Genomic DNA, 143064 nt, shown 5'->3' on the forward strand with positions numbered 1-143064 from the left:
GATATCAACAGTGTAGGAAGTCATTTCCAAGGTACAGCTTGCATCCAGTATTAACCCTACAGCTAAATTAAATAACCCAAAGTGTACGTGTTTGTGGTTTTGTTGTCTTTAATATGTATTAAAGGCTTATTGTAGAAGCGATGAATCAGTGTTTGACGTCAGTGGCTGAAACATTTGTCTGCTTGAAATAGAGTAGTTTCGTATTAGGTTAACTCCAGCATTGATGCATTTTGCTTGGGGCTGTATAGCTAATCTTCTAGTTTTAGGGTGTTCAGTTCTCACAATATGACCTTTGTGTTCATTCTAGAATGGAGACTTGGTCCATCCGTAAGGACTCTGTAAGGAAGTCTGAGTACTGCAGCAGAAACCTGAAGTAATAGTTAACCAGCCAGTCTGAATACTCCAGTATGTTGTAATGAGAGATTGCAGGCAGTGGTTTCAGCGATTGATGGGACTGGAAACTGAAATGTTAGAATGAAATGAAGCTCTTTTGCCTACATCCCCAATACAATACTATTGCCTGTGCATAAACAAGGCGTCCTTAAAAATAGCCACCCTTTTAAGTTGAATGCAGTGTAGCATGAATGATAAAAACATATATATCAAAGTGTTCTGATGCACAGTGAAAGCATGGTAAAGCACAGGTAATCATAATGAATCACAGAGCATTCGTAAAACATGGTACATTGCTAAGCATATTCTTGGGAAAAGCATGGGGAACTCCAATATTACTGGGTAAGTCAACATGGAAAACTGCACAGAAATATATGAAACAACATAAGTGTATCCAAGTAAAAAATACAAGGATAGCTTTTTTCTTTCTTTTTCTTTTAATTATAAGCAACCAAAACTATAATTCAATATCCCATGATATTTAAACATCACCTTAAGGGATGCATGAGTCTAAACTGAATCACAGCCTGGGTTTGCAAGTCCACCAAATCGCACCCTTGGTTCTTGAGGATGTTGATGACCAACCAATAACCCTCCATGATGCTAGAAGGTCAGGTGCTTTCTATCCAGGTGGATGCGCCTGTGGTCTTGCATGCTCTGGGTTTATCTCTTCAGAAGGATCTCCAAAATCTGACTCCTCCCATGATCATGTTTTTAAATTATTATTTTACATTAAGAACCCCTACAAATGACTGAATAACCTGTGAAAATGTTTTTTTCCAGTGGATCTGCCTTGTGTACATTTCAAAGCTCGAGCGTGTTTATTTAACCAGGATAGAACCACTGAGATATACTCATTTCAAGGGGGTCCTGAATGTATACAGGCAGAACATCAAATAATTTTCCCGAAAGCCTAAATCATTTTAGATATCACTGAGACTGATACATACTGTATTTCTATACATGAACAACTTATCCTTTTAGTCCTTCCAACCTTCTATCTAGTACATGTACATTTATCTGCCTCATAAAGTACTCTTCTTAAATACATCAACATGCCCTGACTTCTGCGTTCAAAAGCGTGATTAATAATTAACATGCTAATCCTATAACAGTTCCTCGAGTTGTCTTGGTTTGAGATTTGGAAGCACATTTCTCCCAGTGACTCACCTCCTTGTTTGGGTTGCACACCTTATCAACAAGTGTTGTGAAACAAGCAGGCCCGTCTCTATTTAAACTGGAGAGGAATCCACAGAGCCAGTAGAAGACCTGCGAGGAAGCTGCAGACTCAGAAGGAGATGAAGATGAAGATGAATTGTTTGGAGTTTTCGGTGCTGATCGTTTTAGCATGCATAGCGCTGTCCGCGGCTATGCCAGTCACTCCCAAAAGTGCAAACAATCAGGGTGATTTCCAGTTTGCAGAGGTTTGTCTTGGTCTTTCTTTATTAATACAATGGGTTACACTTGATTAATAGGTAGCAAATGCAGCAGTGCAATGTCAGTCCAGTACCAATGAAGCTCACTGTGCTACAACTGCAAGGATGTGGTGTATTATTATATTTTCAATAAGGTTTGTTTTATACACATGAAATATCTGAGGATCATACTGTATCATGTACAATGGTGGACTTTAGGATTCATATAGCAAACCTATATTAACATGACATCGCATGATTAAGTGTTTCTGTGGGAATTAATGTTTATATATAAAACTATGAGCAAAGGATTTTTATACTGAACATTTTAATAATCTACTGTATAGCATGAAGAGTAAGGTAATGTAATACGCTGTGTGGTTTCAAACTGGGGAAAACAGAGACGGCAAGAAAGGAGCATAAAGTTCAGGGTTTTACAATCAAGAGAAAGCACAAGCGCAGACGTCTGTCTGCTTGACTGTTTCTTATAACTCTTGATTGAGTGCTTGTCGCTTTGCAGGAGACAACATACCCACTGCTCACGTGAATCATGATTGACAGTCAATATGTATTGACTGTTTGTTAATTAAAAGAAAGGGGACCCTGAGAGTTTAATTACTTGCGTAAAGCATTAAGACACAGCTTTACCTTCACCATTTATTCACTGCTACTAATTAAGCTCATACATTTGAGTTAATTTAACAATTAGCATTCAGGGTAATATCAAAGACAACTAAAGCAAGGAGGAAACCCAGTGGCTTAATGATTAAAGTGATGCCTATATGGCCAGATCCCTCCAGGGTATAATCTCAGAGGATGCATTATTCATACCTTTCTATTTTGCTAAACATTAAAAACAGATTGAATGCATAACATTTTAAAGTTTGAAACATGTTAACGATATATACGTTTTTTAATAATCCTCAGGCATACCTAAACCGTTTCTATACTGTAAGCACCGTCAAAAGCCGAAGCCGGGGCCCAGTCACAGAGACCCTGAAACGCATGCAGAGGTTCTTCAAGCTCAATGTCACCGGGACGCTGGACAGGGACACCGTGGAGGTCATGAAGAAGCCCAGATGTGGGGTTCCAGATGTTGCAGAATACAGTTTTCTATCATCGAATTCTAAATGGTCAACTAATAAAATAACATACAGGTTTGTTTTCTTTTAATATTGCAATCAGTCAGTCACTCATATCCACAAACGGTGACATTCCCCAAACAGTTAAATGTATTTTTAATTGAGAAACAGTTAAATGTATTTGTAATCTCTGTATTAGAAATGTAACTGTTAATACAATGTTTCTTTTTTGTTTTAATAATTGCTCCTTTGCTGATAGAATTGTAAACTACACTCCTGATCTGACGGTAGCAGATGTGGATCAAACCATTGCAAAGGCTTTCAAAGTCTGGAGTGACGTCTCTCCTCTCACCTTCACCAAAATCAGCAGCGGAACGGCTGACATCATGATCTCTTTTGGAGCTAAAAGTAAGTTCCATAGTAGAATTCCATTGCAAACACTGGAGCAGTACTGATGGCACACCGTACTGTATGTATATGAAGCACCTTGGTTTTCATGGGATAAACAGTTTTTTGTTCATTCTTTCAGGTCACGGAGACCTTTATCCCTTTGACGGCCCATCTGGAACATTGGCTCACGCCTTCGGACCTGGGAGTGACATTGGTGGAGATGCTCACTTTGACGAAGATGAAACGTGGACAACGACTTCGAGAAGTAACACGATTTGTCTTTGCTATGTTCTTTACTGGCTGAAAACAGACTTTAAATCGCTTAATGAACAAGATCCCTGAGTCTCAAACTGAGAGGCCGATGATTAGATGAGGAGGGGAATAAACTCTTCTCTCATTCTCTGGCTCGCATTGAGGCTGTTTGTTCCTCCGGCTTATTGCACACAACAGGGGTGCTCTGGTTTATACAGCACTGCATTATAAACTCGACTGTAATTGCTGAATCATTTTAAACCTTGTTCTGGTTTAGGTTTCAACTTGTTCCTTGTTGCTGCCCATGAATTTGGACACACTCTGGGACTAGATCACTCCAACAATCCATTGGCTTTGATGTTCCCCACCTATAGCTATGTTCCCACAGAAGGATATAAACTTCCAACTGATGATGTAAATGGAATCCAAGCTTTATATGGTACGTATACGTGACATTTCTTTTTAATTCTAAAGACAAATTAATAACTTTAAATTCCAGTTGACGCTCACCCATATATTTGCCATATATTACACTGGTAAACAAAGTTGCATACAATGATGGTGGGAAACCCTTGAAGTTAAGTTCACAGAATACCAGTCCAGTGCTCTTTCTATGTTGTCACGGTAGGAGTAGTACCAGTGATCCCACATGGTACATGGTACCATGAAATTAGCAAGCTGCAGTAGAAGTCAATGATGGATGCTTGAATTCCCAGGGAAACCTACAGTTATTCCATCCCAACCTACAACCAAGCCCCCTCCGACGGCTGTGCCTAACCCTCAGTCCACACCCTCTCAGCCGAACCACTGCGATCCCAACCTGACTCTGGATGCTGTTGCTTCACTGAACGGGGATCTGATTATCTTCAAGGGCAGGTAAATGCTTGATTGCACTCAGCCCTGTTACTGCATTTACATGTATTGTTAGTTGTCAAGCAATATGAACGTTTCAAGAAAGGCCCTGATCATATTAGTCATCAATGTTTGGTAATGTAAGTTTGTGTGTAATTAATATACATTTTTATACATTTTAATATACATATATACATACATAATATACATATATATATATATATATATAGAGAGAGAGAGAGAGAGAGAGAGAGAGAGAACTGCAGTGTACAAAAATGAAGAAAATGAAAAGGTATATATATATATATACAGTATATAGACACACACACACAGTATATATCAATACTATATATAAACCAGTTGTTCAAACTTTTTAGTGACTTCTGGAGAAAAAGCAGCAATGATGTGACTAAAGAGTCAATCAAGGCCAACTGGCCACAACTTCCTTCAAACATCGATGCTGCTTATGAATTATCTGGGGGAAATATTCTTCTGGCATTTAAAGGTGAGTTCAAGATCTTCTGTTCACTTCATGCGTTACAGGTTTACAACTCCCATGGAGCAACATTCCCTGCTGCCTATGAGGGTCCGGCAGAGCCAAGGGGGCCAATTTAACCTGTAACGCAGGAAGTATCAGAGGAAGAAGGCTACATCAATTATGGGCTTCACATGGGTGTCAAAGTGATAAATAAAATAATACAAAATGAATAGCAAACAATAAAGCCCCTATGAATGTTATAGTGGAAATGAGAAAGACGTGTATTTGAATGCCTTGGTTGTTCCACCTTCAAGGTTCTTATGTAACAGAAAGTTGGACTTGTATTATACTGTGCCAGCACCCTTCGCTATTTCAATTTTATTAAATGATGTACAAGAGAGATCGAAATAACAAAAAGAATAATAGAAAATAATATCATTTTAAAGTGCTAAACCGTTTTTGTTAACTACATAGGATCTCAATTCTGGTTGCTCTTTGAGAATGGGTTTGTTTTCCATCATGGCATTGGTTTCCTGGGATTTCCACGCACGGTCACACAGATTGATGCAGCTGTGCACATCAAGGAGATGGGACAAACCCTGTTTTTTGTTGGGGAATACCACTACAGGTAATATCTAGTGAAGACGACTGGTCTCATGATCCGTATAATGCATAAGCCATTACTGTACTGTACTAATTACTGTATTGATCTTCACCAGTTTGATTTTTTACATCTTGCCCGGTTGCACAATACTTTCATATTATTTCAACTTGGATTAATAACACACTTTCTATTCAGTGCATGACAAAGCAGTGGACTCTTTTCTAGTACATGGGTCACCAGTCACCAGATAAAATTAATGCAATGCATTTATATGTCTGTGGCCATCCACACCCCATTACATTTGGCCAGTGGCCTCTAATTAGTGTGTAAAATAAGGGTAGATATTGAAATCCAATGGATATTGTAGACGAGAGACTCTCTTTCTGTTTGTATAGTTTGAATGAAAGAACAAGAAGAATGGAGAACCAGAGTACAATTTCAAGTCGCTTTCCAGGAATTGGGTCAAGAGTGGATGCTGCCTTTGTAATGTCTGGTAAGTTTATTTTTATATCTCAATAAGTGTGTATACTGCTCTAATCCTAACCCTAACCCTAACCCTTACCTTAACCTAACCCTAACCCTAACCATTAAGAAACAGTTTCTTGTGGATATTCCTTTGTGCCTCATCCAGGCACATCACATTAATGAGGTGGTAGTGCCACCTTGAGGCAGGATTGTAATATTGTCTCATCTTGTTCCAGGTAACTACTATTTCTCCAGTGGCCCCTTCCTCTACCAGTATGACCTCAAGAGCAAAAGAGTCATCAGCACACAGAGGAACTCAGCATTGCTCGGCTGCTAAGCTATAACAGAAGAGAGTCAACTTTGAGTCTCAGTAAAACCAACCACCCAATAATGCTTTTTGTTAATGTATGGAATATATTAAATGTTGAGAGTACTGCACAGAGAGGACTAAGTTTAATTATATCCAATTAAATACATAGATAGATAGATAGATAGATAGATAGATAGATAGAGAGAGAGAGAGAGAGAGAGAGAGAGATAGCTAGATAGAGAGATAGTTAGATAATATGTGTTTAGTGCCCAAAATTCCATAGAGATGTTACAAGATGTTCAAAGATGTAAACTGAATATAAGCTGAATTCCACACACAAATAAATGTATATTGGGGTTTAGGAATAGTTTAAAAGTTTCCATTGTAAAAGCATAGCAAAGTGTACTAAAGCATAGTGAAAGCATGCTAAAGCATAGGTAAGCATTGTAAAGAATAGCAAAGTAGGGTAAAACATTAATAAAGAAACATGGCAAACCAGGGTAAACTGTAGTAAATTCATAGTATAACCCTGGGAAAGCAGCAAACATAAACATACTGTGCAAAAATACTGTGATAAACTGTTTTAAGGGTATTATTATCCTTCCTTCCTTCATTCATTCATTCATTCTTTTTTTTTACAAATAAAATTATTATTAACAAAGCAATGTAAATGGTCTTTTGTGAAATTAGTTTTTTATATCACACATCATTTAACTTTATTTATTACACTTTGTGTATTCCACAGCTATTACAGACTAATAGTTAGCTATGTGTTTTTTCAGATTCTTTTCCACTACGTTGATCCCCAGTTCTGTACCTAATGCATGGATCCCTTGCTCCAATCAATCTATTTCAACACCTCAGGGAAGGGGGAGAAATAGATTCTGCCCATCTCGAGTTCTTAGACCTGTGTCGAAGTCTCTTGCTGCTAGCAACACCACTGCACAATCTAGTGGGTTCAAAATTGATCTTTTAAATGCTCGTTCCCTAAATAACAAGGCTATCTTACTATCTTGGCTATCTTAACCAATATATCTTGGAAAGGGTTTGACTTTGTTGCTTTCACTGAAACTTGGCACTCTTCTGGAGATCTCTCCTCCCTGCATCTGGCTACACCTCCTAACTACTCTTTTCTCGACAAACCTCGTAATTCAGGAAGGAGTGGTGGATCTGCTGTCATTTTTAAATCCTCCTACACTGCTACTGCTCTATCTTTTGACAACTATTTTTCTTTTGAATATCTTGCAGTAAAATTTGCATTTCCATTGTGTTTTAATCTTGTGGTACTTTATCGTCCACCTAAAGCTAATTCTACTTTTTATCCTGAATTCTCACATTTTTTTTAACTGTACTTTATTTGCTTACCACTAGACTCATCATCATGAGTGACTTCAATCTTCACATGGACTCCCCCACTTATCCACCTGTTGCTTCTTTCTCAGCGTCATTGATTGTTTTGGACTTTATCAACATGTTTGATCCCCAACTCATAACCGTGGCCATGTTTTAGATCTTGTACTAACCTCTGGTCTTCAAGTTTTTGACCTCCACGTCAATGACATTGCTGTATTTTGGTCCATAAAGCAATCTGGAAAGAAGACACTCTCAACTATGTTCTTGCCTTTTCTGAGACGCGGTCACTTTACTACTCTATGATTATCAGGGATGGGCGTAGCAATCCGAGAACACTATTTAAAACCTTTAATGTCCTCCTGGGTTCAAATACTGCCCCAAATACACCATCTTCTTTCAGTGCTACCGACTTTGCTTCCTCCTTTAAGGAAAAGGTTGACTCGATTATATGTTCCTTTTCTAATTCTGGAACTTACACTTGTCCTCCCTCCTCAGTGTTGCCCAATACACCAAAGCTTATCCATTTCTCCTCTACTGAGCCAGATGAGATTTGTGACTTGATTACTAAATCTAAGCCCAGAACCTGTTCCCTTGGCCCATGGCCTTCAAAACTGATTCAGCGCTATGGGAAGGATCTTACTCCAGCCTTAACATATATTATTAATCTTTCTTTATCTCATGGTCATGTTTCTTCTGTTTTCAAGACTGCAATAGTTACTCCTGTCCTAAAAAAGCCTTCCCTTGATGCCTCCTGTCTTAATAGCTACCATCCCATTTCAAATCTTTCTTTTTTATCTAAAACATTAGAACGTATTGTGGCCAAACAACTACAAGACCATCTTACCACTAATGAGCTCTTCCAGACTGGCTTTAGGCCTAATCACAGCACTGTTAATCCATAGTAAATAAAAAAAGCAATATGCAATGATTTTAAAAAAAGGTGCAATCCTGTTTTTATTATGATCCTAGTGCATATTAATAATGTTCCTCCTGTAAATAATACCCGGTGAGGTTCTTTAACCTCACGTCCGTGAGCCCTGGACAGAGAAGCTCTATGGGACAGAAAATCAGAGAAATGCAACGGTTCTTTGGCCTTCAAGTGCCTGGCAAACTGGATTCTGACATCATGGCTGAAGAAACCAAGAAACCAAGGTGTGGGGTACCGGAAGTGGCTGATTTACTGGAAGAGGTGGCTTTTTCCTCTTTTTCTGTCGAGATGGAGAAAAACTCCTGTTCCATACTGGTAAAGTGCAATGTGTTTAAATGCTTCAGTCTGTCTTACCGGAGGCCAGCTGCTGGATCCTACGGCACTGTCTTTGCTGTTGCCTAATATTTGTGCTCCTCTGTGTCCTTTTCAGGTTGTGTAAATATCTTGTTATCTTCTTTTTATGAACGTCATGAACATTCGGGGGCTCCTTGGTTATTGAATAATGTTCAATAACTACAGAACTCCTTGAAGTTCATGGTAATTGAATATTAAAAGCTAAAATGAGTTGGCATCTCAGCCAATTGAATTCAGTGTAGAAGCAGGGGCTGACAGGGGCCTCTTAATAAGTACTTATATTGATATCAGTTGAGTAAGTGCTTGAGGGAACCCATTACACAGTGTATTAACTTAAATATGATGTTGAGTGTTGTATCATCCATTGATGTATTTATTCATACATGCATTATTCAGAACCACATGCGTATTTTATATTATTATATATTTTTTTTCTTTCAGGGAGAAAAAAGTGGTGCCCCAGACTTGACATAACTTTTTATTTTTGCCAGGCTCTTGATTATTGCTTTTCTTACTAGATGTAATACTGTATACACCATACATGGAAACAACCCCATGACGATATAGTAATTATATTACACAATGTAAATTAGGAATTCAATTTCCTTTGCTTTAATAGCTATTTTCATTTAAAAGTCTTCATTAAAACACGTGTTCCTTGTTTCTTTTTTTTTTTGGCTGTTGTCTTGCTTTTCTAAAAGAGGTGCTCATCCCCACACCTACAGTTTTTAGTTTGAGTTTTTTGTCCAGGTTGGATCTGGGAAAGGATTTAATGTGAGGCCACTGAAAAACAGCCGCTGAAAGAAGCCGATAGAATCTTGTTTTTACTCAGTCTGAGGAAAATGTCAAAAACGCAGCAATAATTGAGGAGCATGTAGCAGCAAGCCCAGCTTGATTGAATCCTTCTGTTTGCTTGTTAAATTACCTCACTGATCTATCAGGGTGCTTTCCATTGCACATGTTTTTAAAGGACGATAGATATTGTAAAAACGTTTTGGTTTATTAAGAGTTAATAACTATTGTAGCTTACTAACGTATGTTTATCACCTAATGTAAATGGTAACTAATATGTGGTGGCGTGTTAGTCATTTTCAGGTAAATGACTCTGAACATACTGTACAAGTTAATTTAATTTGAAATGGTTTTTATATAAAATAGGTTACTGTGTTCAGAAAATGAACTCATGTTAAGATGCCATTAAGATTGTTGTTAACAGTTAATAAACACAAAACTCATTAAAGAAGTGCCAACCAAGGTTTTACCTTTTATTAGCACAAGCAGTTTTATAATGGACTCCTTTAATTCTTTACTTTGTTATACTTTCATTTGGAATATGCGCCTCAAATACAATGCTATAGGCAGGGGGTTCCAATCCCGGTCCTGGAGAGACATTCCACTCCAGGTTTAACAAGTAAAATGATATAATAACTGCTACAGGGTCTGGATGGAGGGTTAATGGGTTCTATTAAATGATTCAGAACAGGGTTGGAACAAAGACCAGGAGTGGAACACCCAGCTTTGGAACACCCAGCTTTGGAACACCCCTGCTATAGAGGAAAAGTTATTGCCAACAGACAATGTGACCTACAGTATTTTATTAATTGTATCAATGTTTTTTTTTAATAGACTGTTTTTAGTTGTTCTATTTTCACAAACTAGCATTTTATCTTAGTTTTTCTGATTTTACAATTAAAACCACATTTTTTAAAAAATTCTGCATTGTTTTTAATTCAGTGGTTTAATTTCATTTTTTTGGTGTGTTTGAAGCGCTTTGAGATCCTTGTGATGAAAGGCGCTATAGAAAGTATATAAATTAGTGTTCTGTTGTACCAGAATGCACAGGTTCATCTATGGTTATGTTTATAAAAGCCCCAATTACATTTTATAACAAACAGACACTATACAGAAATAAAGAAAACTCTTCTTTAAGACTGGCATCATTTACTTGTAAACAACCTCACCCCCTCTTTGAACTTATATGGCCCAGAGCAGGTATGCATGAAGGACCCTCCCCTGCTTTTCTATTACGAATGTTCACTTTACTTTAAGTCCAGACAAGCTGTGACACATTTAAAGGAATGTATTATCCTGGGCATCGCTTCCAGGAAATGATGCATACAAAGCCCATGCTTTTTGGGGTGTTTAGCTCATGCATTATCATGAAATGTAGGCACACCTGCAAAGCCCAATATAAAGCTGAGCAGGTTGAAAGAGGAATGATCTCTCTTCTCTGCAGAAGAAGCAATCGATGGCTCGCTTCTCCTTTTCAGCACAGCTTGTTCTGCTGAGCATAGCTCTAGTTTTTGCTGCCCCTCAGGGTGACTTGCTGGGAGATTTTGATGACAAAGAGCACTTTACTGATGAAGCCGATACATTTTTCACAGATGAAGTTTACAAGCAAGCAAAGGTAATGGTCAACCAAGCTTCCAGATGTTATTTTTTTGAATGCAGTCCTGTCTGAAGACTACAACATTTTTTTATAGTACTGTATATAGAACCAAGTAATTAATAAATCACTAAATGCTCACTAAAAGATTTCTTTTTCTTGGATTGTATTCCTCTTTAAACTATTGATAACCATGACTCAAAGAGAACCACTCTTACATTTTAGCAAACAGTAGTAACCAACACAAACCAATATACATTATAATGTAGACAGGGTAGCAAGATGATATATTTCTTGTTAAATTTGATCAGCAGCCAGTTGCATCGAAGGAAAATGACATTTTATTTCTAGCAACACACCCAATTCTAATTTGTTTTGCAAATGCTTTTTTTTTGGTTGAGTGTTGCTGTGAAAGATTTGCAAGTGAATGAGTTGTTCCGTTCTGCCTTCTGTGTCTGCAGGATTTTCTTGCTCATTTCTTTGATGGTGCAGCAGAGACTTCCCCAGTTGCAAAAGCAGCTAAGAGCTCTTTCAAGACCAGCCTGGAGGAGATGCAGGACTTCTTTGGGTTGAAGGTCACTGGAAAACTGGACAGCAAGACTCTGGAGGTGATGAAGAAACCCAGGTGTGGGGTTTCTGATATTAGTCGATATGGGCACTTTCATGGAAGACCGAAATGGGAACAGAAAACTGTCACATACAGGTAACAGTACACATTTTTAATTGGATACTGTGTGTACACTATATATGTACAGCTATGGGCAAAAGTTTTGCTTCCCCATAAAGTCGAATGAGACCTGCTGAATAATGTTATGCTAACATATTGAATTACATACTCCTTTTCCATATACTTGAAAAAAACTGACACAAATTGTAAAATGTGACATTTTGAAATCTAACATGAATTACTGTACTACTATTATGGCTTCCGGTAGACTTTCATGACATCATTTTGTTGTTTATTTGATTACATGACGTTAAATTAAATTATGTTCCTATATATATAAATTATGCCTCAATCCTAACATTCTAGGTGTGTATTTTGTATAATGTAAGTGCCTCATTGGTACAGGCTGAAATGAGTGCTCAGTATATTAACATGAGCCCACAAGCTAAAACATGAACGTTGTTACTATATATTCTGAAGCTTGGGAAACCAGCATAGTATATAAACTGAAACGTTTCTGTGCATCTTGATAAACATCTCTAAAGGTCTGCTTCTTTAACACCTTCTTTTGCCATTCCCTTTGCAGAATCACACAGTACACTTCAGATCTGAAGCGAAGCGAGGTGGATGCTGCCATTGCCCAGGCTTTTAAACTGTACAGCGATGTGATCCCGCTGGCATTCACTCAGATCTCCAGTGGCACAGCAGACATCATGATCCTCTTCAAGGGAGGGGGTGTGTATTACCACAGATTTGCTTTAATTGGCACATCTTATTTATTTCCATACACAGAAGTTTTGAAGAACACCCACCTTGTCTTCATATTTCAAATCCTGGTTCTCCTGTACCAATGATTCACTTCACTGCATCTGTATGTAACCGGTTCTTCCCATCTCTTTCGTAGCCCACGGTGACTTCCATCCCTTTGATGGTCCACATGGGGTTCTGGCGCATGCCAGCTCACCAGGGCCCGACGAAGGAGGGGACACTCACTTCGATGAAGATGAAACCTGGACCTTGAGCGCAAGAGGTAAGTGCTTTACGTGGTCGACACGATCGACAAAACTGATACTGGCTCCAAGATTGTACTGAAGGGACAATACAAGAGGATGAAATAATAATAGCATTTAGAAAAGATATCCACATTGTTCATGCTTCATTTCACAGATCACTTTGGAAAGTGTGCACAGAAACAGGTAAAAAAGCATTTGGTTATTGTGCCACGTAGTCCTTGAATAATATCCAAATGGCAATGTATTTTCTATTTTGGTACCTGACTGAAACATGCTCTTGTTTTTTTTTTTTTAAGTTATTGCCATCCTGGGATTTTGTAAAACTGCACAGTGATCTGTGCCATCTTGTTTTAATCGTGGTTGTATGTTTTTGTATGCATTTCTATTTTATTTTATATGCAATAGAGACCTCGTGGTTAAGGGAGAATGCTATCCCTGTGCTTCCTCCACACACTCAGCATATGAAGATGTTGCTGATCGCAGAGATATAGTGACAGCACTTTTGCTCCTGCTGTTTCGTTCCTTTTTGGCACTGTTATTATTATTCCACTTTTCTGATGTTCCACATGCACTGAGTGTGTTTAAACCCCATCGATATTCAGGGACCTGGTAAACGAGCTGGTAAACGAATGCCTACTGAACATCCCCTTTCTTTTCAGGAGTAAACTTGCTGCTTGTGGCAGCACATGAATTTGGCCATGCACTTGGGCTGGACCACTCAAGGGATCCGACCGCTTTGATGTATCCCACATACAACTATGTGGACACGAAAGGGTACCGCCTACCAGACGATGACAGGAGGGGTGTCCAAGCCTTATATGGTAATATTGTTAACTAATAACACATTTACCTGAACACAATCACCACAGAAGCTAGTTTACTGACAAGAAGGAGCTCCTTTGAAATGTGCATGCCACAACACCATTCTCTTTCCTACTGTGTGCAGCAGTCAACGGTTACACACAGCATCTTCCAATGCTATTCTCAAAAGATAAAACAGGATATTATACTTAATAATACGTTTGTTTTTTTAATGGAACCACAATATTTAGTTGGGGTGTGCAGAAACTCACACTCATAATTTCCTTTAAGAAGTATTTATCAGCAGGTATATAATAAATCTATTCAATAATGTGTTGAATGGAAATAAAAAAAAGAAAAAAGCTGTCCTTCCCTCACCTTTACAACTGTGTACCACTCAATGGCAACTAATTTCCGCATTGAATGTAGTAAAAATGGATTGGTAGCGGGATACTGACGTTTATATTAGTGTACAGAGGCGGTAAACTGACAATATCTGCCAATAAATATGTCTTAAAGGCAAGTACACTAAATGCCCCCTCTCCACTGCTGAACACTGGTGATTTTCAACTTGCCATCTTTCTTTTTTCATGATTGTTAAAAGTTTGTTTTACATTGCAGTTATCCCACTGAAAATTAATTAAGTAAAAGAATACATGTTGTATTATTTCCTATTTTTTTTCCACCAAGGTGTCCGGACCCCCAGCCCCAAACCAAACCCCAACCCCAACCCCAAACCCAAACCCAAACCCAAACCCAAACCCAACCCTAAACCAAACCCCAACCCCAACCCCAAACCCAAACCCAAACCCAACCCCAAACCCAAACCCAAACCCAAACCCAAACCCAACCCCAACCCCAACCCCAAACCCAACCCCAACCCTAAACCCAAACCCAACCCAAAACCCAACCCCAACCCCAACCCCCCAGCCATTCCAGAGCAATGCAGCCGCGACCTGGTGTTCGATGCTGCCACAAGCATGAGGAGAGAACTCTACTTCTTCAAAGATGGGTAAATACAGTAAATAATACGCACACAACCTCTTTATTGTTGAGAAGACAATTAGGATTTTGCAGAGCCCGCACTAGTTAGCCTCTGCGTTGTTGTCCAGTGCACACTATGTGGATTGATGCTATTAGAAATGTGAATGGAACTTTCTTTGTTTTAGGTACTTTTGGAAGAAAAGCAGTCTTTTCAATCAGATCCAGTTAACAGCAATAAAAACTGTGTGGCCACAGATAAGTTCAGTCGATGCTGCGTATGAAGTCCCAGAAAAGGATATGGTTTTCATCATCAAAGGTATTTTATTTATTAATTTAAAAAAAGATATATATAATAATAATAATAATAATAATGAGTCCAGCCATAATGTGTGTCTACAATCCGAACATAAGCAATGTTGTATACATTATCAAAAAAAGACTAGTGCATTTATTATTTTATACCTGGTGTTCGTGAGGAATTGCAGAAATCTGGAGGAAAAGCAGAACTTCATTTTGTTCCTGGCGTTTATTCATTCTGGTTTAAGAGAAAGACAGCAGCTCAGCTGCATTGTGAGGGCCAGCGATGTTCGCTTGTAGCACAGCTCAACTCTTTAACATATATACAGCTATTGTCAGAGACACAGTCCAGTCCTGTCACGGGTAGTTCTTTAGAATAAGGATTTTGTTCTTAACAGTGTGCAGCTTGTAGGTTTATGATGTTTACTGATAATGCCGTGCATTTTGTTCCTGCAGGGAACCAGTACTGGGGTACCAGAGGTTACACGGCTATGCCTGGCTATCCCAAACAAATTTCACAGTTTGGCTTTACTCAGACTGTCACAAAAATAGATGCTGCTGTGTATGTAAAACATACTAAAAAAACACTCTTCTTCATCGGACTCAAGTACTGGAGGTAGGTATGGGCTTCTTTCTTAGTATTGCTCGCTCAGCTCTCGTGAGGCAATACATACATACATACATACATACATACATACATACATACATACATACATACAGAATAATGCCGCCCTTTTTCTCCTTTTTCTCAGATTGTTTTTTATTTTTATGAATATATAATAAATTGTTTTTATTTTTATGAATATATAATAAACAAACAGAAAATGCTCAGTGAAATAATGTGTTTATTACATTTTAATTGTTCAAAGAGTAACAAGCAAAAGTGTTCCTTCCTGTGGTTTTAACACAGTATGATAGTACAGCCTCTATTAAACATTTTAAACACCTCATTTGAATTGATAACATATTTTACAGCTACGATGAATCCAGAGGTACAATGGACCCAGGATATCCCAAAAAAATATATCAGGACTTCCCAGGAATTGGTGCCAAGGTGGATGCAGCATTTGAGAATTATGGTTAGTACAAAGAACAAAGAAACAGGACATGTTGAAGCATAGTCACTGTGACTGTGAAACCGATGGGAAAGAGCTGAGTGAATGAGTCAGTTTATCACACTTTCTGTATTCTGATTCACAACAGAAGTAGTTAAATTGTCAGTAAATAGACAGAACAGTGTTAATGAATAAAATCCCCCTTGCTCAGTAAGGTAAGGTTGTGGAGGTGGTGGCACGCTGTATTATTGAGACTGTCCCTCTCACACTTAATATGATTGAGAAGCGGCACCATGAGCATTGTATCAGATGCAATGTGTTTCATCTTCATAAAGTAAGACATCACCAGTACAGAAATGAACTTTTCATCTTTTTATTGGCTTTGTTTTTTTTGTTTTCACGGAGAGCTTCAAGTAGTTTGTGTTATGTTCTGCCCGGCCATGCAGTCTATCAAACAATAAACTAGGATGCGGTATATACAGTATGTACATCTGTTCACATGTTTTTAATTGTTCAATTCATATTGCTTTCTTCATATAGGTTACCTGTATTTCTCAAGTGGCGCCAGACAGAGTGAATATGACTACAGGCGAAGAAGAATCGTTCGTGTTTTGTTAAACTATGGCTGGCTGAATTGCTACTAAGTACCTAAAGCCATCACTGCTGCAGCCAGTGTTGAAGTCTAAATGCTACAAGGCCAACAACAAGCTATATTTGCCATCATTAGTGGACTGTTCTACTGGTGTTTTTTTCTGTTGTTTGAAAATCATTCCTTTTATCTAATGCATCGTAGCAGCTTCAGCTAAACCCCTATTCTGTTAAAAAAAAAAAAGCTTGATTATATTTTGCATATGCGAGGCTCTGTTTATGTAATGGATGATTGTGTTAATCTTTCTGGGAATTGGTTATAGCCACATGTGAAACAGACATTTTAACAAAATAAATATATCTATGTATACAAGCACAAACAATAAATATAGGATTGCACAAAGTATATATACTGCACACATTATGTAATCTATCTGAAACTTTGATGTATATTTTATTTATTCAATAAAAATAAAATACAAAAAAAAAATACAAAAAATGGGTGTCTTGTTCTTAAAAGAAAAAGAACACTGTAATGTACATAGTCAGTCATTAATAAATGTAATCCTGTTTTCTTCAAATTTTAAACACATGTTCTACTCTGTGCGTGTCTATGGACCTGTAGAAGGTCAATGTCTCATTAGCCCAATCCCTCTCTCTACAGTATATTCAGATTCAGCTTTTTATCTTACTTTCTTCATGCTTAAAGGCCTGTGTATTTTTTTAAATTAATAATACGACAGAACTACACTGAAGGTGTACAGAAAAAAATGGATTTACAAAAAAAACTGCATATCCCATGATACTTTGCTTGTAGAGCTGTTTCCTCTAACCCATGATTGCGAAGAGCGCACACCCCCCGCTCTGATTGGCTGAGAGTGTTGGCTGTGTATTGACTGCTGAAGGTGAAACGTTTCATCCATTCTTTCTGAATTTCAGTTTTTATTATGGAATCTTGTAGGTATTTGACGATGCATGCACGGTTTTGTCGTAGGTTACTGGTAAGTAATGACGTGTGTTTTCTACAAGTCATGCTTTCTTTGCCAAACGACAGTATTTGCAGAGGAGACCAGACGGTCATTCAGATTAAAAACAAGGGCCTTTGTTAATTGTACTTTTTATTTTATTTCATAGAACAGAGACCTTTGTTTTACGATTAAAATTGTGGATCCATCTTTGAAGTAAAGGTAGCAGTAATTATAGTTTATATTTCTTATTAGTGATACGATGTAAATTGCTGCTAGTATCATTTTTAATGTAATGTGTCATTCGGAGTATACTGCCGCAACAGTAGAGTGTATCTATAAGTTAAACTGTAAATTGCTGTTGCATGGTAACACACGTATGGAAATTCGTTTAATTTAGGTTGTTTAGTATTATTTCTCTACGTCTATATAAGTCTAACCCAAGTGTTCCTGGCTGAAGAATTGTAAAGTGTGGTAGAAAATGACCAAGGGACACGGGGCGATAGTCACCTGTATTACTCCACAAACATTTAAACGATTTTCCCATTTCTGCTCTGGCAAACTAAACCGGCAGCGTACAGTTTACTTCAGTCTCTTCAGATCGCAGCATATACTCGTGAACACAACCTGTAAGCATACACGGGGTTTCCACCTCGTGGAAACCCCGTGTTTTGGAGACGTTTTGGAGACATTGCAGGGTGTTGCAGGGATGGAAGAATCCCATTGCAGAGCGGTTTGATCCATTCCTGGTTTTACTGAGGTTAATAAGACACACGTGAGCTTGTTACCTATACACTGGGCTGATCAAGCGGTTAGTAAAATGTGGAATGGGTGAAACTGCCATGCAATAGGAGTCTTGTTTCCATCCCTGATGTGTAGTGTGCAGGCTGCAACATTCCAAGAGCAAACAAGATTATATTGTGGTCTAATATTTTATTTTCTTCTGCATACAGGCTGCTAAATACTGTTCCAGAAACTATGCATCTGGGCCAACTTTAAATGTAAGTAATTATTATTATTATTATTATTATTATTATTATTATTATTATTATTATTATTATTATTTTATCAAGTTAAGATAATTTTAGATTAACTACATTTCCAGAAACTTAAAAGAACAAAAGTAAATAAGACAAACTTTTTGACAAAAGTTGTCAGTGTCTTCATTGGTTCTGTTTTTCTTTTTCTTTCTGCAGGAGGTGGTTATAGTTAGCGCTGTTCGGACGCCCATTGGGTCATATAAGGGGTGTCTTTCCACAGTACCAGCAACAAGACTGGGTTCCATTGCAATCAAGGGAGCTATTGAGAAAGCGGGTAAGATATTTACTCTCATTTATATTATTGCTTTTGTCACAACTTTTAACATGAAAAAAAAGCACAGCAGGACACAAAAACTTAGAAACATAACAATGTGTGCCTCTGTCCAAAATGCTTCCTTGAACAGCTTGTATTACAGAGTGTGTTGTTGTGCAGTTCCTCCATGGCTCATTCTGCTGCTCTTGTGAGCTGTCAGTGTTGTGTTTCTCTTGCTAGGTGTCCCACTGGAGGAGGTGAAGGAGGTGTACATGGGCAATGTGCTTCAGGCTGGGGAAGGGCAGGCTCCAACCAGACAGGCCCTCCTGGGTGCAGGTAATTCTTGCTCTTATCTAGTGGCACTCTCTTGGGTCTCTCTCAGTCCGTGTCGTCCAGGTCTTTCATTACATAACTGAACACCGGGGTTCAGTCAAACACCTTTTTGTAAAAAATCTGTGGTCTGTTTAATTGAATAATTAAGAACATGGTCCCATACTGGAATAGATTGTCAATGCCACTGCTGTATCCGATCACGATCACAGACTACACACTGTGTTAAAGAAGTGACCACCCAAGATTTAAAAAAGAATTGCGCTTCATGTTAGAATTAGCACCATGCATTATCACTGGAAGCAAAAGGACAATGTTCACATCTCCCTGGTACCATATCATTTCGTGTGGTAAAGGTCAATTCTCATGGTCTGGCCAAAGGGCCTCATGCATGTGAGCGAGTCTTACCCAAGTAAAAGTGTAGCAGGAAGAGCAGTGGAGCTCTATGTAGCTGTAGAGGGGAGTGAATACTGGATATGTTGTGTTTTACTTGTGCATCCATTTACTAAATATGCCCCTCCCCTCTGTTCAGACAGACATTCGAGTTGCAGCAAGATGTAAATGCCACATCTAATGTTTTTTATATATGTTTTGTGTTCAGGATTGCCAGTTTGCACCCCCGCCACCACTATCAATAAAGTGTGCGCATCAGGAATGAAATCCATTATGATGGCAGCGCAGAGTCTGATGTGTGGACACCAGGTACTGTGTGATGCACTCATGATCATACATGTTCTTGTTGCTGGTGAAGACCACATTAAAAAGTTGTTCTTTCTATAGCAGTATATTTAATTAGAAAGCCATACTCAAAAGAGGGAATTATGTGCAGTATTTATGTTTAAGATATTTGATCCACAATCCCCAACTATGATATTTTTTTTCAAGTGCTCTTTGAATGTGTTGGCAATTCTCATAGTGGCCTGAATGAACAAGTGTTCAGAGGACTATCGCTGGTTTTGGGTGGAAGAAACTCAGCAATAGTCTCTTGACTGCTGTGCATTTGATTTGGAGACTGGGGGGGACGATAAAGATAAAAGCTGAAACAAGTCCAGTTGACCAGTGTTCTGTGTGGTGCTGTGTTGCTCAGTGATGCTTGCAGATGCATTTGATGCTGGTTTGATTCTTGTAGGATGTCATGGTAGCGGGTGGGATGGAGAGCATGTCGAATGTCCCCTACGTCATGAGCAGAGAGACGCCGCCCTACGGAGGTGTAAAGCTCGAGGACCTCATTGTAAAAGATGGTCTAACGGATGTCTACAATAAGTTTCACATGGTACATTTTTACTACTTGCATTTTGTTCATGCTTTAATTGAACAGTGGTATAGTTCTGTACATCCTTTTAATGGTGTGTGTTTTTTTTAACAGGGAAATTGTGCAGAAAACACTGCCAGGAAGTCCAGCATTCCCAGAGATGAACAAGATGCCTATGCCATTAACTCCTACACCAGGAGCCGGGCCGCTTGGGAAACTGGCGTGCTGGCAAAAGAGATTGTTCCGGTCAGCATTCCACAGAAAGGTAACGTCAAAGGCAGTGTGCCCTTGGAAGGCTAGTGAAGGGCGAAACAAATAGCATGAGTACACTGTGCTCAGTACAGCTGCAAGACAAGCAAGGATCTGAGTGGGGTGTGGGAACATGAGTGGAATTGGGTGGAGCACTGCTGACAGAGACTGAGCTAGCAAAAACAAGGTTTAGAGTCACAGACACGTTTAGGTAACACATATAAGATAGGCTTTTGAGAAGCATTCGAGATCCTCTTTTAACACACACCAGCGCAGTGTCCCATGCCCTCCCAGAAATTGGTAACTGATCAATATCTAGTTTTTGCTAATAACCGGTGGCCTCATTATGTCTAATGATAATGAGTGCGCTGTAAAAGTGTGACTTGATTATTGGAATCGATAAAGGAAACTTGCTAACATATCCATTGATATTGTGCTCACTCGTTTACAGGCATTGTATTAGTTTCCTTACAGTCTCCGTGCTTGAGGGGTTCTTAATCACAATAGTTATCTCAGTATTGTACTTCAGAGTATGTTGCATCAAATGTTGCTTTTCATCTTTTTTCATGACCTTCCTGTTTTATGTTGTTTGCCATTGTGGTTATGGGATTGGGTTGTGTTGCTCCCATATCGATTTATTATGATTTTTCTCATCATCTGATAAACAAATAGTAAGGGAATGTAAAAACCAAAAAAATAATAATTAAAATGACATTTGAAGAAACTAACTCTAAGGGAAGTTAAAAACGTATGAATGGAAGCTGTAAAACAAACATACATGTTGCTGCTTGCTGTAAAATAATGTTCTGACCTTTTGTTGATGTTCTCTTTTATGTTTAGGCAAACCAGATATTGTTGTGACGGAGGATGAAGAATACAAACGTGTGGATTTCAGCAAAGTACCCAAACTGAAAGCCGTCTTCCAAAAGGAGAACGGTAAGCAGGCAATGTGCTCCTGACCTGAAAAAACTAAACGCAACTAAATGTTACTTCCTGAGTCGCAGCCATTTTGGGATGGGAGTCTTTAACGTTATATGATTCGGTCTGTGCTACGTCATTGTAAAGGACCGGAAGATAATTTAGTTTTGTATATAGATGCGATTTATGAGTACCGTTCAAGTTAACAAGTATGGAGACTGTCAATACATTTGCAGCGTGGTTTTCAAGATTTAGGACTTGCAATGTCTTTCCCTTGCAGGCACCATCACTGCAGCCAATGCCAGCACGTTGAATGACGGTGCAGCTGCTTTAGTTCTTATGACTGCAGATGCAGCCAAAAGACTCAACGTCACCCCGCTGGCAAAGATTGTTGGTATGGCTTTCACATTCCTGTGTTTAGTTCAGCAGCCCCTCTTACATTTTGTTCACGGTTCATTCCAAGCTTGTATTACCCTATTTACTTCCGGATTGAATGACCCACAAAATACGACTGTTTCAAGGTGGCGAATTTCAAGCAGTAACAAAATGCTGTACCTCCAAAACTGACACGCCGCCTGGACAGTTATTTTCATTACTTGATATTTACATTAAATGTGTATAGTAGCTGATGTTGCTTTGCCTTTTCTATCAGTTCAGTCTAGTTATTCTGGTTCTCACAGAAATCATTGGAAGCAATTGATCTCTTTGTCTGTATTAATTAGCTTGACTCCTCTTTATTTACTCCTGAAAGGTACGGGACTCTTTTAGGGGGAGGGAAATGCATTTGTTAAATCTGTACTTTGGATTGGCATCTTTTAATTGCAGTTGTTGCCTTTTTCTAATCAGCATTTGCAGATGCGGCTGTTGATCCAATTGACTTTCCAATCGCTCCTGCGTTTGCTGTACCAAAGGTGAGCAGCAATTGGGTACAGTAACCCGGTGCATTCTTTACAAGTGTATGGTTTCACAGACCCCAATTAGTACTAATCTTGGACTGCACTGTGTTATGTAATCTATCTGGGGTAGTTAAAACCAGACGGAATGAATGGAAATGCCACCTGGCTTTCATCTATTCCAAGAAGCCAGCTGTGTTAATGTATTTAAAGGTGAATGTGTTGGATTTTTTTTTTGGGTGACTGATATTAAGATAATGTAATTGTATACAAGTACTATTTAAAACAAAATAAAAATAAAAAAACGTTTTTTTCTAGTGCCGAAAGAGCAAATCCCAGGTGTGACTTTATTTTGTTTATTAGATTCTGAAAGCTGCTGGCATAAAGGTGGAAGACATTGCTATGTGGGAGATCAATGAAGCCTTTAGCGTCGTCGTTCTGGCCAACATCAAAATGCTGGGTATTGATCCCAAGAAAGTCAACATCAACGGAGGAGCTGTCTCTCTCGGTCATCCGATTGGGTAGGAACTGTACAAGTGCATTTAACGCCATCAAGCATCTCTTGAGAAATCAGTGTTGTGGTGGATTGCATTCAAATCTCTTGTTTGAAATAAATCAGAGATACACATATTATTTATTTATTTACTTTTTTTGCAGATTACCTGCAATATGTGCTATAACATGTTAACATGCCAACTGACTGCCGTTTTTTTTTTTTTTTTTTTTTTTTTAATTATTATTCTCTAGCATGTCCGGAGCAAGAATCGTCGGCCACATGGTCCATAACCTGAAATCTGGACAGTACGGACTTGCTGGAATTTGCAACGGAGGAGGTGGTGCTTCTTCAATTCTTATTCAGAGATGCTAACGAGCTGTTCCTCTAAGGTGTAGCCCTTGTATGCCTCCTATTTCTAGCTAGTGCTGTTTGTCATTACTGACTGTTACAGGGTGTATAGAATGAAACTTAAAGCACTTGAACATATTTATTATATGAAAACACCACGTCCTTAGGTTACATATTTAAGTTGAGAAGAAAATAACCAGAATGAACTGTCAGCCTTATTTGTTACTGCTCTGTAAAGAGTGCTGTTGCAGTGTTTATCTGGATCTAGTGACTCCTTTTTTTTCAGCTAAAAGACATCTGGACAGATTTCTTCTCTAAATAAAGTGTTATATTAAAACGACAATCTCTTTTTTTTTGAGTAAGGTTGAGTCGTCTCAAGTTCCGTGTATATGTTGATTCAGGTTTTGCCCTCTTACAAGAAATAACTTGGCTGGACTGCAAAGAAAACTGGCATTCAACTTCTGTCACTTACACCAGTGGTGGGCAACCCGCGGCCCGCTGGGGGTGCAATAATGGCCCTCGCCACTGCCAAGCTTGTACCCTCCAAGCTTATACTATAACAACTGAGTGCTGGAAGTGTACAGAGCCGTGTATCTGTAGCGCTGAGGTGGAGCAGATGTGTGCTGGAAAACAAGCTGTTGATGGTAAGCAGGAATGAAACATTGTAACCTTTCATTGTAAGAAATTCCCATTCATGTGTTTCTGTTGCTAGGAGATGGTTGTTGTTAGGAAGTTTAATATGTGCGACACTTTCACTGCAGTGAAATTGGGACGAGAAGGCCTGAGTTCACGATAGCAAAGATACTTTAAAATGAATACATTTGTGACGAGTAGGTGGAAACAGTATCGGAAAGTCAAATCTCTGCTGAGCTTGCACTAGCCTTACGCCTGACTTAGAAAAGCTGCTGTCTCCCAAAAGTCACATTAATGGTAGGAACTGCATTTATTACTATCAGTTATATTTGATACTAAATTGATTTGGTAACATTGCTTATATATTAGTCAGTGAATGTATTTTTGATGATTTCTTTATCTGTGTATTTTAATTGGTGGCATTTTTGGGGACTGCTGGCCTTTTGGGCTGTTTAGGGCCACACATGCAGCCCTTTCATTCACTTCAGTTGTCCACCATTGACTTACACCAGTGCTAAGAGCAATTCACGACTCCTGCTACCAAGAAAGTGGTCTACATTTTAAACTATACAAATGTATGTAAGTGATACAGACCAGACGATCATACACAAATCGTTCACGTCCTGCGGACAATAGGTGTATGTTTATTTTTGTTAATTTTGTTGTTTGCAACCAAACCTGTAAATCATGCCATTCTCAAGAAGTAGCATTTTCTTACAAAATTACAAATGAATGTCATTTGACTGCACCTACAATTGAATGTACAACAAAAGTACACATTAATGCAGTTGTATCTGTTTTTCTTCCCTGCAGTAAAATAACTAAAATCATTTAGAAAACAGGCAAAAAAAAAAAAATAAGATTGATCAGTACATGAAGCTTCTTGTGCAGGCCACATTACTGAAACTGTGTTTCTGTGAGTGCTAAAACATTAGTGTAAAAAAGCATGGGGTTAGAATAAACTAAACGAAAACACCTGCATTTTGGATGGCAGTATACGGTAAGATAAAACATTAGCTTCCATGAGCTCTGGGCATGATATTCTGTTATCAGAGCATGTGGAAAGTTACTGAAAATGGATGAAAAAAAAAGAAATAGACCAGTATTCACTCTGAACATCAAAACATGTTGGAAACCAGTAGCACTGTTCAGGGGGAAGGACATCAGAAGCTGTCTGATTTAGCTTTGATGTTTTAATTAGCAATGTCATTGTATCAGGATGTTAAACCCAACATTGTAGGAGCTGCGCAATCTCTTTTTGGAAGTCTTTACAGAGTTATAGCAGCACTGCTTAAAATAATACTCCCATTGCATAGCAGTTTGATCCATTCCTGGTTTTACTGTGAGTTTAATAAGACATTCCTGAGCTTGTTGCCTATACACTGTGGCTAAACAGCCTCATTTTAAAACTAGGAATAGGGGGGAAACTGCTATGCAATAGGAGTCTTATTTCCATCTTTGTAGCCGTATTGGGTATAGATGTAATAAGGTTCCGCGTGTGTTTGTGCTGGGGAGGATGGCCATGTTCAAATGCAATTCATATATACTACATGTGTAATACTTACTGCTGAAGTAAATCATTCTACTGTATAGAGGTGTGTTCCTATCATTTATGTAAGGCAATTTAGTGGGGTACAGTGCTTGTAAAACATGCTTTTTTTCAGCTTTCTGGATTTAAAAAAAAAAAAATTAATATTTGATTAGTCATCCTTTACACATCTTTACGCTGAATCAGTAACAGGAAAATAAACAGAAGTGAACCTGTTAGGATCTATTCCCACTCTGTCTGGGATAATGCCTTTCATTTTTGCCAAATGATATTTCGCTATATCAGTCTGATCATCTTTCTATCAAGAAACAAAAACCGGTACAGGTCCGATCAAACCTGCAAATTCAGACTCCTCTATGTGTGCAACTGTGCAGCACAGAGTTATCGGGTTTCAGAAGTCCCATCGCGGTGTCCTCTGGATGCAGTCGGGAATCCTGTTCAAAGTAGCGTGTGGTTTACAGTTTGGCAAGTTCTGCACCTCGTTTGCCTTGCATTGTACTGTCTGAATTCATTCGTCATAATTCAGAGAAGACAAAAACTTGTCCACGTCCATTCCATCTGGGAAGGAATCCAGCAACTTCTTCTGTTTCTGCATGGGAGGAGAAACAGTCACAGATATTTCAATTGCTCAGGTTTTTTTTTTTTTTTTTGCGTGCCATGCACCGTGTACCTTAAGTGTAAATATTATGTATTAGTACTACACATACAGCTCAAGGACATATTTTAAAAGACTGATTGTACAGTATGACCATTCAACACTATTACCATGAGAGTTACAACAGTGAAACTTTTCAAGCCACAATATGTAGTGCAGGACGAAATTACAAACTGAAAAAATAAAAAGAAACCTCTTATCTACACCAAGAACAGCAGCGGAGAGACATTTCCCTTACTTTGGCTTTCTTCCTCCTGGATGGAGAGAGGGACCTCTGCGGGTCCTTCTTGGTTGCTGGGCTGGTCTGCTCCTCAGCCTGCTTGCGCTTCTTGCCTGCGCTTTTGGAACTGGGCTGCTGCGCGCTGTCCTTCAGAGGGGTGCCGGTACTGGCGATCGCAGCCCGTGACAGGATCATGAGTGTGTGCGCGGCCATGTTGATGCTGTTCTCACTGCCTGCCTCGCTGGCGGGGCTGCAGGTGGGCAGGTCCGGAGTGGCCGGAGGCGGCAGGTGTCTGGGGGTAGACTCCCCTTCCCTGCAGTGCCGCCGGTGCACGGGTGTCCTCATACAGTCCGAGGGGTCTTCGGTATGCCTGCTCGAGCCAGGAGTCCTGGGCAGAGGCAGCTCTGACCAGCCTATTGACAACTTCTTTGTGGGAGGGGAGGCTGGGGCCTGCCCTTGGATGTCCTGAAGCATCTCGGCAGCCTGCTTGGTAAGGGGGCTTGTCATGCTCAACCCTTTTCCCTTTGGGGTAGGGTCCTGGGTGGACTGTACAACAGAAGAAGATGAGATCAGAGGCTGCTCGCTGCTGCTACTCTCCTGGCCCCTTGGTCTTCCAAGGTCTTTCTCCAGCTCATTCTCTTTATTGGCTGTGATGTTGAGAAGCTCCTGCAAGGAGCTCCTTCTCTCTGCCCGCACCTCTTTCCCCTTTGCAGCTCTGCTTTCCGATGCTTCAGACCTAATCCCACTTTGATCCGCATCCTTGCTGGCTCCAGAAGCTTTTGTTTTATCCCTATGATCAGAAGTCGAAGACCTGCTTCTTTGGTTCGAACCTCCTTTAGATCCTGGAACTGAAGTTTCTTCCGTCTTATCTGATGTTTGAGACTTCTTCCTCTCATCAGCATCCTTCTTGTTTTCACGATGTTTGCTTTCATCCTTGTTACCGGATGATTCTCGTTTGCTCTTTGGATCTGAATCTCTTCTGGATGCTTTATCAGATGCCGGAGATTTGATATTTTGATTCAAATGCTGATGAGGAAGCGGTGCTTTTGTTTCATCAGCATGTTCTGATTTTTCTGCCTTGCCCTTTGGCGCTGAGTTTTCACTGGATGCCTGGGGTTCAGCTTGGTCCAGTTTGCCAGTCGTATTGCTCAGTGCTGAAGGATCTTTTCTGGATTCCACAACAGACGAAGTCACAGTTGAGCGAGAAGAAGCCGCTTGGGTTGCCTGCGTCTGTGATGCAGTCCGGGAGTCCCTGGACTGGCTGCTGCTGCTGCTTATTACTGGCATGCTGTCGTGTTCGACTATCGAATCGCTATCAAAGCACAGCACCCTCCTGTGGCTCCGATTAGACTGAGGGCTTGAACTTGAAACCTGAGAAACTACGACAGGAGCAGCAACAGAGGGAATTATCTGTGGTCTTGGCATCTGTACTTGTCTGGGTCTAAAAAATATAAAAAATAAATAAATAAATTGCTAGCTAGTAGTACTAAAAGTATTTAACCCTTTCATGCACGTCGACCTCATATGAGAGATATAGTCTTTATATAGGGACATGTGGAAGACTCAAATATATAATAGGCTCATATGAGGATGCCATTTTTCCCCCACGTAAAGAAATTAAATATATATGTAACGTGTCCATGTTTTTCAGCTCTTTCCAATATTTCATGCATGAAAGGGTAAGAATAAAATGACATGACAGTGTTTAAATAATTACAAGACGAAGTCTGACTGGTTCACTTTTACTCTCCAGTGCTCATAGTTGACTGTGTGAACATATAACAGCACAAGCAGCCTTGCTTCCTGCAATTATTACAGCATGCCACCAGAAAGCAAAGAAAATGTTAAGCTATTTAATCATTTCAGCACTCCACTTAAAACAACAGACCACTGGACTAAGCTAATATACACATTGTTTCTGTAAATTAAATTAGTGAGAGTTAACCAAAAAAATGCAACTCACAGGAATAGCTAGCTAGGTGCTTTTTCCTAAGCAACGTATTACCACCAGAATACGTAATTAAAGTTTTTCACTGCAGTATTTTCACTTACAGTACCTTTGTTTCTGCGCAACAGCCATATTTGTAGATGAATCGGATCCAGAGTAGTTCCTAGCTGCTACAGGTTTCCCTAAAAACAATAATGGGAGCACAAACATGACAATGCAATCCAATAATCTACACCCAGCACCACCCCAACGTGACCACGAAGTTTCCAGACATAGAGCAGGCTCTGTACTTTCAGCTGCACTACAGAAAAGAAGAAACACTTCTTGGCAATGGGTAGGAACACCATTGTAATTTCATGTAGTTGCACAGGAATTATTTATGCAAGTTATGCACATTGTACTTGATGCAGAATCATCCTACACCACATCAAAGTTATTACCATTTATAGCTGCCCTGTTCATGAAATATAGCACGCACTTGCATGGGGTTCAGTGAAAACTCCATATTCCTAAACCCAGTGGAGATATGAAACTGTTTAAAGTAGGATGGGATGGACTAACAGACAAGCCTTGGCACATTCTGAGATGCTGGCCCTGGACTCACCTGCTCATTTGGCATGGAACGACCCTACGTTACTCCTTCAGCCTAATGCATGCTGACCTGTTTACATAGGAAGCCGTATCAACATCATGTAGACCACTACAGTACTTACCGAAGTCTATACTGCCCTTGGGGGCCAACTGTGGTTTAGATTTTGCTTGAAGAGGTACTTTTGTTGCAGTTTGCATGGCAGGTCCAACTGGCAATTGCAGTACCTGTCAGGGAAAAGTAAAGCCCCCAGTTACACTTAAATCACACTGCAGGGTCTCTCATTATTAATAATGTATTTACAGTACATTTTGAAACGCCTATAAAATTGGATGATTGTGGTGCAGACAGATATACACTCTTCAGATGGGTTGCATCTTGCAATGCAAGAACATTTAAAACTACTGCTACTACTTAATATCTAAATAACTAACAGAACTGAAACAGTCTACATCGTGACAAATCAAAGGTTTTCCTAGTGCAGGCATATAAACAGTCAAATGATATCAGCCTTATTTATTTAATTACTAACTTAAAGCTGGTGGAGCTTAGTGTTCAGCACAGACCTCCAGATTAAAGCCCAAGGCTTATGTACAATTTTAAACTTGCTAAATGAAGAGACCTCATTCTGGACTTGTGCACAACAAAACTCTTACCCGATTAGGTGCCACCGTGAATGTGGTTGTGGAGTTCTGTCCCACAACTGAAACAGGGATCATCATACTCTGCAGCATGGGCTGCACCGGAGAGGAAATGAGAATTGTAGACCCTGCAAGCCATTAGTACCCATTAATACACTACATTAAACCACCACGATCAGTTTTCTTCTCTTTCTTCTTTTTATTTTTAAGTTAACAAACTGTTTAAAAAGTTTTTATAAACCTGCTGTGGGATCCAGTACAGAAATACTAAAATACATTTAGTTTTTTTTAGTATTTCTTAAATTACCACTACTGAGGGTTTTAAAGTTACGGATGGAGCACTATATGCTGTTAATTTATTTGTTATTCTCTGTTCTGGTTAACTTGTAGTTTTGACCCAAAGCAAATGGCATGCCAAGTGTAATATCAATTGTGCAAAATCTTAGTTGCTGTTATAACACAGACGAATGACAGACAGCATAGTGTGCCTCTAGAAGAAGCCCCTGCCTTCATGATGAGGTAATCTCACCTGGCGAGTAGTTCTGAGACAGGGTCCGCCCCATGGTGAACACAGGCCTTGCCCTCGGAGGAGTTGCTAAGACCTGTGGCCTTGTGGTCACCTGTCCCACAGTGGGATTGCCGGGAATCCCCATCACATTCGATTGCGTCATGGTCTTGCTCACGGCTGCTTGATCGGTCAGGATAAAATAGTTGCTAGTGGTCCCATAGGAGGTGGAGGCAGGCAACAGCTGGATGAACCCCGTCTCCTGCGCCACATCAGCAGGGCCGCTCGCCAGCAGCTGTACGTTCTGCTCCGCGATCGAGTGTGGGGCACCACTGGCTGGCTCTCCACATTTTGCCACCAGCAGGTTATGCTGCACAGCTGGGTTACTTTCAGCCCTCTGCAAACTGCTGACAGCCAACACCGTTTCATCTGAGCTGATGGCCGGAGCGGCTCTTTTTGCTGGCGATTTAGCAGGAGAGGAGAGAATGATGGTGGGTATCCTCTCGCCGGTGATGCTGGATACAGCGTGGCTCAGCTCACCATCGCTGGGCTGATCCTCCTGCTCGTCGCTGATGATGATCTTCAGAGAGACGATGTTGCTGGGCTCCACTCCAGGGATGACAGAAGTGCTCAGATTCGGAGTCCACTCTGCTCTGGCAGGAGTAGTGGCAGCCACCGACGCAACGCTCTCCGAGGAAGAAACGGTGGCCCTCTCCCCATCATTGCACTGCGATCTGCTTGCGGTGTCCTTGCCTTCCATCGCGGAGTTGTAATCTGTGGATGGCGAGTCTCTCTCCTCCTCTGCTGGCTCCTTTGTTGATAGACTGATGTCAGGAGATGAGTGTCTATCCCCACCTGTGGGCCGTTGCTCATCTCCAGGTCTCTCAGAATCTGCTTTAGATAACTGCTCTGTATTTCCAGCTGTTTGAGACCCTGTTGTGCTTTGCGCAGCAGGTCCTAGACTGTTCTCCAATGATTTTTGAGTGCTATCTACAGGCTCCTCTCTTTGCTCTGTAGATGGGTCATGCAAACCCCCCCCAGACTGTGTCTCATGCCATGTCGGAAGCAGAGCAGATCTTTTTCCAGTGCTCTCAGTTACAGATGTCGATGGCTGGTTTGTAGCATCTTGGGTCCCCTCCACAGCTATCCACTGAGGGTCGATCTCCATTTCTACTTCGTCCGCTGCAATCAACGAGCTTGACACTTCTTTGTCTGCAGTAGACTGAATGCTGCTATTGTTACTGTTGTCACAAGAAGCAGCAAGCACAGGTGGCAAGTATTCCTTTGCAACCTGGTCTGAAACAGACAAGCTGCTGTCAGTGTTTCTGTTATAAGCTGCACCCAGTCTGGAGGATGAGGGTCTGGCAGCCAGAAAAGACTCGCTTGCAGCTCCTGATGTGCTGGGGGCCTTGGATTCCCGAGAGACAGTTGAAAGGGGATGTGCGTTTTTTCTACTGTTCTTCTTTGACCTGGGCTCCAGCCCGTTTCTTGTTTTGGAAGTTCTAGCAGCAGATTCTGCCCCAGATGTTGTGGAATCTTCACAACTGGTACCTAAAAAAACCATTTGAGTCACTTTAAAATGTGCATTATATACCTCAGTATTCCATTGATGAAATAATGTTACCATTTCCTGGTCGGTTACTGGGTGGACCTGTAACAGGATGTCCATTATCAGCCATTAAAAGTGAAAATTTAAGTGCAAAAAACAAAAAGCAGAAACTTGCATAAAAAGTGTTAAGCTAATGAGAGGTAAGTCATTTTATTTATTTATTTTTTAAAGTGGGCTATTACTTGTGCTTGGCAGAGCCCCTACCTTCTCCAGTCTCACAAGAGCTTTCACAGGTCTCTGCATTGTCCTCATCGAGGTTGGGGGGATTTGGATTGGCTTGATCTTCAGGCTCAGCTTCACTGTTCCGGTTTTTACCTTCAGCAAGAAAAATAGGCAGATTAGTCCAAGCAACAGGGTTCAGCAATGCGTTATACATTTATTAACTAAAGCACACGCACACCTGTATGAATACACCCCCACATGCTTTTTTACAAGCTACAGACCTGTTACCTACCATAATCAAACAGGTCAAACAAGGCCTGGAATGCCGGGTCTGATTCTGTCTTTTCTAGAATGTCCTGGATTGCTACATCAGTCATGTGGATCTCTCCCTTAAAAATATAGAATACAACAGATACAAATTGGCCATATAGAATACGATAAGAAGCGTATGCTACTGAAACTATTTATTTTATTATATCTAGATGCTATTTGTGGGTCCATGAACACATCGCCTCTTGACTTGTATTTCAGAAAGTAAAATGTGGCGATAACTAAATTGCTTCATTGTCCTATGGTGAAAAGGAAATAAAAACAAGCAAACACTGGCGGTATTCAGTTTTAAGTGTAGTTATCTTTCCTAGACTTTTTCTTACTGGTCTACAATTAAGGGCTGACCCCATTTCTTGATGTTGCTGCAGCTCTATGAAATGATATTGTGCTTTAAATACCTGTCCTCTAGTGGCATGAATTTGAACTGCAGCAGAGGCCTGTATTAATCTCAAGTTAAATTTAATCAAACTGTCTGCCTCCTTTTTAAAAAAAAAAAAAAAAAAAAAAAAAAAAAAAAAGTGTAACTTCAAAAAGACATTACCTGGAGTCCGAGAATTTCATCAATAGACTGATCTTGCACCAGAGTACTGCTTGTAGGTTGCTTGGAGGACGGTGGAATATTGGTGTCGCTGTAAAAACATAAACAAATCAGGTTTCAACACAAAGTGGTTAAATAACACTTTTATAACCTCATGTTTCATGACAGTTCCCTGCCTACATAGTTCATTGGTTGACTCCGTTTATTTTTAGAAATGTACTGAAATCTTTAAATTGTATATGATTAATATGAAGTGCATCAGCTACTGTATACTTTTACTGCAGTGTTTTTTCTAAGGCTGCCACATTACAGAACCCCTATCAGTGCTATTTAATTGTTCACTTTTTGGTTAGATATTTAACCCTACATGTAAAACAAGTACAGAGCAGACCAGCGTTATACAATAGGCACAGCCAGGAGTCTGAAAACACCAGTTTGAAATTTACCTCCCAAAATACTTGTTTATGTTCTCTGCCAGCTTTTCTTGTAAACATATGTCACTTAATATCTTCTCTCGTGCATTTTCAATAGCTAATTGCTGTGAAAACAAACACAAGAAAACATTAGAATTTACAATGCAGGTTATTCAAAACTAAATACCTGATAGAAAAAAAAGACAAAACACGATCAAATGCTCAACCCCCCCCCCAATATATACTCCTGTGATTACATCCTTCATGACCTTGTTATGAAGCACGATTACTCAACAATGGGCTACACTACTTAAACCTACCAACTAACACTAACACTTGGATTATGAAGGATTATCACAGCCCATGGATAAACTCTTGTTTATTATAGATGATGTATACGTCTCACAAAATGCAGGTCCCACTATGGTAAATGCAATGGTCCTGATGGACTACTTAGTATAACTTGCATAATATAAAATGATATTTACTGATGATTGGAAGTAGGAGGTATTACATGTCACGTTTACTTATCAGCAATCAAGAAACATTTGGTACAAGTAGTTCTGTAGTGACTTTGGGCTTCTATGACAGTATACAGCCCATTGCCCCGAATGATGAAGAGGGTGGATAGTCTTTGTAGCCTGTGATTGAAAGCTGGACTCACTGGGAAGTTTTCTGTTAGGGGCTCCTGGTGTGGGTCACTCTCCTGCTCTGGGGGGGTGTTACTGGGGGTCTGTGTGATCCTCAATGCTGTTGAAGGAGCAGGAGCAGCCGGTCTCTTCTCTGACACTATACCCCTTCTCCTTGGCGAATCACTATAAAAAGAAACACCAAGCAAACCGTGAGAGATAGCATGCAAAAAAGAATCATCCTGGGTACACCAGTTCAAAAGACATCTTCACAATTCGATGTGTCCTTTATTCTTAATTCTTTTTTTCTTAACTTATCACAAACTTTAAAAAGGAGATCTATTTAAATTAATCTTTGAAACTAACAAGAATTCATAATGTACAGTATGATGCGAGAAACTAAGTCATTACCATTTCCGCCTCCCTGGAGATAAAGGGGCTGGGTTGACTCTTCGATCAGTGACCACAACCTGCATGGAGGAGTCCCCTGTTAAAGCACAAGAGAAACATCAGATTCAGAGTCCGTTCTATTTCAGCTGGTCCAGTGCGTAACTGTGGTGCAACGAGCTAAAGACAAACCAGTGAGCTGAAACTATTAAGTTCTAGAACTTGGTAACTGGCTTGGACTTGTGAAGATGATGATGATGATAATGATAATAATGTAAGCTTAAAGGTCTTAGATTGGTAAATTAAGGGTAACAAGCATGTCAGTTACAACTGCACTGCCACAGCTGTAAATATAAAATTAGAGCAATTAGTAACATGAAAAAGTAACTCATCATGATCTAATGTGTGCACCTGTTAAAATGTTTGCTATACTAACAGACTGACAGATACCTCCATATACCGGTGACAGTGTGATAAACTGTCAGTCAGACTGTCTCCATATACCAAGAGACTTCCATGTATTCTAGAACTTGTTTTCATAAAGCTTTTCATCTGACTAACGCACCATTAACAGAACATCTGTAAATTATTGCTTTGATTGTTCAGATAATCACCACAACGTCTTAGTTCAAAGTTAAGAACGCCACCTTGAACGAGCACTACATTAGCAACAGCTGGCTTACTGCTGATGTTGATGACTGGTCTGTTTTGTTCCTGCCTCGGAGGCTGGGTCATACAAAGGAGGTTTGGTCGAGTCTGCTGTGCGCTGAGAGAAACCGGTGTCGAGTGCCCCAGCACTGCTTCCGTGGCTACCAGTGGTGTGTGTGTCTGCAGTCCTGGCTGCGGAGAAATGGCCAGGAGTCCAGAGATTTGTTGGGGCTGTGTGGAATGCTGGGCTCTCTGTCGCCTCATCTCAGTTATACCGTTCCGCGTGCGACCTGCAACACACAGGCAGGCAAGATAGAGAAGCGTGGTGGGTTAGGAGCATGGGGGCCAGTGTACTGCAATTCAAATTGGAACCCAGGAGCCAATAAGCTGGTCTGTGTGTTTAGATTCCAACATTCAACAGGAAAGAAAAGAAATGCGCAGAACAACAGCTCAAATATTACCATTCACATTTGTACTTAAATCATAAAAAAATGACTGGATAATATAGGAAGGGTTCAAATTCATTATGACAATCCTTGGATAAAAGTCTTCTGTCAGTCATTTTTTCTATATTGGCTAGAACACTGCTAGAAAACACAGGTCGCAGAAAGAGTTAATGAAATGTAGAACAAATGTGCAACCTACTTCTTTGACTGATCGTATACCCTGATGAGGTCTGCATTGACCTAAGAGAGAAAACATTGTATTAATCAATACCAATTTTTTTTTTTGTTCAAATAATATTTATCATTAACAAGAACAACAAATGATCAGATAATAACAACTCCTCATGAATACTGTAATACTCAGGTGTGTACAATCTACAGTAAGTATAAATGTGGTTGCTCATTTTGTTTTGGTGCTGTTGATTAAAAAAAATAAATAAATAAGTAATAATAATACTGTTATACAAAGACAATGGTCTCTCCACCACATTTCAGCGCCAAATGACCAAACTAGTCTTCATTAAAAGCATATACAAACACTTTGGTACTGAGTAAAGCTGTGTCCCCCACCTTATCTGATTAAGAGTAAAGTCCAGTTTCTTCCACAAGGAAGTCATCATAGCCGGTACCTGAATTTCTTGACTTGATTCTAAAACAAAAGCAAACATTACGAAAATGAATATGATAAACACACAACACTACAAACATCTGGGCAACAGGGATGCACAGATCTCAATACCTCAACTGCCTGAATGCAAAACGATAAAATGCCAGTCGTATTCAAATAAACGACTAACCTTTTGCCTTTATTGCCACATATTCGTTCAGTATCATGGTCAGGCTTTTCCCAAACAAGGACTGTAAAACAAAAAAAAGAAACACATTACAATAATGATTAATAAAATATGAAAAACAAGGTAAGAAATGTTCGCTATTTATGGTATTATTGGTTTAATAGGTTTTAAAAATGCCAAAGCAAAGTTTAGGGCTCGTGGATACTCACAAACATACAGGCAGGTATTGTGCCATCCTCCGTGCTGTGCTCTGCATATTCCTTTAGATCTGGACTTTCCAAAATGAATGCCTGGCAGCTGGCAAAAAGCCTCTCCTGCTGCAAATATCCTGAACAGACAACACAAATATATTTGTTTGATTACCATAAGACTCCTATATTGCACAGCAGTTTCACCTTTTCCAGGTTTTACTACAAGCTTGATCAGCCACAGTGTGCAGGTAACAAGCTCAGGTGTGTCTGATTAAACTCACAGTAAAACCAGGAATGGATCACACTGCTGTGCAGTGGGGGGCTTATATCCACACCTGTGATATATCATAAGTAGCTGATGATCTGAAATATTTACATAGGAATAGTACAAAGAGATTTTTAGGGGTGTCAGAGTCAGGGGTGCTCAATTTACATTGCTACTTAAGTTAATTACTTTTGCGTGCAATGCATATTGTCTCCATCCTGTAGTGATGACAGTAGAAAAAATAAAACTGAAGTAGGAATCACGACTTCACAACTAAATGATATGGTTTACATTTACACAGCTGCCCATATGATCATTAACTTACTGCAGTAGCACTATACAACAGCATTAGCTAATACAAAAACACACAATAAGTGTATATGTGTGTGTGTATATATATATATATATATATATATATATATATATATATATATATATATACTCTAAGGACAGTAGCAATAGTTATTCAGGTCGGTTGCTTTCTGGCTGTATTTATTTGTACTACACACACAGTTCCATTCCTGGTTGCAGAAGGAAAATATGTAAATCCTGCGCCTGTCAGAAGCTTGACACAACCTGTCAACGATAGTACCCAAAGTCTGCATCTTCAAAACGGTCTGGTTTCGCTGTGTATTTGACTGTAATTGGTCAACATCATGTCTATTAATATTATAAAACACCGTATTCTGTATTGTGTCACTGCCCCTCTGCCAAGCGTGCAGACAGTACCTAGCTGTACTGGCAACGTCTTTAATCATGAGTGTGTGTGTCATACTCACCCAAAACAAGTCTCGCAACGTCAGATGGTAGCAACATAGTTCCGTAAATGTGTTGTTTGTGGGGCACCGAACAATTATATAAATATTGACTGCACCCCCGGTTTGTTTACTACTTTCTCTTGTTCCCAGCCCACTGAGAATCTGGAAAAATGGCGCGGAAATTCACCACAGTTCACCCGGAACAATTCTCTGTTACAAAAGTACAAATGGAATCGTGGGAAGTGTAGTTTTTCTCTCTGGCCACGCGCTTAACCGAGCTCGTGTTGTGACGTACATGGGAGCCATTGCATGTGTTTCTTATGCCAGTTCAACCCAATCACAAACTGTTACTGTATTGCAAAAATTGAAAGGACTAAAAGCCTTTTTTTGCCATTCTAAAACGAAGTATTTCAGTGGGTGGGGGCAGCATTTGAATTCAAGTTGGTGCAGCAGCACTGATTAAATACACTGGCAACAAGAGTCCTGATTCCTGAGAAGCAAGAACAGTGATATCTTAAACAAATACATGGGAGATGTATTCCACACAGCTGGGTTGCAGCGCCGGTGAATGAATCACTGCGCTGGAATGCAACAATAAAATCCATCTGTGGTTTATCCAGGGTGTAGGTTGATCAAATACTGCAGACCTAAGTTTGGATAATTGAAAGAACTTCAACATCTTTGCCAAAGCGCACGCAATCAGTTCCAGATTGGTACACAATACAGCCTGCACACTGTACAGCTATAGCGTGTTTATAGATCACGCCCTGTGCCTCGATCTCATTGGTTATGACATGACGTCAGAGCAAGCTGTCTGTCAGCGCAGCTGCCAATCAAAGCAGTGACCCGGTGGTGAAGTTTGCTGTGTAAACCTCAGAGGCTGAGTCTGTGTTCGTTCATGTGCCAGTGAGAGCATTGGGAAGTGGAAGTAAGCTAGGCAGTTCAGACTCTGGGATTTTTGTATTATTGTAAAACTCCTGTCAGGTATGTAATTAATTTAAACCTTGCTGCAAATTCAGAATTACTTTTGTTTAAACGATTGATAATATAGTAGCTTTGCAGATTCTTTCTTAAATAGTGCTTAATATATATTTTTTATACAACCGAGAATAATCTGATTTATAATATGAAGGGGGTTTAATTTCATACAGTTTGGTACTGACCCACAACATGCCGGTGTTTGTGATTATTTACGAATCTTGTTTGACTTTTAAAATGAAGGAGGGTTAATGATGGTTCAGTTCAAATCTATCAGCCGGATTACAAGATGTGATAGATCGTCCTGAGTGGTACACTGTACTGAAATGTTTTTCAAGTCTATGTTGCGGTCGTTGACAGTCAATTAAACGAATAGCTGCAGATCAAACAAAATGCACGATTGCAAAGTTTTTGAAAAACGTCAAGGGGAGTGGGCGTGTTTGGCAACAAACCAAAACATTACCGGTTCACAGTTCCGTTTAAATGCAGGCATGGAAATAAGACTCCTGTTGCCTAGGTCTGAGCTTCGCCCATTCTTGGTTTTAATACAGGCTTGATTAGACACGGTGTACAGGTAACAAGCTTAGGTGTGTCTTTAGTAAACTCAAAACCAGGAATGGATCAAACTGCTATGAAATAGGAGTCTTATTACTGTATGTACCATTGTGAGAGGCATGTTCTGTGGGTCAGGCTCAGGACTAGATTTTTCTGCTATAAGTAAGTTTGCAAAAGACAACCTAGCTAAATAATGAAACAGTTTCAGTGTCTAAAATAAATAAATAAATAAACTGTATGTTAATGTAATTGATGAGCCTGTGCATAGGCAACTGTACGATTCTTCTCCACATGCTGTGAATGTAGGTCACCTACTTTCCATGGTACTGAGTTTCTTATATTATTGGCATGCAGCCCCCTCATCGTTTGTTAGAATTATATGGTATGCTTGTATACCCTGAGTGTTTTTTTTTAACCAAATTCTTCTTCTCCTCCTTTTAGGTTCTTGTTGGAGTTAATCACCAGGTTTTGGTTTGCTCATGGCGCCTGACGTTCTGTTGTTGTAGTAAATCTTTGCTTGCACGCTTTTCACAGCGACAGTTTGGGTGATTTTAATCCTAACAGCTGACATTCTGCTAAGGTTTCTTGCCGGCAGCAGGAATCATGAGTCTCGCTCTCCACGAGCTTCTGGTTTGTTGCCGTGGTTTAGAAAACGACAAGGCTACCGAAAGAAAGGTGATGTCGTGGTTATTTTTGTTTGTTTAAATCCAGCATTGTTTTCTGTTAAGGCTGTAAATCTGAATGAACAGATTGAACATTTAAAGCAGCTGTGTAAATGGTTGTTTTTTGATTAATCTGCCCAACACATTTTTAACGCAGAAGCAGACTTGATTTTAGTATTTAAGGTACTCTTTTTCGCCATACCTTTTCAATTACAGCACACCGAGGTACTGTAGCCCTTATTAAGTTAACCCTTTCATGCACATGTCCTCACATGAGGCTGTAAAGGAAGTGCAATTTAAACAGCTGTATTACCGTGTACAGGTAGTCATAGCCTTTTACCCACCTCACTTACAGAAAGTTTATTTCTAGTTTTGTAACATTGTTTTTGTAACAGGTATTTTTCTCCTTTTGAAAAAATTGATAAATACTAAAATACACTTTGTGAAGAGCGTTTATTGTTCTTCATTATGTCTGGTGTTATTTTCTTTCTTTCTTTATGTATGCTTGTGTTTGTTTGTCTGTTCAGAAAGAAGTCGAAAAGTTCCGGCAGCTTATCCGTTCAGCAGACACCGTTGAGCAGCTGGATCAGAACTCAGAGTCCAGGCACTCGAAGCACTCTAAACAGCTGAACTGGGATGCTGTCTTCAGGTGCTGTTCAAAGCAGCACTGCATGTGTTCACTGTGGATCACTTTGAAGTACCAAATCTATAAAATATTGTTGTACTGAACACGCTTTAAAGTTGCAGTGTCCCACAACAGGGAGGGAAATTACACTCCTACTGCATAACAGTTTCACCCATTCCAGGTGTTAACACGAACTTGATTAGCCCCAGTGTACAGGTAACAAGCTCAGGTGTGTCTTATTAAAGTCATAGTAAAACCAGGAATGGGATCAAACTGCTATGCAGTGAGAGTCTTATTTCCGTCCCGTGCACAGTCATGTTAATTCCTTGGTGCTTGGTTATTCTATTATCCCAGAGCTCTCTCGCAGCAGGGTGTTCTAAATGTTTGATCCCAGCATTCCCTTGTCTCCTGTTTTCCGCTCGCTAGGTTTCTGCAGAGGTTCATCCGGAAGGAAACGGAATGCCTTCAGTCGGGGAAGGCCAACGTGTCAGCCACAACGCAAGCCAACAGGCAGAAGAAAATGCAGGAAATCAGCAGCCTGATTAAATATTTCATCCGCTGTGCAAATAAAAGTAAGTGCTGTGTCCTGGCTTCAGTCATTCTCTCTAACAGTAACTGAATGACTCAGTGTTTTTTGCATGCGTTTCTATATAAGGTTGAATATTTTTATATAGTCACCTGGCTCTTAATTCTATACAGACACTAGTCTACGTTGCATATGTTTGACAGACGAATAGAAATGAAGAGCAGCTCCTGAACTGGAGAAAGCACCTCAACACAGACCAATCGAAGCAGAGACACTGAGCTAAGAGCAGGAGATTGCAATACGTTGGTTCCTTCGCCAGTACTTCAGTATTGCAGGTTTACATACCTGTGCATTTCAGTTGTGGGCAATCACAGCTTTGAGGACCGCAGACCTACAGTAAAATGGAAATCTGACCTGGGGTCAAGTCCATCTGTAATTGTGTAATCAGTGATTAATTGCAGATAGCATGTAATTGTAATTAGAGTTGAACCTCGGCACACGTGCGGAATTGTAAAGATGTTCATGTGTTTGGTTGTTTGAATTATAATTACTGTATCTTAATTGTAATTGACAAAATAGCATTGCAATTGCAATTTCAGGAATCAATTCTGCTGTAAATGTAATTAGAATTATAATTGACCACAGGTCTAATGGAAATCCACTGGTTTCCATGTTGCCGTGTTTGAATTGTGTCGGCTTCTTTCTCAGATCATTCCCGGTCTTCCCTTTCAGGAGGTCCTCGGTTAAAGTGCATAGAGCTGCTGAGCCACGTTATGGATGTTCTGCGAGACTCCTACAGCTGTAATGCCTACGGGGGAGACTACAGCAGCATACTGCTGAAGGATATTCTGTCAGTGAGGAAATACTGGTGTGAGATTACCCAGCAGCAATGGATGGGTAACTCCATGAATCTGTATTAATAACCTGGGTTGTTGTTCACCTGTTTAGAAATACTGCTTCAGAGTATGGGAGCATCTGCTACAAGAATCCGTGGTGGCTGTTTTGAAGTGCTTATGTTGAATTTTTGTTTTGGGGGGTTTCTTAATGTGCCAGTTCTAAGAATTATTATAATTCTTTTATTCTTTATTTCAGATTTGCTGGACTTGTACTGTGGACTCTATCTGAAAGCCTCTAAAGATATTGACCGGGTTCTGTTGGCCAGAATTCTGCACACTTTGGTCAGGGGTTCCTGCTTGCAGACTGAGGGACTGACACACAGTCTTTTCAAGTTCTTTTCCAAAGCGCTTCCTAATGCAAGGTAGGCAATCGTGTACAATATATATTGTTAGGTTACTCCACCAATCAGTCATAAAGAAAAACAAAACAATGCACAACTCCTGTAAAGAAAAGGGTTCTGCAGCTCTGAAGATATAATAGCCAGCTGGATGTGTTGAAGTGAGACCCCTTACCACAGCACTTCCCTGCTGTATAGAAAGTGTTTTACTGGAGAACTGCACAGGTTTGTGTGTTATTGGGCATGATAAGATTGTGTGTGTGTGTTATTGCAGGCATGATAAGATTGTGTGTGTGTTATTGCAGGCATGATCAGATTGTGTGTGTGTTATTGCAGGCATGAGAAGATCTTAGCTGTTCTGGAACACATGCTGGCTGCTCTCAATGTCTTTCTGAAGGCCTCCGCTATGAACTGTCGCGTGCGTGTATGTAAACTGGGGGAGGACCTCCTCCCCACTGTCCTCTACATCTGGACTCAGAAGCGGCCTCAGGACCTCCTGAAGGATGAAATCATTCAGTTCTTCTGTCTGCAGCTGCGTGTGCACCACCCCAAGGGAGCCAAAACACAGGAGACTGGTACAGCCTGCTCGGCACATTCAACTCTCTTCTTTAATACCCCTGCAGTAGGGGCTGCTTTAATCTGTTGCTGCTTTAGCAAACATTTAGTCCAGAAGTCTTTTTCAGTATTTCAAGACATCGAAAAAGACTTTGTTTTGAATTTAAGTTTCTTTCATTATTTCTAAAGAGTGTTTATAACAGTCCTGGATAATGAATGTGGACGTGACTCTGGTCATAGTTCTGACCTCTATGTTCGTGACATTTCTGATTCCCATTTGTTAGTTTCACTGTGAACGATGAAAGAGGTTGGTGTGATAGGAAAACTGCATTATAAATACAACCCTGTCTACAGCTGCAGGAGTAGCCTGGATGAATCAGCTTTTTAAAGGAATTCAAATATACAGTCCTCAAGTGCAGCCTGAGATTCCTAACCCTTTGTTTCAGAAGTGCTAGGCTAAGCCAAGCCTTTAAAAACCATTCAATTGTATTGTTGGCTGCAGGTGCCTACGCTGAGGACTGGTCCAAATGGCAGAGCCTTCTGTACAACCTGTATGATGCTCTGGTGAGTGAGATCAACCAGATCGGAAGCAGAGGGAAGTACTCCACTGGATCTCGTCACGTTGCAGTGAAGGAAAACCTCATTGAACTGACTGCTGATATTTGTCACCAGGTAAGACCACTTGGCATGTGCACAGCGCATATCATGCCAAAGCATCTCATCTAAAATGAAAGACAAGCTGATATTTCATTCAAGCCCCTGAATTAAAAGTCTTACTTATGTATGCTTACAGTGCGTGCCATCAGAGATGTCATTAGCCTTACATTGTAAATAGCTCAGTATTTAGCCCAGTGTCTTCACAACAATGCGTGCCATCAGAGATGTCATTAGCCTTACATTGTGCCTCAGGGTGCTTTGTTTTTGTTCACAAGGCTTTGCTTGTTTGCCAGCTCTTTACCCAGGATACCAGAGTCCTGGAGATCACCCAGTCGCACATGTGCGGGACTCAGAGAGGCATCCAGCAGGGGACTCCCAGCAAACGCAGGCGCATCCAGCTGGGCTGGGAGGTGATCCGGGATAACCTGCAGAGATCTCAGAGCGACTTTGACTTGATTCCTTGGTAAGGCTGCAGGAAGAGCCAAATGAACATGAGTAACGATGTTTAATCTCAGGGGTGCTTCTCTGTTCAAATGCCTATTTATCCATTTTACTTGATTGAACTTAATGAAAGATTTATGATGCTAAACCCATTATCAGGACACAACCTCACTATATTGTTTTTATTTTATTTTTATTTTGCTGTATGTGTACTCTAAACTCTCGAGATGCTGCCCTGCCAAAATAAAAATAAATAAAACATACATGCATTATAAAATAGATACATAGATAGGAAACTTAACATGGTACAATTATACACTCGGTGACTGAAGGAGATATGCTTTACCAGACCTCGTTATTCTTTACAATGCTTACCGATGCTTTACCATGCTTTCGCTGTGCTTTATTACACCTTCATATGCTTTTACTAAGGGAAACTTTTATAAGGGAATTCAATGCAAAACAATCGTCCTTCCAGGTTGCAAATCACAGCCGTGCTGGTGTGGAAGTACCCCTCGATCCTGCCCAGCGCGGAGCTCGTCCCCCTCCTCACAGCTCTGCACCAGCTCCTGGTCCAGCAGCGCCGGGGGGAGAAGACCCCCTACGTGGTGCGCTGTCTGAGCAACATCGCTGCCTGCCAGAGCGGTAAGAAGGACCTGCGGCTGTCCCAGAAACCCGAGCTGCAGAAGCTGTGGACCAGGCTGTGGGCCGTGACCCTCCGCTACGTCAGCTCTCAGCAAATCGAGACCGAGGCTTTTGGGCTGCTGGAGGCCGTCATTCAGGGAGGCCTCATACCCATAGACAGGGAGTTCTGGAAAATATTTACAGGATCCGCATGCAAGCCATCTTTGTGAGTAAGCTTTCTTTCATGGGACAGGAAATAAGACTCCCATTGCATAGGTTTTACTGTGAGTTTAATACCTTTATGCTGTGGCTAATCAAGCACATAATAAAACCTGGAATGGGTGAAACTTCTATGCAATAGGAGTCTTACTTCCATCCCTGCAGTGGTATTATATGTTTATCTGTAATGTGATATTTTGAAACAACTGTAAGTCGTCCTGGACAAGGGTGTCTGCTAAGAAATAAATAATAATAATAATCCATGTAAATGTTCCAGGACTGTAATTCACATATATGTTTTAAGATCCTCACATTTATAGACAAATATCTTTCATCTTCCAAACTGCCCCAGTGATACCGGTAATTGAAGTTGAACCAAACCATTTTCCAGTGAAAAATATATATACATTTCAGCTGATTTCCTGTAATTTTGAGGGGAAATGCAATGTTTTAAACGAGTAGTGAACATTTCTTTCTGCCTGCAGTGCTGCAGCTCAGTGTCTGGCTCGGGCACTGACCAAATGTGCTGTTCCTGAGCGGCTGGAAACTGGACTCGAATACATGGCAGCTATTGAAGGGAACGGGCCCCCTTCTTTAAGGGAAGCCATTTTAAGGTGGATTTTGCTGTACCAAATGGACGAGGACACAGAGGAGAGCACTAAACCCCACCCTGTCGTATGCAGGTAAAGTCGATCTGAAACTGTTCTGTTCAAGAAGCTGTACAGAGGCACTGTGCAGATCAAGTGTAGCTTGACTGAAGTGCTGCACTCTCACAGATGCATGCCTGTATTGTCTTATGTGGCCTGTTTATTTCCTCGCTTTTAAACACATTTCTTTGTAGGGATTTTCCTAATCAGATTGTTCCAAGAATACTTGTGACCCTGACACTGAAGGACTCGAGAGCAGGGATGGACTTCCTCACGTTTCCATTCGCGTCTGAGAGGTGAGTTCTGTAGCTTTCCTTTCACTGAAACTGCTGTGTCCACACTTCCTCCCCACCACTTCCACATACAGCTCCTTTTTATATGTGGGTCGGTTCATTTGTGGGCATTCTGCATTCGAAATAAACAACAGAACACCAGACAAGTGATTTATAGATTTCAAAAACAGAAAACAAAATCTTAAGAAAACAACATTCACAAGCGGTACGTTACTGACGCCTTTACCAAACCTGATATAAAGTTGTTAGACAATTTATAAAGTATTGACAATTAAGTATGTGTGTTCTGTTTCCAGCATTCTTCAAAAGGACCAACTCTTGGCTGAAGGAGATGGCGTCTCTTTAGAAATTGAGAACCTCTACCTGCAATCAACATTTGATGAAATGCCCAGCTGCTCCAGCAATGAAGTGAATGCACCAGTCCATAACTCTGCAGCACCAAGTGTCACCGTCAAGCAAGGTGTGAAAGAAAGACTGGAGCAATACCTCCTGGCAGTGTCCGAGCACATCCTGAACAGCTACTCTCTGGATGTAAGTATTAAGAACGTTGCACAGCTGTGTGTTAGTGGCTCACTGCTGTGTCAGTAACACACAGGTTCTCTTGTGGATTAACCCACAATGATTCGCTCAAAACAACAATTAGCCAGTTTAACCCTAACCCTCTAATGAACTTCAATATCAGCATGCAATACGAAAAAGGCATTTTATGCACATAATTATCCGTTTTGGAGACAACAGAGCAGTCTTCATTCCTCTGGTCTAAACAAGCCATTTTATACCTAATCTGTAGTTAGATCATTCTTCAACAGTTCTGTCTTTTGTAACTTTTCTCCATTGCACCTTTGGTAAACACCCTGCTAATAAGATATATTACTTCAAGAGATTACAAGACACAGAAAGAGTATAAGACACCGACAACCTCCATCTGTCATACTCAGATAAGCAATGTGTCCTTGTCAGTAACTTTGCACAGCTTCAAGGAAATACACAAACCAAGCATAGCAACATAGAAAATAGAAAAACATTTAAAAAAGTATTTTTCTTCTAACAGGTTTTGTTCTAGGTGTTTGATTCCATAAAAGCTGCTTGTTTGTAATTCAGTGCTTGTTTTGTTTGTGGTTCACAGTCCCAGACCCTGCCGGAGTGCCTGGTTCGCTGTATCGGGCTCCTCACTGGCGTTCTCGGGTGTTATGTCCATGCTGGGATTCTCGGTGAAGAAGATGCCTGCAAGACTGTGCTTTTCCAAAAGGCCAAGGTGAGTGTGTGTGACTGTGCTATGTTGAATTCATATTTTCAAGATGAAAACAAAGTGTTACATGTGATATGTTCATTTTGAAACATCTCCTTCCAAGGTTGCAGATGACAGCAATGCTGGAGTACCTGAAGAAACAGGATGATATGCAATATCAAAAAAAGATACAGGGCTGTATTCAAAAAGCAGGGTTATCAGGCGTCTAACTTCAGGCATGGCTAAGTGTTTCACACTTGCAAATTTGAGTTAACCATGTCTAGCCAAAAGGGCTATCAACAAAACGAATGGAAACACAAGTACTGTATGCATGCTTTTCAAGTCGCATTCCTCTGGTATAAGGGTAACATGTTGCTTTCTTCTTCAGTCTCTTATTCAGAATACAAGTGAATACATTTCTGCAGTGAAGGGTAAAATTCCTGACGACTCCAAGCTCAGCTCCCTGAGGATTCTCATTCAACAGTATATAAACTGCTTAAGCAGACCAACCAAGGTATCTCAGGCTTTGAGCAATCATATAAGCTTAGCTTTTACTTTGTATTTGTATCCCTTTAGTTCAGTTCTAGATCATTAAGGTAGATTCATTAAAAACAAAACCATGCACATTTGCTAAAACACAAACATAATTTGTAAAGCTCCAAAATATGTAAAACCCACCATTGAATGTTATTTTTTCATCATAATAATAATAACAAAAACACATATTTAGCTCCACCATTTAGCTGTTGGAAGTAGACACATCTGTATATTTCATATTTATCTATGTATTAATAACAAGATGCTCAAGATGCAAAAATATCAATAAAATAACCCTCTTCATGTTTTACAGAGCAGTGCAAGTTTGATCTCGTCTAACCTGGTGCTGCGTCTGCTGCCATCCAGATTGTTAAATGAACTTGCCGATATCTGTAAACTGCTGGTGAGTGAAGCACGTTCTAGTTTTTAAAGACGCTTTTAAGACGGTCGTTCTCTTGTGAACCCTTGTTGAAAATCTCAGTCGCTGTATGATGGCGTTTCTTGTTAAAGGCTATCGGTAATATAAAAAAAATTGCTGTTTTATTTGCTGATTTAATTGCATGCCGATATGGCTCAGATACCAGTCTGCTTTCCATTGTCCATTTGAGACTTAAACAAGCCAATGGAAGTGCACGACAGCTACGAATTATGGGGTTATTTCGTCAGCTACAGCCACTCTTAATGAATGACGTATGTTTTACTCTGCAGATAACTAGCACTGGGAAGAAAGGCGATGCCAGTGAGAAAAGTCTAATTGAAGATGATTTGGAGGCGAGCAGAATGCAAGTGGATGGCAAGGTGGAAATGGACCTGTTTGAAGACGATGATGATGGCCCCAGCAGCAGGATCACAGATACCCGGGACTCGAATGACAGCAGTGACGTTCAGTGTGGAACAGGTATGTTGAATTTCTGTGAGCAGGCAATCTGTAGGGTAGAAGCCTGTAACGCCATTTATTTCACCAATATGCTTTAGACTGCTCGCCGTTTCTAATAGAGGTTCATTCTGAGTACTATTGACCTGTGCAATATATATGTGGTTGCATGTGTCTTTATGTATTGGGATTTACAGGGCTGACATCACGGCGCTTGGCTTAGTGGAATCCTGTGATTTAGTCTTGTATGATATTATTATTCTTAAATGGATCTCGGTGGAACCTCCAATATGTAGGTGGGGTGGGGGATAAGGAATTTATAAGGATAAGGAATTAGAATGAGGGCTCTTCCATAGTTCCCCATGAACAAAAACAAACAAGAAACAAGTGTGTGGATGTACCCAAAGTGGCATAACGCTAGCCCTGTATGTGTAATAAATGGTCACAAGCAGATCCTTGTTTGTATTGTTACAGATAAGCTCTGTGTAATTTCTGAAGCCCTGTTGTTTATGCATTGCAGGTGCGAAGAGCGTCTTGGCAGAAGAGCACTTGTCCAAGCAGGATTTAGCATTTCTGGACACTCTGAAGTTTCTGTGCCTGTGCGCTTCTTCTGAATTGATCCACGGGCTTCCTTTCAAACCTGCTGATATCCGACGGAAACTGCTGCAGTTAATCAACCTTGCCGACTGCACCAAGCCCCTACACCTGCACATGGTGAGCAGGATTCTTCTGTGAGAGAGTGTGGGACAGTTCACCAGAGAACGGCTCAGGGTTTTTGACCTTCCTGTTACTCTGAACTGAGCTGGAATGATATGTGCAAGATAATCAGAAGATTTTTTTTTTCTCTCCATATATTCTTTTGTTTTAGTATTTGACCCTGTTGAGAGAACTGCCAGCAGAAGATACCTCTTTAACCCCAGAGGATTTTGACACTCTACTAGGACCTCTAGCGTAAGAATTCCTTTTCCTTTCTCAGACTCCCAGAACCTGGTATATAAATGGCTCTCAATGTAGTAACGTCCTGGGGGAAACTGCTGCAGTCATTGAAATACTAATAAATGAATCCTCTCTTGCCTGGCAGAGATGTGTGCTCTCTGTATCGCCGGGACCAGGAGACCTGTGCTGTCATACTGCTGGACCTGCTTCCCTCCATCAGGAGTCTCGGCAGGAGCAGTGTGGAGGAGATGGGGGACGTGCAGGGAACGCTGCTCAAAGTGGTGTCGGCTTTCTGGTACGGTCTTCATAATCAAAAGAAAGAAAAGAACAAACATCAGTGCTTAAATGAGCCGTTATTAAATACGCACACCTGCCTCCTGGTATTAAATAATTCATCAAATAGCAAAACTATTATAACATGCAATGCCGTTTGTCTGCTGTGTTACACACGTGTACTGGACAACATTTAATATTAAAGCTTTTAGTTTTACGATACAAGTTTCTTAAGAGTGTTTATGGTTTTGTTTCTAGGCTCTTGGGAAAGACTGGGAGCGCCACTGCTTCAGTCAGAGCTGCACTAGTGAAGTGCATGGTCGCTCTGCTAGAGGTGGGTATGAACAACTAAATACATTGCAGTCTGGCAGTTGTGCACAGCTGGTTTAGTGAGAGAACACCCAAGTAAAATGCTGTTTGTATTATGGAACCCTGAAACAAGATAGGAAATGTTATGTGGGTCTGAGTTTACGAGTGGTAGTTGTGCTGCTGTTATTTTGCCCGTGGCTTGGTTTTGTTGCTCTTTTCACTCAACATGTATTTCAGGTTTTCCTTTGTAATGAAGTTGTTGGTCTTACAAGGTCTTTGTTTCTTTCCTGCAGGTGGATCCCCATTGTAACTGGGCTGTGTTTTGTGTGAGGGAAGAGGAGCTCACTGTATCCTGTGCCTTTCCAGAGCTTCTTGCAGACAGTCACCATCACGTCCGTCTGCTTGTGGCCATGTCTGTCAACAGGTGCTTCTGGGTACTTCAAGCATGTAAAGCACCATGCTATACAAACATACTCTTCTGTCCTATATCTTCATATCAAGGCATCACAGGGTGCTTCACTATTAAAATAGAAAGGATCACTAATCACAAGTTGTTACAATTGGTGCTAACTTGGAAAAGCGCACACACAGATACGTCTTCAATTTAGACTGAAATGATTCAATTCTGCTCAATGATTCAATTCGGGCCCAGGGTCTAAGCTCTGCAGAGTGCAGTTCCTGATTCGCTGCACTGCATTTCCTAAGTCCCTCGATGCCGCACATGCTTGTTACATGTCAGCTGAACCCCTCCTTGTCTTTCCAGACTCTTTCAGGAGGTTGTGCCACACCGTTCTGGGAAGCTCAAGATGCTCCCGCTGAAACTCCAGCTGCAGGCCTTTGAGAACGTGTACTTGAAAGCACAGGACGGAATGAGATTAAAGGTGCAGCTCGCTTGCTGAGAAGTGAAAATGATTTCGTGTAGTGGGACAGAACCTTATGTTGTATAGGGACGCAAATAAGACTCCTATTGCTTGATTAGCCACAGTGTATATAACAAGCTCAGGTGTGTCTTAATAAACTCAGTTTGATCCATTCCTGGTTTTACTCTGAGAATAATAAGACACATCTGAGATTGTTACCTATACACTGGGGCTAATCAAGCTCAACCAACTGCTGTGCTCTGATAAGCTAAATCTGAACTGGAGAAAGCTCCTTTTGGTAGATTTAAAATGATGTTGTGATGGAATGTCTGTAAGCAGGTCCTGGAATTCGATTTCCTCCACGTGTATTTCTTTCAGAACGGGAGCGTGTCCGAGGAGCTCCGGGATGAACAGTTGAACTGGAAAGCCACCTTGCTGAAGATGATAGCGGTGGTTCTGTGCTGCAGCCCTGTCTGTGAGAAGCAAGCTCTGTTTGCACTCTTCCAGTCCCACAGAGAGAATGGGATTGACCATCAACTGATAAAGAAGGCAAGCTTCGTACACTGAGACTGAAAACTGTTCAACTTGTACTCTGATGAGCACAGTATATTTAAAGATCTCCTACCTACCTACCTACCCACCTACCTACCCACCCAATGCTGGAAACACGGTACAGCAAACCAACAATATTGTAAGGCTGGCCCAGCAGAAAATGTGTCATTTAAATGAATGAAAGCAATAGCGCCCTCCCACATAAACGCTATCCTTCCCTTCTTCAGTCCTGGAGAGAACAGTAGTTTAAGCATGGGGAGAAAGCATGGAAGTTATAGTGCAGATTTACTGGAAGCATTCATGGGTGAGGACCAGCTAAATAAATACTCCTGAAACGTGTTGAACGTGACTGATTGTCACGAGTGGTTCTTAAGAAATAAGATATCACATTATTTTTACATACAATTATGCATTTATACAGTTTGGTTTTTACTGGAGCAATCTAGGTAAAGTACCTTGCTGAAGGGTACACTAGCAGTGTCCCCACCTGGGATTGAACCCATGACCCTCTGGTCAAGAGTCCAGAGCCCTAACCACTACTCCACACTGTATGATTTTGTCGTTTTAAATAAATCAAAATTATGTTCACAATAATATATATATATATATATATATATATATATATATATATATATATATATATATATATATATAATTTAAAATTGTCTCAATCTTAAAATTCTAGCTGATGCAAAACCTTTGTCTATAGCTGTATTGTTGACTTGCAATGAATGTATTTGAATAGGTTCTGTGTGCCATCTCGGAGACCTTGGGCTGCAGGAGCGTGGAGAGCTTCATGGGCTCCCATTTGGATTACCTGATCACAGAGTGGCTGAAGCAGAAGGAGTACACACTGTCAACCTTCCCCTGTGTGCTTCTGAACTTCCCCTCCCTCCAGGAGTTTTACAGGTGAACAGATCAACACAGCCAGTCATCTGACTTCAAGAAGGTTACTCGAGAGGAATGCCATTGATTTCAGTCATGTTTTCAAACATTTGAATCCCACAGCTAAACACTGGGAATCGCTTTACATTTTTGTTTTTTTGCATAGCACACAGCGCCACTAGGTGGCCAGTTGTTATATCTGTGGTGGCTTTGAATGACATTTTAGCAACTAGTAGAAATGGTGTTTTTGTAACCCAAGTCTGATTTATTTCCTGAGTTAACTGTGGTATTTAATTTTTTTTTAAAATGTATGTCTTTATTTATGTATTTGTGTTTTGAAGGTCCTGCTACAAAGTCTTGGTCCCACACCTGGTGTTCCTCAATGACTTTGAGCAGGTGAAGTCTATTGGACAGCAGATTGGAAAGGACTGGAAGGAGCTGCTGGCAGACTGCTTTCCTAAGATCATGGTTAACATTCTTCCTTATTTCGCCGTTCATGGGCGTAAAGCAAACGAGCTGGCGCCGCAGAGAGAGAAAGCATCCAAGGTGTACGACCTGCTGAAGGAGGACAGCTGCCTGGGGAAACAGGTACGAGCATAAAACACAAGCATCCACCAAGAAGGAGGTTATTCACAGCAGCAGAATTCGGTGTGCTTTTATTTATATATGCAACTTACAGGCGTCTTTACTTGTGTTGTTTTACAGCAAATTGACAATTTGATTCACAACAACCTTCCAGAGATTGTAGTGGAGCTGCTGATGACTGTGTATGAGAGTGCAAACCAAGAGGCAGGGGAAGGAGCCGATCTTGTGAACTTTGTAGGGTAAAAAAAAAAAAAAAATTATATATATATATATATAGGTACTCTTGTTATAATGTCAGTAAGTTATGTTATTTAAATGATACATGTGTTTTTCTGATTAGAGAACTGGACCCTGCTCCTAATCCACCTCATTTTCCATCGTATGTGATAAAAGCTACACTGGACTACATCAGCAAGTGCCACAGTACGAACCTCAAAAGCCTGGTAGCCATTCTTTCCAAGAACCCAGTAAGTATCCTACTGTTTGCGGTAACATTGTCAGTGTCAGACGAGACCGTGCACACTATAGGTGCCACCTGGAAAGCCTACTGGAAATGAATAACCAGTGTAAGTAAGAGCAGGTGGTGTTCTAGATGGCTGTCCAAACATGAATTCATTTATTCATTCGGGGATTAAGCAGGAAGTGGTTGGCAATGGTAACATTTTTTTTTTTTTAAACAAATGTTTAGAGATGTGTTACTGATTTACATTTATTAACGTATTTTACTGTAACTGCAGTATACTGACATCCTGAAATATTCTGTTTGAAAAGAATGGTTGTCAGTTTGCAACTCTGTGTTTGAAATTCTATAGCTACTGCACTGCAGACCATGTGAAATAATCACTCCAGCTGCTATGTATGTAATTCGGCATGTGTTGTGCTTACCAGGCGTGCGTTCTTCTTCATTGCTTCACTGCAGATTTCAATTCAGAAGATCCTGTTGGCCGTTTGCAAGCAGGCGGCTGAGACGAGCAACGTGTACGAGAAGCACAGGATCCTACTGATGTACCGCCTGTTTGTGAACCTGCTGCTCCAGGAAGTGAAGGACGGCCTCGGGGGAGCCTGGGCGTTTGTCCTGAGGGACGTGATCTACACTCTGATTCATCATATAAACAGCAGGTGAGAAGATCCGCAGCTAAACTGCATTGCAGTGTGTTGAATAAGAAACAAAGTGAACGTTCTGCATTAGGATACTTGTGTTTCCATTTGCCCACCCGGATCAATCTCTTTTGAAATCAGTCCCATTCGTATTGCATCTGCAGAAGACTGAGATCATACAGGCATGAACTGGCACTCTTGTCCGCTCCAGTTAGGACTGCAGCTCTCAGACTTGGTGTGATTTGAAGAAGTGACCAAAACGATCCAATACAAGTGTTTGATATTGAATTGACATTTCCTGACCCCAGGGTTGGAGGCACTCATTCTACACTCAGTCCTGGGTTTAGGTAGTGATAGGGGAGGAAAGATGACATGTTTAATAGGGGTTTGGTCCCTCCTCATCAATTACATAATAAACTTCATTGAGGGTGGTTCTGAAACCCAGGACTGAGTTTCTAACCTTGCTGAAGCTAAAGCAGCTCTGACCCTTCCTCTTCAGAGCTGCTGTCCTGGATGAGGTGTCGACTCGCAGCTTCTCCCTCTGCTGTGACCTCCTGAGCTCTGTCTGCCAGACTGCGGTGGAGTTCTGCGGGGACGCCCTGGAGAAGCACCTGCAGGTCATCGTGGGGACGCTCACCGGGCTGGTCAGCGAGCAGCCAGAGATCCGGCAGCAGGTGCAGGGGAGGGCTCTTTACAGGGTTACAATGCAAGCTTAATGTTTAAATACAGTAAGCGTTAATACAACTGAAATACAATATGAAATAGGATGCAACAAGTTAGGATTACAGGTTCTATCAACAATGACATGTTAGTAGTGCAGGGATAGTGCATTAGCTGAGGATCCAGTAATGTGGTGCGCTGGTCAGTGCATAGTAGGAGGGGTAGATCAAGAGATCTTCAAGTACAGTGCTTTTCATCACGAAACATCCTAAAAATAAATTCATACGAATTGTGGAATAAAGATCCGAGGATAGCAAATATCTCGGTTGATAGTATACTGCTATACATCAGTATTTCAGAGGACTATTGGAGAAGAGCTGGTGGTCTATTCAGTTCGTCTGACACCCTAAAAAATACATACCGGTGCTCTTTAACTTTCAAATCAAGCCCTTGCTAACCATGTGTAAGAGTCTTTGTGGTATATGTGTCTCCGTGACACAGGTGACTGTTAACTGGCTGTTTGTATTGATATCTATGTTCCTTGGCTTGGCTATGCATGCAATATTTTTTTTTTATTTTTTTTTAGTGGATTTCTTCTCTCGTCCTCCAGGTGCTGAGCTTGTTGAGGTTCCTGGTGATCGATAACAAGGACAATGAAAACCTGTACAAGGCAATCAAGCTGCTGGAGCCTTTCCCCGACCGACCTGCCTTCAGGGAGCTGCGGGCAGCGCAGCAGAGGATCAAATACAGCAAAGGAACCTTCACTCTCTTAGAGGTAACACACGACCTTCTGCGTATGCATCTGTACAGCCACGGTTAGAAAAACCAAAACTTTATTAAAGACAACCAAGAGAATTGAGGAGTATGCACAAAGCAGAAAAATAACTCAAATATATGCGCTTTCCAGCCAAGTGTATCCCATCATACTTCCCATTGTCCTTTACAATTGCACATAAGTAATGCATGGAGCCCTGCAAGTGCACAGACACATTCCTGAAAGGAATAAAGCAACAAGCTACATTTATTGTATTATATTTATATTTTTTACCGTGTATATTTTACCATAGAAGAATATTGTCTGTAGTATTTCAAATCAGATTTATTAACTGGTAAACCCGAGTGTCGTCTCTCGCAGGAGATAAACCATTTCCTGTCAGTCTCTTCCTGCGACTCCTTGCCGTTGACCAGACTCGAGGGACTAAACGATCTCAAAAAACAGCTTCAGCTCCTCAAGGCACAGATGAAGGACCTGCTTAAAGAATGCCAAGGTGGAGGTCTTTCTGCGTCTTGTTCATTGTGTTTACTTGTGTGGTTTGCACAGGTTGCTGGGAAATACCAGTTACATGATTTTGACTGATACAGGAAGACATTCTATAGCATTTTTTTTTTTTTTTTCTGTAAACCATCCAAGGCATTCATATTACCACACTGGGCATGCAGAACATTTCAAGTCAGTTTTTGTATGCTTGCCACAAAAGAGAAACACGTGCAATTTTTTATACTGTGATCTAAAATGCACAATACACTGAACGATATGTGCAGAGAGTTTTGTACTCTAGTAATACATTATGTTAATGATGTGTCCGGAGGGTAAAGGTAATGCGTTTACATTTTGTATTTGATTTATTTTAATTTAGGTGACCCTCAGGACAGTGTGTTGGTGAAGCTGGTTATGAACCTGCTACAGCTTTGCAAAGCAGCAGTAAGTCACCCAGGAGGAAAAGACATCCTAGGTGAGCCATTCAGAGAAAAAACATCATTAATCCTCATCAACGTGTTCATTTACATGTTTGTGGTGCAGCAGTTTTAAAGTTATGACCAGAAATCATTTTAGGATGAGATTTATAACTTGCAAGTGTAGTACAACAATAACCATAAGATAACGTATGATATCTCTAGATAGCAGTAAGTTAGGCACTAAGGGGACAGAAGGGAAATGTTGTGTTTTGAATACAGCGTGGGTGTCTAATTCAGAGGCTTTAATTTCAATATTCACAAATGCAGTTCCAGCACCACTGCTTTCAACAAGTGAACCTGGCGCTGAAATACTGTTGTGTGCAAAAGTTTGGGACCACGTATGAATTTTTAATTTTTTTTTCCAAAACTAAGAAAGTCTGTAAAGTTAGACAGACTATCAGTACATTTAATATTTCATCAAGTGCTGCTCGCAGGATGTCAAAGAAAATGGAGCAAACTGATTAATAGAAAGCAAGGAAAGTCGTGGACGACAGCAGACCCTTTATAGGGCTGCTGTTGGGTACCAGTCCGTAATTTTAATGATGAATTGAAAGCTAGAACGGATCATTACAAGAGATTTGATTTTGATACATGATGTGATTTGAGTTCTGTGTCATGTCTGCATGCAGAGGCTGCTGGGAGCTGCCTTGGAGAGATTGGTCCTGTTGATTTCTCCACAATCGCCTTGTTGCACAAGAGAGACCAGCTGAACTCGAGAGCTCTGGAGCTTTTTCAGGAAAAGGAGTTCCAGTGGATCTACATCATCCTGAAATCAATAAATAACGCATTGACCGATTACAGGTAAGCGGTTCCGTAAGCATTTCTTAAGTAACATCTTTCGCTAGGTATTTGTCATGACCAGTGGACCTAATGACGGTTGGTTAAGTGTGGAAAGGCCAGCTTTGGCCACCCCTGCCGTACTTCATTCGGATTTTAGACTTCCGTGGTACACTGCGTTCATATCGGCCATGTGATTGATGTGCAGACGGTCTGAGTATTGCTGCTAACCTATGCAAAGAGTAAACCACAATACAAAAATAGAGAAATCTGATTTCAGCTGGTTGGGGTTGGTTTAATCCCTCAATCAGGGGTATCTTCTAAGCATAACCCATCGCTAATCCAACTAGCAGCCCAATAGATAGAAGACAAAGGGTCTAACCTAGGCACAGCAATCCTGCCTTCTGTTTATAGGAGTTGTAGAGAAAGTTGCCTTTAGTCCTAGGCGCTGGTGTTTGTGTAATGAAGCGTTGTGCTAACCCAAGTGCATGGTGCGCACTGTTTCCTTGGCTAGCATTGAAGTTCGTTCTGCAGCTGCCACCTGTCTGAAGAGCATATTGGCCACGTGGTCTGGCATCCAGTTCTGGGAGAAACACAAAGACAACAACGATCCCATGCTGTTTTACTTCAACCCTTTTAGATCAGCAAAAAAAAAGGTAGGGGCTCACGTTTCTTTGCATGTCTCACAATAAGCACAGCATTATATCTACAGTATATATCTCTCCATCTACAGTATCTTTCTCTGTCTATACAATACATGAAACAAGCATTGAGTTAGCTGGGAATAAAATAATTGGACAATTGAAAACGATTGATATGGTCATTGTTTTCCACTTCCTAAAGCACTCATGAATAGCAGTAGCACTACACTAACCCTTAATACAATTACTTCCACAACAGTGGGGATGGGAAAGCACAGCTGAGACTTCAATTATCATCTGCCTTGCTTTTGACGTAAAATTACATTTTAAATATTTTCCACAACGCTGATATAGTCTGTTTAATATAAGCAGACGTTTTAGGGTTTTTTTATTATTTTCTTTTTTTATAAAAGCTTCCCCAGGGGCCTGTGGAAGAGCCCATGCCTGACCCCACAGAGATCCTGGACAATGTTGACCTCTGGGTTCCACAGAATGGTTGCCATGACACCTGGCTGAAGACTCTGACTTGTGCCCTTCTAGACAGCGGAGGGGTGAAGTGTGAAGCTCTGCTGCTGCTGGGGCCGCTGTGTCAGGTGTGAGGGAGGGTGATCCTCAAAGCCTAGCGCACGCTTGTTTTTTTTCATCAGTAGTTTCTAGTTTGTTTACTGTCTCATTGTGGAAGAACAACTCTGTTTCGTTATACCAACCACGTCTTTACAGTCCTGTAGTTCATTAGGATTTTAGACTTGCATGGTCCTCTGTATTCATATCAGCCATATGATTGATGCTGCAATACAATGCAGAGAGTAAACCGCAGTACATGCACACGCTAAAATGTATAATAAGAAAAAAGGGAAAATGTGATTGTAGCTTGTTAGGGTGGGTTAATCACTCAGTCAGGGGCATCTTCTAAGCATCGTCCATTACTTATCTAGAAAGTATTCAAACAGATAGAAGACAAGGGCAATATTTTCAAAGTGTTTACTCCAGTGTTTACAGAACAGTTTTTTTAAAGGAGAAAATTCTGTGTAAACGATCTGAAACTGAGAACCACACATCTTTTAATATGTATAAAAGACCAGAAAGAGCAGTACTTAAGTTGTTCGCCTTCTGTTTTATAGCACAGGGTAGTTGCGTTCCTTGTTTTAATGTAATCCCTTGCTGTGGCCCAGGTGAAGACAGATTTCTGCCGGACGGTTCTCCCCTACTTGATTCATGACATCCTCCTGCATGATGCTGACAGTTCCTGGCGCTCGTTACTGTCTCGTCACATCCAGGGGTTCTTCACCTCCTGCTCTAAAGCTGTGTCTGTCTCCAGCAGGTCCGCCACACCTGCTATTGTAGATTCAGGTAAGATACACACAGAGCAAACTACTGGGGGCACTGGGGTAAATGTTATTTTCACTCTGCTCTGAGTTAACCTCTCAATTGTACATACCCTGAAAACCCCAAATGACATTATTAATGTCCTCCAAATGGTTAGAAAATACAGAGGACACAAGGAGTGTATAAAATGAAAGATCCAAGTGTAATCGATGCATAGAAGCATGTGTTATGTTAGCTTATTGTAACTGTACCGTGAAGTGTCCTAGCAGGATAACAGCAATGAAATGGCAGAGATTTCCACCTGTCAAGTAGATGTTCCAGAAATAAACTGTTTGATGAGAAGCCTTTTATGTTTATTTATATGTGGTATGCATTTACTGATTGGTTATTTTATTTTGCAAATAGATACAGAGAGTCTGACCCATGGACAGTTGGATAAAACATCATTACGAACAATGCTGGCTGTTCTTGATTATTTAAGGAGACAAAAGAGGCCAATACAAGGGTATGTATTGAGAGGAAAAAATCAGGGGTGCAAACACCAGGCACCTGGAGTCACTTAAATAGCACTTCTCGCTTTGTGTTTTTGTTACTTCTTGTTTAGCCTCATCTCTGGTACTGTTTGTGACGATAACTTCTGGCTGGAATTAAACTACCTGGAGGTTGCCATGGCAGCGCAGTCGTGTGCGGCTCACTTCACAGCACTCCTCTATTCAGAAATCTACGTGGACAAGATCAAATCCGACAACGAAGAGAGCAGAAGGTACTGCAGCAAAAAGGAGGAGGAGGAGGAGGAGGAGCAATGAAACCGAACGGAGGCTTTTGTTATTTTATATTTTACATTTTCTCTTTACTTTTCCCTTTTACTACGAGCAGGGCCGCAGCCAAAACCTCTCGAAGAATCGTGTTTGAAGATACAAACCAGAACTTCACAATCGCCAGCTTAAGTGATAAAAGCAAAGAGGAGACTGGCATAAGCTTACAGGTAATGTGTTTATTTGACAAGCCCGGATTATGCAGGGCTGTAGTAGTTTTTATAGTAATATTCTGTTCTAGGCAGTAGAAACTATAGTACGACTAAAACATGAATGGTTCTTTTTAAAGTACCCTTTGAGATCATTTTGTTATACCAGTGATCCGGACTGGTTCCCCTTACTTAAAAGGCAGAAACCCCAAACCAATGTTTAGGTCACCCCAAAGCCAATTCCCTCAAACAGATCGCTTAAAAAAGCAGATGTCCTTGATCCTTTAGGACCTTCTCATCGAGGTGTACAGAAGTATAGGAGAGCCTGATAGCCTATACGGTTGTGGTGGGGGCACAATTTTGCATCCTCTCACTAGGTAAGAGATATTTTCTGCATATTTTTATTTAGTTGCAAGCAAAGTAATGAGCTGTCAACAAATGAGATCAAATGTGATTTTTGTGTTTTTGCCTCCATGCAGAATAAGAACATATGAACATGAAGCCATGTGGGGTAGAGCCCTTATTTCCTACGACCTTCATACAACTTTATCTCCTGTCGCCCGTCAAGCAGGAATAATACAGGTAAGGTTTTCATTCTGGGGGCAGATGCTAGGCTCTTTGGTTTACAGTGTACTTTGTTGATATTTCGATCAGTCTGTTGTAGAAAAGGTCAGTTGTTGCTCCGTTCTCATACCATGGCATTTCTTTCCTAGGCCTTGCAGAATTTTGGTCTGTGCAATACCCTGGTGACGTACCTGAAAGGACTGGAGTGCGAGACTGCGGAGTGGGGCGCTGAGTTACAGGAAATTCGCTACCAAGCAGCGTGGAGGAACACGCAATGGGACTGTGTGCCCTCTGTTAGGTAACGGCAAACAGTCCTGCATGAAACCGTGCTCCGATTTATTGGGATCGAGCTCCACAGGCGAGGGTCATTGCTGTCGATCGGGCTAATTTACCATTCCAAGTGAAACAAGTGAAGAAACAGCTGCTTGGGTTTGTGTGGAGCGCTGTTCTCCACAGAGTCTAAGAAAAGCAGCAATCATCACAAATCCAAGCAGCTGTTTTTTCGCTTTTCGCTTTTCGCTTTGAATGGTAAATGAGCTCAGTCAACACCAATGACCCTTACACTGATAACTGAAAGAGATACATGGGTTCAAAGGTATAATACACACAAGTACAAAATAGTTCCTGGTGTTTTACATTGTGAAGGAAATTTATTCTGCTACGATTCTCGATTACGATTACGATTCTACCTTCTTTCTGGCTAACCTACCTGGTGATTGTAGTAGGCAACATTTCTGTATTTTTTTTTTTTTTTTTAGGGATGAGTCAACAGGACCTGGGTATCATGAATCTGTGTACTGTGCACTGCAGTCTTTAAGGGATAAAGAATTCTCAGCCTTTCATGAAAGTTTAAGATATGCAAGGTAAGGATAGTTGTACACATGTTGAACTCCCTTGAGTAGAAAATACTCCTTCTTGAAGGTCTATTAGTGCAGCTTCTCATTATCTTGTTCAGTATAACTGACGTTCAACTTTCTTAGAATGGGATGCAGTATTTTCGTCACCTGTTTAGATAAGATGAACCTGGAGCCAATGCAAGTTCTGTGACAGCCGTGGCATGCCAGCTTCTGGTTCAAAAGTGTGCACCATCCAGTCTTAAAGTCTGATCACCTGCCTGTGTAAGCATAGAAATGAACGGCAGCTGCGTTGCTGAGATCTGGAATATTGGATAGTGATGTTGTGAGCCACAGTTCAGGGTGCGTAGGGACTTTGGAGCGCATTGTAAGCTCTGTTTTTTGATCCACAGGGTTTGTGAAGTCGAAGAGCTTTGCAGAGAGAGCCTGGAGTCTGTGTACTCGCTTTACCCCACTCTGTGCAAGCTGCAGGGGATCAGTGAGTTAGAAAGCATCGGGCAGCTTCTCTCAGGGTAATGTATAGTTTAATTGAGGTCATGTAAGATCATTTTTGTGTGTGTGTATTTGTACAAATGCTTGTAAATAATTCTAGAATCTGAAGATACATTTGTACTTCTATCTAGAGATCCACATATCTTATTGTGTGACACTTATAAGGAAATGTTATTGTCAGAATCTGTGGGTGTATAGAATGACACACTTCCCTTTTAAAGCTGAACTTCTAGCAGTGGAGTACTTTTGAACACCACTGGTGTATTAGTAACTCATTTCATTTTTTCCAGCAGGGAGTTTGGGTTGAATATCTTACAGTAATCCACTTGTTTCACTGTACAGGGCTGTCACGGATAACGCCCTAGGGTTGGTCTACAGCAATTGGCAGCAGCAGTCCCAGCTCCTCAAAGACAGCGACTTCAGCTTCCAGGAGCCCATTCTGGCTCTGAGGACGGTGATTCAGGAGACCCTGCTTCAGCAGGAAGCCGAGGACACCAGAAAAGAGTACCTGAGGAGCGTCCTCACCCAGCACCTTATGGAGTTATCCAAAGTGGCACGGACTGCCGGCAATACCCAGGTACAACTGTACTGAGATCAGGTCTGCATGTGGGTTTTCATGACTGGGAAACAAAACCAGGTCCAGGGGACAGAAAAGGCTCCAGTGGACAACGAGTGTGGTGCAGTGCAGAAGCTACCGATATAATGTGCTGTGTAAGTTTTCTGTGTTTACTTTTAAGGAACTCACAGAATACCGTAGTACAGCACTCTTAGTGTAGCGTATTTAGTTTCTGGTTCTTTGTCGAAACATCATTAAAAGCTGTGATTTGTGGAGCTGCCCGTTGCACAGCGCCCCCTAGAGGACTGTCCTGCTCTTCTCTCCCCAGCTGGCTGAGCGGGCAGTGTTCCAGATGAAGCAGCACAGCACGGTAGGGTATGGAGTCTCACCCTGGCAGCTCGAGGAAGCCCAGGTGTTCTGGGCTAAACAGGAAGAAGGGCTGGCGCTTGGGATCTTGCGCCAGATGATTGAGAAGCTGAGCGATGAGGCGGGTTTTCAATTTCCATTTTTTTATTGATATAGTGCCTTTCATACCACAGTATGTGAAAACGCTTTACGGTATCAAGAAATAGTAAAAATGATCAAATAACCATACAGAATTAGAAATAATAATAATAATAATAATAATATGAGTAACACAAAAACAAATCTAAATCAAACCATTTAGAATAAGTGAATAAGAACGATAGATCATACACAATTACAGAAATAAGCAACTAATAGATACAAACAGTTATATTTGTCAAGTTAAAAAAAACAGTTTAATCTTGACTGATGCAGCATCTCTAATAGAAAAAATGACTTCCACAATCTGGGGGCATTCTGACTAAATGCTCTTTCTCCTCTCCTTTGGGAGGCACAGAAGGCCAGCGAGGGTTACATCTGTGTAGTCCCGTGGTTGGCTTCGCAGGGCTGTTACACTCTCCTTTTTGTTTTGGGCTCTGCAGGTGGATTTTGAACCTGGCCTGGCCCCCATGTTTGCAGAATGCCTGAGATTATGCGGTAACTGGCTGGCTGAGACGCGACTGGAGAGCCCTGGCATCATCCTGGAGAAATATCTAGAAAAGGTTTTGGCTTTGGATTCAATGTTTCAATCACAAAACATACCATGTAAAAGTCAGCTGCAACTCAGCAGAACAGATGTCAGTCAGCAGCGAGTCGACCTCGGATATAACCGTTCTAATTTGAACTTGTGTTGAAACTCATTCCAGTCATCGGCTGCTGCTAACTGAAATGAGTGACGACCACACGCTGTTGCTACCCTGCATGGGAACAAGCTGTGTAATAAAATGACTGCACCCTATTTTGCTATCATCAGTGCAATCTGAAAAGACGTCTTCTGTATTTTTATATATATACACTGCTATGCAAAACTCTTAGACGTTTCGCACATTTTGCATGGGGTGGGGGTTACACTACCAAAGAATCAACCTGCTTTAATACTACCATAGAATCAACACGCACCATCTACAGAACGTCATGTCACGTATACGTTTCCGCGCCCCCCTTGGATTAGCTACTACAACACTTCATATTAGCTGCTCATGTATAGTTTACTTTGAGTTGTTGTGATCACAAGTTTTTGAAGATTCAGGTCAATGTGAATTAAAGATTGCTAAATGACAAGCTTGGTTTCTTCTCACCCAAACTAAGCTGTATTAATAACAGTCAAAGTTGTTATAATAGTGGAAAACAGTAGTGGAGGCTTTGAGTAAATTATTGATGCTCATAACATCAATATTGTCAATATTGTAACTCCTGAATGTGTCTAAGACTTTTGCACAGAGTCATTGGTGTGTTTTGGTGGATAGCCCTAGCTCAGAGTCATTTCTGTGTTTTGGTGGATAGCCCTAGCTCAGAGTCATTGCTGTGTTTTGGTGGATAGCCCTAGCTCAGAGTCATTGCTGTGTTTGTCTCTCCGGCAGGCTGTAGAGGTGATAGAAGATCACACAGGCGGTACTAACTCCCAGCTTCAGAGTGGGAAGATGCAGGCTTTCCTGGCCCTGGCACGCTTCTCTGACGCTCAGTATCAGAGCATTGAGAACTACAGGAAGTCCTCGGAGTTTGAAAACAAGCAGGCTCTCCTGGAGAAGGCCAAGCAAGAGGTCGGCCTGATGAGAGAGTACGGTGTTCGAGACAACAAGTAGGCTTTTCCCCTTTCATGCAGGCTATTTTTAAATTCTCAAATGATTTATTTACAGTTTGCATCCTTTTAACTGGTATTCCCCTCCTGGGTTGTAATTTTAATCGCTGAACTTGTTCTTTGGAATGTGTTCCACTGAAAGTTCTCAGTTGCAGTACTTTTCTGCACCAGCAGGTGGAGAGCAAGGTGACATTTCTGAGTTGCTACTTTGTACTAGTTACTGCTTGTACTAAGTTTAAGAACAATTATACACTTAAGATACAAAAGGATGTAATAGGAAGCTGCAGGAAGGCACAGACACTGTGAATATGAAAGCCCTGCATACAGAAGAAATATTCAGCTAAATAATAATAATATTAAAGTGTTGCACTTTTTTTTTTTTTTTCAGGTACACGGTGAAGGTTCAGAGAGAGCTGGAGCTGGATGTGAAAGCCCTTTCCAACCTCCAGGAGGATCGCAAGCGCTTCCTGTGCAAGGCCGTGGAGAATTACATCAAGTGCCTGCAGCTGGGGGAGGAGCACGACATGTGGATCTTCAGGCTGTGCTCCCTCTGGCTGGAGAACTCCACCGTTCAGGAGGTGAACGGCATGCTGAAGGTAGGGAGCTGAGCAGTGAGACCATTTCCATGGGACGCTTACCCTGCTGAGAGTTTAATGAGAAACTGGTGCATGTATTTACATTCACAAGTCGCTGATTTCAGACTAATGTATGCTCTTTTGCATGTTCGGTGTCTATCTGAGACACGGGTGGCCAAAGTTGGCTCTTCCAGTCCTGGTCTTTGTTCCAACCTTGTTCTAAATAGTTTCACTATTTTAAACCTCCTTCCAGACCCTGCAGTAGTTCATTCTAGAATGTGACTTGTTAAACCTGGAGTGGAATACCCCTCCAGGACCGGTCTAAGATACTAAATACGCAGTACCAATCGGATGTGTGGCAAGAATCCACATAAAAACAAGAGCAACTACAATACACACATTCTATATTTTTTCACAACGTTATCTGAACGTCTGTTTGATATCACAATGACACAATATACTGCTTGTTCATAAGAGAGCTAGGGGTAGTTTATCCAGCAGTGCCAATTGTTACACTAGTGCTTATCACTCGTAGGTGCTTTTGCATACACGATTTCAGCCACGTACTTTACATCTTTTTGTTCATCCTTATCAGACATGGTCTAGCACATGTTATTCCCCATACAATACCATATTTACTGACTGAGCTTGAAGGCACTGAGCTGGGTTTAGTGTTCCAGTCCACATGGACGTTATGTAAGAGATGCGTTATTACAGTAAGTTTTGTTTCTTCCACACTTTCACTGGGCTTTTGCTTGCATTTCTACACCGTGCTGCCCCCTTTCATTCGTTTCCATTGTCCATTAAACAGGATGGTGTGAAGAAGATTCCTTCCTACAAGTTCCTGCCTCTGATGTACCAGCTGGCAGCTCGCATGGGTGCCAAGATGCCCGGGGGGGCAGTGGGAGGAGTGGGATTCCACGATGTTCTGAGTCAGGTGAGATCAGCGAGCTACGATTATATTTTACCTGCACTCCTCCAGGACTGGAAATGGGCGGGCCAGATCTTTAACGTCAGAAATTCAAAGTCAATATTGAGATTGCAAGAATAAAGGAAATGTGAATGCCTCCTTAGGGCTGGAACCCTCTGCTTTATGATACAGAATCGCTTGCCTTTGTTTCAGGGTTGCTTTTGTTTGTACAGCTAACACACTTTTGAATTGTGATCTTTCCAGTTTTTTTTTTTTGTTCCAGTGCAGGTGACATTCATGTTTACTTCATACAGTAAACAAAGGAATGCTTTTGGTACAGATTGTGCCAAGATTTTGCAGGAAATAAATTTGATTAAAAAAGAAAACTAAGGTGGACAAATATCGCATTAGTCACTAGGGGGCGTCACACAAGAAAGAGCTTTCCTTACACGTGACACTTATATTTGAGGGGTTCAATCAGAAAATACAGCACTCATGTTATTATCCTGCTCTATGCTGAATCAAGGTCTGAGATGAGTTTTAAATTAAGGGCAACTGGGTCCCTATTTCTACAGCTTTAAACACTGTTTTAAGGAATGTTTTGCTGAAGACCATTTTGATTCATTAATCAGTCATCTTGGATAAAGGCGTCTGCCAAATAAATCATTAAATAAATCAAGTTTGTAGTTCACAAAACCTTTGTTCAACTGTTTTACAGAAGTTTATTCTCAGTTTCAAAAAGTGCTCTTTTAAAAAACAGTCGTATTCACAAAACAGTTTTCTCAAGGGCTGTTTTTTTTATCCTATTTTGATAAATGTGGGGTGTGTTCAAGAGAATGTTTGTTTAAAAGCTCTCCTTAAAAAAAAAAAAAATAATAATTAAAAAATGAACTAGTTTTTGACACTTGCTGATTCATGCGTGTGTGGTGTGTTCAGCTGAATTTTATAAATAGAAGCATAAAAAGGAAAACCCAGTAGCTACTAGGTAGCTCACACATACTCGCAATTTTCTTTTAAGAAGTATTTATGGTATGAAATAAATCCATTCATTAACATGTTGATTTCAAAACCTGAAAAGCTGTCCTTCCTTCGCCTTTACAATCGAGTTCCAGTCAATGGCAATTAACTTCTGCATCTCAAAGGCAGAAATACAGTTTCCCTGCTTGTCCTGTTCGTTGCAGCTGATCTGCAGGACCTCTCTGGATCACCCCCACCACACACTCTTCATCATCCTAGCCTTGGTGAACGCCAACAGAGACGAGAGCTTCGCCAAATCGGAAGGGCTGACGAGAGGCAGGTTGTCTAAAAGTGCGCCCAAGCAGACCTCTCCGCTTGATAAGGTGTGTGGGCGTGGTATACATAGACAGACCCTCGCTGCTTCACAGGCTGAGCTATTCCTGGTTTAACTGCACTAATAAAAAGGAAGGTGGGTCTAGTTTAGCTCACAGTAAACAAACTAAATGGCATTGATATGCACACTGGGAGTCTAACTTTGTTTCACTTTCTGTATGTATTAATAGCCTTACAGTGATATGATGATTTTATGGTATTTAATTGGCCACAGGCTCCTAAAAAGGCTGGTTAATTGGTGTGTGGTGTATGCCCCATTCCTCAGCAGCCAGATCCCAATGCCTGAGGCAGTTACCTGCTGCATAGCAATATTGTTTCAATGCTTTAATGTCATTAATTCAGCACCATAAAAGCTACAGTGAAACTAGTGGAAATACTGATTGAAGCGTTTAATGTTTTTTTTTTTTTTACAAGTGAGTGATATAGTGGCCCTTTTGAAACCCCTGTGTTACTGACAGGACTAGCAAATCAACTTTAGAGCTGTATGAGTATAAACTTGATTTAATATCTGTCAAAAATAAAATGTCTTTACATAACTCGGGAGGTAAAACCTCGTCCTGTGTTAAGATGGGTTATGAAGAGCAGACTTCAAATAACTCCATTTGTTTTGTTTGTTTTTTAGGAAAGGTCTGAGGTTGCCCTCAACATAATCAATGTGATCCGGAAAAAGAGAGGCAAGATGATCAAGGGCATTGAGACTCTTTGTGATGCCTATATCACACTCGCCAACATGGATGCGAACAAATGGAAAACAGAAAAGAGTAGGTACTGGGGCTGCTATTGTGAGGGATCGTCACATACATACATACATACACACACACGCACACACACGCACACACACACACACACACACACACACTCTTCTTCAGGCTGAGAAGCTCACACTATCCCTTTTCTTAGTCCTGGGTTTCAGAACTTTCCCTGGTTGATACCTGATCGGAACTATATACGGTGCAATTTAAAAACCAAATGCGGTTCAGTGCACATAGACTTTTCAGCTTACAAAATGTGGGCAAACTAGTTCAGCAGTTCCTCAAGTTGAATCACTGACATCATGATATAAGCTGGAATCTTTCAGCTTACTATCTGAGCTGCTGTATCAGCCTGTGATGGCCCCTGTGGCACAGGAAAGCCCTGCTGGGGCACAGCTGTCGTGGGTCAGTTTCATGTTCGTTGGTGTGGTTGTGGTGTTTAGGGGTACAGTGCTGTGGTGGTTAGTTTAATGTTCGTTGGTGTGGTTGTGGTGTTTAGGGTTCAGTGCTGTGGTGGTTAGTTTAATGTTCGTTGGGGTGGTTGTGGTGTTTAGGGGTACAGTGCTGTGGTGGTTAGTTTAATGTTCGTTGGGGTGGTTGTGGTGTTTAGGGGTACAGTGCTGTGGTGGTTAGTTTAATGTTCGTTGGGGTGGTTGTGGTGTTTAGGGGTACAGTGCTGTGGTGGTTAGTTTAATGTTCGTTGGGGTGGTTGTGGTGTTTAGGGGTACAGTGCTGTGGTGGTTAGTTTAATGTTCGTTGGGGTGGTTGTGGTGTTTAGGGGTACAGTGCTGTGGTGGTTAGTTTAATGTTCGTTGGGGTGGTTGTGGTGTTTAGGGGTACAGTGCTGTGGTGGTTAGTTTAATGTTCGTTGGGGTGGTTGTGGTGTTTAGGGGTACAGTGCTGTGGTGGTTAGTTTAATGTTCGTTGTGGTGTTTAGGGGTACAGTGCTGTGGTGGTTAGTTTAATGTTCGTTGGGGTGTTTAGGGGTACAGTGCTGTGGTGGTTAGTTTAATGTTCGTTGGGGTGTTTAGGGGTACAGTGCTGTGGTGGTTAGTTTAATGTTCGTTGGGGTGGTTGTGGTGTTTAGGGGTACAGTGCTGTGGTGGTTAGTTTAATGTTCGTTGGGGTGGTTGTGGTGTTTTGGGGTACAGTGCTGTGGTGGTTAGTTTAATGTTCGTTGGGGTGTTTAGGGGTACAGTGCTGTGGTGGTTAGTTTAATGTTCGTTGGGGTGGTTGTGGTGTTTAGGGGTACAGTGCTGTGGTGGTTAGTTTAATGTTCGTTGGGGTGGTTGTGATGTTTACGGGAGTACAGTGCTGTGGTGGTTAGTTTAATGTTCGTTGGGGTGGTTGTGGTGTTTAGGGGTACAGTGCTGTGGTGGTTAGTTTAATGTTCGTTGGGGTGGTTGTGGTGTTTAGGGGTACAGTGCCGTGTTTACGTGGAAGCGACGGCTCAGCTTAAAACCACGGGGAATATTTTTAACTGTTTGTTTTGGCCACCGTGCTTGTTTGTTTAACTGTTTGTTTTGGCCACTGTGCCGCTGTTTATTTGTTGTTTTGTTTGTTTGTTCCTGTCTTTTGTTTTGTTGTTTTATTATTACTTACAATTAAAAGTGCGCTTTCATACTTAAACCTGCAACTTCTGTCTCTGTGTCTGCTTCCTGCCAGCTACCAGCCTTGGCTGTGACTCTGTCCTTTCCACACTCCCCCAGCAGTTTTCTACTGTACATCCAATATCACCTCTTTGTGCTTTTAATGTCTACATCTGTCCTCTTTGTACTGAATGTTCAAGTACGTTAACGCATCTGGTGTGCAGTGAACCTGCTTCACAGCATTATGTGTAACGGATGATAAATGACGGATGGGATCCGGTGTGCATTTACCTGTAATTGGTTTCTATTCATTCACGTCTTGCATTTATTGCAGAACCGATTCAGATTCCTCCGGAGCAGCCGATAACTAAAATAAGGAACCTGGATGATGTTGTCATTCCTACCATGGAAATAAAGGTACCGCTTAAAGCACTTGGATGTATTCACAGTTTTGCTGCGCAGGGAGCCATCTCGTTTGGTTCATGATAACGGCTTAATGAATGTGTTTCTGTCCTCAGGTGGATCCTTCGGGAAAATACGAAAACATGATAACCATCCAGTCATTCAAACCTCACTTCCGCTTAGCTGGAGGCGTCAATCTCCCGAAAATCATTGACTGCGTGGGGTCTGATGGGAAGGAGCGACGGCAGCTTGTTAAGGTACGCATCTTTACCACTGGCTCATTGGTGATCTTTTAGATTGAAATAGTAAAGCGCACTGGGATGCCTTGGCATAGAGACCGCTATATATAGTCGTTTCGGTTATCGTAGCTCTTGGTGGGTTTTTTTCTGTTCAGTGTAGTGTTTGCCCATCAGCCCACCTGCTGTTTCGTTCCTTATCAGGGGCAAGACGACCTCAGGCAGGACGCTGTCATGCAGCAGGTTTTCCAAATGTGCAACATGCTTCTGCAGCGAAACACAGAGACCAGGAAGAGGAAGCTGACAATCCGCAGATACAAGGTACATGAAAGCATGCCCTCGGTTCACATCAGCCTGAATCATCTACACAAACTATATACAGACAGTACAGCATGTCAGGGATGCTGTATGCATCAGCCCTGTGAGGGACAGCCCATTACATATCACAGGGCTATTGTATATTGTCAAAATATTCGATTTGGTTAAAAAAAAAAGACGCGACGATGGAAATGGATACAAGTTTGCCACTCCTTTGTCTGCTTTGTACCCTGGTGAAGGCAGTTTTGTAACCATTAAGTATTGTTTTGCTATGTGAGTTGCGGGGTTTCCTTTACTGTATTGTGATACTGTTTTAACCCTACGCACCACAGTTGACTTTTGTGACGCAGTGCCACTTCCGGTCTGCTCTATTGTATATTGTCACCAGCCCACGGGAGGGTGCTAAGCTGTGAAGGCGCTGTCCCCCCAGGTTGTTCCCTTCTCTCAGCGCAGCGGGGTCCTCGAGTGGTGCACAGGGACCGTCCCCATCGGAGAGTTCCTGGTTGATCCATCGAAAGGAGCCCACCAGAGATACAGACCTGGAGACTGGGGGAACCAGACCTGCAGAAAGAAAATGCATGTAGGTTTAAAGACAGAAAAGGATTGGGGCGAGCGTTATGAAAATAAGGAGCTGGTGGCGTTCTTTAAGGGTCTCTTATGGGATATAAATACAGGTTGAACTAGCTGATTTGCATTCAGGGGTATAACAGTTGCAGTTTCTGATTTAAATTTTTTTTTTTACATGCATAACGGTGTATAAAAACAGATTGATTTTAATTGATTGGTTTGTTGGTTGATTGTCGTTCTGCAGAATGGATTGATTCAGTATAATAGTCATTACAATGAATGAATGAATCACAAGTGCTGTGTGTTGCATTGTGCCCGTTCTGTTGTGATCGGAGATGCTTCAGTACATGACCATGCTGTGCTCTTCCTAATGTGTTTAAAGGAGGTGATTAAACAAGGATTTGAGGAAAAGCTGCGGACCTTCATGGAGGTCTGCCAGAACTTCCGGCCAGTATTCCGCTACTTCTGCATGGAGAAGTTCCTGGATCCTGCTGTGTGGCTGGAGAAGAGACTTGCATACACTCGCAGTGTGGCCACATCCTCCATTGGTAACGATCAACCCAGGCCGTTGTTCTCATTCTCCCAGGGGCTTGTGCATTAGGAAATGAGACAGTTTGTTATCCAGTAACCTGTATAAAACGTACTTTTCATTCATGCACGCATATCCTGTAGTATGTTGCAACTGTTTTTTGCATTTAATTTACACTAGTCATAAGTGCTAGAACTAGTTTCTTGGTATCTGTTGTTCACAAAAGCATGCCATTGCTCAGCCTTCTGGGTATGACAACCTGCTTTGACAGTCAAGTTCGTTTGCATTCCCCCCCCCCCCCCCCCCCCCCCCCCCCCCCTCGTGAAACTTGCTTTGTTCTAAACAGGAACACAGCAGTAGAAGATAAACTATCACCTGCTCATTGCTATTCAATAGTGATGGTATTTTACAGGAGGTATCTATAGAGCTGATACAGTATATGTAATGTCTTAGAAGTTTTTTTTATTTTTTTTTAATATGTAAAAAATGAAAGTGTTTGCTCGTAAAGGAGCAGATCTACTTGTTAGTTTATCATGTTCTGAAGTGTCTAAACCTCATCTCCATCTCCTTGCAGTTGGCTATATTGTTGGACTTGGTGATCGGCACATACAGAACATCCTGATCGATGAAGAGACCGCAGAGCTGGTGCACATAGATTTAGGTGAGGGGAAACGTGTTTGTTATTTATTGACCGATGTACACAATTGAAATACTCTGCAGTTCTCCAAACGGCGTTCTTTTTGTACTTTGCTCTATCAGGTGTTGCGTTTGAACAGGGTAAAATCCTACCCACCCCGGAGACTGTGCCGTTCAGGCTGACCAGAGATATAGTGGACGGAATGGGGGTCAGTGGGGTCGAGGGAGTTTTCAGAAGGTGAGCAGCAAAACAGAGATACAGAGAATGGGCTATGGGCTTGAGATAAGGAGATATTTCTTTTATTTATTCATGCTTACATGTTTATTTTTATGACTAAATGTTGCTTTTTTTGTACCCTTTTTAAGGTGCTGTGAGAAGACAATGGAAGTTATGAGGAATTCTCAGGAAGCTTTGTTAACAATTGTTGAGGTACCGTTTTCTCTAGAATGAAGCACATTCATTCATGTAAAAATCTCTCCTAGCTATCGCTGTATTTACTCTGAAGTAAGTCGCCCCTGAATCCATGTTGCTTCCCTCATTTTTAATTTAAAAAAAAATAATAATTAATCCTCATTTCAGCATGAAATGCTGCGTTCAGAATGGTTCAGAAAAGCACCACTATATAGTACAGTAGTCCGTCGCGTCTCTGACTGCGGTGGGACCAGGGCGGATATGTAAAAAGTCGAATAAATAAAATCCTGTTTTAAATACCATTGTACACAGCTGTAACAATTGAGATTCAGCTTTTATTAGAGAGCTCCCCTAAATTCCTTGTTTAGAAAGATACAGGGTATTAGTGCTTGTAGTCGTCTGCCGTGTGGGTGCGTGCATTCACTGCTGAGTGACAGGCAGGAGATCCAGACGGAGGTTGAAGTTGATACGCCCCCCGCAGGTGAACATGATTTATTTACATATCAACACACTGACGACTTTAGTGGGAAGTAATCTTCTCTGTTGAATAATAAACTAACTGGTTTCGACTTGCTTACTCTTTGGTATCCAACCCTGGTACTCACTCACTCGCTCGCTCACTCACTCACTCGCTTGCTCACTCACTGTGCTGAAGAGCTTGATCATGGTGGATAAATGGTTATGGCGGATATGTGACGGGCAGATACACGACGGATGACTGTAGTTAATAAAAGGTAGACTAAAGATATGTTGATGTAATTTGATTTTTTTTATCCCTTGGTTTTATGTTGTACTCCGTAATTCAGTTATTTGACCAGAAGAAACAACACACGCAAATGTAAATCGAATCTTGTAAATATGCAGAGAAATGTCCTTTTTTCTTTTTTTTTTCTTTGCTCAATAAAGAATGGCTAGGAGGTATGAACACATGAAGCTACAGTAGCTGTAGTGCACTGAAGGCCTGTAATTGATCCCCAGAGTCAGTTTGGTGCCGTGTCCTTGCAGGTGCTGCTCTATGACCCCATGTTTGACTGGACCATGAATCCCTTGAAAGCTCTTTACCTGCAGCAGAGACACGAGGAAGCTGAACTCAATTCAACTCTCAATTCCACTCTAGGAGGGGAAGACCAGGAATCGCACAGGAAGTCCAGGTATGGCCTGGTAACAGGACAGCATTAGCAACGCTTTGTCTCTGACGCTGTGGCAGCGGTTTTTTACACTATGAACGTCTCTGTTTGCAATATGACCGTCTGTAAGCTCTTATCTTCGCAGATGGCGTCCTGACATTCTGTTTACAGATTGTATACTAGACCCCTGTGTTTCCCCATACAATTGTTTAGACCTTTTATTGGTCGTTTTTCATTGTGATCAGTTGTTTCTTGCGTTTAATGATTTCATAGTTCTTATTGTTGTTAAAATCAAATCAAATCAAAGAGTGCGTGTATAATAGGGGTGTGCTGAGATTTTCCAAGTAATTATCTTTAAGAAACTTGAAGCCGTTAGGCATTAATTAAATGGAATACAACATGTTAATTACTCAACACAAAACAATGCACTGCCTTGGTTTCCCTTGTTTGCACAATTAGTGAGTATCAGTCAATAACAATCTGATAGAGGTTTTTAAAGATAGTGTTATTTAAGATGTTGTGATTTAAACTAACTAAAACTCATTTATATTTTGAAGTGATTATATGTCTTCCCTTTCTTTTATACTTTTTGATGTGAAATCTTTTTTGATATCGCTACCTTTAGTTAATGCGTCATCTCTGCAGTGAGCTGTGGGATTGTAATCCTGGGCAAAATGTAATCTGTGATTTAAACTCTACAAAGAAATGCATAGCCCAGTTTCCGTAGTGGTAGCTCTTGAGTTAGGTTTGAGTAAAGGTATTCAGCGCCCAGGTTGAGAATCTGCTTCCAATCGACTTTTAAATGCTGGAGTTAATTGACATTAATTGACAAAATTGTAAAGGTGAGGGAAGGACGGCTTTTCTTGTTTTGAAATCAACACATTAATGAATGGATTTATTTTATACCTGCCGACCTAAATAATTCTTAAAGGTAATGACTCAGATAAACCGAATATCAGCACACCCCTAGTGTGTAATTTTGTTTTTATTTTGCCTGCACTAAATGTGTAATATAAAGTCGACCACGTTGCTGAAAACACATTCTCACTCAGCAGTGGGTCTGGAGGTGTAGACGCTGAATAATGGGTGATGCAACCACCAAAAGCAATGACAAAAAGTGCAGTTTGCAGATTGCACGGCAAAGGGTTTCCGATGCTTGTTTTAATGCGATCTGATCGCTCTTCCCAGCAGTGACACGCAGAGCTTCAACAAAGTGGCAGAGCGGGTGCTTCTCAGGCTCCAGGAGAAGCTGAAGGGAGTGGAGCAGGGAGCCGTCCTCAGCGTGGGGGGCCAGGTCAATCTGCTCATCCAGCAGGCCATGGACTGCAACAATCTCAGCCGTCTGTTCCCAGGGTGGCAGGCCTGGGTTTAGACCACAGAGGAACACAAGAAAAACTACTGGTGTGCAGCGGAACCCCTCCTCTCTTAATGCTTAATACATTTCATCTTTCCAAAGCACATGTCTTTTTAGTCTCCCGATGACATCTTCTCAGTTGTTTCTGTCTTATTTGCTTTTCCTTGCATGCAAAATGCTGGACACTCTTCGTATTCTCTCTGGGACTTGCAAATACGGAATGTTCAAATTAACAGAAGATAATCGCTACTGATTTTAAGTATTTTTGCGCACTAATGGTCATCATTTCCCTCTGTTTAATTTGAATAGAAGTGAGAAAGTTGATCTGACGTGGTGAAGTTAAGAATGGGTTTGTAGGGAAAGCCAGTGCTCTTATGCTTGTGCTCTGTTATATAAAGCCATGTGGGCCTAAAGGGCTCCTATTTGCACTTAATAATCTTGGAAATTATGAAATATCCATTAACAGTTACTTTGCTTCCTTTAGAAACAGTGTGCACATTTCTGGGAAGCCTTCAGCCAAAGCTAACCTTTAATTATTAGTTCTATATTGGCACAAAAAGGGATCTGCTAAAGAATGTCCTAGATATCACGTTCCATTCTTCAAAATTGCACTCAACAAAATCTCAATTTTAGAGGTGCTTGGTTTAAAATACAAGGATTTCCAAGATTAATAAAAAAAAAAGTTTTATCATTACTCGAAAAAAGATAGGTAGACACGGTAGAATAATATTTTTTGAAAATGGGAGTAAGGCCTACGTGAATGTATTTTGTATTAGGCCGAGTAACTGACTATCAACTACTAAGTGAGAAAATGGTTTGTTCATTTTTAATGTTAATAATAATCTCGCATTAAAGAAGAAGAGTTAATAAAAGTCATTTTGTTTTGCATATATAAAGTTCTATTTTGTACAGTATGTGTAAGGTATGAGGTGACATCACTGATTGCTGATGCGGTGGGAAACGCGATCTCATTCAGCACAGGAAATGCTACGCTACACGCTGTACAATGGGTGACACTAACACCAAAAGCAATAGAGGACACCTACAGTACAGCCCTCCTTTAACTAGTTACTGTAATAACACATGGAAGAGGTTTTCCTTCAGTTAAATTAAGAACGGTTTATCCACAGCAGTGACGTGGTTAATTCCCTATTCATACCACCTAATTCAGGGGTGTCCAATCACGGTCCTGGAGGGCTGTTCCACTCCAGGTTTAACAGGTTAAATGAGACAACTAACTACTTCAGAGTCTGGATGGAGGGTTCATTGGTTCAATTAAACACTGTAGCACAGGGTTGGAACAAAGACCAGGACTGGCAGGGCCACCTGTTTGGCCACCCCTGACCTACATGATGTGCGATGAACACCAATGATTGCCCTTTAACTGCAATCAAATGTGATCAGCTTCCATTGTTTAAAGGGGGGGTGAACAGGGTAGAGTGATTTTATACCCTCCTGCTATACTGCTCAGCGTTTGCTATGGATCAGTTCTGCTTGAGATGGGAGTGCAGCGGTCTGTAGTACTCCCACACCATGTTAGAGCTTCTATTGGGTTAAATGGCATTGTGGTGTCGGGTTCAAACAACTCCTAACTGTACTTTCTGGTAAATCTATTTATAGTAAATGCCACACCTGCTACCTGCATGTTTTTGTGTCACTGGGGACTAATTACAACAATGCACGATCAGGATTAGAGTTTGATTTTTACAGGTCCTCGGGGAACAACAAAAAAAATGGGTCATTAGCAGATCGAGTAGCATTTTTAAATGTCACATACTGTATTTGTAAAGAAGTTTTTTTTTTTTTATTATTGTTTTGTTATTTGTTTTACTCCCATCGTAAATACAGTGTTACACAAAGATCATTTCTTTGATGGTTTCCCAGTATTCATACATTATTAGTGATCTGATTGCATAAAAGAAAATGAAATGTAAAATGGAATTGAATTTATATAACTGCAATTAAATGTAATACACTGTAGTACAATTAAAATATTCTGAATGACTGGGGTTTTTTTCTAATAATGTAGATTAAATATGAGGAAAAGACAAATGTAGTGATTGATAATGTAGTGGGGGCATGAAGACCATATAGTACTATGTATGCATTGTCAACTATTTAATGCATACATTATATACACCACAAGTATACGCAATACAGTAGAAAGAGACCCTTGTATCTAACACCCTTAAGCTTGTACTACTTGACACAGAGTTTATAATTGACCCATGTTAAGTTTCCTATCTGTTTTATAATGCTTAGTTTTGGCAACTTCTCGCACTCCATTGAGTTCACAGCAACCATTTTAAAATTTCTAAAAGTTAAATTAAAAAATCACGCCCAACAGGGAGATACTGAGTTATGTAATATTTAAAGACGTCTATCCTGCAAGTTGATTTGCATAGATCGAGGTGGAATTATGGGAACTGCTTTAAACGCCTACATACTGTAGACATGGGATAATGTTTTACAGTAAACAAAGTCAGCTTGTTTTCCTACAGGCTATAGGAAATGATTTGCAGAAATACTGGCTCCCTTTGGCCAGACCAACACAATTTAAGAAGTAAGTGTAGACTTACTGAGCTGCCATGCGGTGCTTGAAAAATATCTCCAATAAAAGTAAAACATAAATAAACAAGGAAAGAAAATATCTTCAGCGCCACAACAGAGGGTCAGGTGATGTTGCAAATGCCAACAAGGAAGTGGAATGTGCATTAGACTAAATCTGGGTTAGTAAACTAGTTTCCTTTCCAGAAATGTCCTTGTGTAATCTGGATGCCTCTGTGTTTTCAGAAACAACCAAACCTCTTTAGACTTTATGCTGGTTAAATACGTTTGTCTTCATCTTCAATTTGAAGTTCATCTCTAAATGGACTGTTTGCATCTACTTTGAGAAACTTCCCAGGAGAGGTGCTTGTTTGCTCAGTGTGCAGCTCATTGATCTTGTGCTCTAAACAACCCCACCTGGTTTGGTTCATTTGAAAACAATCCACATTTGAAAGCGCTCTAAAGAGTTCAGTAGAACCTTATCCCTATGCTAATTATTTGATTCCCTGAAAGCAAACACACATTTCAATGTGGAATTAGGGAGGGACGCAGTAGCAGGACTACAATAGCTGGAAATCAATAGAGGGTTGGTATGAAGGGCAGTATTGCCCCACTGGTGATAGACCAGATGAAGCTAGGCTTCACACCTGCTTCTCCGCAGTGGTTTCAGTCTGACATGGAGGTGTAAAAGCAGTGGCAGTCCCAAGGCGAGCTGGGGTTAGTGAGTACCTCTGTGGTTTATTCTGACCTGGTTTTGTTCTTTCAATAAAAAGATTGTCTAAGGCATAAGACAAAAATAAATGGTCACATAATTGGTCACATTGTGAATGAGGCTGATAGTAATCCCTCAAGACTAATACAAATGCTAGAGGCCTCCTTGTGCTAGAATCCTTTGTCATCTTCCTTGCTCTTACTTCACCTGTTTGCATAAAACAGAAACAAAGGCATGGCTACTGTAAACAAATCCAGCACACTTTGTTTCGTTCTCATAAAGTTATTACTTATTACCTGTTGAGATTGTATACTCTGCTGTGTTTGTGTAACGAAACCCATCGAAATAATCTAATTCACACCAGGGGCTGTGAACAGAAACTCTTATGAAAGCAGTCAAGTGCTTGTGTCACCTGTTAAAGCTCTAGCCTCAGATTCTCTTTATTTCAACAGTATTTGATTAGGAATCCCAAAGTTAACCTCACTCGAAAAAAAAAGGTGTGGTCTTAGTAGTTTACGTTTAAGCCGTGACGGGAGCTGTGTAGTACGGATCGCCATTCAAAACAGTAATGTACCGGCAAAGCTGGAAGTAAGGACACGGACAAACACTTAACGAAACAGAACACAGGTAAGCGTTACGTGCCTTTTTATTCATATTTATTTTGTATTAATAAAACAAACAAACAAATGGCAGTAGTTTTGTGATAGGGATATTTTTTGGTTGTAAATTAGGTTTTGTAATTTGTAGGGGCATAAGATGTATTTTTGTTGATACAGGCTCAGCGAAATAGATAAGTGAGTGGAGTTCACAACTGCTTAGCTCTGAAAAATGCTTTATTATCATTTTATTAAGACGAACGCGACATTTAGAACAGTTTCGTTAAAATATCAGACGGAATTTTATTATTAATAGGCTATAGACTTTTTTTTGGGGGGGGGGGAATCTTCGTGAATAAACATTAAACTATTAATTGTGATACATTATCTGATGAAACTGTACCACGTTTCCACTTTTTTTTTTGTAATGTTAAAACGTCATGCATATCTTGATTTTAGCTAGCATGTGTTAAATGGCATGTTAGTATTTCATTAACAAGCCGTACCGCCTGCGTTTAGCGGCGGCTAACAATGGGTTAATATCTTTACTTATTTTCCCATTATATTTTTATTAAGTAAAATAAATCTTAAAACAATAACAGTATTAACCAAATGAACACAGGCGATGACATTTCAATGTTTAAATCACATTATAGTAATTATATGTTTAATGAAATACATGAGTTGATTTCAGATTTTGACAACAGTATAACTGTAAGCCAGCAATTTATGAATTGTAAAGACAGTGCTGGTGGGTGAACATAGTCTGTACACTGCGGTAATAGTGCTGTCGACTGTCCAGTTTCAATGGCAGTCGTACTTCGATGACTTTATTCCTCGTCCTTGAGACGCGTTACTCAGACCTGTGTTCATTTTCCCCGAGGGCGCAGATGTGAATAAGACTAGACCTGGGTCACTCCAGATCAAGCGGACTAAGGGTAGGTGACCAGACGTCAAAGGTCATCAAAGGTCCCGGTGTCCCGACGTTTTGCTCAAAATCTTTAAAAAGTCCTGGTTTTCAGCCACTTCATGTAACGCGACATACCGATACCTTTTGTCAAAATAATATAAACAACCGCTTTTAGTTTATGGCACCTGCAGTGAAAACAAAATAAAATCAAATGTCAAAACTAACAAGGTACAGTACTAGGATAACTAGTATTATTTGTATAAAGTGACAGGCGTACGCGCTTATTCCTCAGTGCGCCGTGTGTTGTCATTTAGTTTGTGTTCAATATTAATCTACAATTCAATTGTGTGTAATAAGCTAATTTTGTAGCAGTTCAGTTCTGGTGGGATCATGATTTAGCCCAGACAGAAAGAGCAGCGGGAGGTTGTATCCGAATCCACCAGCGAGTTACAAAAAAGAAAACAAAACATTCCAAAACGTAAATGTATTTAATGTGTTATTATTATTATTATTATTATTATTATTATTATTATTATTATTATTATTATTATTATTATTATTAATAATAATAATAATAATAATAATAATAGTTTTTTTTTTATTGAACTCAATATAAAAGTACGCAATACGTGTAACACAATATGACTACTTAAACTAGTAATTAGCCGCAAATTATACACCCAGGAGAGTACTGAAATTAGCTAGCTACTTTAAAAAAAAGGTAATACCAAGAGTGAGAGGATGGCTATTATTATTATTATTATTATTATTATTATTATTATTATTATTATTATTATTATTTATTTCTTAGCAGACGCCCTTATCCAGGGCGACTTACAATTGTTACAAGTTATCACATTATTTTTACATACAATTACATTATTTTTTTACACAATTACCCATTCATACAGTTGGGTTTTTACTGGAGCAATCTAGGTAAAGTACCTTGCTCAAGGGTACAGCAGCAGTGTTCCCCTCCTGGGATTGAACCCACAACCCTCCGGTCAAGAGTCCAGAGCCCTAACCACTACTCCACACTGCTGCCACAGTATTTAAATAACCATATTTGAATGGTTATTTAAATAACCATTCAAATATTTAAATGGTTTAAGTAGTCATCAATTAATTAACAATGCGTCCTGGTTTTGAGCTGGACACCCGAACTAAGAGGTTTGGGAGGACAGTGTAAGTCAACGACAATTTCAATCATAAGAACATAAGAAACGCTTGAGAAGGAGAAAAGGCCGTTCAGCCCATCAAGGCTCCTCCTTTGTTAGCACACTCCATTCCCTTACCCTTTATTTTCTATTGAGACATGCTTTACAAAGATATATAGGCTACCATATCAGGAGAAACTAACATATTACACACACACACACACACACCATATCAGGAGAAATTAACATATTACACACACACACACACACACACATATAATATATATACACACCATGTCAGGAGAAAGTTAGATGGATTCATTAGGTACGGGTTACAAATATACCTGGCTTCAGAAAACTGGAGGTTTGATTGTAAATATCACACAGACTTATGTATAGTTATTGATTAGTAAATTAATCTTTTTGATTTCAGCAAGTGCTGCTGACTCAGCAGCATGGTCTTTATAAATCAGAGACTCTGCAGATTCATGGTTCAACACCAGTGCAGATTACCATTGTCATCTGTAGAGGTAGGGGTGGAGTTCTGCCCCTAGGTACTGGTTGAGAATCACACACTCCCTAAATACTCCCCCTCCAACATGTATTGAAACAAAAAGACAGGGCAGACTTCAGGAGTGAAAACTTTCACATGCATCATCAGGCACGATAAACTGGGGAAAGAGAGAGATTTCCAGTGGTTGTAATTCTCATTGTAATGTAGCAAATTACTGTACATACATACAGCTTGTGTTCTGATTGAGTTTGGTACTTACTGGGTTAATGCAGAGAATGCCACATAGATTAGTTCAGATGCATGTGAAATGCTGCTAATAAAACAGTTCCATATTTGTGAAATACACGTTAACAGTATCTGTAAGCCAGAGATGACTAATTCAAGAAGTTCTGTGTGGAGCTGCATAAACATTCAGAGGAGTAAACACTGCTGTCATGCGTGTCCATACTAATGAGTATAAAGGACACAACACAGACGGTCTGAGCTAGAGTTAAACATTAAAGGGAAGCGCTCATTAAAATCCAGATTGATGTCCTAGACCGGTTCAGAGATGGTACCCTGGAGTTATTTTCTGCTGATGAAGAAAAGTCCTGGAAGGTTGTAAAGTTATTTGGTGGTACTCAGGAACAGCAATTAAGGACAAAGTGTACTTTTTTTACACGGTTGGTTGGTTGGTTTGTTTAACAGGCAACAAGATGTGAGCCTATCGTGGAAGTATTCTGTGAAAATAAAACCCCAGGCTGAAGTTAGGCAGCATCACGATCTCTCAGCTGGTGACGTTGTTTTTAACTGTTGAGTGGATAGGCCTTTACGTGCACATTTTGTATTTTTTTTTCTGTTTGTGGATAAGTGTAAAGGAAGAGCTATTGTTAAGTGCCCAAATAAATGTGGAATCCTGCTTTCCTATTTACCTTGCTGACTGCTTTCTTATACAACTCACAAGCTGTTGGTAAATCACACCACTCACCTGGCTGTATCCGACACAATCCCAGTTACAACCCTGTCCTCCACCTTCACTACCTCCTCTTTATTGCAGGCAGGCAGGCCCCTTGATGGGGGGGGTGGGGGGGGGGGGTGGGAGTGGCTTTGACACGGACCACCCCGCTGAACTGGCATCGTCGTATCAGTTCCTCTTTCAGAGATCATTGGCCAAATAATCAATAATCACTAACATCACCCATGCTCAGAACAAGTAGTCATGATCCCGACAGTGAATTATTTTATGTCAGAGAATATTAATGAACAAAATCCATTATTGTGCTTTAATTAATAGTATCTAGATGTATCAAATACTTCTGATCCCTCTATCATTTAGTCTTTTTTTCTTTAAAAACAAACCTTCATACTGATCAGTTCTGAATTGCAAATAAGATTATGAGTCTGTTGAAGAAGCAGCCTTTAGGGTGTACTTTCTGACACTCGCTGTGTTCTCAGTTGCTGCTGGAGACAAGCTGACGTGGTTGTGCTCCACTGAGTAATCTGTTCTCTAATAGTAATTGGAAGTCGCGTCCCCATTGGAACCTATTAGCAGCAACACTTATAATTTCGCTGAGCGTGTAGATCTCGCACTCAGAATGGCAGCTTCTGTAAAACAGATTCCGTTCGTTAATATCAGCTTTCCGTTTGTTTTTTTTATGTAGATTTAATGACTTATAATATGTGTGTAAGTGTTGGGAGGCTCGCTCTAATCAAGTTGAGTGAACTTACTCCTGCATTCTTTGAACGCACAGCAAAGAGCGAGTGAGAAATACTCTCAGCTTGATTAGAGGGAGCCACTGAACACTTATCCACACTCATTATACAGTAAATGCTGCCCATAAACAACTTGATACATATATTAGATACTCCTAAAACTTGCTGTGCTGAGTTTTATTTATTCTTTTGTTCTATTCATTTTCATTACAGTTACCAACACAGAAGAGCTGCATTTAATCAGTACAAGTATGGCTGCAAATCCAGTAAGTGCTAAATGTTTCACAGATACAGGAATACATCCTTTTCTTTCTTATGCACTCCGGAAAGTCTGAACCACTAGTTGATAGTTTTAAAGTGGCTTATTTTTTTATTTTAAGCTCATATGGGTTAAAATGTTATCCCTGCTTCTTTCTTAACTCTAAATACTATTTGATCTGACACATCTGCAGAACTATACAATACAAAACAACACAAATTCATTTTTATATAGCACCCTTCATGCCATGTACAAAGTTAAAAACTGCACAGAGCTATAAACAAAACAAGAGAGCTCATATGTACAGTACACCCCAGCTACAACTCCCTCTATATGCAATATTATGTATACTGTTCTTTCCAGGTCAAGTAACTGCTTGAAGAGAAAAGTATACACATTTTCAATGGGTGCAAATAGAAGTACTACAGCAAGACTAAGTATTTGTGTAACCCTTTCATGCATGAAATATTCAAAACTCATTTTTACCATTGCTTTGTATGGAGAAAAATTGCATCGTCATATGAGGTTATCAAGCATTTTCATCTTCCACACGTCCCCTATAAAGACAAGAAGAGAGTTTGTTGTATCCGTCCCACTGTGAGGTAGCCATGCATGAAAGGCTTGCCCTGATTTAGATCACTCTGACAAAGTGATTTCATCACCTACTGTGTATACTGCACCCCATTTCTGTAAATCGCTGTTTTAAAGGAGCCAAGTGATTCGGTCTCAACATGACTATGTAACCCATTCTATACCCCACCACACCACAGCTTGACCTCTCCCCCTTTTTTTAGATAACTGGCCTTGACTATAATCGCTACATGATTCTGGAGAATAATGGAACTTTATAATAACTGTAGTTTTTTTTTTTTTAACACAAACTTTCCTGTTTCTTTTTTTTTTTTTTACATTACCAGTAAGATAAATATGTCTTTGTTCACAAGGCAACACTCTTTAGAGATTAATATGTGCATCTCATGCTCATAGAACATATTAAGCTATGCCTGATAGAGGCTATTATTGAAGGCTAAACAAACAAACACAACTTAATAACTCTTTTTTTTTTGGTTTCACAGCATTCAGGTCCATATTATATAAACTATGGATTCCAACAGGGACAAGACCTTCCCCCTCCATACAATCTAGCTGCAGGTGCTCCTCCACCACCGTATCTACCTCAGCACCCCCCCTCAGCTGTGCCGCAGTACAGTCCTTCAGTTCCCACGTACACTCCCACCCCTCAACGATACCTGCAGGACAGACCTGCCTCTTCAGGTATATCCACAGGCTGCTCCCGGCCAGGAGGCTGACCTCATGACTCCATGTTCACTGAGACAGTTTGGGACAGTTCAGGTTTTTTAACTCCCATCCCAATGCATTCTGGTATATAGGCCTGTTTCTCTTAAAGAAAAGAAACGAGTGAAAGGTACCTGCGACAGGTGAAGTGTACCAGAATGCACTGCGACAGAAGCTGAAAAAACTGAACTGTTCCGATGAACATGGAACTATGGTAACCCTACCTGCGAGACCTCAAGACATACAGCTTCTTTATAATATTATAATATATTTTTTTCACTGCCCTAGAATTAGAAAGTATTGATATGTAATATCATCTACAGTAATTTGATATAAAAAATGCTTTTTACATTTTTTTTAATCATCCTGCTACCTGTTGAATATTTTTTATTATTGTTCTGTATGTATTGTGTTGTTTTTGATGTATAGACTATCCACTTGTTAATTTATACGGATGGGAAGTTGGGGAGGGTACATGTTATGTTATTGGTGGGGTTTTTCTAGCTTTTGTTATTACGATTGTGTTGTCGTTGTTTAATAATAGAAAAAAGGTATATCGACAAACTATATTTTGTGTGCTACCCATTCCATTTCCATTCTTAACGCGGTGTTGTTCTGCAGGCAGGAGGACAGTCGCTCTTGCTCTCAGTGTTGTTGGTGTGCTACTCATTTTGGGAGTGACAGGGTTTCTCATCTGGTATTTTGGTAAGTAGTGTGCCTAACTTCTTCCTTTTTTGAACAATGGGATGCATGTACTGTATTGTTTGTAGGGCTAAGGGATTTAACAGGTTAGCTTGCAGGATCGTGTCCAGAATGTCGGCAGGATGAAATCTAAAAAAACAAACATCATGTATTTATTATGTTTATATAGGACCTGTTTTGGTTTAAATGTCATTGACATTTTGAGTGCAAGATCTACACTCTTGGCGATTTATTATAAGTGTAATTGATGCTAATGGTTTCAATGGTGGCAACGTGACTTATAATGTAATATATATGTAAGGCCCTTCGTTTTCGTTTTTTATTTATCTTTTTATTTCCCGGGTATTTATTGGTGTTTATTTTACAAAATCTACATCCATTCCAGTGATATATTTAAATACATTTAGCAGTCTTATGAAGCCCTGCCAGACGCTTGCTATAAGGGTGTAAATTCCAGAAGTCCTGCTTAGCATAGGTACGCAGCAGCCGAGACACTGAGGATGCGAAAAGCAGCACGGCTCAGATTTGGAAAGCCGGTGCGGTGGGTTTTTTTCAGAATTCAAACGGAGTGATGCCGCCGTTGTCTGGAGAAGGCATTGCCATCTACATGTGGATTTCGCTTTCCGGTTTGTGTGTGTGTGTCAGTGTGTGTGTGTGTGTGTGTTAAATTCTCCAGTTGCCTAATCATCTTGCACCTCACGGATTTACCTGTCAAACACCACAGCTTCTTTCTTCAAAATATTCTAGGTAGAACAGGTTGCAATTTGATAGGCAGCTCAAGATGAGGCTGTCATGAATACCTTCCATTCCGTCGCTTCTGATTGGACACACTGTGGTACCGCCTAAGCGAACTGTAGGAGCGATGGTGAGCAGGAAGGTTGTCTCTCAGCAGTGCTCAGGGGGCTTGGTTTGCGTTTGGTTGGCATGGAGAATGTTCATTGTCCTTTTCGTTTGTATTCCAGAGGCTTATCGTTCAGTTCAGATTACTTTTGGTTGTTAAAACGACCATTAAATCTAAATGGACATCTTTCGGCATTGTATTAACCAAGACTAACAGAGTTATAGTGTCGTTATAGTACTGTAGGTTACGTGAGTCAATTAAACGCTTTGTCATTCACTTGTCAAGTTCATTTTTCATATACATTTCAATATGAAGCATTACAAGCACTATTAGGGCAGTCAACAAGGTTTATTTCCACAAAGCAGAAACTCGGGTCATCTGTGTGTAGCTGTTGTTACCGGAATGTTTATATCAGTGAGAGAATACATTTCCTGTTGGCAGCTAGCTCTTTTGTTTAAGTGGATTCACTTTATGCCCTTTCTCAGTGCACAGCTTTCATGTTGTGGTTGTGTTTAGCAAGGGTGCGTTTGAAAGAATGAGGTGTTAAGACTGGGTGGGCTACAGCAATGAAATACACACACGGACGTGACAGCTAGATGGAATGACCAGATTTTCAAAGCTCAAAACCGGGACACATTGTTAAATAACTGATAAGGTTAATTCAACCATGTAATGCTTATTTAAATAGCCATCCTCTCAATTCAGTATTATCTTTTTAGTTCTTATTTCTGGCCACGAGATAGTAAGTCATGCATTGTTATATATGTATTGCGACTTTTATATTGAGTTCATAAATAATAATAATAATAATAATAATAATAATAATAATAATAATAATAATAATAATAAATTACATCATTAAATACATTTACATTTTTTCTTTCTTTCTTTTTTTTTTACTCACTGTGTCAGGCTCTATTTATTGATGTTGTTGATGTGGTTTAACCTGGTGGATTCGATGCTTGCAACCTCTCGCTGCTAGTCGTGTCTAGGCTAAATACCGCCAGAACTAAACAGCTACAAAATTACCCTACACACAATTGTAGATTCATATTGAATATAAACTAAATGAAAACGCACGGCGCACTGAGGAATAAGCACGTATGCCTGTGTTAATCACTATACAAATAATGTTCTTGATTATCCTAGTACCTTTTTATATTTTGTTTTCACTGAATGTGCCATAAACTAAAAGCTGTACGCTTTTGACAAACGGTATTTCGAGTGTGTCGCGCTACTTGAAGTGATTGAAAACTGGGACTTTTTAAAATGTTTTAGCAAAAGGTCGGGACACCAGGACCTTTGATGGCAAACCGGTACGTCTGGTCACCCTACAGTTAGATCACAATAACAGGGTCGTGTTTTAGTTTTATTTGATTAGTGTTTATTGAAACGGGTGCGATGAGGCGAGCTAGCCCCAGCAGACTTTCCTCCCTAACCCTGAGATATTGACTGATGTAAGATTGTTAATTATCCTTTCACCCAGGGTTTATAAAACGTTTACCTGTTTTTGAGTCAACTCTCTGGCCCTCACCCACATTCTCACCCACACCAGAAACAGGTATGTAACTGAATTTCAAGTCCGTGCTGGAAGGCTTCGCTACTAATTGTGAGCATTAGATTTTCTTGCTTTAAGGGAGAAGCTTCTGTCCTGACAGCATTATTCTGACTAATATTTTTCAACTTCATTCTTCTGGGCAAATCTAGATTTTTGCTTCAACTATTTAAAAAAAAAAAAAAAAAAAAAAAAAAAAAGCAATCCATTTCTGAAATCCTCAAGCTAGTCTGTGAGGCTGATGCGTTATACATTTAAAAAGAGCAAAACCACACTTGTGTCTCATAGTCTTTTAAAATGTAAAGCTTCCTTTCACTCTCATGGGCTGCTCTGGGTGTGGAGATGTGTTGCTCTGGGTTTGGGTTTGGCCTGGGTTATTTATCACTGGCTTTATACATGTTAGAAAAGCAATGCCTTCATTTGGTACTGAATTAATCCTCAAGAGACTCCCGAATTGTGGGTGCTGCCCCAGTATGCCATAGACAAATTGGTAACAAATCCCGAATGAGAATTTTGTGTTTGGGCCTGGCCTTGATGAGGAGTTACGTTTGGGATCGCCATGCATTGCTCTGTCATGTCTGCATTTCTTGTCTCCATGTAAACCAAGCCACTGCACATGTGTTTGGGTGCTGCTGTTATCAAAGTCTGTTTTATTTGTCTTTGGCTGAGGGTTTACATGTGCACCTCACTATGGGTTTCTAGCTCTGGTTTCTCTGCTGTGGTGGCAATTCTATAGGCATGGTGTTTAAGGGTTTTGTCCAATAGTGTGAATATGTGGGTACAGTACCTGCCAGACGTTGGTACCTGCATAGTCTACTCGTGCTTCACCCATTTACCTGCAGAAACTGAAAAGGTACTGGAAGGGTTACCTGTAGAGACTGGAGGTATTGGACTTAGGCTATTCGAGAGGTAACGCTATGAATTGTTTTCTAATGGTGCATGTATGTTTAGTTCAGCGTTTCTCACTATAGGGGTCCACTGAGGTTGCCCGAGATTGCCCCCTTAAAACTCACATATTTAATGTACGGTCAATACAGTACAGCTTTTTTCTTTTTTCGATTTTTCCTTTTTCTCCGTTTTCAGTCAGGGGTCCACCTAACACATTCTAGAACATTTGGTTAAAAAATAGCGGTTAATTGTAGATCACTTGGCACATTTCTTTACGATGTGTTGGCAGCCAGTGGGTCTGGAATACGGGCTGGCGGTTCTGTAGGAGCTCATTCTGGGGTTTGGACAAGGGCCCCGGGATATGCAAACGGGTTATAACCTCCACGACTGGGGGTGTGGGATCATCGTGTGAAGCATTGAGTTTCCTAGCATCAGAGTTTAAAAAGACAGCAGTCATTAGAATAAAAAAAAAAGGTTTAAAAAAACAAAAAGAAACCAGGTATACAGAATATTTTCACACGACTGCCTCTCCTCTGCTGGTTTTCTGGAAGAAAAAATATCATGAGTAAAGATTGTGTAACGTAGCAGAGAAAATACATCCTTCTCGCAAATCTGTTGGTGTTACTTATCTGACGTTAGAACTAAGGGGAATGAAACGCCACTGAAGTGTTTGCTCAGCTATCTGCTTTTCTACATTGCCTGGCTGTCATAAAAACCACAGCCACTGCACAACAGTACCAGAATATAAATAGCAGAGCCTTTTACCTATGTGCAAACTTTATCCAGGGGAGCTATTGATTTAATGACAGCTCACACCCCCCAATATGAACAAACAGAGTGCAAGATCATGATGAACAATAGGCAGGGTTAGGGGATTAATGAATGGAAAGTGTATTCAGTACTGTGCGAATTCACTATAGTATGTTTCAATTCTAGTGCCGCAGTGCTGTATATCTTCCGGTTGAGTGTTTAAAGTTCCGGATGTAATACTGAAGATTTAAGTGAATTTTTTTTCTTTTTTTTCAGTTAGTTCTAGCTGCATGTTTGGTGTGCCCTGTGGGTCTTCAGGAAGTTGTGTGAGCTCATCGAAGTGGTGCGATGGTACACCAGACTGTCCACTCGGGGAAGACGAGGAAACGTGCCGTACGTACCCTGCCCTCTCTTTTCAGACATCTGTTATTCATCTGTGACATTATTATGACAATTTTAAGCTAAAGTTCAAAATCCAGCCCCTTACTATGTACCTAGACCTGGGCTGCTTGATAGAGTAGGTTTGTAGATTTATTCTGGAACCTTGGGTACCGTTGCTACAATACTACAATATGACTTAAAAGGACTTTTATTGCAGACAGTCTGGTACCAGTTTAAGAGAGAGGAAATTCCATTAGAGAGAAGCAACAGCATGAAGGAGCAGTTGAATTGTTGTTCTGAGTAGTTTCTTGCTAGTTGTAATTATCGTACAGTAAACGTCAGTTGTGAACATGTGAACTCGGCAATATTTACTTCGCATAAGACATTCAGATTAAAAACCCTTGGCTGACTGTGTTTGCCATCAAGCAAATCCAGTGTGGCATCTCCCTGGAAACAGCAGAGATGATTCATGATCGAGGGTAAAGTCGATTCAGCTGCTGACCTGTCCCTGTCTGATTCATGATCGAGGGTAAAGGTGAGTCGGCTGCTGACCTGTCCCTGTCTGATTCATGATCGAGGGTAAAGGTGAGTCAGCTGCTGACCTGTCCCTGTCTGATTCATGATCGAGGGTAAAGGTGAGTCAGCTGCTGACCTGTCCCTGTCTGATTCATGATAGAGGGTAAAGGTGAGTCAGCTGCTCACCTGTCCCTGTCTGATTCATGATCGAGGGTAAAGGTGAGTCAGCTGCTGACCTGTCCCTGTCTGTTCTTCTTGCAGTCCGGCTCTATGGATCCAACTTCCTTCTGCAGGCCTATTCCCCCACTAGCCAGTCCTGGAAGCCAGTGTGCGCGGATTACTGGAGTGATAGCTATGGCAAAAGCTCCTGCGAACAGATAGGGTACAGCAGGTAAGAACATAAGAGCACAGTGGCTGCCGTGCTTACACCATGCACCTCTACCACCTCCTCCCCTAGGACACGTTTACTGTATTTACTGCTTCATTTTTATGGTGTGCAGGGATGGAAAAGACTCCCGTTGCATAGCGGTTTGATCCATTTCTGGTCTCACTCTGACTTAAGACACACCTGAGCTTGTTCGCTATACACTGTGGCTAATCAAGCTTGTAGTAAAACGTGGAATGGGTGAAACAGCTATGCAATATTGTAGGAATTTTACGTGTATCCCTGTAGCAGGACTATACCCTTTTTTTGTTTTACATGAATTAAATGTCTGACCTGTTTTGATCTGGTTTTGGTATTTTGTATTGGGTGTATTTTTACTTTCTAAACTATTTGTGCTAATGACGATTGAGTAAAAAGCTGAAAACCAAGCCACAATGTGCACATCATTTTAATGAGCTGGAAAGTTCATTTTGAAAAGTGAAATACGCAGCAGATGTTTTGTGGGTGCAGTTACTGTTAAAAGCACACTCATTAACACAAAGTACACCAGTTATAAATATTATTGAGCTCACAAGAGAAATGCCATTCAATTGGCACTAGTCGAGAAAGCCTGTTTATACTGTCGTTCTTTACCAGTGAACAGCTGTATAACCTGCTTGTGCACTGATGCCATCACACCTCCATATGGGGATAATGAATAGTTGTTGTTGTTTTTTTTCTTCTTTCACAGAGACACATACTTACAGTTTGGAAAAACCAGTCAAATCTCTAGTGGATCCAGTGGGTTTATGAAACTGGACTCCGGTTTAAGTAATACAGGAGGAAAACTCCAAAACATGCTGACGAGCAGGTTTGTTTTGTTCTTTCTGTACTTATTCAAATGAAGAGCATGTTGTTTTACATCATTGGGGTTAGGTATTGGTGCACATCCTCAGGGTGAATCTGATTGTCATGAAAAGGAATTACAGCACAGTGCAATGGTGCCAGCATAGCATAGTGTAATACACCATAGTGACAGCGTGGTACTGCAAAGGCAAGTATTGTAAAAATCAAACCTAGGCATATTTAAACCTGCTGTATTTAATCGTGAATTCACCCAGGCTTGTAGCTGGATAACCATTGATTATTATTTTTGGTTGTGGTGTAATACAGTATTATATTATTTCTAAGGAGCCAAGCCTAAAATGATTCAAGCAATTACTGATAAGAGCACAAAAGCAAATAGCTATGAGCTGAATGACCTTTTGAGAATATCCTGGCAACATGCAACGTGTATGGAATTCTGTCAATCAATAATTATCGCAAAATGTGGTAATTCAAATTAAACCCATTATTCTACTGTACATATATAAAAATATAACGTAAATGTACTGCTTTCCTTTAACCAAATGAAACTCCACTAACAGTCAAAACAAAAGTCTTTTTTATTTTATTTCTTGCTTCATTTGCAGCAATTGGTGTTCAACTGGATCAGTAGTCACACTGCGCTGCATAGGTAAGCTGTTCCTTTTTATTCAGCACGCTACACCCACCTGCTGGGCAATCAGCGAATTACACCTGCGTTCCATTTTACAAAACCTACAGCAAGACTCATTTTATTTACACTCACAATCGGTTAATATCACAGCCCGCTTATTATCACCGGATTGAAATTTCCTGACCACTATATAATGGGAGTGTGACAGTCTGGCTCGCAGTGGTGATGTGGATGACGTCACGGACCAGGAAGTAACTCAAACCAAACAGTGGATGGGCGGTTGAAGCTGAGTGTTAGTGCACTCAGCGTATTTAATAAACAAAATATTAAACAAATTAACACAACACAAAACAAAAGGGCACAAGGGCCAAACGAATGAACAAACAAACAAGTAAGTGATGTGCTGGGAAATCCAGCACGTCTTAGCAATTGTTTTGTTAATGTTGCTTTTTCTCTCTCCGCTCTCCCGTACTCTCCTCTACACTCTCAACCCCGAGTGCAGAGTGCTGCTGGTTTATATACTCTGGCCGAGGGATTTAACTAGTTGGTAATTATCTTATTATCCCCCGGCCAGAGTCTGCACGCGTTTGGTAAGGATGCATGACTGTCAGCTAGTTAAATAATCAGTAGCTGATCAGCCATGCATCCTCACGGGGTTTTTAAATATAATAACAAAAGACGCGGCGCTTTTACCCGCGCCGCAAACAAAAATACAAATAATAATAAATAGGGGCGGGACACTCCGCCACACATGCCCCCCCTTGTGCGCAGCACACATGGCCTTTTCGGCCACCTCCCCCCTTAGTCCCCAAAGTCCCGGTCAGCAGTCCCGGCGCAGGAACAGGGGCAGCAACGGGCCAAAGGTGGCGGCCACGGTGGGATGTCCTCCTCCCACCCAAACAGCCGTAGTGTTCCAATGGCCCGCGCACCGGCCAGCTCCTCTGGCCAAAAAATTTTTGGGGGTGGTCTCCAGACCTGCCCCCCCTTCTTCATGGCCGACAGCTCCCCTCCGTGGGGCTCTGGCCACCCTTTCTCCTGCAGCGAAATTGCTGCGGGGGAAGCTGGTCTCCTGACCTCCCCCCCCTTCTTCATGGCTGACAGCTGCCCTTCACGGGGCTCCAGCCACAGTATTTCCTGCCGCGAAAGTGCGGCTGGGGGAGCTGGTCTCCTGACCTCCCCCCCCTTTTCCATGGCTGGCAGCTCCCCTTCGTGGGGCTCTGACCACATGATCTCCGGCCGCGAAAGTGCGGCTGGGGAAGCTGGTCTCCTGACCTCCCCCCCTTTCTTCATGGCCGGCAGCTCCCCTCCGTGGGGCTCCGACCACAGTGTAGTGACCCCAGGCGAAGCAGGATCCCTGGCGACCCCAGGCAAAGCAGGATCCCTGGCGACCCCAGGCGAAGCAGGATCCCTGGCGACCCCAGGCGATGTGGAACAGGCAGCCCCAGGCGATGCGAGGCAGGCATCCCTGGGTGGTGCGAGGCAGGGCAGGAGCAGTCCTTCCCATGACGGTGGATGTGGAACCAGCAGGTATTCACCCTCTGCTGGTGGAGGTGGGAGGGGAAAGCAGTCCTCCCACAGCGGCTGAGACGGAACCAGCAGGTATTCACCCTCTGCTGGTGGAGCTGGGAGTGGCAAGCAGTCCTCCCACGGCGGCTGAGGCGGAACCAGCAGGTATTCATCCTCTGCTGGTGGAGGTGGGAGGGGCAAGCAGTCCTCCCACGACGGTTGAGGCAGAACCAGCAGGCATTCATCCTCTGCTGGTGGAGGTGGGAGGGGCAAGCAGTCCTCCCACGACGGTGGAGGCGGAACCAGCAGGCATTCACCCTCTGCTGGTGGAGGTGGGAGGGGCAAGCAGTCCTCCCACGACGGTGGATGTGGAACCAGCAGGCATTCACCCTCTGCTGGTGGAGGTGGCGGAGGCAGAGGCAGCTCTTGCTGCTCTGCTCCTGGTGATGGTGGAGACAGAAGCAGCTCCTGCTGCCCTGCTCCTGGTGGTGGTGGAGACAGAGGCAGCTCCTGCTGCTCTGCTCCTGGTGGTGGTGGAGGCAGAGGCGATGGGGCGGATGCTGGCCACTCAGAGGGAGGCTGTGGCGGTTCTGGCTCCCTCTGCTGTGGCGGCTGGGCTGGTGTGTGCCGTGCTCCCTTCAGCAGCATAAATAGAGGCTGCTGGGGAACATCAGCATCCTGCCCTTCTCCCCCCCAGAAAAATTCAGGGGGTTGAGCCTGTAACTCCTCCCCTTCTGGCTCTTGGGACTGCAGCTTGGGTCCTAAGGCTGTGGAAGCGCAGACTTCCACCTCTTGGGCTATGGACGCACCGACTCCCCCCTCTTTGGGCTGTGGACGCACCGACTCCTCCCTCTTGGGCTGTGGACGCACCGACTCCTCCCTCTTGGGCTGTGGACGCACCGACTCCCCCCTCTTGGGCGTAGGACGTTCGGGCTCCTCCCACTCGGCCGTAGGACGTTCGGGCTCCTCCCACTCGGGCGTAGGACGTTCGGGCTCCTCCCACTCGGGCGTAGGACGTTCGGGCTCCTCCCACTCGGGCGTAGGACGTTCGGGCTCCTCCCACTCGGGCGTAGGACGTTCGGGCTCCTCCCCAGGCTGTGGAGGCGAAACCAGCAGGCATTCTCCCTCTGCTGGTGGAGACGGTAGCGATGGCTCCTCTCCCTCTGATGCTGGAGACGGTAGCGATGGCTCCTCTCCCTCTGATGCTGGAGATGGCAGCGATGGCTCCTCTCCCTCTGATGCTGGAGACGGCAGCGATGGCTCCTCTCCCTCTGATGCTGGAGACGGTAGCGATGGCTCCTCTCCCTCTGATGCTGGAGACGGCAGCGATGGCTCCTCTCCCTCTGGCGCTGGAGACGGCAGCGATGGCTCCTCTCCCTCTGGCGCTGGAGACGGCAGCGATGGCTCCTCTCCCTCTGGCGCTGGAGACGGCAGCGATGGCTCCTCTCCCTCTGGCGCTGGAGACGGCAGCGATGGCTCCTCTCCCTCTGGCACTGGAGACGGCAGCGATGGCTCCTCTCCCTCTGGCGCTGGAGACGGCAGCGATGGCTCCTCTCCCTCTGGCGCTGGAGACGGCAGCGATGGCTCCTCTCCCTCTGGCGCTGGAGACGGCAGCGATGGCTCCTCTCCCTCTGCTGGGGGAGACGGTAGCGATGGCTCCTCTCCCTTTTGTGCTGGAGATGGCAGCAGCAGGGTCTCTCCCATATCCGCAGCCAGGTAGTTGAACACCATGGCTGCGATGTCTGGGAGGGAAGCTGGGTGGTGTTGCTGTTCCCAGGCCTCCCAGCGCTCCCCATCTCTTGCCCACAGGAGGTTGATCACTGCAGGGAGGGCTTCCTCATAATCCCTCCCCGGCTCCACCAGCCAGTCCCAGACTCCCTCAGAGGAGAGTGCATTCGTCCTCTTTGGAGGATGCAGGTCCTCCCTCACTGGACGCTCTGGCTCCTCTTTCTCCTGCCATGGAGGGGGTTGGTCTGGTGCCACGTGCCCAACCTCACCAACCGCGAAGCACCACTCCTCACCCTTCAGGCAGGTGAGGCAGATATCCAGTGTGGCAAGGTAAGGCTGATGTTGCTGCGCCTCCTGCTGCTGTTGTTGCTGCTGCTGCTGCTTTCTCCTCCGGCTACTTTTCCCCATTTTTAATTTGAAAAAAAAAACGAACAAACAAAAAAAAACGCACTTTTCAATCCTGGTCCGGCTGTTGGAGGCGTTGTTTGTCCCACGCAGGACACCATATGTGACAGTCTGGCTCGCAGTGGTGATGTGGATGACGTCACGGACCAGGAAGTAACTCAAACCAAACAGTGGATGGGCGGTTGAAGCTGAGTGTTAGTGCACTCAGCGTATTTAATAAACAAAATATTAAACAAATTAACACAACACAAAACAAAAGGGCACAAGGGCCAAACGAATGAACAAACAAACAAGTAAGTGATGTGCTGGGAAATCCATCACGTCTTAGCAATTGTTTTGTTAATGTTGCTTTTTCTCTCTCCGCTCTCCCGTACTCTCCTCTACACTCTCAACCACGAGTGCAGAGTGCTGCTGGTTTATATACTCTGGCCGAGGGATTTAACTAGTTGGTAATTATCTTATTATCCCCCGGCCAGAGTCTGCACGCGTTTGGTAAGGATGCATGACTGTCAGCTAGTTAAATAATCAGTAGCTGATCAGCCATGCATCCTCACGGGGTTTTTAAATATAATAACAAAAGACGCGGCGCTTTTACCCGCGCCGCAAACAAAAATACAAATAATAATAAATAGGGGCGGGACACTCCGCCACAGGGAGTCAATGTAAAGAAGCTCCTGATAATATCACTTTGGTTAATGCCACAGTCTGCTTAATATCACTGACATGTAACAGTCACACAATTGATTTCCACCCCACTTTAATATCACTTCAAAGAGCCTGCGTCACCGTCCTGTATAAACATTGTGTTTACACCGTACTAGACAGCCTTGTGGTCACATGATCACCCAGCTGGACTCATGGAAATCAGAAGTGTGCGTGTTTTTCTGAGCATTGCATATTAAAATGAAACAGGCTTGGAAGCGAAACGATTTCAACACAGCCACGAAGGCTGAAATAATTGCTCCATCCGAGAAAGACAGACTTTCTTCACAGCCTTCAACCATCTCAAAGATTGTTAAAAACAGAATGCAGTTCTGAGTGCCTGTGATCACAGCTCTCAAGGGGCTTGTACTAGTGTAAGAATGCGTACAGGAAAGCACGAGGAATCAGAAGAGAACTTCAGATGGGTTAAGTGTGCACAGGCTTGTTTGGCTTGTTAGGTTATTGATGACCTCCCGATCATGTCACTCTGCTTATTGTAATCGTTTCTGCTCAGTCCCTTTGCAGTGATATGAAGCAGGCTGGACTGTATTTAATAGTGTATTGTGTCTCTGTCCAAACCCCTGTTGAGTCAACACCCGTTCAGCATTCTTCAGATTAAATGAGTGCATAATGTAAAGTGCATCATTTAAAGAGCGGATGTCTCCAGATTTAATTTGTGCCAGGCTTATTATGTACCAGGCTTATAGTATATCGGACCGTTTAAATAATGATTAAATAGACCAAAGATCTATCAGTTTTAGGCTTATTAGTAAAAAAGATGCAGAAAGAAAACTCATGAAGGTTCATATTTGAATGATTTAAATGATGGACGTGTTTCGATCCTGCAGACCCTAGTACGCTTTTTGTGATATATTCTGCTTCTATTCAGGATAATAATGGCATGCTATAGATTGTGCTCGCGTTATCTCTGCTCATGTGCTAGCTCTCTGCTCACCCCTGAGAAAGCCTGCTGAAGGCCTGTGTTACAAAAACATCATGTCAGTAATAGGAACCAGCGGAAGCTGCGTGCTTGTCGTTTTTACTCGCTAAAAAAATCCGAAATACAAACTAAATTGAAATTGAATGTGTAAAAATATGCATAGCTATTGTGCTGCACAGCTTGTCTGCCTCCCATAAAACTTCCACTAACAACTACATCTCCCAGAATGCAATGTCTTCAGTTACTAGAAAACGATACACAAGAAAAACAAACCCAGCAAACATCCAATCTCTGGCTAGCTCTGTTGTCTTTGCAGCCAATCACAGTAACAATTCGGAGCTACACAAATCGAACTGGAACCATTATCAGAGGCAAACAAAAGGTGCCTATAACATGAAACAAACTATAATATATATAATATAGTAATAAATTCAATACAAAGAAAAATGTAGAATGTATACTTTAAAAGATGAATGCACTCAGCCATGTGAGTTGACTATTATTTGTACTTGCAGGCTGTGGTGTTAAATCTACTCCCTCGACTCGGATTATTGGAGGGACAGTGGCCCAGGTAGGGGAATGGCCATGGCAAGTCAGTCTCCAGATTAACAAGCAGCATATCTGTGGCGGCACCATCATCACCCCCTACTGGATAGTGACAGCAGCACACTGTGTAGAAACGTAAGAGCTCCTTTCAGTATCTCCTCTGCAGCTGCAGTGACACAACACCCACTGTATCCCAATGGAATTCAGAATCCAACCACAGCTATTACTAATACAAGGGTATATATATATATAATTGCACAGTACATTTATGTATCCGTATATAACTGTGTATAAATGGGGAAGTATCAGACAGATTAGAAAACAATGTCTTCTATAAAATAATAGAAAGCATTAAACACTTCCATTTTCCTAATATATACTGTATACACTTATGGTACGCAGGCTTACAGTATAAGGAGTGTTATTATGTGACATTATTTGCAATGGAACTGTGGGTTCACATATTGCAGAAAATGGACAGCAGTTAGACCTTGAATTCAAAGGTATACAGGTCGGTGTCGCACATTGAACCCCAACATCTGTTCATTTTTGTTTTGTTTTACAGGTATTCTCGTGCTTCTTATTGGAGGGTTGTTGGTGGCTTCCTTACGCTGACAGAAATGCAGACCGTCCCAGGATCCTCTGTGTCTCTTATTATTGCCAACAAAAATTACAACAGCCAAACAAAGGACAATGACATTGCACTCATGAAACTGACCAGGCCTCTTGCATTCTCAAGTAAGCAAGTACCGTTGTACTGTTTAACCGCTCGTTTCATGAACTAGGTTTGAAGCCAGTGAAATGTAGTTAACCCCGGTACAGTTACCCATGCTGTAATGTTCAAGAACGCAATGCTTTGGGGATAGAACAGAGTCAATCAGGGTTAGTCCATCATCATGACCGTTTAACACCAGCCAGCTGCTATTCCAGTATTTTTCTGAATCAATATTCCACTCCTGTATAAAGCATTTTGATCTGCATTGAGAATACATCCCATGCTCCCCTTCAGGAAGCCCTGGGGTCCAGGGTATAGCTTCAGCGTTTCACTGTGGAATTGGTTTACTTGCAGATACTGTAAAGCCAGTCTGTTTGCCAAATGTGGGTCTGCAGGCAGCTCCTTCAAGTCAATACTGGATATCTGGATGGGGAGCGTCGAGAGAAGGAGGTATAGTAATATATTCAAATCTTTAGTAATATATGCAGTAATATATTCAAGCCTTTCACTTTAAGGACCGGGGTTCAAGTCGGACCTAGTGTAACAGGGTGGAGGAGGGACACAAACCAGCGACCACACACCCCTCATGTGAGCGTCGTAACCTATACTCAAATAAGCCAGGCAGGACATTTCTTATACATTTATTATTCAGAACAAACGCATTCTTACTTTCTGTTCATTCCGCGCGTTGTGTCCGTTTTCAACGTTTATAGCATTTCTCTGTTTTTGGTTTCAGGAGCCTCTACTAAGGATCTGCTGATGGCCCGGGTCAATGCTATTGGTCGGGACACCTGTAACAGTGCCCAAGTGTACAATGGGTTGATAACGAAGGCAATGATCTGCGCTGGGGTTCTGCAAGGTGGAGTGGATTCCTGTCAGGTAACAAATGCATGTTCTGCTTGGTAGAGTCGCAAGACTACTTTGGTCAAGTTCATCTAACCAGTTCTAGTGATTATGGGGCAGCAGTGTGGAGTAGTGGTTAGGGCTCTGGACTCTTGACCGGAGGGTTCTGGGTTCAATCCCAAGTGGGGGACACTGCTGTTGTACCCTTGAGCAAGGCACTTTACCTAGATTGCTTCAGTAAAAACCCAACTGTATAAATGGGTAATTGTATGTAAAAATAATGTGATAATGTGAAATAATGTGTAATGTGATATCTTGTAACAATTGTAAGTTGCCCTGGATAAGGGTGTCTGCTAAGAAATAAATAAATAAATAAATAAATTAGTTTGCCACCATGTAGAAGTGGGTTAGCTAATAACACAGCATTCACTTACAAATAGCTGTACCAGTTCTATTATTGGCTTACAAAAAAGATGACTGGCCATCTTGTGTGATGCTCCCACCATTGCTCGCTTTAACTCTTTAAGACCCACCTGTTCTCTCTTGCTTTCCATGCTCCTTAAGCTTGATATCTGCTATTAGCTGCTGTGTTGCTGATACTGTTTCATGTATTATGCACTTTCCACTGTAGTTAATGTATTATGCTTTTTTTCCTGTATATCATGTATTATGCATGTCTTTGTATTTAAAGTATTATGGATTTTCTTGTTACTGCATCTTGTGAAGCGCTTTGTGATGGTGGTCCACTATGAAAGGTGCTATATAAAATAAAGATTGATTGATTGATCTTTGCTGGTAAGAGAGGGTTAGGAGCCCTGTAACTGCTTGTGCAATTAGAGTCTTATACAAGTTTACCACTGTGTTTTTCCCATGTTTTCCCACCGTTATACTATGAATATATCATAGTTTACCCTGGCTGACATGTCTATTAATGTGATTTACCAGACCTTGCTATTCTTTACAATGTGTACCTATGCTTTACCATCATTCACTGTGCTGTATTGTTCGTTGCTTTGCTTTCATTGTGCTGCATTGCTTGTTGCTATGCTTCTCTGTGCTGTATTGGTTGTTGCTATGCTTTCACTGAGCTGTATTACTCGTTGCTATGCTTTCACTATGGAAAACTTTTAAGGGAAAGGAGGCAGCAACCTAGAAGAGGAACATTACCTTGGCATTAGCAACAGTAAAAAGTGACCTTGAAGTCTAATTTAAAGGGAAACTGCGATTTGTTCCAGGGTGACAGTGGCGGGCCATTAGTTACACAGGAGAACTCGCTGTGGTGGTTGATGGGAGACACAAGCTGGGGTTATGGATGTGCCCAGCGAAACAAACCCGGAGTGTATGGCAATGTGACATATTTCCTGGACTGGATTTATCACCAGATGCAGGTAAATTCAGATCTACCCTACAGACAAATGAAATGCACTATTATTATTATTATTATTATTATTATTATTATTATTATTATTATTATTATTATTATTAACTCTGAATGTTATACGCATTGATAAGTCATATGTGTTATGCTAGTCAGTATTTGTTTCCTAATTCTGTACAAAGGTCACCTACCTTTTCAATAGTTTGCCGAGGCCAATCACAAGGAACACTGATTTTCTACAGTCCTGCCACATGGTGGCACTGTGCTGCCCTCATATCCAGTGCTCCAGACAGCTGCTTGGGTTTGTGGTGACTGTAAAGAACAGTGATCCACACAAACCCAAGCAGCTGTTTCCACACTTGTTTCACTTGCAATGGAAAATGAACCCAATCAGCACCAATGACCCTCACCTGTGGAGAGCTTGATTTGAATAATGAATGATCTGTTTCCCCTTGGGAATTTGATGGGTACCCTTGCCAATGAACTCCTATTTAAAATGGCAACCCTACAAGTACAAAAATACCCTGTACCTTCTTAACAAATTTAATACATTTACATTTTTTATTTTTTATTACAGACCAACAGATGAAGAATGTTTGAATGGCATGGATGGTAATTCAGAGGGAATAAGTGCAATTGAAGACACTTGTTTTAATAACATTGTGAACCTTATTTTATCTTGCCAAAAAAAAAAAAAGAAGAAAATAAAACCAAATAATGATATATTTCTCATGGGATCCAGATTGCAATAGACTCTCTTGTTTTTTAATCCCGATTGCTTTTTAAAGTATTACTGATGCATTGCCCTATACAGCTACTGCCAGCTGATTACATGTGTACTCATGATCAAGACTCTTATGAAGTCACTGAGATCCTTCTGCTTACCTATTGTTTTTGCTGAATAGTTGCACACACATCTCACACAGCTGACATAGCTATAGTGGATCACTGACACATGTTCAGTTTACTTCAATTGTCTAGTTTTTCCGCCTTATGTACTTTCTACTTTTGTTTGGGGAGCATAAATGTTTACTATTGTTTAGTAAAAGGGAGCCTTACAAAAACGTTTGTCCTTGTGAGTGCAAGTCTAACGTCAAATGGAATCATGTAAATGTCTTTTATAAACTGTACTGTATATGTAATCCAATGTGAATGTATTTAAGAGCAAATCTGTATGACCAAATAGTCTGTGGATGATTCTGTTTCGGTTTTGTATGATTTTTGTTTGTTTTTAAACATCATTATATTGGTACACTTTAACCACTTTTGACCATGTTGTTGTAGTTTTTTTGCCATGCATTATACGATGTCAAGATCAGAAACACACTAATTCTAAATACAAAGTAACAGGATAAGCAAAGCCAGTTTGTTCATACCATTGAATAGAGAATGTAATTTTCAATGGAAGAGAGAATATCATTTTCAATGTTTTTTTGATTTCTTGAATTGATTTTACTGTAGGCCTGCAAAATGCATGAAAACAAGGCAGGTCTAGATGATAATAACAGTGTAGTGCAGGGAAATCGCTCAGGAGTACAGTAGATAGAAGATATGTGAAAGGCATCATGCTGTTGCAAAGAGGGAAAGGAGGCCGCTTGGCTATGCCAGGATAAAGCCCACATGTTGTTTTGTTTTCCAGCTTGCAGGTATCCTTCTACTGTAGGTAGTGTTGCATCCTCATCTAGGCATAGTTCCTGCAGCAGTGATGGATCAGATGATGAATGCATTGAGGATAACAGTGTGCATTATATGTTACCAGACAGGTAGCTTAAACCAGCACAGCCTCTCCTCTGCCACAGCACACTGTATATTGCACCTCGCTCCGTGATTGCCCATTACAACTAAATAGAACAGATATTCCCTTTAACCTGATTGGTCAATATGATGTCCCTAATCTCTCATTCGGAATCTCTGTTCTAAATCAGTCTGCCGGAAAAATATGTAAATTCAGTATACTTTTATGTATTTTACCTTTGTTCTGCTTGTTATAAGAGAATCTCTGTTCTGGTACATGCACTCTGAACATTGTCTGTCTGCTTCCTCGCTGTCGTATACATTTAATCTATCTGTTTCAAGTTAGTATAGCAAATAAAGTTTAAAGAATGGTGTTTACTGTCGGTGGCAGTACAGTAACCACAACAGCAATAGTAACTCATCTCCAGTTTGAAGGGCAAGCTGTAGAAATCAAACCACTGAGATGCAGACAGGTTACTTTCAGCTGCTTCATTTTAGCAGATCATTCAAACAACCCAGGCACTCTTCTCTAACCGTGCCAGGAGGCTTTGAATAAGCTCTGTTCAGTAACTTGTTCATAAACAGCACAATCAGCATTAACACATGTAGGGTACTAGATATTTTTAATCACTAAAGCTTAATAATTAATTAATGTACATTTTAGCACCTAATATAACTTAAACTTACACAAAAGACACAAACATGCACTCAACTCTGAATTAAAAAAAAAAAGAAGTTACCGGTTTTACATTTTTCAAGAGGTAGGAAAACACAAACAGTTTACAAAGCCGTGTTTGCTTTTGTGTATGAGGAAGAACAGCTCCATGCTGAGCAATCTGCATTACTCATGGAATACAGAGGAAAATGTATTCATTAGCAACAAAAAGTAGTGCATAAAATCACAAAACAAAAACTAACTTTGAATGTTATTTTCTTTAACGCAGCCGTTTTCTAACAGCACTAGAACCCTCATAAGAGGGCTTGACCGTCTGGTAAGGCCCTTCTCGTTATGTTAAATTTGGCAGGGATGGGATTCATTCCATTCCTGACAGAACCCATGTGCGGAATGTGGCTGGTCTTGATTGAATAACTGATGGTCAAACAAGCCCCAGTCATGTGGTTTATAAAGGAGGCCAGACCCTTTGCTTGTTGGAGGAGAAAACCATGCTGATGGTAAAGAGTGGTCTCCCTGGTGGATGGCTGATGGTTGGGTTGAACTGTATATTTAAGCCCCTGTGACTTGTTTATTTATGATTGTGTTTTTGCATTTGTTAATAAAGGTGTGCAACCAGTGCTTTTATTGTAGCTTCCTGACTGAGTCTCAAACCTGACGCTATGCTGCTACAATGTGTGTTCTATTAACAGGGATTAATGATTAAAAGAAATTCAATTCAGCTGACTAAGGGGCGACTACAAAGTCCTTTACACTAATAAAGTTCCCTTTCATTTTTAATGTTCCTATGAAACAAAACTTAACATCATTGTAACAAGCAGTGGGCAGGGCTGGATTAACCCATCTCGGGGCCCTAGGCAAACATACAATTCTGGGCCCTTATATGAATAACAACAAATATACGATTATTTATTAGCTTAACTCACGCACCACCAATTTGCAAAATGTACCAATTTCGTTTTTAAGTTATTATACACATGGTTTTGATCAGAATCGGTAAATTATGCCAAATTCTAGTTCTTAATTATGACGAGTTTCACGCACTGCTCTGAACTGAACGACTGTTGAACGACCGACCGAATCTGCCAGAAAGTTTAAAAGGCGTGTGCTAAATACATTGCCAAATAAATTCAGTAAAACCCAAAGCCTACGTCAAATCCAATTGCACAGCTTGATAATCACCTTTCCCGATGTACTGAATAAAAATACAACACTTTGAATATGGACAAGAGCTCCAAGTTGATCCAGTTTAAAAAACTTGATCTTCTAGGTGCTCAAAGCTTTATCCACTAACTGTAGGTCCCGCATAGTCCACAAATATATATTAAATAAACAGACACACCTGCACATTGTCGTGTTTTCAAATCAGGGGCTGCCAACCTTGTCATTTTGTTTTTACTGACATACAGATTTACAGTGGTCTTTTTTTTTTTTTTTACAGACATCTTTTTAATAGAAACAATAAATAAAATAAAATAGGATAGTTTTGTGTACTTTCTTTAGGTCTGTTGTGTCTACAAACTTAAATAATAATATTCAGATTTGTCAACTTGAGGGCGCTAGTAGTGAATGACATGTGTGCTAAAATGTCAGAAGAATAAACGTTCTTTGCTTTTCTTACTCCTGTCTCATGCTTAATAATTACTTGCCAGGTCACTACAAGGTCTTATTTACTTCTTATGGTCATACATGGACACATTTGCAGATTGGAACATTTGCTTCGTTAGTCTGAAGCTGGTGCAGTTTTAATAGTATTTTTGATAGTCAAATCCATTCAGAATGTCTAGACAATTCATTTCTTACGTCTGTTTTACAAGGTTCATCTGATAAAAAATCTTGTTCTGATTCTGCGGTGCTGTGGAAAAGCCAATATATTAATGGCAACCTTGACAAGTGTAGGAAAACGTGGTTCTCCGCTAGGTGTGGACAACAGCAATTTTGTGCCAGTTTTCATCAGCTGCCATATCCCGTCTAAGATCCTTCAAGTCAGTCACATTTTACTGTATAAATTCAATCTAGGCTATCCAGCATATTTCCAGTAACAAAGCATCGCAAGCTGGATGATGTCTCCTGAGCTCGCTTTGGTTGCTTGGTTGAAGAACATGCGTGCTAATTCAGCACCGTAGAGTTAATTGGCATTCTATACTTTTCACTGCCATCATATAAGGTGTATGTCATTCGAGCTGACTGGCAAAGCCGTAAGCAATACAAAATATACCTGATTTATTTCGATAAAAAAAAATATTTATTTACGTTTTAGTGTTAAAATGTGTCATTTTTTTTACTGACTGGCCTTAATAGATAGTTGGCAACCTTCAGTCAAATGCAGTTTAACGTGGCTTACTTCTTTCTCAATCGTGTCACCGCTCGAAAGTGAGCGAGACAGTAAGTTCCGGGTCAGGCAGTTTGATTTTTGTGAACACACGTGGGATACACTGCCTCTGTTGAAATGTCAGTGAGTGAAGTTCTTCCAGTTTGCACTCAATTCCTTATCTGTTTAAAAAAAAAAGAAAACCTTTGCACCCCCCCCCCCCCCCTGCGTTAATCTGGCCCTGGCAGTGGGTGTTGCCTTCTCGAATTACAGAACGTGATTCGAGGGTATTTAAAGGGCAAGCTTTGAAAGGCTGCTTGTTGGAAGCTCCCTGTGCATTGATAACCTAGGCAGATAGAAGCTGAACAGCAGGTGGGTACTGTACATTTGCACTCTGATTTTTCTGTGTTTTTCTCAGTTTACATGATTTGCTTGGATGACATTGCACTATTGTTTTTATGGGGGTTGTAGCTATTGTGTTTGTTAATAGTGCTTGGAAATGTTTATATAGACTGTCGATTAAGTTTTTTTTTTGAGAAATTCACTGATATTAAGCATTTACTTTCTTTACTTTTGCATACAGTAATGTGTATGTACATAAGCCTACACATTTGGTAACAGGCGTTTATGAAAAATGTTTGTGTGTATATACAGTATATAAAGTTTACACATTCCAATGGAAATTTATAATTTCTGGAAATTTCTCAAACAAATTATAGGAAAAATCTTTTGTAGCAAAAACTTTTGTGGATGAGGAAAAAAGTGATTATACAATATAATAGAAATACAATTATTTATTATAGTTTTTTTTTGCAAAACTCCAAAAAATGCTAATTCAAAAGTATTCATACTCTTTGATGCTATGATAGTATTGTCTACAAATTTCAACATGATAATGCAGAACCTAATTCTAGAAAAGTCTGTCTTGTAAGTGAACATTCTTAGAGTATGAAAGAGTTAGGCATAGGATGATTTGCTGTCATTACCAATAAGTCAATATGGGAAAAAGTAAAGAGCTATATGAAGATTTATTGTCATAAAGCTGGAGAAGGATACACGATTTCTAAGCATTTGAGTATCCCAATTTCAACTATTGTTTCTGTTAAAGAAGGACAATAATCATGGTACAAGTGTACAAGACTTTAGTGGTTAGTATCAAATGTTTCTGCTCTTTGCAATCTACTTTTACATGGCGTATGCTGTATACTACATACATCTCCCACTTTTTACGGTTAATCCATGGGATATTTGTCTGAAGCTCTGTTGATGAGTGGGATGTGTTGTGTTGGCAGGCTACAGAAAGTATGTACTGTAGTCCAAACAAGTATCTATAACCTGCCTCTCCCTCTCTCCCCACCGTAGTTTAAAAAATGGATAACGCTTTTCATGATCTCTATGAGGACAAGGTGCGACCCTACCTTGATTTCATTGATTCCCTGCGAGCGCTAGGTGTGGATCAGGACCTGCCGTTACCCACCATCGTGGTCATTGGAGACCAGAGTTCTGGGAAGAGCTCCGTACTTGAGGCTCTGTCTGGTGTATCTCTACCAAGAGGTGGTGGTAAGGAGACTTCCACTTACAGCTCTGGTGTTAAATGAGGGAACAGCGTGTAGCATTGTGGAGACACAGGCGCAAACTGAGGAGACCATGTTTTGCTTCTTCAATGGGGATTCTTTTTGTAATTTTTGTAAGGTTCAGGTTTTCTCAAAACAGCATCTGTGTGGTGTGTTACCGTGATCTTGCCCTGACTTCTTCAAATGCCTACATAGTGCGGATTTTCTGATTTTTGTTTGAAGGGCTTATGACGCGATGTCCTCTGGAACTGATCCTAAAAAATGTCAAAACGGATGAATGGAAAGGGATGATCGCTTACAAGGACTATGAGAAAAAGCTTGGAGACCCCTCTGAGGTGGAGAGAGAAATTAAAACAGGTGAGAAACCTTTAGCAAAAGTGTTCTGGTGTTTCTGCACATGTGTTGCACTCTTATAACTAAAACAGAGTGCACTCAAAATAGAAAACAAATACAATAGGTTAAATTGACAATTTTGCTTCACTAGGAAAAATATTTAAGTTACTGAATAGGAGAGACAGCTATGGCAAAAAGTTATGCATCACCCTATAGAATTAACACATTTTGCTTCATTAGGTCAAATGAAGCCTGCTGAATAATATTATGTTCACAGATTGAATTACACGATGAATCATTGTGTGGCTTCTTTGATTACATGTTAAATAAAATATCTAAATTATGTTCATATATATATATATATATATATATATATATATATATATATATATATATATATATATATATATATATATAATGTACAGGTAGTGAACAAAACATGGAAACACCTGGGTAAATGAAGTATATTGAAAGCAAGGGCTTCCACACAGGTGTGGCTCATGTGTTAATTAAGCAAATAACATCCCAGCATGCTTAGGGTCATGTATAAAAATGCTGGACAGGCCTGGTTGCCTATAATTATGGCTGCAAGAGGAGACCTCAGTGACTTTGAAAGAGGGGTGATTGTTGGGGCGCGTTTGGCAGGAGCTTCAGTGACCAAGACAGCTCAACTTGCTGATGTTTCACGAGCAACGGTGTCTAAGGTGATGTCGGCATGGAACTCCGAGGGAAAGACATCATCAGTAAAGGGCAACAGCGGGCGGAAGCGCATACTCCAGGATCGTGTTATCCGTGCATTAATTCGAAGTGCAAGGCAAAACAGGCGAGCAACTGCAGATCAACTGACTGCAAATTTCAACCTGGGGTGCGAGCAGCCAGTTTCACAAAAAACGGTCCGCCGAGAATTCCACAGAGCGGGATACCATAGTGGCCCAACACCCTATTAATTGACTTTACATTGGGGTTTCCATTGTTTTGTTCACTACCTGTATGTGTGTGTATTGAGCTGTTTAGCTTTTAGAGAAAATATGGCTTGTTTGCTTGCACATTATTTTGCATTAGTGTGCTAATTCTTTGTTTCATTTCAAGTGGTGCAAACTTTGCACTGGAGCAAATGCTGTTTTGGTTTTGATTGGATTTGAATGAATGAATCTGCTTTGCTTAGTGTTTAAATACTCCAAGCTTGTTGTATACTGCTTCAGTGCAATGGGATTGAAATACAAATCCTATGTTTTTTTGTTTGTTTTTTTTTTTTTTAATGGGTAGATTGCTGAATGTTCAATATATATATATATATATATATATATATATATATATATATATATATATATATATATATATATATATATATATATTAGGGCTTTAAGGGTTTAAACGGTAAAAATGGATTTAAAATATTTTCGTTTAAAATTTGTATTATACATTTAAACGCAACTTAACAGTAAAATATATTATCAAATTATTTTTGCATATTTTCCGAAAAGATATGTTTCCCTTTCTATGGTTTTCCCCTTTAAGGAAACCTGACCTGTTCTTCCACGTGATCACTCTAATCTAAGTCTTGCATAAATTAAGGACAGACCAGCTTCCTGCGTTGTTGTGTATCTCCATGGCATTGTCTTTTTTCAGGTCTTATAGGGCTCTATGGAGCCCGTGTTAACAAGAGCACGGACGGAATCACGGAATCAAAATAATATTAACCTGGAATTAAGTGCTGTATGAAAAAAAAGCATTTGGCAGTAGAGCACTAAGCTTGAGATTGACATATATGAAGGGAAAATGTGAAACTAACTCCTCACATAGACTGCTATTACAGCAGTCACTTTGAACAATACGATCCCAGTGTTCACACAGAGAAGATTTATGGTAGTGAAACCATGGGCATAGCAATATAGAATTGATCAAGTTCAAAACTAAAAGTTATGAAACATGCCCATCGGTTTGCTTTGGATTGCCCCACACCGCACTAAAAAAATAAATAAATAAAACAAATACAACCCGTTTTTAAAGTTAACAATACTATTTTTCAGTACAATTAGATAAAACAATACTTAATCCAATGAAGACGAATGCAAACCAAATGGAAAAAGTTGAAGCCTGTAGGTTTACGGTTTTGTGTTGTTCACCTTGCCTGCGGTGTGCATAAGTTAACGTAATTACATTTTTTTTAAACGGCAAAAACGTAAATCAGAACCCTAGTCTTAGTACTGTACATTATTTCAGTAAAGTGAATAGCCTGTGTGATTAAGGCACCTCACGGCTCCATTCACGCCACAGTAAAACACTGTAACAGTAACATATTGGAAATGAAAAACATGTAGCTACTATTTATTTATTTATAAAAAGAACGACCAATAATATATCTGTTACAAAGTGCTCACAACTTTTTATTTGTCCATATTTTATTGTGTGTGTTCAACATGACATCTGCAATTACAGAACAGCTTTTAATTATTCAAGCGATCTGAACAGAGAAGTCGTGAAAGAGAAGAACGCTGGGAAATGAAGTCTTTATTTTTTCACGTGAATGCGCAAGCGCCGTTGTGAAGGGGAGGGACGCTGGGAACGAGTATTGTATCAGACAACGGCTTTGATTTTTAATGAAAAAAAATAAAGGTTTTGGGTTCTGGACATGTTTTTATTTCCTGCCAACAATATACAAGTGAATGAAACTAAAAATGCAGTCTTGTCACTGTGTTTTTAATTTAAATAGTTGTTTTTTAAATGTTATTTCGATTTTGGATACACACGCTTTTTATGGAGCTTCTGGAGAACGTTGTAAAATGACTATGAATGTGTTTTACGCTATTAAAATAGATTACATTTTAGTGCTAATTTACAGTCCTCCTTTATGCTTTTATGTTTACCATTGTTTGTCTTTAAGTTGATCTATATGGTACGCGCTTTGAATAACTTACCGAGGTTAAAATATGACTTAAAATATTGGAAGTAAAATCTAAAAATATGAAATGAGTGAAACATTAAATTTATGGCTGGTTAAACGGTTAAACGACCGGATTAACAATGGGTTTAAACGTGTTGTCAATTAAACATAGATTTACAGCCCTAATATATATATATATATATATATATATATATATATATATATATATATATATATATACACACACATAGTGTAGCGTGCAAGGGGGAAGGCAGCAGCAGGGCTGGTAGGTGACGTAATCACACACGAAGACATAAGCCCGATATACGCTCCTTGCAAAGGGAGCCGGCTCTTTTGTACAGCTGTATCGGCGCTATGCTGTAGTGCGAGAGGTCCCGGGTTTGCGCCCGCCCTCCGTCTGTGTGTGGATTGCCTCACCCTGTGTGATGCGCCTGCCTGCGTTAACTGAGATCGCTACTATATATATATATATATATATATATATATACTCACTGTATTTTTATAGAGGGCATGGGCAGTATTTACTGTAAATAGGCAGTTGATTAAAAAGAGTGGGGGGACTGTGCTGCCACCAAAAAGAAATGATGGTAACTATGCAAGGTCTGTTTGTCAAAATGTAAAAAAAAAAAAATCAGATGATGTTTAATAAAAAAATATGTATGTAGTTAAAACATGATGTAAACTGTTATTGCTATGCATCTATTTGAGTTGTTGTATTAATGTGCATCTGTAATAAAACAACATTTGTGAAAAATAAAACAACATTTTTTAAAAAATAAAAAGAATTTCACAGGCTGTGTTATTATGCAGTTTATTCTACACTGTTTCTGTCGATCTCCACAGCTCAAGATACTGTGGCTGGCAAGAATAATGAAATCAGCACTGAGCGGATCACTCTGAAGATCGAGTCCAGAACGGCTCCAGATTTAACCCTCATTGACCTGCCAGGAATAGCCAGAATTGCAGTGGGAAGTCAGTCACATGACATAGAGAAGACAGTAAGATTTCAACCACATCCTGATACTTAACAAGCACAGATCACATTTAATTAAACACAAAACCAGTGCAGGGTGCAATACCATGCATCACCACCGAGCTACATACCAACAGTGGCATGATTCAGGGTGTTGCTCCTTCAGCAGGACACTAAAACAAGTAACACTTTACATGAAGTCTCTCTAATTACTTCTTTATACTAGCTGAGGAACAAATGAACCGGCTTTCATCTCTTCTTTTAAACATGTGCCCAGCTCCAAATTGGCAATCAATGAATCAAAACTTCATTTCTAAGAAACAAAACCACAAAACACAGTCCCTGCCACAGTAACGAATGCACACGTGGTATAAAGTACCTCTTTAAGAATGTTTTTCCTCAATCTCTGTCTACTTTCAGATCAAGAAGTTAATCAACTCTTACATCAAGAAGGCAGAAACAATAAACCTGGTGGTCATTCCATGCAACACTGACATCGCTACAGCTGAAGCCTTACAAATGGCAAGAGAAGTGGATCCTTCAGGAGAGAGAACTCTGGGTACTGTTGACATGAGACATGAGGCTTAACCTGTGACTTAAACAGCTGGTTTCACAGACCCAAATTAGTACTAATCTTGAATCGTTTTACCTTAAATAACATTAGGCAGTCCAAGAGACTGTGTGAAACCAGCCGGAAGAGTGTTTATCAATGTTCCTTCAGGTTTGGGAATGTTGTGAATAAACAAATGAACCCACACTAAAACAGTGTGAAATAGGTTTCATGATAGAAATAACGGTGCCCTTTTGAATGCGTCTCTCCTTGTTCTGATGGATTCACAGCTGTGCTAACGAAACCAGACCTCATAGACAAAGGAGCTGAAGAACAGGTGAACAAGCTGCTCCGGAATGAGCTTGTCTTCCTGCAGAAAGGGTACTTGATTGTCAGGTGTCGTGGACAACAGGACATTGATAACAAGATGTCCTTGTCCGAAGCCCTTAAACGGGAAATGGAGTTTTTTAAATCCAATAAGCATTTCAGGTAAAAACTCCATCATGCTTTTAAAGTTTTCAAATGGTTTGTATGAGAGTGTGGATGGATATGTTGGTGAGGTTGTTTTGCTTACAATAGCTTTTAAAGAGTAAGTAGCGAGGTTCAGAAAAATATAGTGCTACACGCCCCCACATGTTGCTCAAACTGTTGAAATAACGTACCTGTCGTTTTTCTTGTCATTAACATCCGGACAACTTTTTACATTTAAAGTCTGTTTCAAGTCTTTCTTCAAAATGTCAGCTCTAGTGGACTGGGGTTTCAGATCAGGGGTGTGTCCTCTCTAAATCACTACAGGAAGAGCTATTAGAAGAAGAAAAAAAATACAGGCGCTCTACTTGTGTTCCGTACGACATCATGGGTCGATATTGCAATGTTACCTGATTGACATAATCCTTGCAATATGGAGGCTGTGTGGTCCAGTGGTTATAGAAAAGGGCTTGTAACCAGGAGGTCCCCGGTTCAAATCACACCTCAACCATTGACTCATTGTGTGACCCTGATCAAGTCACTTAACCTCCTTGTGCGCCGTCTTTCGGGTGAGACATAATTGTAAGTGACTCTGATGCATAGTTCACACACCCTAGTCTCTGTAAGTTCTCCTTGGATAAAGGCGTCTGCTAAATAAACAAATAATAATATCAACTATAATAATAATTAAGCACACAAATGTAATAAATAATGATTGTTTGGGTAGCTACTGAAGTAACATTTGTTTTTTTCAGTTTGTAGGCATTTACCAATTGTTTCCTTTGAGGGTGTTTGTGTGAACTGGTTATGAATATACAAGATGAAGCGCTTGTTTGACCATTATCGCTGTCACATGCTTTAGTGTGAGTTGGCCACAGTCATGTTATTTAGCTAAAAATGGCCTAGAAAACACAGGGAAACGTTTTCAAGCAACACGTAGCCATTGTGTTTATGGTAGTTTTTGCTTTTGGAGTTGAACAGGCATGGCCTGTCAGCATACAGATCAACAAAATGATTGATTTTAGCCTCTGTCCAAACCGTGAGGCATCTTCTGTGTAAGTAGCCATCTTGATCAATGAGTCACATGCTCAAAGAGTCTTTACCGATTGGCCAAAGACAAAAATTACTGGAAACCCATTACTCAAAGTAAAACCCAGATCTATCCACACAGGGACACATGCTTCCTTGTTTCTCAACACGTTTCGTTGAGCGAGCTGGGATTTAGTGTGTCCTGTATGACTGCACGTGATCACAAACATACTGGTTTCCCATTAGCAGCGACCAGGGAAACCTATTTATTATATGTCAGATTCGCTCAGTATTTGATGTCTGTTGTTCAAGGCAACCGCTGGCTGAGAAGCAGGCAACTGTGCCCTGCCTGGCAGACAGACTCACGAGTGAGCTTGTCCAAAAGATCAAGGTAAGAAAGCAATATATCGAAATACATGTGGTCCCACGAACTAGCTTTTATAGCTCATCCATGTCTTCAAACACTCCATCATAAACTAGATTATGTGCAAAAGTGTAAGAAAGTTTCTGTGGTGTTAAGCTTACGGGGAAGGTTTTAGCCAAACCCTGGGAGCGGCCGAGGACAGGTGTTGTTTTCAAGATTGAGGCATTCACATTTTAAACTGTAAGACAAACTGGGAAAAGTATGGAATGCAAACAAACTGGTATGATAAAGACACATGAAACTGAATAAAATGACATTTGTGTTATATGTTTTTGTGATAGTAAAATCCAAATGAACGAAATTACAAAAGTTACAAACTACACTAGGATTACTTTCGAGACCTGGGCATACCAGTAGGTCTTACTACAGTTACAAAGCAAAAAGCAATTGTCACATTATTTTCTTTTTCTTTTACAAAATACGTTGCTAATTGCAATTTCCAGTCCTATAATTTTAACAATTGCTTGTTTTTTTTTTCTGATGACACTTTTTATTCCTTTTCAAACAGAAATCCCTTTCTACAATTGAATCCCAGCTTCAGAGTAAAGTTGAGGAAACCAACCAGGAACTGGCATCGATGGGAGACGCACCATCTGATGATTCCGAAAAAAAAAGCTTCCTGAGCAATGTAAGTCCCTGGACACTGATGCTGCTGAACAACCAGTATATGCCTGGCATGGCAGTTCATGTGACATTAAAACCCATTGAAATATAATCTTATAAATGCCAAAGTCATCATTTTAAAGGCAGCAGATGAAGCCACACATTGTAGCACTGCAATTAAGAAAACTCAAGAACCTTCTAACAATAGGTGCCATTTCAGTGCAAATTTCACACCGCAAATTGGAATAAAATGAATAACCAGCACTCTGTTCCCATGCCATGTGCATACAAGGAATATGATTAAGATAAAGATTAAAGTTTTCATTTTCTGAATTACACCTTAAATGTCCCTCCTGTGCTCAATGTAAATAGACACCCACTATCCTACAGGCCCTTCCTCGTAGAAAAAGTTATTTACTACCGACATTGTGTCTCCAGCACTATTAATAATAAAGTAATAATGTGCAATATATTGTATAACAGTATTGATTTTATATTCAAATTGTTTTACATTCTTTGTTTTTGAAGATCAGAGAACATTGTGCTGCAAATTAGTGCATTTACTACTGTAGCACAGCACAATACTGACTAATCATGCAAAAATAGTTCTCGCTGACACTTTTTAAAAAATATGTTTTTATTTAAAAAAAGATGTTGTATAATACACCTTATATACATGTATATACATGAAGGCTGAGATACTCAGCAACAGGTTATCTATCTATCTATGAATTTGCATGTGCGCTGATTGTATCAATAAATTATTGAGAAATTAAAAGTTCCAGTACTGCTGCAATGTGAGGGGTTGAAAAAGTGAGGGTGATGTGTAAATTATGCCTGTGATTTGATTGCATTACCAGGAAGATTAAGCACTTTACCTAAAAAACCGAACCCAGTCATCTAATGGTATCTCTTATGCTCATGATTCAACCACAGAAAATAAGAAAATTCTGCAATGACATCATTGCCCTGGCATCTGGAGATTTTTCCCAGGATTTTGTGAGTGATTTGAAGCTGTTTCCCTTTAGTCGAGAGTGTTTTGAGAAGTGGCACTGCTATCTGAAAGAGCAGGAATCTGATTTAGAGAGTAAGTATTAATTTGAGTTTACTCAGCCTTGTTGATGTGGACCTGCATACAATGACATACTGTGACTCTTTTCAAAAGCAATACAAAGATTCAACAATGGAGCCGTGCAGAGCCATGCTACCAAGTATTTAGTTGAGATCTGTAGGCATTCCTGATACCTAAGGGTAAGGCAGAGAGTTCCATAAAATATTGTTATCACAAGCAATACCAATATGTGCTCTACATGTATGGTCCCTCTTTCTTCTGTTGAAGATCTGTTGGTTCTTTGCTTATTTTCTGTTCTTCAATTTGGAATATACAGGCATTTCAAAGTCTACAGAGGAAGCCTCCAAAAACAGTTTCATTTTTGACAGTGCACTTGACTAGACACTTATCTGTGTCTCTAATTAAAGTTTAAAAAACCATTAGAGTTAACACTCCTTTTTGAAGGTTGTTTTATTTTTGTTTAGTTTTTTTTTTTATCTGGGGGATTTGTCTGTAAAAACAAACAAAATACAGGAAATATCAAATGACTGTTTGTTCCATAGCTAAGGATGACTTCCGTAACAAGGTAAAAGATAATGTCGAAAGCAGCTATGGAAGACAGTTGCCAGGATTCTTACACTACGGAGTTTTTGAATCTTCAGCCAAATACCTTATCAGGAAATTAGAGGAACCTGCTTTGGAAATGCAGAAAGAAATTTCAGGTAACCACTGTCCTTATTTTCTTTAAAACAAAACAAAAAAACAACAACATTGTGGTGTTATGATATTACTCCAAACACATATACAATATTACCCTGATATATATACTGTATATGTTTCCAGATAAGGTGAAGTCTGTGCTTACCGAATTGGCTTATAAGCACTTTGCTGAATTGCCCAAATTGCTGAAGGAGACAAAGGTAAGGAAATTTCCAAATTCCAGAATCCCTTTTTTTGCTTCTCTTTTGAGCATCACTTTTATCACATTTCTGCTCAGTTTGAGGTGTTCGATTCCATTGTTGCCTTATTGCTGCAACCCGCCTACCGATCAAGGGCTGCTCAACGGGCAGCCTTGGTCTTGCTGTCAAGCTAATTGCCTGATGAGGTCTCCAAACCTTAGCAGCAGTTGCCAAGCTGAACTTGTCGGGCACCTGACCAGAAGTGGTTAGTGAAGCGCGAAGAGGTAAACTATTAAGGCAACTCACTGTGGGTTTCGAACCAAGATCAGCAATGAGTAGGATTCAAACCACAGTGGAATGGCATTCAACACGGGTTACTAGGCTTCCCGGGAAAACTGACATTGTTCCATTTTCAGCCTTCATTTTTGGTCCCAATCAGAAGCAGCACATTTTTTAAACTGTCACGGTTTTGCTATTGTATTTATATAATTTTTTTTTAAGTACAAAACTATCAGTGTGCTCAGCAAGTTAACAACAAAGTAATTTATTAGGTTAGCGCCACTCAAAAATAAAATGAACAATTTTATGGATTATTTGTTTAATATGTGTAATTCTGATTATGTGCAGATCACATGTTTAAATAGGAATAGCTGATCTCTCTAATCTGACTTTTTGTACATTTAACTTGCTTTGATTAGAGGATAATAGAAAGAAAGAAAGAAACGAGTTGTTATGATTGGCAATAAATACACCCAATGTTTAATTTTTTAATTATGATTGTGTGATTATATACTTTTATTTGGCTTCAGAGTTGCTAAGGCATCATGAATTGAAGAAGATGTTTTATTCCAGTTTTACACTCTGGAAATCTGGTAACCCTACTTACAACAGCAATTCTTTTAGGAGGTACAATAAGCCACTGGGGACCCAACGAAAGACACATTTGAAATAACCTATATATTTAGTTAAAACTATGTGGAGATATGTTTTATAATCAAATCATTAAATAAAGTAAGACACCTAAATTCAGCATTTATCTTTTAATATACCGGTATTATGCAATTAACCAAAGTTGCCTGTTCTTTTGTAAAGTGTATTATATTTGACATAATATGCAGTATTGCTAATGCAGAATTTAAGATAAGAAACATAAGCAGTATTTGCAGAGTCAAGTATTGTTCATGTAATAACGTCATTGCAATGTTGTCTTAAGGTTATAATTGACAAAATCCGTCAAATGCAAGAAGATGAGGCCAACCAGATGATAAAGACGCTCTTCAGGATGGAGTCAATGATTTATACACAGGATGCGATTTACAGCTCCAGGGTGGAGCTGATGGAGGACACAGAGGAATACTCTATGCACGATAATAACAAGGGTCTGATGAGCACAGAATCAGTGGTCTCACATCTGACAACCCATCTGAAAATCTATTACAAGGTTGTGTATGTTTTTCATATTTATCTTAACTTCGTCTTTATCTTATTAATAGCAGGGGCTCGACAAAAGGGATTGCAGATACACAAACATTCAGGGAGTCTTCTTCACCAAACAAGTCTGGGGAAAGAGACCATCACCAATCGGCCTCTAGAAACGCAGGGCACACACATTTTTCAGGATTTTTAGCTTCAACAGGCTTTTTTTGTGAATTCCCCCTTTTGTGTGATTATTGTATCGTCCTGTAATTCTCTCTGATTCTCACTGAACAGATTGCTTCCCATCGTCTTGTGGACCTTGTGCCCATGGCTATCAAGTACTACCAGATGCAGGAGTCGGTCACCAAGCTGCAGGGAGAGATGTTCAGTATTCTCCAGATGAGGGACCTGGTGGATGAGCTGGTGGAGGAGGAGGGAACTGCAGCAGAGAAGCGCCGAACTTTCATAGAACGTCGAGAGCGTCTGAACAAAGCACGCTTGGCTTTGATCAAATTCTAGTCATGGAAAAGAGAAAAAAAACAGCAGATATTATTCTGCTTGGTTTAAATGATCTGTCTGTTTACAGCACACATTCCATACACTTGAGTGACTAAATTCACATATCTCCTATATGCTGTTAGTTCACAAGGATTAGCAGAGGAAGTGGGAGTGAGTGGTAATGTCATCTCAAGTTGCATATTCTTGAGAAGATGGTTAAATTAGACAACGGCACCTTCTCCATGATAACACAGTCAAGATATATAAAAGACACTCAAGATAATAAACACAACAAGAACTGGCTGACATTTTCAAGGCTACCTCAGCACATGACATATGAACACATCTCAATTGGGGTACACACACACACACTTTCATTTAATTTCTGTGTGTATGTATGGTCATTGAGAAACCTGAACATTCTTTTCCTCCATGCTTAAGTATCTCTCACCATGCAACAACATGGGCAGACATTTTTAACCATTTTACAATTCTCTTGTTATAGTAAAAATGAATAATAATAATATAATAATAATAAACTTTATTTTATATAGCACCTTTAAAAGCAACATCTCAAAGCACTTTACAAACAAACAAAACAGAAAATATAAACAGTCATAAAAATGCCTTTCTATAAAAGTAGGTCTTTAAGCTAGATTTAAAAGCATTAAGAGTGCTTAATTATCTCTTCCCCTGTAATCTCACACACCACCAACAACTTGTCTGTCTGGGGAAACACGATAAGATCTTGTTCCTTTGAATTTCAAAGGACCCTTTGAGCTCGGGTGGAAGACCCTGGTTTTCAAGGTGCTATTTCCCCCATATAGAGCAGATTTGGGCATAGGTGTTAAAAACAGGATCACACCCGATACAGTCAGGTTCCCACAGACAAGGTGTCGGGCTTTGACTGGGTGGGGGGCACTTAAACGTAACCAACACCCAGTAACAGGTCGCTTTATCATTGGCTAGTACCAGAGACGGGAGGGGAACCACCCTGTGTTAAGGGGTATTTAACATCTTGTAAAGTCGTAAGAATTTTGAATCTCTGTTCTGTGCTTGGGACATGATTACCTGCATGCATTATAATAAACCTATTCTTAATTGAAGAAAAGGACTTTGTGTATTTTCTAAAGAAACATCGGAACTCACTTTTAAATCAACATCAACACTGTTTTTATTCTTAATAATTCTTTAACTCATCCCCCTCCCATAGCAATTGTTTGAATACATTTTCTTCACTTTGAAAGATCCCTGATAGTACAACACTTTAGAGAAGTCTTCCCTAGCGGATGGCACCACATCGGCTTTGAAGAAGTACTTAAAAACAAAGGCTTCATGATTTAAACATAAAGCATGATTCGCACTGGACTAAAAATCAGGTGTACTCAGAGTTGGTCAAAAGCAGCGGATGTCCAGTGTCCCAGATGTGGATTTGTTTTCAAGGAAAGTCGGTAAATTCAAAATGAAATGCAATGTGGTCAGAAAGGGTGCTTTGTGTTCAGAGCGACAGCGTGTGGAAGCGACAGCGTGGGAGAAGTACAGTCGTGGACAAGTACAGCGCAGTTAGAAGCAGTTTGAAAGCAGATTGACAGCTGCAGAAGCTAAACTGAACTTCCAAAAAAAAAAAATAATAATAAAACATGGTCTTCAAGCCAGTAATCTGTGACAACTGCATGATGTGGGAAAACCGAGAAAACCCAACAGAGCTGAAGCAAGTTTGTGTAAAGTGCCGCACCATCCAGGACTTGCTGTCTGTTAGAAATGGAGCTGGAGGAAATGAGACAGCAACAGGAGCTTGAGGAACTGACACACCCACAATTCATGGAAGTCTGCACCCCTAGCAGACTGAAAGCCACCAGGGAGATGGAAGAGAGTCGAAACAGCTGGGTTCAAATAGGCAGAAGCAGGGAAAAAAAGAAACTTTGTCAAACACAACCACCAGAAATCCAGACATACAACACATTTGAGCCACTTCAACATTTAGATGACCAAAACCAACATCAAGAGAATGAAAGGAACAACATCCAGGGCCCTATAAACAGTGCTGGCCAAGCAGCAAAAAGAAGGGAGGTCATGATTGCTGGGGACTCCATACTGAGAAACACAGCGAGTTCAGTTCACAGTTTGGACCCCCTTACTACAACAGTGTGCTGCCTTCCAGGAGCCTCTGTCAAGCACATCACTGAGAACGTGGACAGGCTCCTAGAACGAACAGGAGACAACCCGGTAGTAGTCGTCCACATCGGTACAAACAATATTGGAAGAGACAGGATCCCTGCAAAACAAATTCAGAGAGCTAGGAAGGCAATTAAAAGACAAGACCAAAACTGTGGTATTTTCTGGGATACTGCCGGCACCTTGCAAAGGACCATATGGACAGCTGGAAATACAAAATCAAAATGCATGGCTGAAATCGTGGTGCACACAGGAAGGCTTCAACTTTCTTGAACATTGGCACACATTCTACAACAAGGACTATCTATATAGGTGGGGCGGACTGCACTTAAACAGAAAGGGAACCAATCTACTCGGGGAAAGGATCCTTGAGGAGGTCCAAAAGCATTTAAACTAGAAAGGAAGGGGGGAGAAAACAAAAAAAACAGAAGGGAGACCACATCAAAACAAGGGCAACAACACAGGTAAGACAACTATTAAATGTATTTATCTTAATGCTAGAAGTCTCAGAAACAAAATGTTAGAACTTGAAGCTACTGCACTAACAAGTAACTACGATGTGATAGGTGTTACAGAAACTTTGTTATTAGTGGGTACACACTGTATAGGAAAGACAGGCAGGACAGAAGAGGCGGAGGGGTAGCGCTATACATAAGAAATGGTCTTGAAGCCCAGGTGTTAAATCAGGACAAAGAAAACAATGCCGAATCTATATGGGTCAGAATAATGGACAAAAATTCAAAGGGCATAATAATAGGAGCAGGCTATAGAAATGCGTGTAGAAAAGGAGAAGCCATACTAATGGGGGATTTCAACTTCCCCTGTATAAAATGGGAAAAGCCTGTGGGGAGCACGACGGACGAAATTGAAATGGTGGAAATGACAAATGACTGCTTCCTAACGCAATTTGTCAAGGCATCGACTAGAGGGGAGGCATGCCTTGATTTAGTCTTTTCAAATAACTAAGACAGAATAATTAAAACAGAGGTCAGAGAGCCATTGGCAAACTCAGACTAAAGCTAAGGTTTACAATTTTAGAAAAGCAAACTATGAAGGTATGAAACAGAGACTAACAGAAGTAGATTGGAGTAAAATAGAGAAAACATCCACAGAAAAAGGATGGCTGTTTTTTAAAAATGTAGTACTAGAGGCGCAAAACAATTACATCCCAAAAGTAGACAAATCTAAATCTAAAACAAAATGGCCAAAATGGTTTGATAGATCAATTAAAAAAAATATTCAGCGAAAAAAGGCACTTTACAGAGCGTTTAAAAGGGACCAAAAACAAAGTACACAGAAAGAGTACTTGGAACTGCAAACACAAGTCAAAAAGGAAGTTAGAAAGGCCAAGAGAGAGATAGAAATCAATATTGCTAAGGGGGCTAAAACCAATTCCAAAATGTTTTTCCAATATTATAACAGCAAGAGAACATTCAAAGAGGAGGTTAAATGTCTAAGAGACACAAATGGCCAAATCATAGATGAAGAAAAAAAAATAGCAAATATATTAAATGATTACTTTTCACAGGTTTTTACAAAGGAGGATACAGACAACATGCCCCACATGTCGACCTGTTCCTATCCAGTTTTAAATAACTTTAGCATAACAGAGGCAGAAGTGTTAAAGGGACGAGGAGCTCTTAAAATAAACAAATCCCCTGGGCCGGATGAGATCCTCCCAATAGTACTCAAAGAAATGAAAGAAGTTATTTACAAACCGCTAACCAAGATCATACAACAGTCTCTTGACACAGGGGTTGTACCGACAGACTGGAAAATTGCAAACGTAATACCGATCCACAAAAAGTGAGACAAAACCGAACCAGGTAACTACAGACCAATAAGCCTGACTTCTATTATATGTAAACTTATGAAAACTATAATAAGATCTAAAAGGGAAAATTACATATATGGTAACAATATCCTGGGAGACAGTCAACATGGTTTTAGGAAAGGGAGATTGTGTCTAACTAACCTGCTTGACTTTTTTGAGGATGCAACATTGACAATGGATAATTGCAAAGTATACAATATGGTTTATTTATATTTCCAGAAAGCTTTTGACAAAGTCCCGCATAAAAGATTAATTCTCAAACTGAACACAGCAGGGATTCAAGGAACTGCATGCACATGGATTAGGGAGTGGTTAACATGTAGAAAACAGAAAGTACTGATTAGAGGAGAAACCTCAAAATGGAGCGAGGTAACCAGTAACCAATTTGCAGATGACACAAAAATAGGAAGAGTGGCAAACACTGTTGCAGCAGCAAAGGTTATTCAAAATGACCTAGACAGCATTCAGAATTGGGCAGACACATGGCAAATGACATTTAATAGAGAAAAGTGTAAAGTATTGCATGCAGGCAATAAAAATGTGCATTATAAATATCATATGGGAGATACTGAAATTGAAGAAGGGAACTATGAAAAAGACCTAGGAGTTTATGTTGACTCAGAAATGTCTTCATCTAGACAATGTGGGGAAGCTATAAAAAAGGCCAACAAGATGCTCGGATATATTATGAGAAGTGTTGAATTTAAATCAAGGGAAGTAATGTTAAAACTTTACAATGCATTAGTAAGACCTCACCTAGAATATTGTGTTCAGTTCTGGTCACCTTGTTACAAAAAGGATATTGCTGCTCTAGAAAGAGTGCAAAGAAGAACAACCAGAATTATCCCGGGTTTAAAAGGCATATTGTATGCAGACAGGCTAAAAGAATTGAATCTATTCAGTCTTGAACAAAGAAGACTACGCGGCGATCTGATTCAAACATTCAAAATCCTAAAAGGTATAGGCAATGTCGACCTAGGGGACTTTTTTGAACTGAAAAAAGAAACAAGGACCAGGGGTCACAAATGGAGACTAGACAAAGGGGCATTCAGAACAGAAGATAGGAGGCACTTTTTTACACAGAGAATTGTGAGGGTCTGGAACCAACTCCCCAGTAATGTTGTTGAAGCCGACACCCTAGGATCCTTCAACAAGCTGCTTGATGAGATTCTGGGATCTCATCAAGCAACCAAACGAGCAAGATGGGCTGAATGGCCTCCTCTCGTTTGTAAACTTTCTGATGTTCTTGTGTTCTTATTTGTAAACCATGAACCATGTGTGAATAACTAATTTTGTTGTACATTCTTTTCCAAAGGCTAGACTAACCATTTTGTCCCCTGAGTGATATGTATTTGCATACATATCTTCATAGCATCCATTTTTTAAGAGTCACCAATTATGTTTTGTATTGTGATGAACCCTCTCTGATTCACTATTAATGATACCTGGAGCGGTTCAGGCTGCAGTCCTGTAATAAAGTTCATATGGTTTCTTTCTCCCCTGTGTTGTCTCGTCTTCTCCAGTCAACACCAGCAAACTTCTGATCCTGATCTCTGTCTCTGCATATCTCTCTCCACAATCACTGCAGTATTTTCGGCCGTCCCCAATTTGGTTATGCCCAATCGTTGCGTTTTACTGAACTGTAGAATCTCAGGACAGATCATATCAACTGTAATATTATATTATGGTTTATTGTAAAGGCTTGTATTGCTTTGAGGCAAAAACCCTGGTATAGTGTTATTTTCAAATATGTGATAAAAAGTGGTACGCAGCGCACTGCGCTTGCTTGTGCATGCCTAAACAACTTCCACCAAGAAAACAGGGAAGCGCCCTTTCAAATCTGTTATGCTGTTTTCAGTCTTTTACATCTTTTTTTTTTTATTGAATTTATCATATTTTCCAGTCTTTTACATCATACATATTTTTCCACCATTAAGAAAATAGTATGAGAATATTTTCATATGCAATACATTCGGTCTTGTTCCTTTTTTTTTACTTTGTGGTGACCTCATTTTGTCTTGTTCGTAGTGAAATGTGTTCATATTTTTAGAGAAATTGATTATCTGTTTCCAGTTTGCAAAAAATAATGTATAACTAGATGGTAACTTTACAAGTAAAGTTGTGGGGATTGCTTTATTGGGAAAGTGGTCAAAGTAGCTGATTTGTGTCAAAAGTCACATTGTTTACTAATTGTCTCATGCTTAGAATGTGCTAGAATCTGAAATTTCTCAAAGTTAATTCAACAGTGGGAAGTAGCCTACTGAAAGAAGTTGATGGGGTTACTAAAACAGCTGTACCTCTTGACACCATTCCTGTTTTGATTTCAAATTTGAATAGCTGAGAAGTAGAGGAAGATTTCATACCCTCTAACTTTTTGTCTTACTTGTTGGGAAACTGGTCAAAGTAGCTGATTTGTGTCAAAAGTTACATCGTTTACAGTAAATAGAATGTTGGAAGTCTGGGAGTTTTTAAACAATGGGGAGCTTTAGAATGTTGAAAAAAATTCCATTAAAGTGAATCTGGATCAAAATCTGACAGAGTACCACTTTCAATGTGACAGCCTGCCACTGTCTGAGGTTAATTAAAATTAAATTACACCCGTAACGTGGCATCTTTCACAGGGTGAAATAGCATTCCTTTGCGAGTTTTTATGTAGGAACTATTAACCATTATAACCTACTGTACAATGAAAAGTGAATACGTATACATATTTTTCATGTTCATAACTAGAGATTACTAACTCGCAAATCAATGAGACATGTCTTAATTTACTCCTTAACGTGATATCTTTCAGAGGTAAAATATAATTCCTTCGCGAGTTTGCATGTAGGAGATATGAACTATTATTTGATGTAGACAGTAGTGATTGTGTGCGTGTCGAATACCCATCATCAACCTAACGTCACCGGGGTATTTTAATTCCCGTGCGACTCGGGCTTAAAATGGATTTTTACAAAAATAAACGTAGATAGTAACTAGGATGTGGTCCGGTGGTTAAAGAAACGGGCTTGTAACCAGAAGGTCCCTGATTCAAATCCTGGCTCACTCACTGTGTGACCCTGAGCTAGTCACTTAACCTCATTGTGCTCTGTGTTTTGGGTGAGACGTAATTGTAAGTGACTCTGCAGCTGATGCAGTTTACACACCCTAGTCTCTGTCAGTTGACTTGGATAAAGGTGTCTGCGTCTTTCGGGTGAGACTCAGGAGAGTTTAACCAATTGACTTATTAGCTTTTTAACAGTAAGTCTTTTTTTAAGTATTATAATTGTATTGTAGCAATTGTATACAAGTTGTATATGCATGGTTTTGAAGTTGTGGCTTGCTGAGAACAGGTCTGCATATGCTTGGCAATGACACAACCATAAGAAATTAAAAATGAAACCATATTTTTTTATGTTTATGTATATTATGCAATGGCACCAGTGGCACCAGTACTGAACCCTGTAATTGAAATTATTATTGCTAGAGTTATGTCAATAAATGTTAAGTTTTACAACGTATTTGTCTGTTTTTTACATATAAAAAATAGTTCAATAAAGTTCATCACAGGATAATGAAATGTAGGCAGGCTGATACAGGTCCATTTGGGTTATTGTAAAATGTAGACGTGTACATTATAAGTTAACACATGTTCAGCAGTCTGTAATTCAGCTTTCACTTCAGCCTTGACTTTGTTGTACACCGGTGGTTTTATAACTTCTGAATTGTTTACTGCTGGGTGCTTGATATCGTGGGTCCAGGACGTTCACCAAGCCTCTGAAACCACCTGGAAGTTGGTTACTTATTCCCGGTTTCTTATTTGCGATGTAGTTGACAAAGCAGCGTGTTCTTTTTCTATGTGTTTTAAATCACTTACACATCTTCCTCAATTAATATATTGCTACTATTTAAAAAATAATCGCTCCTTCTTTAAAAAAAAATATTAATAACAAATCTGTATCAGCAGCATAGCGGTACACTATATTACCCGCTTGTTTTGCCCCATTTACCCCCTTAGACGCCTTGCTCACTAAATATCGAGGTATCCCTAGATAGGTTCTCGTCTCCTCTTTGCAAAAACACTAACAAGCCGTACCCCACAATCAGCAGCACCCCAAAGTGTAGCCCATTATAACCAATAGAGAACGCATGGGGGCACGTCTTTGGATGCGCCATTTACCCCCCTTAAGACTGCTTGCTCACTAAATATCGAGGTATCCCTAGATAGGGTATAACACCCTCTTTGCAAAACACTAAAGATTTTAGTGAGCAAGGCGTCTAAGGGGGGTATATTATATAATGGCACCAGTACTGATCCCTGTAATTGAAATTATTATTGCTAGAGCTAGCTGATACAGGTCCATTTGGGTTATTGTAAAATGCTGGGTGCTTGATATCGTGGGTCCAGGTGGTTCACCAAGCCTCTGAAGTATATATAGTGAAGGGTTGGTTAAAGAAAACTACAAAATGTGAAAGGATAACATAAACAAATTGGTTGTTGAACAAAGTAATCCAATAATGCAAAGTGTTTGGGATTAAAACTAAGAATGGTTAATGGATAAACTTTTAAAAGCTAATTGTGTGTTAATTAAGGGAAATTAAAAACAAATAAGTTTTGTTTAAAATAGATATTAATTGTGAAGAAATAATACTTTGGGGGCTTAGGACCCTGCGGAGGTTACTGGAGTCAGGGTTGACTCCAGTCTGAGTTAATTTTTTGGTTTAGTGTTTTGGTAATTGTTTAATGATGTAATTGGTTAGGTTTTAAAAGACATGTGTATGTGGGGTTTGGAGAGGGAGTATTGTAGGAGTTTGGTTTGTGAGTTGGAGAGCAAACAAGTGGAATTATTATTATTATTATTTATTATTATTATTGTGAAAACTGGAAAATGAAAACATTGAGTAAGGTATTTGGATAAAGAGATTGGATTATGATTTGGTTTGGAAAGAGGTCACAGGCTTAGCCTGCCTTGTAATTAGATAATAACATTTCTGTTTAGATGGGACCCGAGACTGGGTTAGGTTCCTTTTTGTTTATTTAGTTTTGGTGCTGTAAGGAATAAACAGCGTTTTCTGGCATCCTGGTGTCAAATTGTTTATTTGAAGGAGCGAAAACTGACAAAGAACCATACACGCCCACTTTCATGCAGATACAGATGAAAATGAGGCAGGTGCTTCACAATCATCCAACACTGCTTCCGATTCCTTGGATATTTTCCAGCAGTACAAACAAAGCAAATCTACTTGGATACCACCCTCAGGAGTAATTCAAGCCCTAGATTTTTTTATTGATAAAAGGGGAGATAGAAAATAAGTCAAATACATTTCCAAAAACCCACTAAACATTTAAACTTGAAAGCCTTACAGAACATACAGAGACGTGATAACACTATAATAAAACCTGCGGACAAAGGCGGAGCTGTAGTAGTTTGGAGTAAAGATCTTTATATAGAAGAAGCAACAAAACAACTTTCTGACACTAACTTCTACATGAAAGAACCAAATGATCTGACCCAGTAGCTTCAAACAACAATCACATCTACCATCAGCACTGCCATCTCTAATAACATACTACCAAAGTCTGCATCTGATCTAATTGTGGAATACCCTTGTTGTAGCCGTTTCTATTTACAGTTATCACCAGCAGTGATGTTTTACACTCACTTAAGCACTTCTTTGATAAACGGACAGTAAAAGAACCTGCAAACACTATTCTTCTGAAACTTGTAGAACTCTTCCTTTCTTTGAATTGTTTTTCCTTTAATGAGAAGCTCAGTTAAGTGTATTTATGAAAAACAGAAATGATGCTTTGTACAAAAGCAAAACACAAAATATAGTGGTTAAAGAAAAGGGGCTTGTAACCAGGAGGTCCCCGGTTCAAATCCCACCTCAGCCACTGACTCATTGTGTGACCCTGAGCAAGTCACTTAACCTCCTTGTGCTCCGTCTTTCGGGTGAGACGTTGTTGTAAGTGACTCTGCAGCTGATGCATAGTTCACACACCCTAGTCATACAAAGAAACTTTAGTATTCGCCAACAAGATGCCTTGAGAGCTTCTATTTTCAATAATCCACCATTGATTTCCATATTTGTCTTAACTTCGGCTGAACAAAGGGGCTTGCAAACACACGTTTGCATTTCTATATTTGTGGGGACTTCTCATTGACTCTCACTATATTTTTAATTACTATTTCTAAATTCAGTCAGACAAAACTCCACACAGGGTGAAAGTCGACAACAAACTAAATACTTTGGCACTTTTATTTCTTTTTTTGAAGGCATATTTAGTTCTTAAAAAGTTGTTTTACAAAGTGGGAAAGTCCCCGCAGTGTCGGTTTTTCAGGAGCTACTATCTTTGTGGGGGTTACACACATTCAGGGGGTCTGCTTCAGCAAACAAAGCTGGAGAAAGTGACCAGCACCAATCAGCCTCTAGAAACGCAGGGGGGCACACACATTGATTTCAGGGGTTTTATTGTCTTTGTGAATTCCCCCTTTTGTGTGATTATTGTATCGTCCTGTAATTCTCTCTGATTCTCACTGAACAGATTGCTTCCGATCGTCTTGTGGACCTTGTGCCCATGGCTATCAAGTACCACCAGATACAGGAGTCGGTCACCAAGCTGCAGGGAGAGATGTTCAGTATTCTCCAGATGAGGGACCTGGTGGATGAGCTGGTGGAGAAGGAGGGAACTGCAGCAGAGAAGCGCCGAACTCTCATAGAGCGTCGACAGCGTCTGAACAAAGCACGCTTGGCTTTGATCAAATTCTAGTCATCTGTTAATAACACTGTGTTTTTATTAATAAATCCTTAACTCATCCCTCTCCCATAGCAATTGTTTTGAATATGCTTTCTTCACTTTAAAGCATCCCTGATTTGTACAACACAGCTTCTGAGAAATCTTCCACAACAGTCAACAGGAAATGTTTTACTTCTTATCATGTACCTGCCTGGGAATACATTTTAATGATGGCACTGCTACCTAAAAACAAAGTCTGTGCTAAAAATAGCTGAAACCTTTCATTTTCCCAGTGAAATTAATCAGAAAGTGCAAGACGGTGGCTTTAACTTAGCATAGGACCAGATATCATGTCTTTAAATGAAAATATGTCTGCTATAGCATAAAGGCGTGGCACAGACTTTTTATAGAACTTTTTTGTTAGCTGCAATTACTTTAAGCTCTGATTAGTTAGTCACGCATGCTAACCAGTTGATTTTTTCCAACAGCACAAAACCTGGAACCTTATCATTCAACATCCTAGGTTTCAGAGTTCAAGGCTAAGTCTATAACTGATAGTATTTCAAGTTTCAGATTAAACATTTTTAAGAGAATTGGGGCTGTAAAAAGTCAAAACTTACAAATGTGGTTTCGGGTGACATTTAGGTAGTCATTATTGCCCATGTAAATGAAGTGTAAACGTTTTTGCAGTTTGTACAATGTGGACCAGATGAAAATCATTCTGGGGAACGTGTAATGTAATTCTGAGGTGTATGAGTCACATGCTGTGAAGTTGTATGAAGTGGTGGAATACAACACAAAGTGAGGTTGTAAAGACTTGTCGTGGGAAATCTAATAAGGAAATGTGATAAGGGAAATTTGCAATTTGTTTTGGCAGAAGATGGTTTATCGAATCTTATGATACCAAATAATTAACCTCCATGTGTCATCACATTTTGTGTCAATGCCAAACAACATTTTAAAATAGAAACTCAACTTTAAGTTTCGTTTCTGTGAGGAGTGGGCGCTTCTTGGTGATTAGCAAATGAAAGAGATGGAAAGTTATTCACTCTGTTCCAGAAGAGGACTACAGGACAAACTGACAATTGAATTACAAGCTGGAATTAATCGAGCCCTTCGATCTGGTTTTCAACAGTCTTGCCACACACACACCTTTGATACATCGAACATCCGAATCTCAATAATGTCCTTGCATGAAATAACAATAACAGATATTTGAAGTTTTAAAGATGGGCAGGCCAGACACAGACTGCAGGTACAAGCAAAGAGAGCACATTGACTTCAGTAGCCAAGCGCTTTACAATGTACAGAGCCTAGTTCCACTCTACAGTATAACATACGTGCTGCAGAATCGGGAACTTCTTTAGTTTAGCCTCTAAACCCAGGGGTTATCTACAACTCTCACTTCAAATGAGAGGGATTCAACAAGCACAGTCCATTAGGTGGACCGAATTTTTAAATCGACGCATGTCCTGCAGTTGGCAGTGACGGTTTTGTTGTGATACTGTATAACCCATAAACACTTACGTATTGTGGCGGCGGTGTGTAGTGGGTTCCAGTGGGAAGAAAGGAAACACTTCTAAAGATTCTTTTGGTGCTGGAAAGGCCGTTTATTGTAGAATTGGAATGGCGCTTATAAGTGCAGTTGCTTTAGTCAAAAATGGTCTTTAGCTCTTGCTGCTGTCACTCTCTCAGCAACCTCACCCTCCGTCAGTGCGCTGGTTGCAGCTTTATATAGGGTCCGAAGGTGGCAAAGAGCGGACCTGGTTGGAACCAGGCTGCAACAGCAGCAAGTCCTATTCAGCGGGTCCGCGAGACCCAACGCTACACTGCCCCCCACTTCAACACGGTTCGGGAAGAACCTGCTTCAGTCCGGTAGCGAAGGGGCAAGCAGCGCTGCTTTACAGGGCATCCGGTGATGGTCCATTGGCTAGGCATGTCCCCAGTGGTTGGGGGCTGACTGGTGGGTGATGTCATGCATTGTCCCTCTCTCTCTGGCGCAGAGTATAGACCGGGCGGGAAAGGTACAGGGGGGACAGAGGCAGGAGTGGACCCGTGGTGACGGCACGCTCGGTTCCGGGCAGCTGGCCCAGGGCGGCGCTGTGAACTTGGGGCTGTAGAGGTGGAGGAAGTTGAGGGGCAGCTCTCCCCCAGTTCGCCTGAGCCAGCCTCGGCTCTCGCTGACTGGTTGCCTAGGTAGGGAGCCAAGCAATCCCGGTGCAGCAGCACTTTCCGACCGGGGAAAGGCAACTGGACACGGTAGACCACCTCGCCTACCTGCTCCAGGACCAAGAAAGGGCCGGCCCAGGGTCTGTCAAATTTGGGGCAGCGGCCCCGTCTCCTCTTGGGACGGTAAACCCACATTTGTTCTCCAGGCTGGAAGGCTGTCCCTCTCTCATGCACATCATGATTGTACTTCTGGCGCATTCCGGCTGCCTGGAGAACTGATGTGCGGTGTCCAGCCAGTCCTGAAGCTGGCGGGCGTATTCTGGAACAGGGTGGGGATGTTGCTGGTCTGGCGGCCGACCGAAGAGTAGCTCAGCGGGTGTTTGGAGCTCCTTACCCAGCATGAGAAGCGCTGGTGTGCAGCTGGTCGACTCCTGCACTGTGCTGTGACAGGCGAGCAGGAGAAGCGGAAGCTGGAGGTCCCAGTCCTTCTGGTGCACACTGGTGGTGATAGCAAGCTGTGCACCAAGGGTCCGGTTAAAACACTCCACCAACCCGTCGCTCTGTGGGTGCAGGGGGCTGGTACACGTCTTCCTGATCCCTAACCGCTGGCAGACTTCAGCAAACACTCTGCTCTCGAAGTCTCAACCCTGATCCGGGTGCAGCTCCTGGGGTATGCCGAAGCGTGTAAAGAAGCCCTTTATCAAAGCGTTAGCAACGGTAGTGGCTTCTTGGTTAGGGAGTGCGTATGCTTCGGGCCATTTGCTGAAGTAGTCCATCGCCACCAACACGTACTTGTTTCCAGACTCAGTGAGTGGCAGGGGACCCAGCACATCAATGGTGACTTGTTCCATGGGAGCTCCGGACTGGTGTTGTAGGGGGGCATGGGCCTGTCCCAGGGGGCCGTTCCTGGCAGCGCACCGGTCGCAGCGACAGCAGTAGTCCTCCAAATCGCAGCGGCTCTGGCCCCAGTAATAGCTCTGCTGTAGCCGTCGCAGTGTCTTGCCAGTGGGGTTGGGTGCATTGCGCAAGCCAGGGAAACAAGGGTTGCAGGTCTGGGTCCTGATCCTGTTGTGCTCGCCAATCTGAGGTAGAGACTGTGGAGAGCTCTTTGTATGCCGACAGGGAGATGAGGCAGTCATCGCAGTTCTCCCCCTCGTGGTCCCGTTGCTCTCTGGTCAGGCAGTAGTGACAACCTCCAGGTGCACAGGGACGGCGCGATAGGGCATTGGCATTAGCGTGCTGGGTACCCGCTCTGTGCAGGATGGTGTAGTCGACACGAGCCAGTAGTTCCCTGCGGGTCACACAATACCTGTATTCTGGTTTGCTAAAAGCACGGCTGTAGTATACGATGACACGCTGGGAGAGGACGGCACCCAGACCATGGTTGTTGGCGTCTGTGACGAGGATGAAAGAGGCGTCCAAGACAGGGGGAACTAGGACTGGAGAGCTGATGAGGGCTTCCTTGAGCGTTGCAAAAGTAGTTTCACAGAGACACATACTTACAGTTTGGAAAAAAAACAGTCAAATCTCTAGTGGATCTCTAGTGGAAACACCAATGTGTTTATGATACTGGACTCCAGTTTAAGTAACACAGGAGGAAAACTCCAAAACATGCTGACGAGCAGGTTTGTTTTATTCTTTTTGTTTTCACAGCAAGTCTTTCTGTACTTATTCAAATGAAGAGCATGTTGTTTTACATCATTGGGGTTAGGTATTGGTGCACATCCTCAGGGTGAATCTGATTGTCATGAAAAGGAATTACAGCACAGTGCAATGGTGCCAGCATAGCATAGTGTAATACACCATAGTGACAGCGTGGTACTGCAAAGGCAAGTATTGTACAAATCAAACCTAGGCATTCATTCATATTTAAACCTGCTGTATTGATTATTATTTTTGGTTGTGGTGTAATACAGTATTATATTATTTCTAAGGAGCCAAGCCTAAAATGATTCAAGCAATTACTGATAAGAGCACAAAAGCAAATAGCTATGAGCTGAATGACCTTTTGAGAATATCCTGGCAGCAGTCAACGTGTATGGAATTCTGTCAATCAATAATTATCGAAAAATGTGGTAATTCAAATTAAACTCATTATTCTACTGTACATATGTAAAAATATAACGTAAATGTACTGCTTTCCTTTAACCAAATGAAACTCCACTAACAGTCAAAACAAAAGTCTTTTTTATTTTATTTCTTGCTTCATTTGCAGCAATTGGTGTTCAACTGGATCAGTAGTCACACTGCGCTGCATAGGTAAGCTGTTCCTTTTTATTCAGCACTCTACACCCACCTGCTGGGCAATCAGCGAATTACACCTGCGTTGCATTTAACAAAACCTACAGCAAGACTCATTTTATTTACACTCACAATCGGTTAATATCACAGCCCGCTTATTATCATCGGATTGAAATTTCCTGACCACAATATAATGGGAGTCAATGTAAAGAAGCTCCTGATAATATCACTTTGGTTAATGCCACAGTCTGCTTAATATCACTAACATGTAACAGTCACACAATTGATTTCCACCCCACTTTAATATCACTTCAAAGAGCCTGCGTCACCGTCCTGTATAAACATTGTGTTTACATCGTACTAGACAGCCTTGTGGTCACATGATCACCCAGCTGGACCTGTGGAGATCAGGTAGGTGTGTGTGTTTCTGAGTGTCTGTGTGCGTCTCTCCTTGGCTAGTAAGAGATGAAACCTGCGTCTCCGTTCCCCTGCCTGCGCTCACATTCCGGCTATCCTATATCTGCGTTGTGTTGGTGTTACTGGATGATTTGTTAAAAAGGATACCACTGGAGATCAAATGCTGGAAGAGGGCGTCATTTATCTCTCTCTGCATAACAGAGAATGAAAGAAAATAAGCAAAAGATGGCTCGGTTCACCATTCATCTCACCTCTATAGTTCAGTAATGCATTAACATTCACATTCATTTCAGTAATTACATTAAATCGATTTAAAAGAAAATACAAATTCAAAGACACTGCCGAAAGAAGGCACATTTGAAACCGACATGAAAACAAAATACATTTTTAAATTAAAATACAGAAAGACAACATACCTGAATAACAGAAAATCAAAGAAAATAAGTAAAAGATGGCTCGGTTCACCATTCATCTCCTATGGGGCAAAAACAAACTTCAGAAACATTTCGGAATTGCCATCTTTTTAAAACAAAATTAATGTAATTAAAATACTTCATTTCACAAACTCAGTCACAGTATTGTACCAATACACATTGTATTATGTTCATGAGTATTATTTAACTACATTCCAGTTAATATAAAATAACAAATAACAGAGAAAGAAAATAATGCAGCCTACCCCTCTAGAGTCCAGTAATGCATTAACTCAGGGTTGGCGTGCATTCTAATATAAGATTACATATTCGCACACTCTAAACAATAGTGGCTGCAGTGGAAACGTGGCACTGGTTCAGGATCTTTGGTGTAGGATTAATAGTGTAGCTGGGTTAAGTGTGCACAGGCTTGTTTGGCTTGTTAGGTTATTGATGACCTCCCGATCATGTCACTCTGCTTATTGTAATCGTTTCTGCTCAGTCCCTTTGCAGTGATATGAAGCAGGCTGGACTGTATTTAATAGTGTATTGTGTCTCTGTCCAAACCCCTGTTGAGTCAACACCCGTTCAGCATTCTTCAGATTAAATGAGTGCATAATGTAAAGTGCATCATTTAAAGAGCGGATGTCTCCAGATTTAATTTGTGCCAGGCTTATTATGTACCAGGCTTACAGTATATCGGACCGTTTAAATAATGATTAAATAGACCAAAGATCTATCAGTTTTAGGCTTATTAGTAAAAAAGATGCAGAAAGAAAACTCACGAAGGTTAATATTTGAATGATTTAAATGATGGACGTATTTCGATCCTGCAGACCCTAGTACGCTTTTTGTGATATATTCTGCTTCTATATACCCCTGAGAAAGCCTGCTGAAGGCCTGTGTTACAAAAACATCATGTCAGTAATAGGAACCAGCGGAAGCTGCGTGCCTGTCGTTTTTACGCGCTAAAAAAATCTGCATCGGATTTTTACGCATAGCTATTTTGCTGCACAGCTTGTCTGCCTCCCATAAAACTTCCACTAACAACTACATCTCCCAGAATACAATGTCTTCAGTTGCTAGGAAACGATCCACAAGAAAAACCAACCCAGCAAACATCCAATCTCTGGCTAGCTCTGTTGTCTTTGCAGCCAATCACAGTAAGAATAAGAACAATTCGGAGCTGCACAAATCCAACTTGAACCATTATCAGAGGCAACCAAAAGGTGTCTATAACATGAAACAAAACAAAGGACAATGACATTGCACTCATGAAACTGACCAGGTATCTTGCATTCTCAAGTAAGCAAGTACTGTTGTACTGTTTAACCGCTCGTTTCATGAACTAGGTTTGAAGCCAGTGAAATGTAGTTAATCCCGGTACAGTTACCCATGCTGTAATGTTCAAGAACGCAATGCTTTGGGGATAGAGCAGAGTCAATCAGGGTTAGTCCATCATCATGATCGTTTAACACCAGCCAGCTGCTATTCCAGTATTTTTCTGAATCAATATTCCACTCCTGTATAAAGCATTTTGATCTGCATTGAGAATGCATCCCATGCTCCCCTTCAGGAAGCCCTGGGGTCCAGGGTATAGCTTCAGCGTTTCACTGTGGAATTGGTTTACTTGCAGATACTGTAAAGCCAGTCTGTTTGCCAAATGTGGGTCTGCAGGCAGCTCCTTCAAGTCAATACTGGATATCTGGATGGGGAGCGTCTAGAGAAGCAGGTATAGTAATATATTCAAATCTTTAGTAATATATGCAGTAATATATTCAAGCCTTTCACTTTAAGGACCGGGGTTCAAGTCGGACCTAGTGTAACAGGGTGGAGGAGGGACACAAACCAGCGACCACACACCCCTCATGTGAGCGTCGTAACCTATACTCAAATAAGCCAGGCAGGACATTTCTTATACATTTATTATTCAGAACAAACGCATTCTTACTTTCTGTTCATTCCGCGCGTTGTGTCTGTTTTCAACGTTTATAGCATGATTTTGAGCTCTGTTTTTGGTTTCAGGAGCCTCTACTGAGGATCTGCTGATGGCCCGGGTCAATGCTATTGGTCGGGACACCTGTAACAGTGCCCAAGTGTACAATGGGTTGATAACGAAGGCAATGATCTGCGCTGGGGTTCTGCAAGGTGGAGTGGATTCCTGTCAGGTAACAAATGCATATTCTGCTTGGTAGAGTCGCAAGACTACTTTGTTCAAGTTCATCTAACCAGTTCTAGTGATTAGTTTGCCACCATGTAGAAGTGGGTTAGCTAATAACACAGCATTCACTTACAAATAGCTGTACCAGTTCTATTATTGGCTTACAAAAAAGATGACCTGCCATCTTGTGTGATGCTCCCACCATCGCTCGCTTTAAATCAACTCTTTAAGACCCACCTGTTCTCTCTTGCTTTCCATGCTCCTTAAGCCTGATATCTGCTATTAGCTGCTGTGTTGCTGATACTATTTCATGTAGTTAATGTATTATGCTTTTTTTCCTGTATATCATGTATTATGCATGTGTTTGTATTTAAAGTATTATGGATTTTCTTGTTACTGCATCTTGTAAAGCGCTTTGTGATGGTGGTCCACTATGAAAGGTGCTATATAAAATAAAGATTGATTGATTGATTGATCTTTGCTGGTAAGAGAGGGTTTGGTGTAACTGCTTGTGCAATAAGAGACTTATACAAGTTTACCACTGTGTTTTCCCATGTTTTCCCACCGTTATACTATGAATATATCATAGTTTACCCTGGCTACCATGTCTATTAATGTGATTTACCAGACCTTGCTATTCTTTACAATGTGTACCTATGCTTTATCATCATTCACTGTGCTTTGCTTTGCTTTCATTGTGCTGCATTGCTTGTTGCTATGCTTTCACTGTGCTGTATTACTCATTGCTATGCTTTCACTGTGCTGTATTGCTCGTTGCTATGCTTCCCTGTGCTGTATTGCCCCTTGCTATGCTTTCACTGTGCTGTATTACTCATTGCTATTATTATTATTTATTTCTTAGCTGACGCCCTTATCCAGGGCGACTTACAATTGTTACAAGATATCACCTTATTTTTACATACAATTACCCATTTATACAGTTAGGTTTTTACTGGAGCAATCTAGGTAAAGTACCTTGCTCAAGGGTACAGCAGCAGTGTCCCCACTGGGAATTGAACCCACGATCCTCCGGTCAAGAGTCCAGAGCCCTAACCACTACTCCACACTGCTGCTATGCTTTCACTGTGCTGTATTGCTCGTTGCTATGCTTTCACTGTGCTGTATTGCTCGTTGCTATGCTTCCCTGTGCTGTATTGCTCGTTGCTGTGCTTTCCCGGTGCTGTATTACTCATTGCTATGCTTTCACTGTGCTGTATTACTCGTTGCTATGTTTTCACTATGGAAAACTTTTAAGGGAAAGGAGGCAGCAACCTAGAAGAGGAACATTACCTTGGCATTAGCAACAGTAAAAAGTGACCTTGAAGTGTAATTTAAAGGGAAACTGCGATTTGTTCCAGGGTGACAGTGGCGGACCATTAGTTACACAGGAGAACTCACTGTGGTGGTTGATGGGAGACACAAGCTGGGGTTATGGATGTGCCCAGCGAAACAAACCCGGAGTGTATGGCAATGTGACATATTTCCTGGACTGGATTTATCACCAGATGCAGGTAAATTCAGATCTACCCTACAGACAAATGAAATGCACTATTATTATTATTATTATTATTATTATTATTATTATTATTATTAACTCTGAATGTTATACGCATTGATAAGTCATATGTGTTATGCTAGTCAGTATTTGTTTCCTAATTCTGTACAAAGGTCACCTACCTTTTCAATAGAGTTTGCCGAGGCCAATCACAAGGAACACTGATGTTCTACAGTCCTGCCACATGGTGGCACTGTGCTGCCCTCATATCCAGTGCTCGGAGCATTGTGGTATTTGTGTATGCATCCACTTATAAACGAATGTGCAGTGTCATTTCAGTGCAATTCTGCTGTGTGAAGTCACAGTGATCCAGGCATGTAGGGTTTGATGATACACTTCTCATATTAAAGGGCATCAATCTGTATCTACACTAACACCATGTCTGTGTGTGTGTCTGTCCCTGCTGCAGAAGTAATGACTTGGGGTGGGTGCATGATACATGTTTAATTCCAGTGCTGCATTCTGATTGCGCTCGCCACAGAAATCAGGCATTGCTAATCAGATGGGGGTCACTGGTGTTGATTGAGCTAATTCTCCATTGCAAGTGTAACAAGTGAAGAGACAGCTGCTTGGGTTTGTGGGGACTGTGGAGAACAGCGAACCACACAAACCCAAGCAGCTGTTTCCACACTTGTTTCACTTGGAATGAAAAATGAACCCAATTAGCACCAATGACCCTCACCTGTGGAGAGCTTGATTTGAAAAATGAATGATCTGTTTCCCCTTGGGAATTTGATGGGTACCCTTGCCAATGAACTCCTATTTAACATGGCAACCCTACAAGTACAAAAATACCCTGTACCTTCTTAACAAATTTAATACATTTACATTTTTTTTTTATTATTACAGACCAACAGATGAAGAATGTTTGAATGGCATGGATAGTAATTCAGAGGGAATAAGTGCAATTGAAGACACTTGTTTTATAACATTGTGAACCTTATTTTATCTTGCCAAAAAAAAAAAAGAAGAAAATAAAACCAAATAATGATATATTTCTCATGGGATCCAGATTGCAATAGACTCTTTTGTTTTTTAATCCTGATTGCTTTTTAAAGTATTACTGATGCATTGCCCTATACAGCTACTGCCAGCTGATTACATGTGTACTCATGATCAAGACTCTTATGAAGTCACTGAGATCCTTCTGCTTACCTGTTGTTGTTGCTGAATAGTTGCACACACATCTCACACAGCTGACATAGCTATAGTGGATCACTGACACATGTTCAGTTTACTTCAATTGTCTAGTTTTTCCGCCTGTATGTACTTTCTACTTTTGTTTGGGGAACATAAATGTTTACTATTGTTTAGTAAAAGGGAGCCTTATAAAAATGTTTGTCCTTGTGAGTGCAAGTCTAACATGTCAAATTGAATCATGTAAATGTCTTTTATAAACTGTACTGTATATGTAATCCAATGTGAATGTATTTAAGAGCAAATCTGTATGACCAAATAGTCTGTGGATGATTCTGTATCGGTTTTGTATGATTTTTGTTTGGTTTTAAACATGCATTATATTGGTACACTTTAACCACTTTTGACCATGTTGTTGTAGTTTTTTTGCCATGCAGTATACGATGTCAAGATCAGAAACACACTAATTCTAAATACAAAGTAACAGGATAAGCAAAGCCAGTTTGTTAATACCATTGAATAGAGAATGTAATTTTCAATGGAAGAGAGAATATCATTTTCAATGTTTTTTTGATTTCTTGAATTGATTTTACTGTAGGCCTGCAAAATGCATGAAAACAAGGCAGGTCTAGATGATAACAGTGTAGTGCAGGGAAATCGCTCAGGAGTACAGTAGATAGAAGATATGTGAAAGGCATCATGCTGTTGCAAAGAGGGAAAGGAGGCCGCTTGGCTATGCCAGGATAAAGCCCACATGTTGTTTTGTTTTCCAGCTTGCAGGCATCCTTCTACTGTAGGTAGTGTTACATCCTCATCTAGGCATAGTTCCTGCAGCAGTGATGGATCAGATGATGAATGCATTGAGGATAACAGTGTGCATTATATGTTACCAGACAGGTAGCTTAAACCAGCACAGCCTCTCCTCTGCCACAGCACACTGTATATTGCACCTCGCTCCGTGATTGCCCATTACAACTAAATAGAACAGATATTCCCTTTAACCTGATTGGTCAATATGATGTCCCTAATCTCTCATTCGGAATCTCTGTTCTAAATCAGTCTACCGGAAAATATGTAAATTCAGTATACTTTTATGTATTTTACCTTTGTTCTGCTTGTTATAAGAGAATCTCTGTTCTGGTACATGCACTCTGAACATTATCTGTCTGCTTCCTCGCTGTCGTATACATTTAATCTATCTGTTTCAAGTTAGTATAGCAAATAAAGTTTAAAGAATGGTGTTTACTGTCGGTGGCAGTACAGTAACCACAACAGCAATAGTAACTCATCTCCAGTTTGAAGGGCAAGCTGTAGAAATCAAACCACTGAGATGCAGACAGGTTACTTTCAGCTGCTTCATTTTAGCAGATCATTCAAACAACCCAGGCACTCTTCTCTAACCGTGCCAGGAGGCTTTGAATAAGCTCTGTTCAGTAACTTGTTCATAAACAGCACAATCAGCATTAACACATGTAGGGTACTAGATATTTTAAAGCTTAATAATTAATTAATGTACATTTTAGCACCTAATATAACTTAAACTTACACAAAATACACGAACGTGCACTCAACTCCGAATTTAAAAAAAAAAAAAATGTTACGGTTTTACATTTTTCAAGAGGTAGGTAAACACAAAATGTATTCATTAGCAACAAAAAGTAGTGCATAAAATCACAAAACAAAAACTAACTTTGAATGTTATTTTCTTTAACACAGCCGTTTTCTAACAGCACTAGAACCCTCATAAGAGGGCTTGACCGTCTGGTAAGGCCCTTCTCGTTACGTTAAATTTGGCAGGGATGGGATTCATTCCATTCCTGACAGAACCCATGTGCGGAATGTGGCTGGTCTTGATTGAATAACTGATGGTCAATCAAGCCCCAGTCACATGGTTTATAAAGGAGGCCAGACCCTTTGCTTGTTGGAGGAGAAAACCATGCTGTTGGTAAAGAGTGGTCTTCCTGGCTGACGGCTGACGGCTGACGGCTGACGGCTGACGGCTGACGGCTGACGGCTGACGGCTGACGGCTGACGGCTGACGGCTGACGGCTGACGGCTGACGGCTGACCTGTATATTTAGGCCCTGTGCTTTGTTTATTTATGATTGTGGTTTTGCATTTGTTAATAAAGGTGCGCACAAGCGCTTTCACTGCAGCTTCCTGACTCTGAGTCACAATCCTGATGCTATGCTGCTACAATGTGTGTTGGATTAACAGCGATTTAAGAAATTCAATTCAGCTGCACTAAGGGGGTGTCTACAAAGTCCTTTACGCTTCTAAGTTTCCCTTTTATGTTTCATGTTCCTATGAAACGAAACTTAGCATCATTGTAACAAGCAGTGGGTGTTGCCTTTTTGAATTACGTAGCATGATGGAGGGTATTTAAAGGACAAGATTTGAAAGGCTGCTTGTTGGAAGCTCCCTGTGCATTGATAACCTGGGCAGATAGAAGCTGAACAGCAGGTGGGTACTGCACATTTGCACTCTGATTTTTCTGTGTTTTTCTCAGTTTACATGATTTGCTTGGATGACATTGCACTATTGTTTTTATGGGGGTTGTAGATATTGTGTTTCTTATTAGTGCTTGGAAATGTTTATATAGACTGTCAGCTGAGAGTTTCACTGACATTACGCATTTACTTTCTTTACTTTTGCATACAGTAATGTGTACAGACGTGCTCAAATTTGTTGGTACCCCTCCACAAAAAATGAAGAATGCACAATTTTTTTCTGAAATAACTTGAAACTGTCAAAAGTAATTGGCATCCACCATTGTTTATTCCATATTTAATAGACATCAGACTTTGCTTTTGTTTTTTTATTCAACATAATATTGTAAATAATAAAACAAATGAAAATGGCATGGACAAAAATGATGGGACTGCTAACCTAATATTTTGTTGCACAACCTTTAGAGGCAATCACTGCAATCAAACATTTTCTGTAGCTCTCAATGAGACTTCTGCACCTGTTAACAGGTAGTTTGGCCCACTCTTCCTGAGCAAACTGCTCCAGCTGTCTCAGGTTTGATGGGTGCCTTCTCCAGACTGCAAGTTCCAGCTCTTTCCATAGATGTTCGATAGGATTCAGATCAGGACCCATAGAAGGCCACTTCAGAATAGTCCAATGTTTTGTTCTTATCCATTCTTGGGTGCGTTTAGCTGTGTGTTTTGGGTCATTATCCTGTTGGAGGACCCATGACCTGCGACTGAGACAGAGCTTTCTGACACTGGGCAGTACGTTTCGCTCCAGAATGCCTTGATAGTCTTGAGATTTCATTGTGCCCTGCACAGATTCAAGGCACCCTGTGCCAGATGCAGCAAAGCAGCCCCAAAACATAACCAAGCCTCCTCCATGTTTCACTGTAGGTATGGTGTTCTTTTCTTTGAAAGCTTCATTTTTTTGTCTGTGAACATAGAGCTGATGTGACTTGCCAAAAAGCACCAGTTTTGACTCATCTGTCCAAAGGACATTCTCCCAGAAGGATTGTGGCTTGTCAATATGCATTTTAGCAAATTTCGGTCTGGCTTTTTTATGTTTTTCTTTCAAAAGTGGAGTCCTCCTGGGTCTTCTTCCATGGAGCCCACTTTCGCTCAAAAAGCGACGGATGGTGCGATCAGAAACTGACGTACCTTCACCTTGGAGTTCAGCTTGTATCTCTTTGGCAATTATCCTTGGTTCTTTTTCTACCATTCGCACTATCCTTCTGTTCACTCTGGGGTCGATTTTCCTCTTGCGGCCGCACCTTTAGTTTCTTTTTATTCAGATAACAGATCTAAAAATGTAGGAACACGGTCACCTCGAAAATCACACAGATACATTTTAACAAGCGTTTGTTTATTGTAAACTTCCAATAGCAACGCCTAGTTCCAAACGGTACTGATATAATAAGACAATAATTCAATTCACCGATTAAGG

At 40.7% G+C, this 143064-nt stretch overlaps 8 protein-coding genes across 10 annotated transcripts in view; 7 read left to right on the plus strand and 1 right to left on the minus strand.

Annotated features, from left to right (window-relative positions):
• The first annotated feature begins 1662 nt into the window (after positions 1-1662).
• On the plus strand, positions 1663-17149 carry LOC117406493 (uncharacterized). Its single transcript, XM_059029612.1, has 21 exons — positions 1663-1817; positions 2736-2965; positions 3150-3298; positions 3420-3545; positions 3810-3971; positions 4249-4408; positions 4762-4889; positions 5337-5490; positions 5862-5959; positions 6168-6260; positions 8953-8957; positions 11089-11283; positions 11724-11965; positions 12516-12664; positions 12834-12959; positions 13602-13763; positions 14434-14755; positions 14913-15043; positions 15481-15640; positions 16000-16103; positions 16620-17149. The coding sequence occupies exons 1-21, from the start codon at positions 1692-1694 to the stop codon at positions 16721-16723; spliced, it is 3126 nt and encodes a 1041-aa protein (XP_058885595.1). The 5' UTR covers positions 1663-1691; the 3' UTR covers positions 16724-17149.
• A 364-nt stretch (positions 17150-17513) lies between these two features.
• LOC117405484 (acetyl-CoA acetyltransferase, mitochondrial) lies at positions 17514-23754 on the plus strand. The gene is made up of 12 exons (XM_034008577.3): positions 17514-17668; positions 18586-18633; positions 18829-18946; positions 19166-19261; positions 19857-19957; positions 20385-20528; positions 20622-20772; positions 21597-21692; positions 21955-22068; positions 22521-22585; positions 22931-23088; positions 23315-23754. Exons 1-12 carry the CDS (start codon positions 17615-17617, stop codon positions 23433-23435), a joined length of 1266 nt encoding a protein of 421 aa, XP_033864468.1. The 5' UTR covers positions 17514-17614; the 3' UTR covers positions 23436-23754.
• A 905-nt stretch (positions 23755-24659) lies between these two features.
• Positions 24660-37621, minus strand: LOC117407494 (protein NPAT-like). The gene is made up of 18 exons (XM_034012596.3): positions 37343-37621; positions 36317-36435; positions 36111-36171; positions 35884-35962; positions 35513-35553; positions 34903-35157; positions 34244-34319; positions 33868-34018; positions 33237-33328; positions 32794-32881; positions 32215-32311; positions 31965-32075; positions 30176-31702; positions 29662-29774; positions 29130-29232; positions 28526-28598; positions 26487-27909; positions 24660-26182 (listed from the first exon to the last, which is right to left on the minus strand). The coding sequence occupies exons 1-18, from the start codon at positions 37377-37379 to the stop codon at positions 26102-26104; spliced, it is 4527 nt and encodes a 1508-aa protein (XP_033868487.3). The 5' UTR covers positions 37380-37621; the 3' UTR covers positions 24660-26101.
• Positions 37622-38176: 555 nt separating this feature from the next.
• On the plus strand, positions 38177-76967 carry LOC117405719 (serine-protein kinase ATM-like). 2 transcript variants are annotated; one of them, XM_059028095.1, is made up of 63 exons: positions 38177-38305; positions 39296-39529; positions 40044-40165; positions 40568-40713; positions 41400-41564; positions 41760-41925; positions 42238-42476; positions 42959-43128; positions 43407-43576; positions 44033-44404; positions 44883-45080; positions 45239-45340; positions 45634-45868; positions 46464-46592; positions 46954-47079; positions 47416-47505; positions 47811-48000; positions 48497-48690; positions 48845-48927; positions 49058-49207; positions 49444-49519; positions 49788-49918; positions 50258-50375; positions 50733-50903; positions 51652-51815; positions 52133-52379; positions 52497-52615; positions 52717-52843; positions 53296-53495; positions 53974-54148; positions 54745-54909; positions 55270-55402; positions 55772-55867; positions 56501-56672; positions 57163-57304; positions 57703-57882; positions 58462-58639; positions 59021-59120; positions 59220-59378; positions 59492-59600; positions 59868-59956; positions 60059-60161; positions 60293-60441; positions 60902-61006; positions 61390-61509; positions 61832-62066; positions 62374-62532; positions 62993-63112; positions 63971-64188; positions 64577-64784; positions 65575-65700; positions 66855-67013; positions 67646-67784; positions 69699-69781; positions 69883-70023; positions 70207-70323; positions 70751-70900; positions 71270-71435; positions 71991-72077; positions 72176-72290; positions 72419-72482; positions 73470-73615; positions 74780-76967. In XM_059028095.1, the coding sequence occupies exons 2-63, from the start codon at positions 39458-39460 to the stop codon at positions 74961-74963; spliced, it is 9264 nt and encodes a 3087-aa protein (XP_058884078.1). In that variant the 5' UTR covers positions 38177-38305; positions 39296-39457; the 3' UTR covers positions 74964-76967. The 2 variants fall into 2 exon arrangements, with proteins under 2 accessions (XP_058884078.1, XP_058884079.1); XM_059028096.1 differs by having other exon boundaries at positions 74783-76967.
• A 1572-nt stretch (positions 76968-78539) lies between these two features.
• LOC117962474 (transmembrane protease serine 2-like) lies at positions 78540-101596 on the plus strand. 2 transcript variants are annotated; one of them, XM_059028098.1, is made up of 15 exons: positions 78540-78831; positions 83287-83339; positions 84409-84607; positions 85250-85333; positions 87658-87732; positions 89641-89757; positions 90523-90652; positions 91377-91496; positions 92098-92141; positions 97920-98085; positions 98516-98688; positions 99020-99115; positions 99402-99544; positions 100744-100896; positions 101464-101596. In XM_059028098.1, exons 2-15 carry the CDS (start codon positions 83325-83327, stop codon positions 101473-101475), a joined length of 1527 nt encoding a protein of 508 aa, XP_058884081.1. In that variant the 5' UTR covers positions 78540-78831; positions 83287-83324; the 3' UTR covers positions 101476-101596. The 2 variants fall into 2 exon arrangements, with proteins under 2 accessions (XP_058884081.1, XP_058884082.1); XM_059028099.1 differs by lacking the exon at positions 87658-87732 and having other exon boundaries at positions 78543-78831.
• Positions 101597-105871: 4275 nt separating this feature from the next.
• On the plus strand, positions 105872-119412 carry LOC117972977 (interferon-induced GTP-binding protein Mx-like). The gene is made up of 13 exons (XM_059028097.1): positions 105872-105976; positions 106967-107164; positions 107401-107535; positions 111260-111414; positions 111810-111948; positions 112230-112428; positions 113749-113827; positions 114369-114488; positions 115400-115550; positions 116078-116236; positions 116358-116434; positions 117627-117854; positions 118124-119412. Exons 2-13 carry the CDS (start codon positions 106975-106977, stop codon positions 118346-118348), a joined length of 1857 nt encoding a protein of 618 aa, XP_058884080.1. The 5' UTR covers positions 105872-105976; positions 106967-106974; the 3' UTR covers positions 118349-119412.
• A 14425-nt stretch (positions 119413-133837) lies between these two features.
• LOC117406612 (transmembrane protease serine 2-like) lies at positions 133838-140866 on the plus strand. The gene is made up of 5 exons (XM_059028100.1): positions 133838-133875; positions 135931-136026; positions 136320-136462; positions 137814-137966; positions 138860-140866. The coding sequence occupies exons 1-5, from the start codon at positions 133845-133847 to the stop codon at positions 138869-138871; spliced, it is 435 nt and encodes a 144-aa protein (XP_058884083.1). The 5' UTR covers positions 133838-133844; the 3' UTR covers positions 138872-140866.
• Positions 140867-141322: 456 nt separating this feature from the next.
• The window catches only part of LOC131737837 (interferon-induced GTP-binding protein Mx-like), a 13391-nt gene continuing 11649 nt past the window's right edge, over positions 141323-143064 (plus strand). Inside the window, exon 1 of the mRNA XM_059029613.1 lies at positions 141323-141609. The gene's annotated coding sequence lies outside the window, so the exon portion shown is untranslated. The remainder of the gene's footprint in view (positions 141610-143064) is intronic.

This window comes from Acipenser ruthenus, chromosome 8 (assembly GCF_902713425.1).
Source record: "Acipenser ruthenus chromosome 8, fAciRut3.2 maternal haplotype, whole genome shotgun sequence".
Lineage (NCBI taxonomy): Eukaryota > Metazoa > Chordata > Actinopteri > Acipenseriformes > Acipenseridae > Acipenser > Acipenser ruthenus.

Coding starts and splice junctions, on each gene's coding strand:
- LOC117406493 (XM_059029612.1), top strand. CDS start 1,692: ATGAAGATGAAGATGAATTGTTTGGAGTTTTCGGTGCTGATCGTTTTA. Junction 4,409..4,761: donor CTGATTATCTTCAAGGGCAG/GTAAATGCTTGA, acceptor CAAACTTTTTAG/TGACTTCTGGAGAAAAAGCA. Junction 11,966..12,515: donor CAGAAAACTGTCACATACAG/GTAACAGTACAC, acceptor TTCCCTTTGCAG/AATCACACAGTACACTTCAG.
- LOC117405484 (XM_034008577.3), top strand. CDS start 17,615: ATGGAATCTTGTAGGTATTTGACGATGCATGCACGGTTTTGTCGTAGG. Junction 19,262..19,856: donor ACAGGCCCTCCTGGGTGCAG/GTAATTCTTGCT, acceptor TTTTGTGTTCAG/GATTGCCAGTTTGCACCCCC. Junction 19,958..20,384: donor GTCTGATGTGTGGACACCAG/GTACTGTGTGAT, acceptor TGATTCTTGTAG/GATGTCATGGTAGCGGGTGG.
- LOC117407494 (XM_034012596.3), bottom strand. CDS start 37,379: ATGTTGCTACCATCTGACGTTGCGAGACTTGTTTTGG. Junction 32,882..33,236: donor ATAAACAAGTATTTTGGGAG/GTAAATTTCAAA, acceptor ATGTTTTTACAG/CGACACCAATATTCCACCGT. Junction 28,599..29,129: donor CAAGGGCAGTATAGACTTCG/GTAAGTACTGTA, acceptor TATTGTTTTTAG/GGAAACCTGTAGCAGCTAGG.
- LOC117405719 (XM_059028095.1), top strand. CDS start 39,458: ATGAGTCTCGCTCTCCACGAGCTTCTGGTTTGTTGCCGTGGTTTAGAA. Junction 67,785..69,698: donor CAAATGGAAAACAGAAAAGA/GTAGGTACTGGG, acceptor CATTTATTGCAG/AACCGATTCAGATTCCTCCG. Junction 73,616..74,779: donor GAATCGCACAGGAAGTCCAG/GTATGGCCTGGT, acceptor CGCTCTTCCCAG/CAGTGACACGCAGAGCTTCA.
- LOC117962474 (XM_059028098.1), top strand. Junction 85,334..87,657: donor GTTTCTCATCTGGTATTTTG/GTAAGTAGTGTG, acceptor CCTTTCACCCAG/GGTTTATAAAACGTTTACCT. Junction 99,545..100,743: donor GTGGAGTGGATTCCTGTCAG/GTAACAAATGCA, acceptor GATTTGTTCCAG/GGTGACAGTGGCGGGCCATT.
- LOC117972977 (XM_059028097.1), top strand. CDS start 106,975: ATGGATAACGCTTTTCATGATCTCTATGAGGACAAGGTGCGACCCTAC. Junction 107,165..107,400: donor ATCTCTACCAAGAGGTGGTG/GTAAGGAGACTT, acceptor TTTTGTTTGAAG/GGCTTATGACGCGATGTCCT. Junction 112,429..113,748: donor AAATCCAATAAGCATTTCAG/GTAAAAACTCCA, acceptor CTGTTGTTCAAG/GCAACCGCTGGCTGAGAAGC.
- LOC117406612 (XM_059028100.1), top strand. CDS start 133,845: ATGATCACCCAGCTGGACCTGTGGAGATCAG. Junction 133,876..135,930: donor GCTGGACCTGTGGAGATCAG/GTAGGTGTGTGT, acceptor GTTTACTTGCAG/ATACTGTAAAGCCAGTCTGT. Junction 136,027..136,319: donor GGGAGCGTCTAGAGAAGCAG/GTATAGTAATAT, acceptor TTTTGGTTTCAG/GAGCCTCTACTGAGGATCTG.